The 144179-nt window shown below is 38.5% G+C and overlaps 1 protein-coding gene and 1 pseudogene across 1 annotated transcript; one reads left to right on the top strand and one right to left on the bottom strand.

The window, feature by feature from the left end:
- The first annotated feature begins 74918 nt into the window (after positions 1-74918).
- On the top strand, positions 74919-142689 carry HECTD2 (HECT domain E3 ubiquitin protein ligase 2). Its single transcript, XM_077780443.1, has 23 exons — positions 74919-74991; positions 75307-75365; positions 90987-91116; positions 108244-108382; positions 109071-109173; positions 109809-109898; positions 112112-112176; positions 114921-114966; positions 116941-117050; positions 118986-119134; positions 119701-119824; positions 121762-121803; positions 122111-122207; positions 125837-125944; positions 126813-126945; positions 127860-127948; positions 132108-132266; positions 135326-135400; positions 136445-136532; positions 136619-136725; positions 138012-138127; positions 138616-138759; positions 140531-142689. Exons 1-23 carry the CDS (start codon positions 74919-74921, stop codon positions 140649-140651), a joined length of 2367 nt encoding a protein of 788 aa, XP_077636569.1. The 3' UTR covers positions 140652-142689.
- Positions 102015-102489, bottom strand: LOC144245371 (large ribosomal subunit protein eL21 pseudogene; annotated as a pseudogene).
- Positions 142690-144179: the final 1490 nt, after the last annotated feature.

Below are 144179 nucleotides of genomic sequence, written 5' to 3'. Positions count from 1 at the left end.
ATTTTTTAACAAGAAATGTATTGGCATCCTTATCTATGTTCCTCTGTTTGTGTATCTTTTTTTAAAAAAATGTCTTAATGCTTTTAAGGTTTTTTTTCTTATCACTGATTTTAAGCACTATGTTCTAATGTGCTTTTAGTGTATTTTTCTTTATGTTTCTTGTACTTGGGGTTTGTTGAGCTTCTTGGATATAAGGGTTTACTGGTGCATCAAATTTGGAAAATTTTCAGCCAGTACTTCTTCACATACTTTTCTGTCTTCCTTCCTTCAGAGACTACAATTACACAAATATTTGGCTACTTTATTTTGTCTGATATTTCTCGCTCATTTTCTCAATTTTATTAATCTTTCTCTGTGTTTCATTTTGGCTATGTCTACTGCTGTCTCCTCAGGTCTACTAGTCTATGTCTGATCTACCATTATTACTGGCCAGTGCATTTTTTCACCTAAGCCATTATAATTTTCATGTCTAAAATCTTGATTTGGGCATCTTTTTTATCCTTCATTTCTCTACTTCTGTTCAATATTTCCTCTAATTTTTTCAACAGATGGAATACAGTTATAAGTGTTTAAGTGTTCTTCTCTACTAATTCTATCACATATGCCATTTCTATGTCATTTCTGAGTGCCTACATTACCCAAAAGTTTAGCCCCAAATCTAGGATAGTGTGAATTTGCTGAGATAAAACAGATGAAAAAAAAAAATCTGCTTTTGCCCTCTGCTGGAAGTCTCAGGAAGAAATTCTCCTGAAGATGGTACCCAGGCTCATTAACCTGGCAGCCTCAATGGAGACACAAGTAGGATGAGAAGACTTACCCATGTTCTCTGAAAACCGACTACTTGAATGCATGTTGTTTCCTCCTTTGCTAAATCAAAATACATATATCTGTGTTGAAACCTATGATGTGTATACATAGATTTGGAACAACCTCAAAAGTCATCTAGGGATTTTGTAAACTGAGAGTTAGCTAACTATGACCTGTGAACCAAATCCAATCACCCTCATTTGTTTAAGTCGTGGCCATTGCCTTTTAATGCTATAATGACAGAGTTGAGTGTTTGCAAAAAAGATGAGGTGGTACCCAAAGACAGAAATATTTCCTACATGGCCCTTTACAGAAAAAAATGTGCTGATCTCTGACTTAGGCCACTGGTTTCCCAACTTTGCTTTTTAAAGTTAGAGCAATCTAAAAGGTGCTCTGGGGTTTCACGAGGGTGTGAAGGGACGAAGACAGCACCTGCCATTACCACAACCACCACCTCCACTAGGATATAGCAACTCTCTTTTTATCTATTAGGTTACCTTTTAAAGTCTCTTTGGAAGACAGCATTTTAGAAAGTTTAAATCTATTTCAAATTTCTTTTTCTTCAGATATGAAATGAAGATTGAAGAAGGAAAGTAAATTTTTTACTCAACTTAATGGCTCTCTATATCCCAAATTTCATTATTCCCAAGTCTAAGAATTCTTTACACCATCTTGAATTAATTGAAATCAATTAGGAGAGGGCTCTCCTGAAGGACTTCTGAANACAAAAAAAAAAAAAAAAAAAAAAAAAAAAAAAAAAAAAAAAAAGGACAATGCTCAGGCTATGACAAGAAAAAATCTGCCTTGGTCTAGAATTCCCAGGACCATATCACCCACTTCTTGGCAGCCTGCCCTTGATTCATGGGATTCTTGTGAAACTGTCTCACTCATGAAAAGAATAGTTTATTCAACTCTATGTATGGGGTGACAGGAAAGAGTAATGTGAACCTGGAAGGTTTGAAGGACTCACAAATAGAGATCAGAGGGCAATAAAAAATAGAAGAGAAAAGCAAATATGGATATAACAAAAGGATTAGCTTGGAACACAGTAAAGGGCCTGTGCCAGGAGAAATTTAATGTCAAAAGAAACCTGGGTGGAAATATGTGCCTCCATACAGGCTAAAAAGAAACTTGTGCCACTGCAAACTCTACTTTCATTTAGAGGGAAGGATAAGTAAAATATGGGAGAAGGGCAGGGAAAGACCGCAGGAGTAGCTCTTAGTCTCTCTTCAGCCTGGCCCCAAACTTATAAACTCTAATTCAACAAAACAAAATATCTGTTAAAACCTACTCTCCCTAAAAGGTAGTATGGTATCGGGGTGCCTGGGTGGCTCAGTCAGTTGAGCGTCTGACTTCGGCTCAGGTCATGATCTCACGGTTCATGGGCTTGAGCCCCGCATCAGGCTCTGTGCTGACAGCTAGCTCAGTGTCTGGAGACTGTCTTCGAATTCTGTGACTCCCTCTATCCCCTGCTCATGCTATCTCTATCTCTCTCTCAAAAATAAAAACATTAAAAAAAAAAAAAGAATCTCTTTAAAAACAAAAAAAAAGTACTGTGATATTTATTCTTACCCAGGCATAAACTTTGTGGTCTCATATTCCTCACTCCAAGTAACATATTGTTACAGACTGAATGTTTGTGTCCCCCAACCCCTGCCAAATTCATACATTCAAGGGCCAACCCCCAGTGTGATGGGATTAGGAGATAGGATCTTTGGGAGATAATTAGGTGTAGATGACATCATGACAGCAAAGTCCCCATGATGGGATTAGTGCCCTTATTAAGAGGAAGAGACACCAGAGTTTCCTCTCTCCACCATGTGAAGATATAGGGAGAAAGTAGCCATCTACCAGCCAGAAAGAGAGCTTTCACCAGGACCTGCAACTGTTGGCACCTTGATCTCAGACTTCTCAGCCTCCAGAACTGTGAGAAATAAATGTCATTTATGCCACCCAGTCTATGGTATTTTGTTAGAACCACTCAAGCTGACTAACACACATATGAAAATACTTCTTTCAACTTCCCCCTCACATTAGCTCTCCTTATTTATTGGTACCCCAAGCTTCAGTTGATCATCTTATTTGCTTTCATCTCTTAGTCACTATGAAATGTGTAACCAAGTATGTTTCCCTCTTTGAACTGGCTAGCTTAGAGACAAATTTAGATACTCTCATAGCAAGAGTGTGAGGACTTCTTTACGCATTCTTGTAAAAACCTCATTCCTAGCCCCATTTTATGTCTCTGATTTCGTTTCCCTTCCACTTTAAGTGAAGGTCATTTTAAGTAACCTGGAGACGCATGGAGGACAGCAGCTAAGTCTGGAGGGTGGTAGTAACAGTAACTTAGCAAAAGGAAGGGGGATCTCTTGGGACTTTAACTGTAAGCTTCAAAATTCCTTCCCCATATGAATGTTCTTCCTCCTCTGCTGAACATTAGAAAATTTCAGTTTGCACTTGCCACTACTGACTACAACTGAGACAGCATTTCTTAAAACTCAGTTGATAGAAGAAGGCTTTACCATGGAAATCAAGGTTGGAAATTTAGGTTTACCTGCATGATTCATTCCGATATTATGATAACATGAGAATGGTGGAAAATGTATAGAGACCAATGGAAGACTGTAGGCAAATTAAGGCTTTAAGGAATAGATCTCTGAGCTTTGTTTGTCTTTTGTTTTTAGGAAAAAATAATTTTGAAAGCCTATGTGTGTGAGCAGCTCAAATGAAGAAGGAACTGGGAACATATCTCTAGCAAAATAAGCTGAGAAATTTGAAAATCTATCATGAAAATGTGGCTAGAAAAACCTCCATCTACTACCCTGGGAAAGTGTCCATAGGTCTTGAAGGTAACCAGAACATTGGGTGAAAACAATTTACATAAATCATGAGAAATCAAAGCTCATACACATACCTAAGAGTATAAGGTCCAAATTTTTACTACCCTTAGATTACAGGAAACCAAAGCGATAAATTAGCATTACAGTTGGTCTAGGATTTGTAAAACCACTGGGACTGAAGCATAAGCAAACTCAAACTAGTTGTGAAGGAATACCTCTATAATTCAGAGCACACAGAAATTAGCATCTCTAAACAAACTAAGATAACCTTAGAGTAAGGACATTACAAATGATACAAGGAGACAATCTACCATGAGGGAGAATTGGCAGAAGCGACAAACGGGAGAAGCAGCATTTTCAAGGTCTGAAGAAAGGTACACATCTTCCTCAACTTATGATGGGTTACATCCCAATAAACCAATCATAAGTTGAAAATATCCAAAGTGATAAGTGCATTTAACACCTCTCACTGACCAAACATCATCGCGTAGCACATACGTTAGCCTACAGTTGGGCAAAGTCATCTAACACAAAGCCTATTTTATAATAAAGTGTTGGGTATCTCATGTAATTTATTGAATTCTACACTGAAACTGATAAACAGAATGGCTGTATGGATGTAGAATGTTTCTAAGTGTATCAGTTGTTTATCCTCATGATCGAAAGGCTGACTGGGAGCCAAGTTCACTGTCCCTGCCCAGCATCACAAGACAGAATCATACAGCATAGCACCAGCCCAGGAAAAGATCCAAATTCAAAATTCGAAGAACAGTTTCTCCTGAATGTGTATCATTTTGTGCCATCATAAATTTAAAAAATCATTAAGGCAAACTATCTTCAGTTGAGGACCACCTATAGAGCCACCTATAAGGCTAAAATGGAAGTATTCTTAAAACAAATAAAGACATCATAATGAAAGAACACGATAGGATGTGAAAAGAATAGGCAGAGAGAGAAAAGAGAATAAATACAACTTTTAGAAATGAAAATCTGTTTAAATATCAGACTAGGCATTATAGAGAGAATAAGTGAACTAGTGGGTAAATTTGAACAAATTATTAACAATGCGGCACAGAGAGATACAAAGGTGGAAATTACAAAATAGAAGTAGAAATATGGAGAAATAAGAACATTCATCCTACATATACATAATATACCAAAAACAAAGTGAGCCAGAGATTTTGGGAGATGACTTTAAACAGGCTATTGTGTTAAGTGAATGTTCATTGATGGGGAACGTCTCAGTGAAAAAGAAGGGGACCTAGAATTTTAAAAAAGCAGGTAAACAAGAGAGTCATGGAGAGTCTTGTAGGAATCATGAGGAAGGAGACAGAAATAGGTGTCATATCAGAGGATTCAAGGGCAGGGTGGTCCTTCAAGGTTAGCTGTTTCCAGAATGCATAAGAATTGGGGTGGACGGCTCTTAAGTGACCTGCTTTCTGGAAACAAGAGATCTCAAATGAAGTTCAACATTGCTGAATAGGAGTTCCAAAAGAACAATGTAGAAAGAATAAAACGGATTTGCCTAAAATAAAATCCAAGAATTTTTCAGAACTGAAAAACAGACATAAGTCCTCCAAATTATGAAGTAGTGGAGTCCTAAATAAAGATAAACAAAACAAAAGCCATACCTAGACACATGGTAGAAAAACTGCAAATACATGGACATATTGTTAACTAGGAATATTTTTCTTACTATTTATTTTTTTCATCTCCCCACATTTCAGGTATTACTGGTTTTTTACAGTTAAAATTATACTTTCTATTAATTGCTTTCTGAACAAAATCAGTTCTTAAAATAAGAAAATTTGGAACACCTCTAGCCTAATTGTCCTTCTCTGTCACAGGCAATTCCTCTTTAGGACTTAGTTTGCCACTGTCTGGAGTCTCTTCCCTTCTCTCCTTACATTTGCTTTTCCTCTCTGAGACTGCTCCCAAGGGCAATTTCCTTATTTTATTTTACAAAGAAATTCAGCCTCCTGCCTCTCTCACTCTCTCTCTCTCTGTCTCCCCCTCCTTTCCGACCAAACCCACTCCCAAAGAGAGCTTCAATGTATGTTCCTAAACAAAGCCTCTCCCCTCATACAAATTACGTCACTACTCAGGTAGATGGAAGTTGCTGCTTTTGGTTTTTCATAATAAGTAGCAATTTTTTCCCCAGAAACAATCATTTTCCCCCTTAATTTTCAAGTTCCGTATTTTTGACTCCTAATTTTCCATGCTGGGCCAGGCTTGGAGTGGAATGCAGGAATGGGATAAAGGTTCTCATATACACATTGCTTTAAAACTTAAAAAAGTAAAGTGTGAAAGATTTGTTATTTTTTAGGCCACATCAAAACTATTGAGTCAATATGTCATGTACACACATCATAGTGATATTCCTATCTTGTAGATGAGCAAACTGAAGCTCCAAGCATTCAGACTGACTTCTCCAAACATGCGTAGCGGGTAAGTGGTTGAACTTCGCCTTCAGCCCACATCTTCTGACTCAAAATACCATTCTGGTTTAGTGATGCTTTGCAGGCTATAGAGTTTCCTTCTCAATTGAATATGTTGCATTTTAGCCTAAGGAAAAAAAATGGAAGGTTATTGCAACTCCATATACTTTATATTGCCTCCTAAGTGTCATGATTAGGTACAACTGGGATTCAACTCCTCTTCACAATGGAAGTTCCCAGAGGGAACTTAAGCAACTCTTCAAGCAGAGCTTTTCTTCTTCTTTTTTTCCTTATAACTCAGCATGCAAAATCCCAGAGCAGTGTGGTGACTTTAATACTTATGGAAATCAGATTGGCCTCCTCCACTTCAAATAAAATGGGTATCTTGATGGCTTGTATTATTTCCCACACATAGTGTTCCAGCTATGCTGTCAGCCAACAGCACCACCTTATCAGGATGGAAGAGCGACTTTCTAAAAGCATTGCCCTAAAAGCTGCTAACAGCCACCATCCACCAAAGCATTGATCTGATGTCCTTCAGAACTTGGGCAAAGGGACAAAACAACATTGTCTTCTAGACTTCGGTTGAGCTGGGGCTCAGAACTTGTATGGAGCCATCGAGAGGAGCTATTCATTTGCACATTCAACCAACAAATATTGGAACACCTATGATGTGCCAATGTTGCGCTAGGCACTGGGGTTGTGCCAAGAGGAGACACAATTCCCATCTTCTTGAAGCTTATAGATTTGTCTGGGAAACGGGCATTAAAAAGATACTGTAATTACACAACTAATTCAAATGTGACTGTCCCTGCAAGCAGCATCTCCTTTGGCCTCCTCCTAGCCTTGATGCTAGACACAGCATCGATCTTCTTTCTAATAAGTAAATAGAAAATCCTCACTGCACTGAAAGCATTAATGAGCGATGTTAAGTGTTGACCAAGATTCTGTATAGGAGATGAAGGAAGGAGTTTGGTTTCTGTGGTTACACACCTCAGTGGAATACTCCAAATTCTCTCGGGCAGTGTCTGATCTCCAACCTGCATTTTTCTCTGTCATTTGTGAAGCACTTCTGGTCCTTGCTGTCTTGTGTCTCCATCTTCCTGTATGTTCTGCCACTCTGGAACATTCTTTTCTGCCCCCCACCCCTACTCCCATCATGGTGAGCAATCCAGCTCTGCTTTTGAGTTTGTCTCCAACCTCTCTCACTGGCAGCATCTCAGGACACAGCAAAGAAAGTGTCCTCCATACATCCAGATGGCCAACAGACACATGAAACGATGTTCAGCATCCCTCCTCATCAGGGAAATACAAATCAAAACCACACTGAGATACCACCTCACACCAGTCAGAGTGGCTAAAATGAGCAAATCAGAGGACTCTAGATGCTGGCGAGGATGTGGAGAAACGGGCACCCTCCTACACTGTTGGTGGGAATGTAAACTGGTACAGCCCATCTGGAAAACAGTGTGGAGGTTCCTCAGGAAACTAACAATAGAACTCCCCTATGACCCAGCAATAGCACTGCTAGGAATTTACCCAAGGGATACAGAAATGCTGATGCATAGGAGCACATGTACCCCAATGTTCATAGCAGCACTCTCCACAATAGCTAAAACATGGAAAGAGCCTAAGTGTCCATCAACAGATGAATGGATCAAGAAGATGTGGTTTATCTATACCATGGAATACTACATGGCAATGAGAAACAATGAAATCTGGCCATGTGTAGCAACATGGATGGACCTTGAGGGCGTTATGCTGAGCGAAATAAGTCAGGCAGAGAAGGACAAATATCATATGTTTGCACGTATAGGAGGATTAGGAGGAACTTGACGGAGGAACAAGGGGGAGAAGAAGGGCGGAAATGGTGGGGGAAAGGGAGAGAGGCAAACCATGAGAGACTCTTGAATGCTGACAAAAACTGAGGACTGATGGATGTGGGGGGAGGGGGGATGGGCATGGAGGAGGACACTTGTGGGGATGAGCACTGAGTGTTATGTGGAAACTAATTTGACAATAAACTATTAAAAAAAATAAAAAATAAAAAAAAAATAAATAACCCCCCCAAAAAAAAAGATATAGAGATATAAAATAACTACCTGGTGCATTGGGGGAACAAAAGATGTCATAAAAAAAAAAAAAAGAAAGTGTCCTCCATTGGCTGGAATCCACCTCCTTAAAAGAGAGAACATGTGTTCAGGTGGGGTGTTCATAACAGCAAAAACTGGTTGTGCTACTCTAAAATAGGCAGTAATTATAATTGGTATAATTAGCTACAGGAAGAAATACAGGTGCAAGGAGACTGAATAAGAGGCCAGCCTGGCATGAAGGCCAGGAACAGCGGTGTAACACTCCCTTCCCTTCATGTCAGGACCCTGCCTCCTGAGTCAGCTTGTGTCTAATTGGGAGCAGCCACAATCGCTGTCTGAATAATTTTCTGGAACAGAGTTTCTTCCTGAATGACTCGATTCACACGGGATGAGAAACTGTCTCTCTCTACCAGGAAGTGGAATAAAACAACTGACTCACATTTCACGCTTCTGTTTTTGCCAAGCATAGATGATAATGTCTGTTATTCAGATGTGGGCTGGAGCTGAATCTGCTTTGTATAACTGACTGATCTGGCTAGGAAGTTAAAATCCAGGTAGGAGGCAGCCAAAGGAGACATATTGAGTTATGGTCCTGGGTCCTAGACTCCAGACAAGTCCTGGAGTAGGGCCATTCCTCAGTCTGGTGATCTGAACCCATCTTGCATCTTGGACAAGGCCTGAAGTGATCCTGTAGATTCAGAAGTTTCCTTCCACCAAGCCATCCTTTCTTGATATCCCTTGGAGAAGTTACAAATCCCAGATACCCTTTCAACATATCCTAGACACAAAGCATGGAGCATCCAGCTTCAGAGACCAATGGTGGATGCCATTTGTAGACATTAGAGAAGTCAGTGTTGAGAACATATGGCAGAGACCAAGCTCAAGGACTAAGTTGGGAGGAAATGTGAACATCATGGCCAAAAATAAGAACAGTCCCAGATTTAGACTACTAGACAGACACCAGGTATACAGGCTCAGTGCCCATACGCTGCACTTTATTGGGAGGTAGGCAAGGGCTCCGACTTGAATTTATGTGCCTTCTAATTACCCTAATAGTGATTAAGGGTGTCAGCCGTAGGATCCTGATTTTTCCCTTTTAACATCATATCCTAATCATTTCCCTACTGTGTAATTACATATTGGAGACATTATACTTCCACCAACTATTGCAGAAAAAGACCTGTGATTAATATGCACACAATTATGCCATAATGGGTATTGCTCACTGTGTTCTGGGATATGTCCACACAATATACAACATCACAGTAAGTCCATTGTGCTATACTGACAAAATTTCTTCAACTGTACCACCATCACCACGAGGAAGTTCACACAATCTCTCCACCCACGTGGTTGCTAGTCGTGATTCTGTCATTTTAAAGACTACCTTGCCAGTTAAAGAGTGATCACTTTTGACCCTTTCTCTTAATATTCAAAAAAGTAAGAATTGACAAATTAAATACTTTATTGGATAGACTCTGTAAAGTTATAGCCAGCTGACATTTATTGAGCTTGGCACACATATTAATAAACCCTCACAATAATCATGTAATATAAGCACCTCTATTATCCCTATTTTATAGAGAAGGAAACTAAATCTTAGAAAAGGTTAAGCAGCTAGACCGTCATTCGATAAACAAATCATTGAAAGTCATCCAATAAACTCAGTCATTCAATAAACCAGGACTCAAACCAAAGTCTGTCTGGGGCCAAGTGCATGTGTATAAATGCTCTGCTTTTCATGAGAATGCATGCCCGATACTTAAATGAACTTCTCCTGATGTTTCTTGGGGTTCATAGTGCATTGATATTTCTCCTTGGCTATCCTCTCCTCCACAGAGTGTTCTTATCAAAACAATTCTTTCCATAGCTGAGACTTTTCATCAATCAAATGTTATCATGACCACTCTCTTCCCTGACCCTTCTGTCCTTGATCACATCAAGCTAGAATACCAAATAGTGGATTCTGATCTTAAATTGGTCATTTCCAGAAAATGCAAAACTGCCAATCAATTTAGATGATCCTCTAGAAATCTCAGTTCTGCCCAAGGCTGACCCAACCTGAATCCAAGTTAGGTAGAGTGCAGGCCAGTCAGCTTCCTGAGAGCAATCGCTAGCAGTCTTTAAGACATCTAGAATCAATCAGAAGGCTATGTCATGTTTGCCACTGGAGTCAAAGTGCCCTCGTGTGGAGAAAAGAAAAACATTTGCCACATAAGAGGCTCACCTGTTTTGGTTATGTTTGTGATATTCTCTGGAACTTGAATAATCCTAGCTATGCCACCAACCATGGGACCTGCCAGGTAATAATGCCTGTAGGTCACCTGAAATGTTTTTTCATTTTTTTAATGTTCATTTATTTTTGAGAGGGTGAGAGACAAAAAGGGAGACAGAGACAGATCATGAGTGGGGGAGGGGCAGAGAGAGACAGAGACACAGAAGATCAGTTTCCATGGAGGGTCAGCTAAAATTCTTAAACTAAAAGCAGGTTTATTTTATTATCTAAATTGTAAACCTTTTATATACACTATAAACCTTTTATATTCCAATAAGTTGTCCTCCCCTACACACACACAAAAAAAACAAAAAGTGAAAATGAAAGTAACATTATAGAAAAATGGAAAATTATTTTGGGAACACAGAAGTCCAAACAAGAAACTTTAAACATTATTTGAACAGGGTCTGTGATGGTATGCATATAAATTATGTCCGTTCATAAGGACTATGAATGACTTATGACCCTGAGTTGTAAGTAATGGGAAAATGGTGATATGAGAAACTATTTCAAATAGGTTAAAATATCATATTAGCTCATGGAATCCAGATTTCTCAATGTTTAAAGAAGGGAGTTAAAAATGGAAATAAGGAAAGTGAGAATCAACATGGTGGTTCATAAAGTTGAGAAGGTAATCTTACTCATAGTATCCCCTTACTCACAGTACGTATTAATTACACAGGGGGGAAACAGTGACTGAACAGAGGATTGACATCATCGATAATGGGACAAGCTGACTGTGTGCCTCTTGATGTGATGCACAGAAGAGGACACAACATCACATCTGCGGTGTTTCTGCCCAAAACAATGCCTAACCCAAATTGAATCACAAGGAATCTTGAGACAAAGTAAAATAGAAAAATCTCCTGTAAATAACTAGCCTGTACTCTTCACAATTGTCAAAAACATGAAAGATAAGGGAAGGTGAAGAAACTATTCTAGATTACAAGAGACCAAAGAGACATGACAACTAAATGCAACACATGCTCCTGGCTTGGATCCTTGGCCAGGGAAAATAATCACTATAGAAACAGTACTGGGGCCCTAGGAGCAATAGAGATAGAAAGTTAGGTTATTGTATTACACCAAAGCTACAGTTTATGATTTTGATCATTGTGGTATGGTTACGGAAGAGAAGTCCCTGCTTTTAGGAATACACAGTAAAGAACTTATGGATAGAGAATCATAACATCTATAAAATACTTTCAAATGTTTTTTTAAAAAATAGAAAGGGAAAGAATTAGAGCAAATAATAAGTAAATGGAGCAAAATATTAACAATTGGTGAATCTAGGTAAAGGGAAAAAAGATGTTTCCTATGCTATTCTTTTGCTATTCTTTCACTCCTGTGAAAACTTGAAATTATATTAAAATTAAAATGTTTAAATGTCATATTTAGAGAATTTAATAAATCTTTTTGAAAACATAGATAAAGTGAGGCCACCTGGGTTAGGAGTCTGGCTCTTGATTCTGGATCAGGTCATGATCTCACAGTTCCTGGGATCAGCCCCCTGTGAACTGTCAGTGTAGAACCTGCTTGGGATTCTGTCTCTTTCCCTCCCTCNTGAGAGAGAGATAGAGACAGCATGAGCAGGGGAGGGTCAGAGAGAGAGGAAGACACAGAATCCAAAACAGGCTCCAGGCTCTGAGCTGTCAGCACAGAGCCCAACACGGGGCTTGAACCCACGAACGGTGAGATCATGACCTGAGCCAAAGTCAGATGTTTAACCGACTGAGCCACACAGGCGCCCCTCCCATTCTCTGTTTTCATCATCATGTCTCCTTTCCCGACACTGGTGCTGGTTCCTTCTCCTAAAATCCTTTTGTGATTACACTGAGACCTTCCACCCGCCCCGCCCCCCACCCACCCCAGATAATCTAGGATAATTTCTCCATCTCAGGTCCTTAATCACATCTACAAAATTCCTCTTGTCACAAATCCTAGAGGTTAGGATGTCTTTGAGGGGCCATTATTCTGTGCACCACAGAGTAATTCAGTTCTCAATATAAAGGGAAATAATTCTATCCCTCTCCCAAATCAATATGAAACATTCAAAGAATTTTGGTTTGAAGAGACACCCTCAAGCCTAGGAAGGGGGGATATCATAAGAGATGAGAACACAGGGTACCAAGGGCATATACTATTCCAGATCTTAAGTGGGGGACAGATATAGGGTGTCTGTTTTATTTTATTATTCTTTTTTATATAGTCTTACACACTAATTTACTATATGATTTAGTTTGTAACTGCTTTTAAAAAAACATGGTGGGCACCTGGGTGGCTCAGTCAGTACAGAACCTGACTCTTGGTTTCTGCTCAGGTCATGATTTCATAGTTTGGGAGTTCAAGCCCTCCTGGGCTGACAACGTGGAGCCTGCTTGGGATTGTCTCTCTCCCTCTCTCTCTACCCCTCTCCCACTTGCTCTCACTCTCTCTCTCAAAATAAATAAACTTTTAAATAAATAAATAAGACACATAAATAAAATGATAGAACATTCTAAACTGATAAGGCTTACCTTTATTAAGGCCTGGAGTAGTTTGAAAACTAGTCTACTTAAATGTTTTTGAAAAAATTTTTTAAATAATTTATGTTCTCATTAGGGTTAATTACAGGGCAACATGATCATCATTAGAAGACCTAGCAACTAATGCCTTGAATCTATTTATGGCAGAATAGTCATTACTTTATTAATCAATCAAAGTGAACAAATAGAAGATGGTTACCTTTAAAAATTTTGCCAGAGCAAGTCAGTGGTTGTCAGGTGTTACAGGTGGGAAGAAGAGAGTAAATATGAAGAGACACCATGACAAAGTTTTCCAGGTGACAGACTGTTCCTAATCCTGATTATAGCAGTAGCTACATGAATCTCTACATGTGTTAAAATTTGTAGAACTGTACACCAAAACAAAAACATCCATTTTATTTTATGATAATATTAAGAGCTTAGTGTATCATGTAGAGGAAAAAAAAATTGTGCCCATCTATTTTCATCCAACAATTTTAAATCTAGGAATTTAGTCCATGAAACATATCCACACACACCCAGACTCACATGTTCACAAAAATAATGAGTATACTCACTGAAGCAATAGCAAGAACCTGGACCCCACCCAAATGTTTATCAGCAGAGGATGAGTTAAATAAATTATGTTTTCCTGCATGCAAGTCATTAAAATAAACCTGAAGTAAACTGACATGTACTAGGATGTTGTTTCAGAATTGGCTAGAGATCAAGGTGTCTAAAGGATGCCTGAAGTAATTAGAGGTCAGGTACCTCTTGAGCACAGGTGAGAAACAGCTAGATTGGCTCAGCTATTCAGCTGTCAGTACATAATTTCCTCTAACCTATACATATATATGCAAACCACTTTGGGAAACAAATTTGAGGAGAATTTTCAGTCCTCAGATGTCAGACTTACAGGGAGTGCTATAGCTTCTCTTTCTTTCCTCTTGAGTGGACTGCCCCTCAAAAGAAGTAAGAGGAAACACACAGAGATTAGAGATGCAGACAAGACGGGTCGTCACGCTTTACTCCCTGCTTGCATAGCTGCTTATTCAGTAGAACTGCTCGTCTGTCCTCTGTGTCTATCTGAGCAGGAAATAAAAGGAGACTAAGCCGGGCAAGGAGAACACAGCCATGGAGCAGTCTGCCTGTCCACTCTTGGGTGTGACAAGGATGTGTGGGCTTCCTGAGAGCAAAACGATCTTTGGAATGTAGCTGGACTCCAGACACCCTACTGGGTCCCCTATCCAAGAGACTTGGTCACAGGGAGAGAGGAGCCTTCCCCCCCGCCGACCCCTCCACCGCAAACATGAGACTGCAGCATGAACTAGCCTGGGTGGGAATGGAGAAGAAATTGCAAAAAGTTGAACTTCAGCGTATTTTCCATACCAAAGAACTGTGCCCTGAGGAGAATTTTCTGGGAGCCCCCTGAAGAAGCTCTACAAGCGACCTATGAACAAGGCAGCTTTTAAATTGCAGTGAGCAGCATCTGAACACCCCAACAATCATCACTGTATTCCTCTGCTTGGGCTGCCATAACAAAATACCACAGACCGAGTGACTTAAACAACAGAAATTTATATTCTCACAGTTCTGGAGGTGGGAAGTCCAAGATCAAGGTGCCTATAGGATTGGTTTTTCTGAGACCTTGCTCCTTGTCTTTATATTGCCATCCCTCTGTGCATGTGAGCTGCTGGTGTCTCTGTGTGTCCAAATTTTCTCTCTCTCTTTTTTTTTTTTAGTGTTTATTTATTTTTGAGAGAGAGAGCACGAGTGGGGGAGGTGCAGAGAGAGGGAGGTGCAGAGGATCTGAAGTGGGCTCATGCTGACAGCAGAGAGCCTGATGTGGGACTTGAACTCACCAACCATGGGATCATGACCTGAGCCAAAGTCAGATGCTCAATTGACTGAGCCACCCCGGTGCCCCAAATTTCCTCTTCTTATAAAAATGCCAGTGAGATTAGATTAGGGCCTTCCCTAATTGCCTCATTTTAACCTAATCACCTCATTCAAGGCCTTGTCCCCAAATACAGTCACATTCTGAGGTACTGGGGGTTAGGACTTCAACAAATGACTTGAAAGGGGACACAAATGAGCCTGTAACAATCATATAAATAAGAGACACTTTTCTCTCTGGCTCTCCCTCCTTCTCATCCCAATGAAAGAAACAGAACAGAAAAAGTGAAAAGTGACCCACACTCTACTTCAAATCCTCTCACTGAGGTCTGCCCTGTACCTGTCAGGCTTGAGGAAGAAAATGAACATCCAATAGGATGTGAAAAAAAATTTTTTTTAATTTTTTAAAAATTGGATGTGAAATTTAGTTTTAGACTACTCTAGACATCTTAGTAACAGAAAGTGTCCAGAAAGCTATGAGATCTGCTCAAGATATCATTGAGGTTCAGAAAGGGGGATTTCACGCAATATGATGGAAAGACATGATCGGAGAGAAAACCAAAACAGTGTCATATTTCTTTTCTATTGAATGTAGCCTGTTTGATAAGCTTATCATAATATATAGTGGTATGGAATGAGATCCATGATATATAATTCACCGACTAAAACACATAGGAGAATAATATTCATATTATGATCCTACTTGGATTAAAAACATGTGATAGATGTCTACTGTCTGTGGCCACTGAGCATCCTTTCCCTTGCCTTTTCTAGTAACAGACACTTTCTTCAGCAATGGGTTGGACATGTGACTCCAGCTGAGCTACTCATACCATCTCATGCCCCTACCTAGAGTGATTGATTATCAACAAATTGAACCAAGTAGAAACATTCCCTGGGATTTTTCAAGCCAAAAGAACAATGCCCCTTTCTTCTCTGGTCACAAAGTTACAAGGCTCAGAGCTGGGAGCTACGGATGATCGTATCTCCTGACTCATGGAGAATTCAATGTGGGAGATTGAAGCTAACATGCAGGAAGACATAGAGATAAAAGACAGATTGATTCTTGATGATGTTCTAGTCCCGGTTTCAATCATTATGAAAGCCAATTCTGCTCCTGTCCTTCCAAAATTTGGGGCATTTGAGCCAATTAGGTCTTTCCTTTTACTTAAGCTGGCTTGCTTTTGTTCAAAACCAAAGAATCTCAAAAACAAAAATGTATCTATTTGTGTGGTGTATTGTATTCCATGGAAAATATCTAGAAAGGTATGTAAAATTGTTAACAGTCATTAATTCTGGTAAATGGCATACTTTTTCTTTATGGCTTCTTGTATTATTTTAATTTCTTTATATCAACTATTTGTTACTTTTGCAAAAAAAAACACATTTAGGAGAAGGAAAACACAAAATAGTATAGCACTGATGATAACCAAGAAAAATGTACAAATATACATTGAATAAAATTGGGAGATGTATTTAGAATAATGGGCATTTAGCTTAACATTCCCTTTGCCCCCTTTCCATGGAAAGTTGCTTAATTTTTTTTTTTTTTTTTGACAGAGAGAGCACAAGTTGGGGGAGGGGCAGAGGAAGAAAGATAGAATCTTAAGAAGGCTCCACGCCCAGCATGGAGCCCATTGAAGGACTCGATCTCACAACCGTAAGATCATGACCTGAGCCAAAATTAAGAGTCAGATGCTTATCCCACCGAACCACCTAGGTGCCTCCCTAATACAATTTTTAAAAGGTAAACCTCAGCCCTAAAAGAGGAATTCTAACCTTATACAGAGAGAGAGCACTGAGTGTATTCAGGACAACAAAGCAACACATATTGAATGGACCTAATGCAATGGAAGTGAATGTGGAAAAGGGGAGAGAAGGAAAGTAAAGGAGAGAAGAGGAAAGGAAAAAGAAAGAAAGGCAATGCAACGTGATGCCATGGACACCGGAGGATCTGCCCTCAGGGCCACCTTTGGGTTATGCATCCTTTGTGAGCTAAGACTCCATCTCATTCATCTGCTCCCCAATGCAGCAACCAGTATATTACTTGATACACTGTTGGTCCTTGTCTTAGTCATCTATCGCTGCCTAACAAATTATCACAAAACTCAGCAGCTTCAAAGAATTGCATTAAGTATCTCAGGGTTTCTGTGGCGCGGGAATCTGGCCCTGGCTTAGCGGGGTGCTTCTGACTCAGGATGACTCACAAAGCTGTGATCAAGGTATTTGCGTAGGGCAGCAGTTACCTCTTCCAAGTTCACTCATTTGGCTGCATGCTGGCTTCAGGTTCTTGCTGGCTATTGGCTGGAGACATTAGTTCCATGCCATCCGGGCTATTCCTAACGGGGCAATTTGCTTTCCCAAAATGGAGGGGTGGGAGAGTGAAGGAAGGAGGAGGAGAGGAAGAGAGAGAGACAGAGAGAGAAAGGAGAGCAGGATGGAAGTCATAGCCAACCAAGGGCTGGGGTACTACTGACATCTAGTGTGGGAACATCCTAAAATGCACAAGACAGCCCCCCACAACAAACACTTATCTGGCCAAAATGTCAAAAGTGCTGATGTTGAGAACCCCTGACCTTGAGTGTTGAATGTTTTCAAGGCATTTTATGTACCTTACCTCAATCCTCACACAACCCTACGAGGGTATTATCTCTCCATTTTATAGCTGAGGAAATTGAGGCTTTGAGAAGTTCAATGATTTGCTACCTAGCAAGCAAATAGGGAGGCTGGAGTGGAACATAGTTCAATCTCCCTCCATTACCAGGCTCCTACCCTGGGAAACAGGAGCAGAGAGAGGCAAAAAAGGGAAAGCAAGGTCTGAGGGTGCAGAGGGAAGAAATGCTCTCTCTGCCAGGAAAAGTTCCAGACACGACGCTTGTCACCTCATCTGAAATTTGCGGTGAGGTAAGGACATAAACCTGAGCCGACTCCGCTCTCTGAGAAAAGATAGCTTGGCAAGGTCCTGGTTCGCGTCAGAGTTGAGTTGGAGGTGGGGCTATTTGTGGTCTTGGGCACCCACGGTGCTCACAGCAACCGCAACCTCTGCCTTTCTGCTCTGGGCCCCAGCTGTGCCTCCAGATGAATCACTGGTGATTGCTCAGAAAGCCATGCCAAGCTCCCCTTCATTCTCTTTCTGTGCAGTAGGCCTGGCTTCTCCCATGCCCAGGATGCACCGCCAATTAGATCCCATTATGAAACATCTGCTAAATACATTTTACATTTCTTATCGTTTCTATCTGAATGTGTTCCCCACCTCAATCAGACATTTTTCCTCCTGACCCCCTCCATCCCAGTATGAACATTTCATTTTCCAAAGGATCATCTCCTCCTGAGATAGATTCTCTGACTTAATTATGCCCTCTCAAAATGCCTTTCCACTGGGGATGTCACCCCTTTATCAGTAGTGCTCTTTATTTTAATAGGACTTACTTCTCCTGGGATGGAAACACGCAAATCCAGCCTGCAGTGGCTCTCAAACAGCAGTGAGAGGCTCTTAGTACCACAAACCTTTAGAGTATTTGAATTAAAAAATTCTAGGTGTGTATGCATTATAAAAGCTTGTAGTTCTTACTGGAAGTTTTATATAAAAGAAAAATTAGGCAAGGAGAAGATTGTTTTCTTCGTCCTGGGGCTACAGGAATAGACAAACCTTTCATCAGCTGAGAATCTGTAGGTATGTGCCTGCTGGGCTTTCAAAGGGCACACATTCTTTGGCCAGCTATGGCCCTGCCACATAAGCCGGCCTTGTAGGAGACTTGGTTGTTGCAGTTGCTGTGTGTGATTGAGTGACTAATGTCATCTCACCTTGTTCATATCATGACCTAAATTGTTGAGGCGAGGAGGGAAGGAGAGGGGATGGAATTCTCCATATGGGCCCTTGGTGGACCAACTGCAGAGTTGTGTGGCCTTGTTCATCTTTCCACTTGGCTGTATCACACCAGCTACATCCACAGACAAATTCCAGGCTGGAAATGGCGGTTATCAAGTAACAAAAATGCATACGGCCCTTAAAAATCAATAGAAAAACATAGTACGCAAAACCACACAAGAAAAATAACAGATCAAGTGACCTCGAGTAGCCTCTTCCTTCTGTCCGTTTATTTCTGATTTCTGACTGGCTGGCACGGTATCTCTTGAGTTTTACATTGTTGACCCAATACACACACACACACACACACACACACACACACACACGCAAAAAAAAAAAGTTCTACAAAAAAATTCACTTTTACTATATGTGATTCATTTGAATATTTTCATTGTATTCTATTCCATTCCAACCTAGTCTACTAAAAACACATTTTTCTGCCCATTAAGCTAATTTCACAATATGTTGAAGGAACATGACCTGCAGCTTAAAAATATCATATTACTTAAACTGTGGTTTAAAGAATGACAATTTATAGTATTCTGATGAAATAAAACCCATAACTAGAAAGTGAATTTAATTAACATTTTTTAGGATTTTTTTTTCTGTGAGATCTTTAATATTGCTCACTCAATCTTTGGTGGAATTTAATGTGCTCATAATTTCACATTTTTCCAATTCTGATGATCCTTTGTCAAAACTGCATAATTAAATCAGACTCTTCACTCTCAGATAGGGTCTCTGGGAACTCCTTTCAAAGTGTTACACCCGCGAGGCTCAGCAAGATTGGGGGACACAGTGCTGCTTAACTGTGGTTGTGCTGTGTGTAGACATATAGGAGTCCATACTGCAAACAGCACACCAGGGAAGCACCAGAGTTTAACCAAATCCACCTGGATTCAGCACCAAAGAGGGAATCAGGTACAAGACCAAGACTGAAGCTGTGAAAATTCCAGGTGGAAGGAAAGGGGAGCAGGGCATAAGGCAGTTCCCAGACTAAGGAGTAAAAAGCTGTAAAGGCTTCTGATCCTCTTTTTGAGGCCTTGGTTTGGAGCACGCTCTTATATACTGACCTCTTGTCATCTCAGCTACAAATACGGCAGTATGCATTTAAACACAAAACCAAATTCCATCATTACGCTTACATTTTTTTAATGATTTCTTTTCTTAAAAACTTTTTTCATGTTTATTGATTTGAGAAAGAGAGAGACAGAGCATGAGTGGGGGAGGGGCAGAGAGAGAGGGAGACACAGAATCTGAAGCAGGCTCCAGGCTCTGAGCTGTCAGCACAGAGCCCGACGCGGGGCTCAAACTCACAAACCAGGAGATCATGATCTGAGCTGAAGTCAGATGCTTAACCGACTGAGCCACCCAGGCGCCCCTTTAATGGTTTCCTAATATCATTCACTATCTCATTATCCATGATTGCTCTGTCCCATAATTTTTTGTTTTGACATTTTGTTTTTTCTAATCAGGTCCAAATAATTAGGGTCATACATTTTAACTGGTTGATTTGTCTGATAATTCTTTCCATTTGTAACTCCTCCCTCCTTTTTTTCTGAGTGCAGCAAAGTAAAATCTAAGACCTCTTTATAACTGGATCTTCCCAAGAAAATATACATTGTTTATTTCAACTTGTATATCGGCTGAGAAAAATAGCTGCAGGCCTGCATAGGGGAGAAAAGCTTGCTTTAGGTGATATGGTGACAAGGGTGATGGAAAACTGGTCCCATCTCCATCATTTCTGAAATCTCCCCCATTAGACTCACTCCCTTATATTTCTAAAAGGTCTCCTTTAAAACACAACAGCACTGGGGCGCCTGGGTGGCTCAGTGGGTTAAGCATCCAACTTTGGCTCAGGTCATGATCTCACTGTTCATGAGTTTGAGCCCCGCATCAGACTCTCTGCTATCAGCGCGGAGCCTGCTTTGGATCCTCTGTCTCCCTCTCTCTCTGCCCCTACTCTGCTCATGTCCTCTCTCTCTCTCTCTCTCAAAAATAGAATAAACACTTTTAAAAAAGAAATTAACTGCCATCATAAAAAATTTAAATAAATAAATAAAACACAACTGCATTAAATCCCCATGTATCTCACAATCTATAAACAGGAAATCTGTTAATCTCTGATAATAGTCTCTGAGTTCTTTGTCAGCACAATGTGTATAAATGATGACCCAGGGGAGGAAAGCCTGGTGAGCTATCAAAGAGCCAACTCTAACAAATTTTTAGCATTGAATGCATTTAGATGCCTTCTAATCTTCAGAAAATTGACAATCCATGTATTTATTGTTTTTTCTGTGATGGTACAAACCAGGATCCGATGCTAGTTTTTCCATTTCCAGAATGAGTTTTCTTACATTCACTTGAATAAACCAATTTCATCACCATTCAATGGCCATTTCCTACCCTTCAAAAATTATGGAACATAGCATTGTATTTTTAAGCTAGCGAGCATTTAGAAACCACAAAAACTTTAGTTTTTCTTTTTTTTCTTTTTCCTTTGTCATGTTGCTTCCCCTTTACCTTTGCCTGGATTTGTGGGTGACATGAACTAGAGAAATTATGCAAGAGTAGAAATGCCACGTGACAGCAACCCACACTACAGTGACCATGTCAATTGTTAAATTAACTTTATTGAGCTATAATTTACATAACATAAACTGCTCTCATATTAAGGGCACATTTCAATGAGATTTGATAAATGTATATACTTCTGTAATCTCCACCCTGATCAAGACAGATATAGGACACTTTCACCACCCCTAAAAGTTGCCTTATGTCTCTTAGCAGTCACCTCTCCCTTCCCTGGCCCCAGGCAAACACTGATCTGTTTCCCATCAACAGAGATGAAATGTACCTCCTCTAGAATGTCACATAGATGGACTATACAGGATATGTCTTCTGTGCCTGCCTTCTTTAGCTCATCCTAAGTTTCTGAGACTCACCCATGTTTTTCTATGTATCAATACTTGTTCTTTTTTATTGCTGCAAAGGATTCTATGATATGGATTCACCATAATGTGTTTATCCATTCACCTTTTGATAGACATAGGAATTGTTCCAGTTTTTAGCTGTTCTGAATAAAGTTGCTAAAAGGAATGTGTACAGGTCTGTGTGGGTAAATACCCACACGAGGAATGGCTGGTAAGTGTATGAATAACTATAAGAAACCACCAAACTGTTTCCCAAGGAGGTTGTTCATTTTAGAGCCTCACCAGCAACGCATGAGAATTCCAGTTGCTCTCGATCCTCACCAGCAGTCGCTGTTGTCAGTCTTCTTAATTACAGTCACACTAGTGCAATTGTAAAAGGATCTCACTATAGCTGTGCTTTGCATTTCCTTCATGATGGAAGATTTTGAGCAAGTTCCCATGTGCTTATTGGCTTATTTGTATATCTTCTTTTGTGAAGTATATGAATCTTTTGCTTAATTTTAGTGGGTTGTTTTCTTATTATTGTAATAAGTTCTGTAATAGTTCTTTCTGTATTCTAGATATAATCCTTTACTAGACATATGTATTATGAATTTTTTTTCCCCAGTCTGTGACTTGCCTTTTTATCGTTTTAATGGACTCTTTCAAAGGGAAAACTTTTAAATTTTTGACAAAATCCAATATATATATATGATTTTTTTAAGTTTTACTATTTATTCTTTTCATGTCCTATCTAAGAAATCTTTGCCTATACCGAGATCAGGAAGATAATCTCCTCCATTTTCTGTGAGGAGTTACATTTAGCTTTTATATTTAGATAAATGACCCACTTAAAATAAATATTTGCATGTGGTATGAACTAAGAGTAGAGGTTCATTTTTGTCCATATGAATATCCCAACTGTTTCTGTGTCATTTGTTGAAAGAATATTTTTTTACCTTTACTGAAAATCAATATACGTGTGGGTCTGTTTCTGGAATCTTCATTTGATTCCTTTTATCAAATGGAATATAAATTATCCTTTATGCCAATACCATGTTTTCTTGATCACTGCAGTTTTGTAAATAAGTCTTATAAGTGTTCCAACATTGCTCTTTGTCTAAAACAAGTTGACTATTCCAGCTCATTTGCATTTCTGTATAAATTCTAGAAGAGGCTGTGCACAGTAGAAAGCTTCTGAGTAATAAAATGGAATGAAATATTGGTACATGTGAGAACATGGGTGATTCTAAATAATTATGCTGAGTGGGAGAAACCAAACCAAAAAGAATACATATTATTTAAATCCATATGTATATAATCCTAGAAAATGCAAAGGACGCTATACTGATAGAAAGCAGATGAGTAGTTTTCTGGATATGAGTCATGGAAGGAAGGTAGGAAAGAGGCAGAAATGAGAGATGATACAAGAGCACAAGAAAATTTCAAATGTTCCAATCTGATGTATCCAGATCGATGGATATGTTCTTAATTGTGGTAATAGTGTCATGAGCATATACAACGAATAACTTATCAATTTCTACACTTTTAATTTTTACAGTTCATTGCATATCAATTATACTTCTATAAAGCTGGTTTTTAAAAAGTAGATACTGAAAAAAGTGGAGCTTTCAAATAACTCTTTCAAAGATATAAACAGAATGAAAATTCGAAGGGTTCGGGACTTCTCATAGCAGTGCTGGAGACTAGAATACAATAGAAAAATTTCATCAAGAGTCCAAATGAAAGTGATTTCCAACTAAAATTCTATATCCTGTTCAGCAATAAAGCAAGAAGATGGGATAAAATTTACAGATATGTGCAACACAAACAAAATTACTTATGATCCGTTCTTTCTCAGGAAGCCTCTGTAATATCCACATAAACAAAAGAACAAAGGAAGAACAGTATTATATGAGGTTAGAAATTTCCTAGGATCCAATGCACAAGACAGAGGAGAGGAATTCTCTGGATGATGGGAAAGAGAATCCCCAGAATGGCAGTAGAGAGTGCAGCATTCTAAAGAGCAGGAGGTGTAAATGAATGGAAGCTCCAGGGGAGAAGTTTCCTTTAAAAAAAAAAAAAAAAAAAAAAGGAAACCAACAGGAGACTATCTCATACATTTCACAATGTAGAAAATTGTTTTGAGCAGCCAGTGGAGCAAGTGGGAAGCATTAAAATAGATACAGAGAAAATGAAAAAGATGATAAGAACTGGACAATTATTAATGCCAGAGCTAATAAAACGTTGTGAAAGAAAGAAACATAACCATGGTATACTCTGATTATGGTTCAGCAGGAAATGATATTTTAGTCTTAACACTAAAAATACTCAATATTCTAAAAAAAAAAACCTGTGATACACTTCTACTGGAAGGAGGAGAGGAAGCATGGGGCAGAGTAAATTATGCACGTTAAATCCTGCTGTACCATAATAGAAAATATGTAGATAGTGTATACAATTAATCTATTAAGAAATAGAGTTTGGGGCGCCTGGGTGGCTCAGTTGGTTGAGCGACTGACTTCCGCTCAGGTCATGATCTTGCAGTTCATGGGTTCAAGGCCTGCGTCAGACTCTGTACTGACAGCTCAGAGCCTAAAACCTGCTTCGGATTCCGTGTCTCCCTCTCTCTGTCTGCACCTCCCCTGCTCATGCTCTGTCTCCCTCTCATTCTCAAAAATATACATTAAAAAATAGAGTTAAATACTTAATTTTGAATTATGCATGTAAACACTAGGAGGAAAAAGTACAGCACTTGCCCCTGGGAAGTAGGACTAGGGGTGAGGAGGGATAGGACATGGGACTCCTTTAAAAATTGTTTACTACTTTTTGACTCTTAAAAGCATGTGCATGTATTTTTGTTAAAAATTTAAAAAGTAGTTAAATAATTAAAATGATTTCTGGAGACTGTATGAAAATAAAATGACCCCTCTAGGATTCCTCTGTTTACATGTATTTTATTGAATGCACTTTTCTATTTATTAGTTATCAGCCTAAGTGAAGATTAGAAATGAATAATATTGCTGAAGTCTTCTTGGAAACTTCTATCAAATGTGTTATATAAGCACAAAAATTGATAGATACTTTTGTGCCTTAGCCAGAATGTGAGCTTTTCAAAAAACAACATTAGTTCTGATAATTTTCTCTAGTGTTTGTAATTCTACTTCATCAATTTCTGTTTCTTTCTTTATTATTTCCTTCTTTCTGCACAATCTGCTCTTCTTTTATTAGCCTCTTACTTTGGAAACTTAGATCATTGATTAAAAAATTTTAATTTTTTTCCTTTTCCAAAATGGTACTTGAGTTTCTAAATTTCCTTTTAAGTACCACTTTGGCTGAGTCCCAAAATTTTGATAAATTATATTTTCATTACCATTAAGTTCAAAATATTTTCTAATTTCCCGTGTGATTTTTTTTCACTGAAATACGGATTACTGATAAATGTGCTATTTCAAAATCCAATTATTTGAGAGTTTTCAAATAGTTTACTATGATTGATTTCTAATTTCACTATTGTTTGAGACTGTTTATGATTTCAATTCTTTTAAATTTCTTTTTTTATGTTTATTTATTTTTGAGACAGAGAGAGACAGAGCACAAGCAGGGAGGGTCAGAAAGAGAGGGAGCTACAGAATCTGAAATACACTCCAGGCTCTGAGCTGTCAGCAGAAAGCCTGACACGGGGCTTGACCCTATGAACCGTGAGATCATGACCTGAACCAAAGTCAGACACGTAACTGACTGAGCCACTTAGGCGTCCCTCTTTTAAATTTCTTTTAAGATTTACTTTATGGTTCAGGTCAATATCCAAAATCTATAAGGAACTCACCAAACTCCACACCCGAAAAACAAAACCCAGTGAAGAAATGGGCAGAAGATATGAACAGACACTTCTCCAAAGAGGACATCCAGATGGCCAACAGACACATGAAATGATGCTCAGCATCCCTCCTCATCAGGGAAATACAAATCAAAACCACACTGAGATACCACCTCATGCCAGTCAGAGTGGCTAAAATGAGCAAATCAGAGGACTCTAGATGCTGGCGAGGATGTGGAGAAACGGGCACCCTCCTACACTGTTGGTGGGAATGTAAACGGGTACAGCCCCTCTGNAAAAAAAAAAAATTCAATTTCTAATCTAAAAAGAAAAGATTTACTTTATGGTTCAGTAGATGGATATTTTAGTAAATGTTCCACATGCACGTGAAAAGCATGAGTATTTTGTAATTTGGGGGTGTAGTGCTTGGTAAATGTCAATTAAGTACATTTGATTGATAGTATCACCAAGATTTTTATGTCCTTACTAATTTTTATCTATATCTTATTACTGAATGAGGGATATTATAATCACCAACTATGATTGTGGATTTGTGTATTTGGTTTTTGTCTTTTGGTTTTTCAGTTTTTACATTTTGAATTTTGAAGTTATTTTACTAGATGTATACACATTTGACTTTTTGATGAATTATTCCTCTTTATCTCTTCTAACACTCATTTTGTCTTGAAGTCTAATTTATCTGATATTAATATAGCAATGCTGGTTTGTTATGCTTATTGTTTGTGTATTCTGGTCTATTCATATCATTATATTCAGAGTATGTCTCTTAAAGATATCACTTACTGGGTTGTGTTTTTTTATCCAACAAGAAAATTTCTGCCTTTTAATTGGAGTTTAGTTCATTTACATTTAATGAAATGATCCATAAGATTAGATTTTAAAATATCTTCTTTCTGTTTGTTTTTCATTGGCTCCTTCTGGTTTTTGTCCCTCTGTTGCTTGTCTCCTGCCTTCTTTGGGGCTAATTGAATATTTTTAGTATTTTCTCCATTAGCTTCTTAGTTATATCCCTGTTATTTTATATTTTTAGTGGTTGCTCTGAGGCTAACAATGTGCATTCTTAACAAAGTCTATTTAGAGTCCATACTGTACGTCAAACTTCACACTTCATATCTGACCTTCACATTTCCTACTTTATCTTTCCTAATTTACATCTGATACCTTTCACTTCCCACTCTTCACTTCTCAAATGTAATAATCTTACACTAATGCAATTCCACTTACTCATCTACCCTTGTCCTTTGTTCTAATGTTGTCATATCTTTTGCTTCTACAAATGCTGAAAAATCCCCTTACAACGTTAATTTTGCTTAAATAGTCCATTCGCTTTTAAGGATTATGAAAAGAAAAAGAATATTGTCATTTAAATGTATCCTTTTATTGGGCTGCCTGGGTGGCTCAGTCCGGTAAGCATCTCACTCTTGATTTCGGCTCAGGTCATGAACTGGTGGTTCGTGAGTTTGAGTCCTGCATGGGGTTCACGCCAACAGCACTGAGCCTGCTTGAGATTCTCTCTCTCTCCTTCTATTTTTGTCCCTCCTCTGCTCACACATGTTTCCTCTCTTTCTCTCTCTCTCTCTCTCTCTCTCTCTCAAAATAAGTAAATAAACTTAAAAAAATAAAATAAATGTATCCTTTTATTTACTATTCCTGGGGCTCTTCTTTCCTCCTTCAGATCTGAGTTTCCTTCTGTCTCATGTCCTGTTAGCCGACAGAACATCCCTTAGGATTTCTCATAGAGCAGGTCTGCTGGTGATGGATTCTCTGAGCTTTCATTTATCTGAAAATGTCCTTATTTCATCCTTTTTATTGCAAACTACTTTCACTGGATATTGAATTGTGGGTTGACAGGTTTTTCTTTGTTTCTTTTTTGTTTAATTCCAGCACTTTAAACATGCCATTCTATTATATGCTATTTTATGTAATATGCTTTTTGTCTCTGGTTGCTTTCAAGATGTTTTACCTTTGATTTTCAGCACTTCAATATGTCTAAGTGTGATTTGTCTTGTATTTACAGTTCTTGAAGTTTGTGTGTTTCCTAGATCTTTAAATTGGTAATTGACATTAAGTTTCAGGAATTTTTGGTCATTATTTACTCAAAATTTTTTCAGTGCCTTTATGTCTTCTGCTGATATTTCTGTTACATGTATATTAGACCATTTATTCCATAGGTCCCTAAGGATCTTTTTTTCAAGTTTATTTATATATTTTAAGAGAGAGAGAGAGAGAGTACATGCAGGAGGGGCAGAGAGAGGGAGAGAATGAATCCCAAGCAGGCTCCCTACTCACTGTGTGGAGCCAAATGTGGGGCTCAAACTCACAAACTATGAGATCATGACCGAGCCAAAATCAAGAGTTGGAGGCTTAACTGACTTAGCCACCCAGGCACCTTCCTCAGGATCTTTTTTATTCACATAATTTTGTCTTTCTATACTTCAGATTAGAGAAGTTATGTACTTTTCAATTCTAGAATTTCTAGGTGGAGATATATATACTTTTCTCTGCTGCAATTCCCTACCTATTTGTTCATTAAGATATAATTTTCTTTCACTCTTCCCTATTTTCTACTTTTTCTCTCAAGATATTTATAATACCTGTTCTAAAGTTGTGTCTGCTGAATCCCACATCTGAGTCACCTTGGAGTTGGTAATTATTCACTTCTTTTGTTCTTAACTATGGGCCATGTTTTCTTGTTTCCTGGAATATCTGGGAATTTTTTTTTACTGTATATTGGGTATTGTTCATGATAGAGATTCTAGATTTTGTTATCTTTCTTAAAAACGTGTTTATTTTTGTTCTAGTAGGCAGTGTTACCGGCTAATCACCTTGAACTTGTGTAGGTTGGCTTGTCACTATACTGGATTGGATCTGTGAAAAAAAAAAAAACCCTCAGCTTAGTCTTGTGGAGGATTGGTATTAGGTGTTTTGTTTGTTTTGTTTTGTTTTTTAGACAAGGTTGAGAAACTAGGCTTTACTCTAAGGTGTGGTGCTTACTTCTAAGATGTGGCCTTTCTGGTCTCAAAGCTGGATGCTTGAGGTATTAACAAGATGTTAATGCTGTCTCTCTACTCTGTAGGATCTCCAACATCTCCCAGTCCTGCTCAACCTTTATTATTTCTGCTCCATAATTGGAACAGCAATTCTGCAGCAATTCTTCTCTGGTGAGCCTTGTGTAGTCTTGCCCTGCATGTATACAGTGTAGTACTCAGCCAAGAATTCAGGGAGAACTCCTTCCCAAACCTCCTGACTCTCTGTACAGCTTCTCCTCTCTGGTGCCCTGCTTTGCAGATCCCAGCTGCTTCAGATCCCCCAGACTCCGATCTGTGTTCCCTCAACACTGCGACTGTGCTCTTCTTAGATCCTAGCTTCTCATACCATGTTTGGGAACACATCCCCAGGCGGAAAACTGCATCGAGGCGAGGCTTACCTCATACTTTGCAATGCCTGTTTTCCAATGTTTAAGGATAGTTGTTGCATACATTTTTTCCAGTTTTATGATTGTTTACCACAGGAGGCATAACCCAATACCAGTCATTCCTTTATAGCTAAAAGCAAACGCTAGCCAGTACTTAAACCAGACCAAAAATGAAAATGTTTTCTGAATCTCTTGCATATTTTACATCCAGTTTTCCAACTTTATACTATTCATTTTTATGGCCCATAACATGGATATAAGTTCTTGAATCCATTAAGAAGCTTAATATATTAAACTTGGAAAACAGTCAATTAAACAAACCTGGCCATTTGCAAACACTGAGGTGCTCTGAGACCGGCCATTAAGGCTGAATGACTGACTAGTCAAAAGCCCTCCTCTACCACCATCGCTCGTATAGTACATTTGAATTTGAACCTTAGCTTATTAGATGGTTAATAGGATCTGTTTTGACTTTTTACAATGGAGGAGTCTGGATAGAAAAAGCAAATACCTCTGAGTCTATAAGAGGATACACCTAACATTGCACAGCCTCCAACTGCCTACTATTTGTGTAGAACAGGATAGTTAATGATCTACCAAAATGTCCAGGAGAAGAAACAAAAGGATAATATTACCTTATATGTGAATAGTGAATATCTCAATTGGACCTCTCAGTAACCCTCTGAAAAAGGCAATAAGCTGTTATCACTCCCATTTTACAAAGGAGGAAACTATGAATCAAATAAGTTCATTGGCTTGTCCAAAATCACATCGGTAGATGATGACAGAACTTAGAAAGGCAAAATCACTGTGAGTAAATTTACAACTTATGCCCTGATACATAGGCAACTCAGGTTAGCCCAGAAAATGGATGGAAATCATAGCCAAGTATAAATTGTAATTTGAGAAATGCCAAATCATTCACCTCCTAACTTATCACAGAGCCTAAAATGTCAGCATTAGTCATCCATTTTTAAAAATTTTATTAAAAAATGTTTAAATGTTTATTCATTTTTGACAGACAGAGCATGAGCAGGGGAGGGACAGAGAGAGGGAGACACAGAATCCAAAGCAGGCTCCAGGCTCTGAGCTGTCAGCATAGAGCCCAGCACAGGGCTCAAACTCAAGAGCCATGAATCATGACCTGAGCCAAAGTTGGATTCTTAACCAACTGAACCACCCAGGCACCCCAGTCATTCATTTTAACTTGAACCATCAATGTTAAAATGGAGATCTAATTACCTTGCATTTGTACAGCCGTTCACAATTTCCCAAATGTGATTTACCTTTAATAATAAAACCTAACATTTATTATGAATACTCTGTATATAGCAGACACTATTTTAAGTGTTTTGCATATTTTGACTATTTTATCTATATAATGATTCTAAAAGAAGGGTTCTATAAATATCTCCATTTTGCATATGAAGAAACTAAACTATAAAAAGATCAAATGTCTCATCTAAGGTCATACATTAGAAAGTAGAAATGTTAGAATTTGAGTCTAGATTCAGAGTTCTTGCTTTTAACCATAAAACTATTTGCTATGCTATTAGATCCAAACCAAAGTCTAAAAGATAAAGGCATTATTAAATCACCTTTTACAGATGAACAAATGGAGACCCAGAAAATTTAAGTGACTTAGCCAAGGCTCCCCAAATAATTATTAGTTAATTTTTTTACTAATTCTGGTAATCACTACTCCTAATCAACTCTTATAATATATTAATCCAAAGGATTACTACTCAAGCCATTATCAGCAAAAAGAGAGATTGGGGCAAACACAGTTATATTTTGATGAAATCTAAAGTAAGGTATTCTGAGAAGCTAAAAAGAAAAAGCAGCTTGAGAATTTTTGAACCCCAAGATAGTAATGAGAAATATTCATTTCAGTCTACAAATACTTAAAGAATTCCCTATGTTAGGCATTGTTATTAGCACAGGAGTCTATCTATGAACAAAACAAACAAAAATCCCTACTTTCATAGAATTTACATTCTAGTAGAATATCAGAAAACATTGATGATACAGAATTACTTTGAAAATAAAGAGAAACAATATAAAGCAGAATTATAAATGAATTCAGTTGAATTTTTTTCCAAATCTATTCCTTCCTCAGTAACTCATTTATTTTCCACATACTTCTTCCCAGAAACAACTCACTTATATGTAAAATGTAGGTAACTCGAGATACTTCAAAATACAACATCAAACTTGTTGTTAGTAGAAATTACAGACTTTCAAAGGAATTGAGAACCCCTCCCCCCAAATAATAATAATATAGGATCTGGTGGAGCTGTAAAGACACAGGTTTTCCATCATATTAGAGCACATAAAATCTTGAGAAAGTTGCCCCACCTTTAAAAATATCTTCTAAGATTCTTTATTTTTAAAATCCCCTCTAAGGGACACCTGACTGGCTCAGTTGGAAGAGCATGCAATGCAAGTTCAAGCCCCACGTGTGGTGTAGAGGTTACTTAAGGATCAACTCCTTAAAGTCCTCTCTTAGGTTATCGGAGATTCTTACTACTAAAGAGTGGAATGCTGGCAGCTAGAACAAGTGGGGACCTCTGAGGGGGAGGAGGGCTGAGAAACTACCTCCAGTCCTGTGCAAATTCTCTTCACCATCATGTCTTTAACAGAGGTCTATCTTCTCCAGTTTTCTACTTGGGTTTACTTTAACAGACTCATCAGAATTGACAAGGGACGAATTCTTAGTTCAGGGTAGAAAAACCTCTGCTTTGATTCTTTAGCCTGAGTTGCTAGGCAGCAGCTATTCCCACGCTGAGGGAGCCAGCTCTTGCTTTTATCAGTAGTTGTCAATCATGTGCACCAAGCAAGTGCCTCCATGAAAAGCTTATTTTTCTCCTCTCTCTTGCTGGTCACATCCACATCAGTTTTTGTGGGATCTCTGCAGTACCATGCTTAACTTCCAGGGATCGATGACTCCCAAATCCATTTCATTCCTACAGCTCAGAAAGGTGTTCTCCTCTTCCCCAAACAATGCTTTTGCTCAACCTAGGCAACTTGAAATTTTCAGAGGGCTTCACTCTTTGAGGCCAAAGATTCTATTTTACATTGAAATGCAAATCCAGTCCCTGTAATTGACAGGTTTGGGTGAATGAATTTCTCAAATCACTTCCACTGGCAAAGTGGGTGTGGTAGAGGTGAGGGGAGGTGAACAGAAGAGCATCAGGAAGGAAGGAGCAGGGAGAATAAGAGGCATTGACAAAGGGAGCAAAGAACCCAGGAAGGGAAGCTGGGACCACTGATGACAAATCTGTCAGTTCTTTGGTTTCCCCAAGGGTTGGTCTTATACTTGGCAACTAAGCCATAGTATCTCACTAAACAGAGCCTGAGCAGCATCCTGCTTTCCAACCATGTACATCAGAAATGGAAACTCTAGGGGGTGCCTGGGTGGCTTAGTCGGTTAAGCGTCCGACTTTCGCTTAGGTCATGATCTCGCGGTTCGTGGATTCGAGCCCCGCGTCGGGGTCTGTGCTGACTGCCAGCTCAGAGCCTGGAGCCTATTTCAGAGTCTGTATCTCCCTCTCTCTCTGACCCTCCCCTGCTCACGCTGTCTCTCTCTCTCTCTCCTAGAAAAAAAATAAAAAATATTAAAAAAAAAAAAGAAATGGAAACTCTAGGTCAAGATGGAGGTGCATGTGGGGGATGCTGGGATGTGCTGCCAAGACCCCCAATTAGTCCCAGCAGCTGGGACTCTACTCTAAGCCATTCAGGGATTGCCTTGGCTGAAGGAAATTGCCTGACCAAGATCACCTCTCCTTCCCAAGGGATCCTACATCCAATGACCAGTTAATGCAATGGGATAAAAGCCCCACCCGCGACACCTCTGCAGTTTCATTTCATCTTCATAACTCCTCAGTTGGTTGGCTGAGGCATCTGTTAAGACTGCATCACAGCTCAGCCTCTGCCCAGTCCTATTTCCTTTCCTTGTCTTTCAAAAGAGTTGAATTCAAAAGTACACCCTAAGAAATCTGCATGCCAATCTCCGTCTCAAGGTCTGCATTCCGGAGACCCCAAACTATAATAACCAGGCTGTGAAGCTTCAATTTCCCAGATGAAGATAATCACATTCTACATCATTACATAGGTGAAAAGAGTAGGATGTCTTGGGCTGCTGTACATGGCTGCTTACTGCACTGTTTAGGCTGAAACTGGCAAATGTGGCTCAATGACATTTAATAATGCAAATGGACCCAAAGAAGTTTTCCTTTTCCCCTGAGAGATGTTCTGGGAGCTTAGCTTCTCAGACATTAGACAACCGCAGCAAAAAATGATCCATTTCATTCAACAAACATTCACTGAATGTGTAGTCTTCTTTGAGCACAAAATTACTGCTGCCATCATTGTCACTGTCATCGCCATCATCATTGTCATCTGTCTTTGTTGTTACTAACTGGAATTTCAAGTGATTCTCCCAAACTGGTACTTCAGAAACTTCAAATCACTTCAGAAAACAAATCACTCTCTATTCATAGTCCCATTATGTTTGCATAGATAAAGATGGTACAAACTTTGACCTTTATATTTCCTGATAGAAGTATACTTTGTCTCCAAACCATCAGCTTGTAGACACCGCCCCAACTGTTTAGTCATGCCAATGGCCTTTCTTTGGAGTTTCTTCACTTCTGCTGAGAAGTTTTGAGTCTTAGTGATCCTATATGTTTCCTATTTTCTAGACATGGCTGAACTAAAATTTTGAACCCAGGTAAGATTGTATTCTTTTGGTTTGCTTCCAGTGGTCTCACTGAAGATATCTAGCCAGGCTCCATGATAAAGCTAGTCACTGGGTCAGAATGACATTAAGGCTTCTCTGAGCATATCTGATAGTTCAGATCCATCCCAATAGGCAAAATTTGAACCATTATACTTTCTCACACACCATTTTACATTTGCCCTCAGCTGCTCATTTCCTTGTGAGATCTCTGTGATTATCTTGGCTAGCTGACGATTTACTCCCTCAAACAATTTAATAATCTCCTGTAAACTGTGAAGCTTGACTACTGATGGTTTTTTGCTAGTAATGCTCCTACTAATGAGAGATAATTAATTCTGCTCTGATCCTTCAGGATTCCATTATTTAGACCTCCGTTATGTGCCCATATTCCTACCTTTTGTTTCTTGTCTTTAACTTATGTTATTTTTCCTTCAAAAAGGAATCCCACAAGTTCCATGCTAATGCATACTGGGGACTGACAGTGTGGTAGCAACCATAGGGCTACCCTAAGATATACGCTGGTTCAGACATCCCATGGAAATACATGCCCCTCCTTGGTTGGTTGGTCCTTGTCCAAAAGAACCTGGGAAGGCCTGGCTAAAGCAGAGTCCACAGTCTTTCTGAGTCCAGGGTTAGGTTTAGTCCATGTCTTCCCTTAGTCCTGCAATGGGTTCTGAAGTTCTTCATTGATTCTAAACCTGCTCCATCTTCTGGCTGTGGCCTGACAAATTTCAGTGTCCTGGGTATGATTTCTTTAACCTTCCTCAGGTTGAATTCACTCCTAGCAATTCCAAAGAGAGTCAGAATAACCACAGGCTGCAAAGGTTCTTGTGAAATTATCATCTTTGGGATGTGGGCAAGTTTCTTAGGAACGATAAGATCAATAACTTCCACTATAGACAGGATTAACATTGCGTAAAACATCACCATTGCATTAAGATGTGATGAGTTAGTAAATTCAGTGTTACTTTTCAAACATAATTTGGACAAAATCTTGGAATTCTACTACCTATTAGAGACTGTGAGCAATAATGTGTGCATAATGTATGGCATCACAAGAAACAAAAGCATCTGTTCTTTCATACTGATCCATGAAGAACTGAGAAAGGGGGCATTTTATAAGGTATGAATATAAAATCTCTATTCTTTCTGACTGTGAATCATATCTCTAAATATAGATTTGCACGTATGTACATGCACACAATTATGGCATCTTCCCCGTTGACTCAAAGGATTTTATTTCAACTTCTCATTTCTAGGATGTCACTGTTCTTTCCTATTCCCACATGCCTGAGTCACACATCCCTCTTTTGCCCCTTGTAAGGTAACAGGGACAGATTTACACAACCAAAGTACAGGGTATTTTTAGGAATAAGCTACTAAAGTTAGCCCTCTTGAATTAAAACCAATCATATCATATATCAGGATGAAATTTCTCATTCAATGACTACCTATAAGAAAGCATGTAATTCATGCATCTTGAATCATAGGTTTGGAAAACTTAACTGGGATTCATTGCTTTGTTCTTGTAAATTTCTAAATACACTATAAATTTCTTCAAGCCATTGGTAATGATAGATAGACAGAAAGACACATGTGAGCCCTTGTAGATTCTAGTTTACATATTTGGTGCTTTCTCTTCAGTCACTGTAAATATTTAACTTGATAACCTATCTGTGCTTAAAATAGACTGTCTTATTTCATTTTATTTTATTTTATTTTATTTTATTTTATTTTATTTTATTTTATTGTTACTATTACTCCATAGGACATGCAATGCTCCACCACTCAGCCATAGTCCAATTACTGGCATCTAGCAATATATATAGTAGTAATATAACAGAAAAAGTTTGGATTTAACCAAGTCTACAGACAGGGAGTTTTCAGACCTATCAGTAAAAAGGACGTTCTGCTGATCGATAAGATCAACTTCACATTAAGACTAAGTAATGAACACTCACAAGACTAGGCATTACCACCCTATTATAGATGGTAGCGCTAGGTCCTCTCCAGTCTAGGCAAATCCAGTCCTACTCCACCTCCATTCTGGCAAAAGAATGAGAAACGTAGACTCACAGGGTTATATAGGTGAATGGTAGGATTAAAAAACGAACTTGGGTCTAGGAATTCTCAACTTTCTGTTAAAGTACAAGGGTCATAACTTCTTCCTTGTTTTTTCCCAGGAAATAAAACTTCAAAGAAATGGAATTAACTGGGATTGAATCTATTATTATTCATTATCAATAACATGATGATGGGGTTGTGGGATTCATATTTCATTTTACTTCCTACCATTAGTTTTCAATGATCATTTCTCATATTTTTTCCAGTGTCTTATACACTAAATGATGAGATTTCTTTTTTCCTTTCTTCCTTCCTTCCTTCATTTCTTTCTTCCCTTCCTTCCTTTTTTCCCCTCCCTTCCTCACTTTCTTTTAATGAAGCTTACGTCATTTTTATATGATTTTCATTGCTAATTCTATATAAGTAAAGAGCTACAAGGAGAAAGCTTTGTTTGAACGTGAACATGTTTTGTTACATCCAAAGCCGTTTGTTCTTTTGGCATTTTCTGAATACAGCTGAAGAGACAGTGTGTCTATCAGCATGTGATCTGTAGCAGACTGCCAGACTACAATGTTATTCCAAGCATTTGGAGATTCGAGTGAGTGAAAGAGTTGTCCCTTTTTAGTTTCATGTATTACCTTAATTATTTAGAAGGAGGAAAGGAAGGGAGAATGCAGTTGCCATATGCCAGTCACTTTCACATGTGGTGAGGTTCTCTTTACTTTTGTCCACTCCTTGGCTATTTATATGCTCTTGCTTCGAGAACTGAAAGCTGATTTGTGAAAGCCAAATATTATTAAATTATTTCAAGCTTCCAAAGTTATCTCAACTATTGAAACAATAATACCTCTAAACATAGTCCCAAGAACCTTTTCTCTCTCACATAATTTTTGAGACTCATCCTGTATATGCAGTCAACAAAAAGCATCCCCTTAATGTCCAGCTTCACACAGGAGGATGTTTCATTTTGTGCAAATGTATACAGAGTACACACCCCAGGGAAGGAAATCAGTTTGTTGGGGCTCAAAGAACATAGACCAGTGGTCAACAGACATGGGTTCTAGGCTTGACTTAGCTGTGACCTTGGGCAAGTAAATTCCCTCATCAAGTTTCAGTTGTTTCATCATATATTAAAGGCTCTTAGATCTACAGTGGTTTTGTAAATTTCTGTTTGCATTCATTCAAATTTTTATTGTAGATATTCATTGAATGTCATTTGGTTCATAAAGACCAATGACTATATCTTCATTGAGGAAATTACACATGATCAAAATAAAAGTATTCAGTAGTTTTCTTTTTACCATTTATTGCATTTTCTCTTGAGTTCTACATTAATATTGCAATCACTCCTTTTTCTTAACCATTTGGATTGAGACTTATTGACTCACTGAGTGTATAAACATGGAACAGCTTTGTTATACAAATAACCTGTTATTAGCTAAGCTGAATAGACTTTTAACAACATTTCTATCTGATCTCATAACTTGCAGGATCCATTAGATTATCGAAGTTCCCCAGTCATAATACTAATGTCTCCCCTTCCAGGCCTAGGCTACAGCTGTACTTGCAGTAGCTTGGTGAGAAGAGTTCTTGAAAGTGAAGGAAGGAGAGAGGTCCGTAAAACAGGAGTTATGCCCTCATGTCCACTTCCTCATTCCTGTGGCTGTCCCATGGCAGATAAAAGGAGAAAGATTTTCTTTTGTGTGACTGTTCAAGGCAAGGTAGAGGGCCTCTGATTTGTTGGCTGTAAATGTTATTATCTTTTGTGAGCAACCACCAGTCAGTGGTGACAAAACAACTGACTCTTTATTGTTTGTCATCCTTGCTGAACCAGTTCATTAACTATCGACATGGTGGGTGTGGGTGGGTGTCCACTGGTGACAGTTTAAATCCGAAGAACCTCCACTAGGCACAGGTAGGCCCTTGGTAGATTCAAGTGCACTTTCCTCTGGCCCCCAGATGGTACCCCATAGCATGTGACATTCTTGTGAGGCATGTTCCTCTTTGACACAAGCTATGGAGTCTCTAGCAAGCTTCAGCTCCCAGCCTCACCTGCAGTATTTACCCCCAAATCTGGGAATAAGTGATTATATATTCTGGATTCTTAGGAACTCAAGGGGAGGACTCTCACAAGTGTCTTGTCCCCTCTCAGCGGACCTAGGCCAGGTCAGCAATCACTGTAGCTTTCTGGACTTTCAGCTGGAGAGCAAGATATGTCTCCCTTTCATGAAAAAAAAAGAAACCTCAAACTTTATAAATAATTCCATGTTGGCCTTCTCTTCTTTGGCTTTGGTTAGAGGAACTAGTTAAGCACCTCCTGCCTTTACAGACACTGGGCACTCCTAAAAGTAAACCTTCGAATATTCCTCCTCCATCTTCTAGCATACTTTGTCAGGGGACTAGGGGATGGGGAGGGTGGAGTGTCAGTTCTGTTGAAATAAAATTTCTCAGCAAATCTTGTTGGGAGATGGATAGCACATTCACTGGTGGCACTCTTACACTAGAATGAGGAGCTGGGGGTGCTAGACCTACTTACAAAGAAAACAGGAATTGTTATAAAACTCCCACGTTTCTTTTAACCTCTTTTTTAAATTATGTTTTAGAACTACCTCTAGTAAATGCACACCTAGATTTTAATTAATCTGAAAGTGTTTACTATTTAACTAGAGAATTTTAACTCTTTTACACTTATTGTCATAACTGGCATGCTTGCTCTCACTTTCGCTGTCATTTCAGAATGTTTCCTTACTATCTCCTTTGCTTTCTTTGTTTTTATGGTTTCTATAATTTATTTTTGCTTCTTCCCCCACCCCACTTCTCTTGTGATCTGAAAGACAGCTATTATGTGCTTTATTTTTTAACTTTTACTCGCAATTGACACTGTGTTTAATAATACAAATATTTAAGTCCATATGAAAGTTTTAACTAGTGGTTTGAAATATCAAAACAAAAAGCACCAATCACTAGAAACACTTGGAAAATAATCTTTTCTTGATAAACTATTTTGTTATTGTTGTTTTTTCTAGAGAAGTATTTAACTCTTTATACTTAAAATTTTTTATGTCACAAGCCTTCAATAGGTGAAGCAAACTGTGGTCCACACATGCCAAAGAATATTACTCAATAACAAAAAGGAAGGAACTATTGACATAACAAAGTGGACAAATCTCTAAGGAATTATGCTGAGTGAATAAAGCCACTCCCAAGAAGTTACATATTATGTGATTCCATTTGTACAACGTTCTTGAAATGAAAAAATTATCTACATGGGAAATGGATCTGCAGTTTCCAGGAGTTAGAGATAGAAGGCAGGGGAGTGGGAAGGATGTTGGTATGGTTATAATACAAGGGATACTTGAGGTGATGGAAATGTTCAGTATCTTTACTATGGTGATATGCAAAACTGCACACGTGATACAAATACACACACATACAAACTGAGCAAAACACATACAAATAAGTGCAGTAAATCAGAGGAATCTGAATAAGATTGGTGGATTGTATGTCAATATGCTGGTTATGATATTATACTACAATTTTGCAAAATGTTACCATTAGGAGAGCTGGATAAAGGGTATATGAAATCTCTTTGTCTTGTTTATTACAACTGCATATGAATTTATAATTTTCTCAGTAAAAATTTTCAGTTAAAAATGATTCACCAGGATTTATACAGGTCTTGGTAACTTTATATAAGCATTTCCCTTATACTGCTATCAATGAATCACTTTCTTTTTATTTTTTAAAAAATTTTTAACGTTTATTTATTCTTGAGAAAGAGCACACACGTGCATGAGCAGGAGAGGGGCAGAGAGAGAGGGACAGCTGAGTGGTCAGCACAGAGCCCAACGCAGGGTTTGAACTCACAAGTGGTGAGACCATGACCTGAGCTGAAGTCAGATGCTTAACCTACTGAGCCACCCAGTCAGCCCTGAATGAATCACTTTCATTTTCAAACTCTAGTCTTTCTTAAGCTTAAGGTCATATATGTTTGCAATTGTTGCTTCAGATCCACTAGCTTTTTTTTCTTGTCTGTCTTCCTTACCCTCCACACCTGACATTCATTCATTCCTTTTTTTTTTTTAAATCATGTTCTTCTCTTAGTTCTTTTCCTCTGTATCCTGGAAGAGTTTTGCATTGGTTCTCTAGTCTAAACAGCAGGGATTTTATTTTCTATAGTATTGATTCTTTAGTGTTGATTCTGACTATTTTGTATTTTTAATTTACATTTTTATTTCCTTTGGACATTTTTTTATCCAAGGTCTTTTCTGCTTATGATTCAGTCAGCTCCTTTTCCATTTTAATGTTTTATCTTCTCATCTTTGATCTTTTCCTTTGTGAAGTCCACAGTTTTCACATTTTTAATGAGTACATTATAGATGATTTCTAAAATTAACCAGCTCCTTGAAGCAAATCTGTTTTTGTACTTTTTTAGTCTTAAAGTTTATTTATTTTGAGAGAGTGTACACATGAATGGGGTAGAGGCGGAGAGAGAGAGAGAGAGAGAGAGAGAGAGAATTTCAAGCAGGCTCCACACTGTCAGCACAGAGCCTGACATGAGATTGAACTCACAAACCATGAGCTCGAACTCACAAACCATGAGCTCATGATCTGATCTGAAATCAAGAGTCAGTCACTCAACTGAATGAGCCACCCAGACTTCCCATCCTTGAAGTAAATCTTTACCAAAAGTCAGCTCTTTTTCAGACAGTAGAGGGTTATGTTATCATCTTTCATTCTACAGAAACATTCAGTTTTGTTTCATGTAACTTTAACTGTACTCATCCCCAAAAAAGGAGAGTCTCAGCTCTTGTCCTTAAACAGAGAAGACAGGCTCTCCTTGTCTCTCTTTACTATTCACCTGGCTACCACCAGAATCTTTCCCTTTGCTCATAATCTAGAAGACCATTTCTAGATAACTTTCTTGATTTTTGTGCCTTTTACTTGGTATAAATTTTGCAGTCCTTAGGAAATGTCTTTTGATCTTTTTGCTTGATTATCTTCCCATGAGGAGTGGAGATTATTCCAGAATTCTTTGAAACCCTCTATGTTTCACTCTCTTCCAGAAACCATTCTTTTGGATTCAGTCCCTTACCACTGCCAAATTCACAGCTCAAATGTCACCGCTCCTGGCCATCTTAGATGACCCCAAACTGTAGCTCTGCATTGAGGAGAAGGGGAATGGACATGAGTCTGACAACTCTGGAAAGTAGCTCTTGTATAATAAAGTCTCTCTCTCTCTCTCTCGCTCTCTCTCTTTCTCTCTCTCGTTCAATGCTTCTGTCTGTGACATAAGAGTTGCAGCCACATGATTCTGCCTCAGAGCTTCATTCCCAATAATATTAGTCAATATATTTACAGTGCTATTAGTTTGTCTGAATCACTTTTTATGTTTTCCAAAATAGTGGTAAATACTCCAGAAATTACCATTAAGTATTTTAAGCAAGGAAATAGCATGGCTAGATTCATATTTTCCTAAGACTACTCAGAAAATATCATGGAAAATGAGTTTTAAAGGAGTTAGAAGCAAAAGCAGAAAGTCAAATTAGGAGGGCATCGTAAGAGTGCAACAGAGCAATGGTCAGACTTGGGCAGGGAAGCAGCAGCAGAGATGGTGAGGAAGCAGAGATTCGTGAAAGGTTTATGAGGTAGAATTGACCTGATGACTCCCCTGTGGTAAGCGGATTATTTCAAGGTAAACAACTATAACTGTGCTAAATGGAGAAATTGGAAGCTTCTAAGTGACTTCTGGTGAGCACATTAAAATGTTAAATTGTTTAATTTATTGGGGAAGGGATGCTAATATAATAGAAAAATCAACAATCAATCCTTACGAAAGGTGTTTACAGGGTTGTTTTTTTTTTTTAATCCTGTTATAGGGGCGCCTGGGTGGCTCAGTCGGTTAAGCATCCGACTTCGGCTCAGGTCACGGTCTCACAGTTTGTGGGTTCAAGCCCCGCATCTGGCTCTGTGCTGACAGCTAGCTCAGAGCCTGGAGCCTGTTTCAGATTCTGTATCTCCCCCTCTCTATCTGACCCTCCCCTGCTCACACTGTCTCTCTCTCTCTCTCTCAGAAATAAATAAAACATTAAAAATTTTAAAAATAAAACAAAAACAATAAATCCTGTTATAAATTCCTAAATACTATATTTATTTAATTCTGTTACAGCCAGGTAACTTTTCAAGAAATTTCTTTATTTTGTGATACAAACAGTCAATAGCTTTAGCTTGCCTTATGGGTCATCAACAGTGGAGAAATCACAGGATCTGTCAGTGCTGTTGTCTGGGATGCCCTCTAGTGACCAGTTCTGCACAGCGGGATAAGGAGCCCTGAGGGTGTCTCAGCTAGAAATGATCCTGCTACTTGAAACTCAAGTGAGTTGATATCCTCTCATATCCAGTCCATAAAGTGAATGCCTACCAAATACAATCCAATCAACCAGCTGTTTGATTTTAGGCAAGTAACTTCATCTCAGTTGGTCTCAGTTTCCAAATCCATAAAATATAGGGCAAATGCAAGCTTCATTTCTTTTGTTTGTATGTGTATGTGTGTGTGTGTGTGTGTGTGTGTGTGTGTGTGTGTGTGTGTGTTTATTGAAGAAAGAGAAGGTGAGCTGGGGAGGGATAGAGAGAGAGGAAAGGAGAGAATCCCAAACAGGCACTGCACTGCTAACACATAATCAGGTGTGGGGCTTGATCTCACAAATAGTGAGATCATGACCTGAGCCAAAATCAAGAGTCAGACCCTTAACAGACTGAGTCACCCAGGTGCCCCACTAGCTTCACTTCTAAAAATGTTTAAAAGTTCAAAGTCTTATCTTTTTTTGGTAAACAGGTCAAAACAACAATGTCTTTTTGTTTCAATTTATCACTGAAGTCACATATTGTGTAGCTAGCTTAACATCATCTGAATGATTAAACTGTGAGGTCTCAAATTTTGAGGCTTCATCTCCTTCCAGGTCTTTCACTGCCTCAAGAAATTGTCCATATTGTTAACCCTACCAATTTTTCTAAGAACCACATCAAATAATAAAATAATATCATATCAGCATTTCAAACACTCCAATTGATCTTTATAAGCCACAGCAATCATCTCCAAGATTTTAATCATTCATCCTTATCTGAAAAAAAATGAGCATGCAACTTCTGTATATAATATATATTAGTGAAATATTATCTCTTCATTTGATAACTATTATACATGCCTACTACACTAATATAAAAACAGAAATGTTCAAACGGTAAGATAAAGGTGAAATAAAAGTTATTTATTGATTTCAGGGGTAAAAAAAAAACCCTGTTCTCACTCATATAATATCCTGGTGCTTTTAAAAGAGATTTTAAAATGAGAAAAAAGAGTTTTCTGGGGCACCTGGGTGGCTTAGTCGGTTAAGCGTCCGACTTTCGCTTAGGTCATGATCTCGCGGTTCGTGGGTTCGAGCCCCGCGTCGGGCTCTGTGCTGACTGCCAGCTCAGAGCCTGGAGCCTGTTTCAGTCTGTGACTCCCTCTCTCTCTCTGACCCTCCCCTGCTCACGCTGTCTCTCTCTCTCTCTCCTAGAAATAAATAAAACATTTAAAAAAAAAATGAAAAAAGAGTTTTCTGTATTAGCCAACATATTTACAGTTTCAGGTGCCCTTCATTCCTTTGTGTAGATCCAGATTCCTATCTGGTTCCATTTTACTTCTACATTAAGGCCTTCCTTTGAGATTTCTTGGAGTGCTGGTCTGCTGTCGGTATATTTCTTCAGCTTTTATATGTCTGGAAACAATCTGTGTGTTGTTTTCATTTTTGAAAGATATTTTTGCTAGGTATAGAATTCTAAATCGACGGAGGTGTTTTTCTTCCAATACTTAAAAGATGTTGCTCCATTGTTTTCATTATTTTTTTTATTCACATTGTTTCCAACAAGAAGTCTGCTGTCATTCTTCTTAACTTTATTTGTATTTAACTTACATTTTTACTCTGGTTCCTTTAAAAGATTTTTCTATCACTAATTTTAGTCAATTTGATTAGAAAGTGCCTTGAGGTAGTATTCATTTTTCATCTGCTTATAGTTTATTGAGTCTCTGTAGTCTATAGATATGAAGTTTTCATCAAATTTGGAAATTTTTCAGACATTATTTTTTCAAAAATTTTCTCCCCCAGCCCTTCCTCTCCTTTTGAAACCCCAATTATGTGCATATTAAGCCACTTGGAGTTGTTCCAAGTGTTTTAATGGAATAATTCCCATGCTATTTTCAAGTTCCCTAATTGTTTTCTTCTGAAGTATCTAATCTGCTATTAATTCCATTCAGTGTATTTTTCATCTTAGACATTGTATTTTTCATCTTCAGAAGTTCAATATGGGTCTTTTTTATATCACCTAGATCTCTCCTAAAGCTGCTCATATAAATGTTTGAGCATATGGAATATATTCATCATAGCTATTTTAGCCTTCTTCTCTCTTAATTCTATCAGTGCAATTTTTCAATCTGTTCCTAATTGATTGTTTTCCTCCCCATTATGGGTTATCTTTTCTGATTCTTTGCATGTCTGGATTGATTGGATGCCAGACATAGTGAATTTTATATTTTGGCATGCTAGATTGTTTGGGTTTTCAATATTCCTAAACTTTGTTCTAGAATGCAACAGAGGGGTGCCTGGGTGGCTCAGTCAGTTAAGCATCTGACTTCGGCTCAGCTCATGATCTTACGGTTCATAGGTTTGAGCCCCGCATTGGGCTCTGTGCTGACAGTTAGCTCAGAGCCTGGAGGTTGCTTCAGATTCTGTGTCTCCCTCTCTCTCTGACCCTCCCCTGCTCATGCTATCTCTCTCTTTCTCAGAAATTAAAACAAAAGAAAAATTTTAAAATATTTTAAAAAACATTAGAATGCAACAGAGTTCTTTGAAACAATTTAATCTTTTTGCAGCTTGCTTTTAAGCTCAGTTAGGCAGGACCAGAGCCCCCTTTAATCTCAGCAACTTCTCTACCAGGAACAACTCTGACCCTCAGGGAAGGGCACATTTGGCAGTGTGACACTTCCAGTTGTCACAACTAGAGGAGTGGATGTGCTACTGCCATCTAGTAGGTAGAGGCTACGGATCCTGCTAAACATTCTATGATACACAGGACAACCCCCAATTATCTGGCCTAAAACGTCAATAGTGCCAAGATTAAGAAACCATCATCTAGGATATTTGGCTCCACTACTGAAATAGTACTCTTCTGAATGTTCTTTGTGATGCCCATTTATTAAGAGATTTCTCCATTCCAGCTGTTGGAAAGGTGAACTATTCCAAGTTCTTTGGGATGTCCAAGCATTTTTTCCCCTACTCCTTTCTGGTAGCCTTGGGTAGTTTCCTCATACATACATGCCAATCAGTCTTTCAGTTGAATGGCAAGAGGACTCCTGTGATGCTTCTCCTCTCCAGTACTTTGCCTAGTGGATTCTAGCCACTTTGGTCTCTCTAAATTCTCAACTCTGTGTCCTAAAACACAAGGCCCTGCCAGCCTCAGTTTAGAATTTCCTTCCCTGTGCTTTGGGCCAGAAACTCTCTGTGAGCAGTATACTGAGGATAATTGTAGGGCTTCACTTCATTCATTTCCCTTCTTTCAGGGATCACTCTTCTGCACTGTCTGTCATCCAATGTCTGAAAGCCATATAGTCTGGCTATATTCTTAGTCAACTGATTAGGTCAAGATTCATCTTTAAACATATTTAAATAGTCTTTGTAGCTTACATGATTTTTCCCAGCTTCATGTCAGCTCTAATTAGATTATCATTGTTTTGGGGAGCCTGATGGCTCAGTCGGTTAAGTGTCCGACTTCGGCTCAGGTCATGATCTCACAGTTTGTGGGTTCGAGCCCCGCGTCCAGCTCTGTGCTGACAGCCAGTTCAAAGCCTGGAGCCTGTTTCAGATTCTGTGTCTCCCTCTATCCCTGACCCTCCCCTGCTCATGCTGTCTCTCTCTCTCTCTCTCTCTCAGAAATAAATAAAAAACATAAAAAAAAAAGATTATCATTGTTTTTATCTCATTAGATGGCCATAAAAGGCTCATACTAGGAAGAATATGTCAGCTCTGCTATCTTCTTGCAGGTGTTTGTATTATTTGTATTCTCTTCAGTCTGTTATTTTTTAATCTATTTTATTTTTTTATGATAGAAAAATTCAATCATATACAAACATAAGAGGATAGTATAATGAACCTTGATCTGCCCTCCACTCAGCTTCAACAATTATCAATTCACAGCCAATCTTGTCTCATCTATATTCCCTCCCACATCTCATAGCATCCTCCTAACTCTGGATTATCCTGGAATGAATTCCAGGTATCATATCATGCTATCTATAATTATTCTGTGTGTATATCTAAAAAGCAAACCACAGGCCCATTACCATACCTAAAAATGTCACAATAATGCTTTAACATCATGAATATATAATTCAGATTCAAACTTTCCTGATAACATCAAACTTCTTGTTTGTCTGTGTTTATTTATTTGAATCGGCATCCAAATAACATTCATACATTGTGATTGTTTATATCTCTAAAGTGTCTTTTAATTTATAGTCTCTGTTCCATCTTTTTTATCTTCCCCCCTCCAATTTATATGTTAGAGAAACAGAGTCATTTGTCCTGTAGACTGTCAGGTTTCATTTAACAAACCCCTCAGTTCCCTGTACCAATTAAAAATTGGTAATTATAGGGGTGCCTAGGTGGCTCAGTTGGTTGGCATCTGACTTTGGCTCAGGTTATGATCTTGCAGTTCATGGGTTCAAGGCCCACATTAGACTCTGTGCTGATAGCTCAGAAGCCTGGAGCCTGCTTCAGATTCTGTGTCTCCCTCTCTCTCTGCCCCTCTCACACTCATGCTCTGCCTCTCAAAAGTAAATAAACATTTAAAAAAAGTTTTTTAAATTGGTAATTATATGTAGAAATTTTATTAAATTCAAGTTCAATTTGTTTGGTTAAATTACTTCATGGATGGTGTGTGATTCTATCAGGAGGCACATTTGGTGATGCTAGCGGCCCTAGATAATCAGTGCATAAATCCTTTAATTCATTATGGATATGGTGTTAGTCTAATCTTACCATTCTTTCTTCATTCATTAGCTGGAATAAATGTGTAAATGCAATCTTTTCTTCATGATTATATTCTAATTCTATCATGCCTTCTTCATTTAGTGAATTGAATACTTCTATAAAGTTAATACTTCTTAACTTCAACTATTTCTTTTCCCAAGGGTTAGGAATTGTATGGGAAAAGAATATATACTTAATCCTTTCCCTTTATTTACCAGTTTTTAAAAATAATAGTTGTTTTCCTATCATTCTCCAAATGTAACCAAAGTTTTTTCTATCATTATGAACTCATGGACTTAAATGTATTTGAAGTATATGAATCCATTGAACTCATTATTTTGGTTAATGCTTCTTTTGTTCCATTTTTCACCAGTGGAACAAATCTATTCAGGTGAACTCTTGTGGTCTTTCGACATGACCCCAGTAGTCTCTGATGACTTCCTTGCCACTTGGCTTCACAAGATATTTCCAGCTTCTGTGATTTTGCTAAATAGTATCAAGTCCTCTCCACAGGGGTGGCACCATTTTGCATCCCCACTCCCACCCTGCAGTGTAATAATGCTGGTTTCCCCGTAGCTTCACCAACTAAGTATCGAGTCAAACTTGGCTATTTGGAAATCTGATAGGTGATAAATAATATCGCTGAGTAGTTTTCATTTCCATGTATTGTCATGAGTTACACTGATCATCTTTAACATGGTTAAAACCACTTCCTGTCTGTATCCCAGCCCATTTTTCAAAAAGCTTCTTAGTAACCTATAGTTTCCTTGTAAGACTACCTTAAGCCATGTGTCTGTCCATTTTGTAAAGTCAGTTTAGTAAAAATGTAATATAATCTGTCAGTCCATTTAACCAGGCAGTATAAATTTAAATGTGTGACATTGCTAAAAGGAAACAAAACTAAAGGCCCGAGTGATAGACCTTGAACTACAGAGCTGCCATCTCACTCTGTCCTTGTGACACTTCATGCTCTATATGTGACACATTGGACAGATGAATTAAGTGAAGGGGCCACAGCCAGTTCATACATTATAGTTTAGAAACATTTATTTTTAAATTTTTAGATTAAAAATATAATACAAGATACCTCAATAAAACTAATTTTTTTAAACGAACATAAGAATATCTAAATGTGCTTTTCACACTCCAGTAACTCACTCTGCACATCCCCAGTGAGTAGACGGAGCCCACCTTGGAGACCACTGACTGCAAGGTAAAGGTCAAATCTTTTGGCTTGGCAGAACAGAAAGCCCATCAGAATGTGGCCCCTGCCCATGTTTCAGCCTGCCCCATCCAGTCCCCTTGCTCTAACTGTTATCTATGGCCTCGTAGTTCCCTAACCTGCTCTCTGTTTTAGCAGCTTAGGGAATTACTGACCAGCAAGTTCCTACCACGGGCTACCACCTAACCTGCACATAACCACATGACCCCAGGAGCTCTGCTGCTATTCCACTACGGACAGACAGCTCCTCTGTGAAACCACCCTGACTTTCTCAGGATGACTTAGGTCATACCTTCCTCTAGGCTCGCCGTGAACACTATGGCAAAACTGCTGACATCTTTGTGGAGAATCTAGCAAACAAGAGCTACTGGGCTGCCTCCCTTGACTTGAGAATCACTCTCCAACTCTCCACCCCTGGGAAGGTAGCTTCAGCAGAGGCATAAGAAGATGTGACTGAGAACAAGGTCCAGCCTGCACCTGACTTCCTCTGCAACTCCCCCCAGTGATCTGCCCAGAGAATTGCCTGAGGGGTCAGAACCTGGCTGTGGTTACTTGAGGCAGGCCAGAGGCAGAAGTCCTCACCAGACACAATGAGGAAAAACTGAGCTAGAAGAAAGAATTAAGCCAGAAATTGGGCTTGACGGGTGAAATTTGAAATGCATGGAGAGGTCAGGTGGAATCCAACTGAGAGTTGCTCAGGGAAGCAGAAAATAATGTGATTCTAGAAGGGAACTCTTCTGTCAGCACCTGCCCTCTCAGAGACTATAAGGAAGAATGAGGGACCCTTGTTCACACCTGTCTACCAGGGAGTTACCATTTTCAAGCACAGCCCCACCTCTTGTCTCTTGATTCTTCTGGACCTACACAATTGTACCTGACCCTGCCCCCACTCCTGATGCACAAAGGCCTCCTACTCAGGGCCTCCCTGCCATTCTCCATTTCAGGATTCCGAAAGCCCCCAAATCTAAGATCTACTAGACAGCTGGGTGGCCCCAGCCCATTTGTCAAACTAAGCCTGACCAGAGAGTGCTAGCTGAAACCAACACTTAGATCCCCATTTGACTTATTATATTGATTATTCAATGAATTAGAACTCAGAGGGGAGGAGAAACAAGCTCCTGGCTTCCTAGATGTCATTCAATAAGTTTAACCAGGCAAACCTAATCAACCAAGTGTACTTCACTTGAAAAAGACTTGTACTTCACTTGAAAAGAAAGTGAATGGTCTGGGGTACCTGGGTGGCTCAGTTGACTGAGCATCTGACTCTTGATTTCAGCTTAGGTCATGATCCCAGGGTTCTGGGATTGAACCCCATGTTGCTCCCATGCTCAGTATAGAGCCTGCTTAAGATATTCTCTCTCTCTCTCTCTCTGGGTGTCTGCATGGTTCAGTCAGTTAACCATCCATCTTTGGCTCAGGTCATGATCTCACAGTTTATGGGTCCAAGCCCTATGTTGGGCTCTGTGCTGATAGCTAGCAGCCTGGAGCCTGCTTTGGATTCTAGGTCTCCCTCTCTCTCTGCCCCTCCCCCGCCAGCACTCCGCCTCTTTCTCTCTCTCAAAAAGGAATAAACGTTAAAAAAATTTTTTTAAAGATTCTCTCTCACTCCCCTTCTGCCCCTCTTCTCTGCTCATGCTCTCTGTCAAAATAAGGGGGGGGGGAGCCCAAACTAAAACTACATTTAGGCTTTATACATCCTATGAAGGATTTATAAAATGCAGATTCTGGGGCCCTTCCCTTGCAATTTTGGTTCTGAACGTCTCAGATGATGCCTGAGAATCTGAATATTACATTCCTCAGTGAAGCTGGATGCAGGACCCTGAGAAGCAGTGTTCTAGATGACAAAACAGGGAAATTTAAACCACCTGAAGTTGCTAGGGTCCCCTAAACACTGCCCAAGGGCAAGCCCTTCCGTGTCAGCTGCAACCCTGTTGTGAATTACGTAGCGAACTACCCTTGTTCTGGTTCTGGGCTCATCTACAACCTTTCGGCCATAATTTGACTTCCCTTGTCGCTTGCCCACGCGGAGATAACCCACAGATCTGCCCACATGGACACTCTGCTCTGTCCAAAGCTGTCTTTCTCATTATAAATCAGTACATGGGCATTTGCTTACTTGTTCATTTCTTTGTTCTTGTTTACTACAGGTCGCTCCTGAAAAGGAGAGCATCTCTCACGGTGTGGACGCAAACCATTTTCTGCCATTACAGAAACGGAGCCGTACTGCGAGCCAGCCGATCAGTCTCACACCCTGACAGGTCCAGAAGAACGTTCAGAACACGAACTTCCTGCTGGAACCATCTGCTCGAATCCCAGCAGCTCCCACCGCGCTCAGCGCTCCGCCCCCGCCCGGCCTTTGTTCTCCGATCCCGGGCCACCCACACTGTCGCTCCTCTCCCGGGGCCCCGGGGAGCCCCCTCCCGCCTTTACCGAGTTCTTCCAGTTCCCTACCACCTCCTGCTCCTGGCTCTCGGATCTCATCTCTTCCCCTCTTCGGCTGTTGGTCTGTCTTGTCAATGATTCCTTTCCCTTCTGCTTTTTGTAGGATGGAGTTAGTTTCCAGCCCCTGCTGGTGGCGAAGTTCTGGCAACAACAAAAGACCCCTTTCTGTTATCTTTGCCTAGTGCAAGGACCCCGGTGCACGCGGACCCCAGAGCTGAGCGGTGTGTGTGCCATGCCTCAGGCAAAAGGGGGGGGGGACTCAGCTGCCAACAGGGTTAAACCGGCCCCTTGGCTGTGCTCAATTCACTACAGTGAATGTCACCCTGTGCTGTGTCTTGGCAGCCAGCTGGCTTTCCTGGGCGACTCCCCTGTGAATTGCTTGAACCGCGCGCATTAGCATTCACACTGCATCATCATTCAAGGAAAAGAACAGAAGAAAAGCTCAACTGGATTAGACCAATCTTCCTTCCCAGGCAGTCCCTTTGGGGAGGGATGGGGGTTCCTAATAGCGGCCATGACTGACAGGCTGTTCTCCAAGCTATTTACCTCAATAGATTAAGGACAGCCTCACACAGCTTCTTTCCTTTGGTAACCTGTTATTTAAGCCTCTCCTTTACTCCCTCTATCGAATTTGTCATCATGTTCTGCCAATTTCTGTTGCCGCTGCTGTTCGAATCTTCATTCCCTCACATCCTGGCTATGGAGAGGGTCTGGCTTCTGTTTTGACTTCCCACACCCCACAAAAGCCATCTTCAGTACTCTCACCATCTCACTTGGGGACTCAGAGTCCTACTCGAGAAGTGGAGCCGATGCCCCTTCCCAGATCTCAACAGCCTGGCTCCACCTGAAGGGACCCCTCTTCCCACACGTCCCCTCCTTGCATGCCAGCCCATTCTGGTCCAGCGTCCCCAGACTTCACATTCATATCTGCTGGCCGTGCCCTCACCTGTATTTTCTTTGAAATTCTACCACTTTTTAAAATGCCCACCACAAACCTTGTGATTTCAATTTTTTAAATGTATTTTTATTTATTATTGAGAGAGAGAGAGAGAAACAAAGTGTGAATGGGGGAGGGGCAGAGAGAGAGAGAGAGAGAGGGAGACACAGAATTCAAAGCAGGCTCTAGGCTCCAAGCTGTCAGTACAGAGCCTGTGGCAGAGCTTGAACTCATGAACTGTGAGATCATGACCAGAGTCTGCAGCTTAACCTACTGAGCCACCCAGATGCCCCAAACCTTGCGATCTCAAGTGGACCACTGGGATAGGATGGGATGCCAGTGGGCGTGGGGTCATAGGTCTCCGGGCTGCCAGCTTTGAGACCACTTTCTCAAATGGGCAATGTGGGAGCATCTGGATCTGAGGGGGACCCACCAAATGTGGCCCCCATTCAATTCAATTCATCCTGATTGAATGGGGGCCAGCAGCATGGGCAGTGAAAGAATTCATGCAAGGCAGAATGAAAGAGAGTTTATTAATTACACTGCAAGGGAATGAACGGCAGGCAGGACAGCAAAGGAGAGACTGTCTGCAACAAGGCAGTGGTGAGGGGCCACAGTTATAGGGTGCAGTGGGGGAGTATGGGGATGTATGGAATTCTCCCTTTTTTGGGAACATTTTTTGGGAACTGTGCCCGGTAGTAATTGGTCAGTTAGGGCCTGTGGCTATTTCCAGGTGGGCAGCTTAATGAGACTGTTTCTATTAGCTCAGTGGTCACTGTGGGCCCTTTGGCCTTGCTCAAGTTTCCATTGCTCAAGCTTATTGCCCAAAAGAGGCCTCGATGGGCAGGTAACTTAATGTCTTTGAACTGTGACATTATTAGACAATAATCATATTTCACAGGGCTTTTGTACATTGAACCAGTTTGTTATCAACCTGAACTTGATGTGGGATAAACAGGATATGGTGTTATTTTGCGCCAGCTTCTTGCCTTCCACCAAGTTGTATCAATTCTCCCTTCCTGGCCCTTGAACAACAGGTTTCTGGAAAGTTTGGGTCTCAAGAACGAATCTCAATTCCAAATACTAAAAAGTCAGATCCAATCCAAACACAAACCTAAAAGCTTCCCCTCTGTCCTCACTTTTCCCCTCCCATCAACTCAGCTTGCCTGGTGGCTGGGGGACCTGCTGGCGTCTACCCTTTTTATTCTTTCTTGCTCTTCCATTCCTCTTCTGCCTGCTTCTGGGTCTTCCAGAGTCAGGGCAGGAGGAGGAAGAAACAGAAGAAAGGTGGCAGTCTGTTTCCATGGCTGGTACTATCTTCACTATGGATGCCCTCTGTCGTGACAGGGAACTAAAGTCTAGCTCTTGTGGTAGCAGATGCCTGGATTCTTGGGTGGCCCCTCAAGGAAAGAGGTCTGCATTGCACAGCTCTTGAAGGAAGTCTACACATTCTTCACCTGGCCTCTTGATCCTGTGCCCAGCAGCACACAGCACGTAGCCTCTTCTTGGCAAGAAGGCCCTTTTAGTGGGGTCCCAAAAAGATGGAGGGAGCCTGGTTATCTTCCCTAATGTCTGATTGACCTAGAAAACCTTTGAGTATTTTTGCATCTCAGTCCCAGTCATGCAGCCTCCCCCTTCCACATGCTCTCTTCTTCCCTGTCACAGTGGGCAGCTCCAGCCCAGCTTCACTCTTCAGAATGTCAAAGCAAGCAGGAGCTGTTTCACATCATGACCAGCGGTCAGCTGAGGCAAGAGATACCCATCTCCCTTAATCGTTCTGGGACCTCACTTCGCCTGGCTTAGGGGAAGGTGGAGTCCAGAGCTTAACTGTAGGTCAAGAAGTCAATAAATCTTTTGCCTCAATGACATTTTCCATCATCTTTCTCTTCCAATCTTCCCCACAAAGACTATAGATGGGTAATGGCAGTGAGAGATGAAAGACCAGCCTCTCAGTCAGTCTTGCAGGGACATAGCTAACAACTCCAATAAAAAATGTGGGGCTACTTATTATTTATTGTTCTCAGATTTGGAGGCCTCATCTTTTTTTTTTTTTTTTTTTACAAATAGTTTATTGTCAAATTAGTTTCCACATAACACTCAGTGCTCATCCCCACAAGTGTCCTCCTCCATGCCCATCCCCCCCCCACATCCATCAGTCCTCAGTTTTTGTCAGCATTCAAGAGTCTCTCATGGTTTGCCTCTCTCCCTTTCCCCCACCATTTCCGCCCTTCTTCTCCCCCTTGTTCCTCCGTCAAGTTCCTTCTAATCCTTGGAGGCCTCATCTAAAAGTCCAAGACTGGAGGGGCACCTGGGTGGCTCAGTCCATTAAGTGTCTGACTCTTGATTTCAGCTCAGATCACAATCTCCCGGTTTGTGAGTTCAAACCTCACGTTGGCTCTGTGTTGACATTGCAGAGCCTCCTTGGGGTTCTCTCTCTGCCCCTCCCCTGCTCTCTCTCTTTCTCTCTCTCAAAAAATGAATAAACTAAAAATAATTTTTTTAAGTCCAAGACCTGGGGAAAAGTCCCTTTCAGTATTCATCCCATGTAGAACAAAACAATGCCAAATTCTCCGCAGAGACTGGCATAGTATACGACCCTAACAATGGTCATTGTTATGTGGCTGGCTGTCCTCTATGAATGGTAAAAATAGTATATACACATGAGGTAATCTGAAGCTATTTCTCTGTCAACTTTGTATAAAATTTGTTATCTATACACAGCAATAGGAACCCATTCTATCTTACTGAATCATTTTTTCATATGTATATGCATTGGAGTTTTAATTAGAATGTAAACCTCTTGAAAGCAATTATGCTTTTTCTCTATTCCATATACTATCAAAAATGGGACTGAGCATGTCATAATTGCTTAAGTAATATCTATTAATTTGTTCTCTTATTTTCCTTATTTGATCTTCGATGATATTCAGTTTAGAATTTTGTCACATTTTCCCTTTGGGACTTGCCTACTGTTTTGTGGGTACATTTTTCCATACAAAGAAAGCCATAGATTCACTGAGTGTAGACCCGAAAAAGGTTGGCTCTTTGCAATCCTTCCTCAGTCTAATCGGAGAGCAAAGGTGAGTAGACAGGAATGGGGGAGCACACTTTTCAGGAGAAAAGTGAGGTCCACGAACGCACTGCATGGAAGGTAGGATGAGGTCATTAGTGACTTTCTGAAGAACAGTTTGGGTCTTAGAGATTCCTACAGGGAAAATCAGACTGCTTGCAGTTACGGGTAGTAAGCCAAGGGGAGCAAGTCCAGCTCAAACTTAAAAGAAAGAAGGAAGAAAAAGAGAAATCCTGTAGAGAAGAACTGCACTAAGGAAGCATAGGGGATGTCAGAGCAAGTTTACAGGTCAAAGGAAAGGCACTGAGTGGTGTGTCCCAAGGGTGACAACAGGTGCCAGCATTGAGAACCCAAGCAGAGGGGCACCTGGGTGGCTCAGTCAGTTAGGCATCTGACTTCAGCTCAGGTCATGATCTCAGGGTTCATGGGTTTGAGCTCTGCATCAGGTTCTGTGCTGACAGCTCAGAGTCTGGCGCCCCCTTTGGATTCTGTCTCTGCTCTCTCTGCCCCTCCCCTACTCACACACACTCTTTCCTCTCTCTCTCTCATAAATATAAACATTAAAAAAATTTTTTTTATATTAAAAAAAAAAGAAACTAAGTAGAGATTGGCCCGTTCCAGGGGTGGAAAATCCAGAAAAATCCAGGGGTGATTTTGCCCCTCAGAGGACATTTGTCACTTTCTGAAGAAATTTTTGATTGTCATGACAGTGTGAACTACTGGCATCTAGTGGGTGGAGACCAGAGATGCTGCTAAACCTACTACAATGCACAGGACAGCCTGCCCACCTTCTCCCTGCCCCTCAACAGCAAAGAATTATCCTGCCTGACATGTCAGTAACGCCAAGGTTGAGAAACCTTGGCCTAGAAAGAGGCAAAATCAAAAGTCAGCATGAAACAGACACCCACTAGAACCAGCACAAGAAAAAATGGAGGCCATTTGACAGGATTCAGGAGAACTTCCCAGAACTCAAGTTTGGAGGCACACTCTCACAGGAACTGGAGAGTGATTTGGAAGCCATTCCCTCCATCTTGCTCGCTTTGAGGTCGCAGCCTTCCCTTTTCTTCTCTCTCCTCACCTGCCGGGTCCCCTCCTTCCTCTCTGCTTCCCAGGTCATGGCCCAGACTCTCAGCCCCAACCTCTGGACCATAGTCTGTGGTCCAAGTCTTTCCATAGGCATTTGTTGCAATTTCGGTGCTGGGAGACCCACATTGGCCAGGCCTGGCCAATGAATGATCTGGCTTTGAGTCCCACTCAGTCAACTACGGCCAGAGGGCAAGATCCTACCCGCAGTCCACTCAGCAGGGCTGTGGCAGGCACTGCAGGGAGAACTGGTTTTTCCTTCAGAGGCATGAAGAAAAAGAGTGTTTCAGGCAAAGAAAAAAAGTAGTCTAAAGGGTTCAAATCAGGTGGCCTGAAATCTTGCTAAAATAAGTTACCTGCCAAGAGCAGGGCCTCTGGGAAGATCATGGGGAGCTGCAGAAGTAGGGGAGCTGGACAAGAATAGCTGTGGGGAATTTGATCAGGATCTGACCAAGAGGCAGAGAAGATTGCCAAGTGGCTCAGAGAGTCTCCACTGCGACTAGAGAGGCGCCTGCTTCATTCAATGAAAAGGAGAGGGCCTTCCCCTCCCAGATCACAACCACTGGAGAGCCGTTTTTTGGTCTTGTAGAGAGACTGGGGCAAGTTTGGTAAGTGACTGAGTGATGGGAGTTGTACTCCAGCTAAACCAGACTTCCCGGAACAGACGGTGAAGAGCTGAGAGCTCACCGGGTCTCATCACTCCTCCCAGAAAACCAGGCAAATGGACGCTGCTTCTATCTGAAGTCGGCCTTCCTCACATCACCCAAAATGGATGTCCAGAAAGGCTTCCTGCCTCCCCTCCACTTGAGTAGTGGGCCAGTTATCAATTGTTGCCTCTCAGTTCCAAATATACGCTTCATTACCTGCTCTGTGATCATTCAGATGGTCCCTGTAAGCATTTTTCCATTGCAGCAAGCATAGGGTTACACAGGGTCAGCATAGGACATCGGAGGGACTGGAGGAGAAAAAGGTTTCTCTTCCTACGCCCAGCATGCCTCCATCTGCTGCTTTCTGATCCTACTGCAAAACCACAGGGGCTGTGGAGTGTGTAACATACAGTGGTGCTCCAACCCAGCCAAGCACCCAGACGTACGATGCCTTGACAAATTCACACCCCTAGCCTGGTGACCACCTTGTTGTGGTCCTCCTGATGTAACAAAGTGTATGCTTTACACACACAACATCCACACACATCCACACTATGGGACGTGTGTACCTGTTAGCAATCACTATCTCCATGCTGTGGGATTATGGATAACTTTTATTTACTATTACGTATATATCAGGACTCAAGGCCAAAGAAAAGAGGTATGAATTCTTAAATGTTAAAAGATAATCTACTTTCTCCTATCTTTTAGAAAGAAAACTTCCCCAGGGGCACCTGGGTGGTTAAGCGTCTGACTCTTGATTTCAGCTGAGATCATCATCTCACAGGGATGGAGCCCTCCATTGGGCTCTGCACTGACAGCACAGAGCCTGCTTGGGATTCTGTCTCTCCCTCTCTTTGACCCTGCCCACCCCCGTCTCAAAATAAATACACTTTTTTTTAATTAAAGAAAGAAATTTTATCCAAGTTAAACTGGTATGTATCAGTAGGTTAACTTTCCTCACGTAAGTGCGCAGAACTGTTACCCTGAGCTCTTATATTGGTTGGGACCACATGGAAATCTACAGAAATAGAACAGTCTCTTCAAGTCTATTTACCTGCTACCAAGGACAATAGCAGCCCACCTGGGAGGATATTGTACATGGAAAAGTACATCTTGTATTTCTTTCTTGAAACCTGGGAGGTAGGAGGAGAAATTAAAAGAAATATGGAATGCAAGCAACTAGGAGTAATTATATGTGCAAATGTGTAGTTATTCATTTGGGGTGTTTCATTTGCCCTTGCAAATGTATACTCTGAAACCACACAGGATGAGTAGTATATACCCTGAATCTCTACCTTAATTGCTTTATTTATTTTGGCATTCCATGAAGAAAAGCCCCAGGAAAGACAGAGGGGTGCTATGTTGGGGACGGGGATGCATTTGCGATCGTAATTGTGCTGCAATACTTGTGAAGCCCAAACTCTCTGCCCTCTTCTCCATGGGTTAGAAATGTTTGTCTCTAATATCAAACAAATTTATTCCTTGGCATTTAAAAGAAACACTCAAGTAACATAGGTTCAATGTGTTAAATCAATTTCAATTTCTGGGAAGTGAAGGAGCGTGTGTGTGTGTGTGTGTGTGTGTGTAAATTATTTTCCAAGTCTCTTGGCTTGTGCTGACACCATTGTTATTTCTTGAGAATAGATCCTTCCTAAGTCACCCACTCATATTTTGAAACTTGCCAGGATTTGAAATAATTTGATGCATTTTCAGTGCTAAAATTATCCTTGGAGGAAAAGTTCTACACACCAAACGTTCACCCAAAAAAAGGACTCTAAAAATGCTAATCTTTGGTTGTTCATGCCAGGAAGCAAGTGGAGAAGTGAATTCATCCCTGCCCAAGTTAGGGAGGGAAAGAAATATCTGCTGTGCCTCTTGAAACACAACTCTGCCACCGTCGCGGCTTGGAAGCCTGTTTGTCATGCTGCGGTGTGTGCTCCTCTACCTCTCTATTGGCATTCTGAGTTTTTAGCTAAGCAAAATGAGGACCAAATCCAAGATGTCCACATCTGGTGAGTAGCTGGGGTGCAGGGATGGAATGGACAGAGGGAATAAATCATATTGTTAGCTAAGAAACTTTTTCTTCTTTTTAAGGCAGTTGTCATAGTCTAGAAAACGCGTGACTTTAAGGAAAAAATACATCACAGGAATATTCATGTAGATGAAATAGTATCGGCACCGCGATTTCATGAGTAATTATCGCCACTCTGATTAGGATTAGAGACGCTGTGGTTTAACTAATAACTTTGATCTGGCTTTAACTAGACCCTGGCTAAGTTATTTCAGGTACAGGTAATGGTTTTTCTAAGAAGCTTCAGTTACCTGGGCTACAAAACCCATTCATTTCACCTCATATCCACCAGGCACATAAATAAATGACCAAACTGTGATGACTTAGAAGATTCATTTGATCACAAATATAGATTTTGTCTTCTAGCCTTGGTAATCTATGCTTCCTCTTTCTGGAAAAGTCCGCTCTTTCCATCTTCAGCACTCTTGGTCCCTTCCCTTCCCTTCCACCTCCCCCCTCCACCACCCCGGTACCCTCATGCATACTTCCTTTCATTTCCAAGAGAAACTCTTCTCCTTCCTCATTCACTTTATGTGCTCACTTAAGACCAACTTAAATTAGGTGCNTTTCTTTCTTCCTTTACCCCCCCCCCCCCCCATCACAGCACTTATTAAGCTGAATCGTAGCTGGTGTTCTCATCTACGTCCTCCTACCTGACTGGAGGGCTTCCGGAGGATATCGATTGATGTGTTAATCCTAGCATTTTATTTGGCACAGATTAGATTCTCAGTAAATGATGGGCAAGAGATGTCAAAATGCTGTGCCTCACAGGATTGGCTGAAAATCCGATGAAGTGAGGCAAAGGAGATTGAGTTTCAAATGACAAAGTCCTTTCTAAATGTTAGATAGTGTTTACAAAATGGGATACACAAACAGTTGTTCTGTTGTGCCTGTGTTTAAGTGGAGGTTTGGAATAATTACGCTTGTTACAACGAATAAAGGGAGCTGGGAAGGAAATGGATCTTCGCTGATCATTTTCTCTGTGCCATGCACTTTTCCATATATTCTTATTAATCCCTCCAGCAATCCTGGAGAGCGATATTAATATCTTCTTTATAGAGGAGGAACCTGAAGCTCCTGGAGATCAAGATACTTGCCAACATCACACAGCTAATAAGTGGGAGAGCCAGGATTTGATCCCGATCATGTTTGCTCCCCTACAGGATGCTGTTTTGCAGACAAAAGAATCTTGGGTAGTGGATAATTACATTGCTCTTTCCTATCCTACCCATCCCCCATTCCACAGAGCTGGAAAAAAAGCAGGGAGGGGGTAATGAGAGGGGTGAAATTACCCAAGAGAGAAATTGCCTAAGGCACGCAGGCTAGTGGTGGCTGAGACGGGGATGGCCCAGCAATCTGTACAAGTGTTGACTGGATGCCCAGAAGCCAGGAAGTTACTGCATCTTTTGCACAGCAGAGAGAAAAGGTATTCACCCAAAGGGTAAGTCAGCAAATCCACAAACCACTCGAGTCTGATAATCAAATAAGTGTATTTTTCAAGCTCTGTTTTTATCCCACAAATTAAAGAACATAGGAATTTTTGTTTATTTTTTTAGGTAGCCTCCAGCCCAACATGAGGCTTGAATTTAAGACCCTGAAGTTAAGAATCACATGCTCTACTGACTGAGCCAGCCAGGCGCCCCAGGGAACATGGGAATTTTAAAAGGAATGGTAAACAGGTGTGCCTGGGTGGCTCAGTTGGTTAAATATCCGACTTCAGGTCATGATCTCATGGTTTTTTAGTTCAAGCCCCAGGGCTCTGTGCCATCAGTGCAGAGCCTCCTTCAGGTCCTTTTTTTAAAAGGGGATGGTAAAACAAAGTCAGTATTCTATATCCAAGAAAGGAGGATGAGAACCATTGCATGTGTTCTAGCAATAGTCTGGATTATTATTAAGAACACAATCATTTACATATTATTATATTAATTGTATCATGTATTATATATAATGTTATATATATTATTATAACCGTGATAGATATAATCAGGGTAGAACAAAATCTTGACTATGATATAAAGGCCTATTTAGTTTGTCCCAACCTTTGCAATATAAAACCTGCAGTAAGTTTGTGAAATGTTTTGTGGAATACATGAGGAGGTAGGATTATTTTAATATCAGGCTGAAGCACACTTGAATCTCACATGGAAGGCACCTAGCCATCACCAGAACACACTGGGTATTTTAATAGCTAATAAAGGACTAGCTTCCTTTACTCAGGCTGCTCCTTCACTCATGAAGGAATACACACACTCACACACACACACACACACACACCTGGAAAACTCCTATGCATTTTTTGAGGTGCTGTTCCAGTGTTATGTGTTTGAAAGCCCTTTCAGACATACTTAAGGAGAATTAATTACTGTCTCCTCTGCGTGCTCATGGATCTTTGTACACACTTCTGCTGTAGTTCCGTTTCACACTGTGCTGTGCCAAGAAATCAACAAGAGTAAGAACTAGGCCTTAACATCTCTCTGTTCTCAGAGGCGATCTCTGAGTGCTATGCTCTCAGAGGCGATCTCTGAGTGCTATGCAATAGATAGATGCTCAATAAATGTTAAGACTACCTAAAAGGAAATGTTTACTGCACTTTTGTCTACTGCACCACTAGAGGGCAATGTAATCAAGATGACTAAACACCACTGTTGTAGTTCCAGATGAATAGATTGTTTTGGTTTTTTTTTTGTTTTGGCCATGCCTTTTAATAAATTCTGTACTTAAGTTTGGGAAGACATTTCACAAATGTAAAAAGAACACTTGAAGTAGAGGCTAAGTGCTGGAGTGCCAAGGAGTCTAGGGATTAAGTCCCTGGCCTGGCAAGAAGAAACCACCAACTACCAACAGGATTAGAGATGCTCCCATCACAGACGTGAGGCGGCGATCTGAAACACCGCCACTACAGCTACAGCTTGATCCGCCACAGGAATCCCAAAGTGGAGTTAAGCATCACCGCATTTGAGGGAAATCTGAGGGGTAAGGGAATTACTTTTATGGGGCGTGTGCTCAGGGAATACAAATTGAGTGCGACTTTCAGTCTAAATAGTTTCTGCCTATTTCTGAGGCATAGCAATTCCACAGCTGGGTTTCCTTCTGTTCACATTTCAGGCCCTTGACAGGACAAGAATTCAAGGGGCAAGTTTCTCATGAGACATCTCCTCTGTAAAATGTAATACACTTTGGAGGAAACTCCACTCACTGACCCTTGCCATGGGGCCAGAGGACACCCCCAGGAAAGCTTTCCAGCTCTTCCAGCTACAGGGAAGCCCTCCACCCTTTCAGCTCCCATAGTGCTTCTTCCGCGTGATAGTCCCCCTCACACTCCACCTTGTACTTATTTATGTGGGTACATGCCTCTGCTCCCCTCCTACACTATTAGTCCTGTAGGGCAAAGGCGGGTCTCTTCACCTCATAGTCCCAAGAGTGTCCATTAATACCTTACATATAGTAGGTGTTCAGTTATACCTACTATATGTAGTAGGTTTCATTAAACCGATCAGAAATGAGTTTGTGTTCCACTAACCATGAATCTAAAGCCTGTTTTTAAAAATTTATTATTTTTTTAAAGCTTGATTTATTTTTTAGTCTATTTCCACTTTCTTTTCACACAGCTGACTTAGTAGCAGCACCTGGCAGTTTTAAACTTGGATAGATTCTTCTTTGATTAAAAAAAATTTTATCATAAATATTTAAAACAGGGGCCAATATTTAATTAACAGTTACATACTTATTTGGCTTAACTAGTTCCTCATCTGTATATTTAATGGTGAAGTGTGGACAGAAATAATGGCTTTTTAAAAAAAAATAAGTTAATAGCTAATGTCCCTTTTTTTACCATCCCCCGCCTGTTAAACCTGTGTTTTGAATGATTTAACCAATCTAACTTCATTTCTAAATACAAACAAGTTGAGTATTGTCTAACAAATTCAAAACATAAATAATTGGCAAACAGTTGAATAATTGTGGTTATAATACAGACTTGATATAATTCTAGCTCAAATCATTTGTTTTAGGTTCTGTTCTTAATATTGGGCGTAACAGGAATAACTTCTACTGGAGCTGAAAATGGAGAAACTTGATGGTTGTCAAGATCAAGTAAACCTGTGTAGCAGTACTTAATAAATGCATGACTTAATATAGGCTTTTAAATTTTGGAAATAGCTTAATATAGGTTTTTAAAATGTGTGGTTACATACTACTGCCTGTGTCTAAAGACCTTCTTTGTCTAGAAAATCAGGGGACTAAAGGCATTCTGTGGTCACTTCTACCTTCAATATTCTCATATTTTTCTTGACCGTATCATTTCTATTATAATGCAAAAAAATCACCGCAAACTTAGCTGCTTAAGACAATACCCATTTATGATCTTACAGTTCTGTAGTTCAGAAGCCTAGGCAGGCTTGCGTGGGTTCTCTGCTTATGGTCTCCCAAGGCTGACGTCAAGGTGTCGGCCAGCTGGCCCTCATGTGGAGGCTCTGGGATGAGCCCTCTTAGAAGCTCATTCAAGCTGTTGGTAGAACGCAGTTAGCTGAAGTGGTAGGGTGAGTCCCTGTTTCCTGGCTGGCAGTCACTGCGTCCTCTTGCTCAGCTCCTTAAGGCCACTTAAAATTCCTTCTTGTGGCCTCCTCCATCATCAAAGCCATGATGGCACATGAAATCTTTCTCATACTTGAATCTTTCTGACATCCGCTGACAGCCAGAGAGAGCACTCCACTTTTCAGGACCCATGTGCTTAGACGAGATGCACCTGAATACTGGCCCTATTTAAGGTCAGCTGGGCCACATACCGCAATCACAAGCGTGAGTTCGCAACACGTTCACGGGGGGTGGATATTAGGGCGGGACCTCTTTGAGGATCACTTCAGAAGTTCTGCCTACCATGCTGACCAATGGAATTTCCATCTCAAGCAATCAGTCACTGGGACCCCTGTGCTGCCAGACAAGAAGATTTCACCCACGCCAGAGAGAAGGTTTTTAGAATCATATAAGGTCATCTTATTTAATTAAATGGCAGTCTTTTAAAAGTGTCTGTTGGAATTTTATAGGATCCTTTCTAAGATTGTTCTCGTCCCTTTTCCTTCATGTCATTTCCTCAGCAAACATTACCTTTTTTAGGGAAGTAAAAGGTTAATCACAGATACAATAAGCTGCTTCAAGGAAAAAGAATATTCATATTCATGAGGTGTCATTTACAGAAATCTTTTTATGTCTAATCCTCTAAGATATGGGTTAATAAACAGTACAATTTTCTTTTGGCTATTTTAATCTACCACTCATTAAATTTTAGCCTTTCGCTATTTTATCAGCAGAGTACAGATGTGATGAGCCGGTATCTGAGAGAGGAAGATGACAATAAAAGTGCAGATCAGGGGCACCTGGATGGCTTAGTCGGTTGAGCATCCGACTTTGGCTCAGGTCATGATCTCACAGTTCGTGGGTTCAAGCCCCACGTCAGGCTCTGTGCTGACAGCTCAGAGCCTGGAGCCTGTTTTGGATTCTGTGTCTCTCTCTCTCTCTGCCTCTCCCCCACTTGTGCTCTGTCTCTCTCTGTCTCAAAAATAAATTATTTTTAAAAAGTGCAGATCAATGTTCTAGAGGATTTTTTACTTGTATGGAGTTGGAAGAGTAAAGGAATTGTTAGTTTTGTTTAAATGTTCTGATCTGACTGGTGATTATTTGAGGTGACAGTTCACTTTCCACTACGTAATGATTACATAAAACTCATTTTCTCCACTTCATCCCATAAGAGGCATAACAATTGTCATTGTGACCACAGCGAAACCTGGCTTTTCTGAACTTAGAGAACTAGTGTCTCGTTAGCAACAATGGACAAAAGAGTCTAAAATCATAATAAGGCCATCACTAAGAATGTAGATTCGTCCTTACAAATGGGTTTCTAAAAGAGGTTTGTAATCATTGTAAAAGCATACGAGTATCAAGGCAGTCATGGGACTCCTTGACTTTCACCATGAGCTTCTTTACTAATTTATTACTACTTCTATATTGATAGCATTTTTTCCCCAAGAAGATGTTCTACTGCCATTTAGTATTTCGTCACTAAGCGAAGCTCCTGCAGGGTGAAAAGAGGAGTCAAAAGTAAGAAACAATGCATCAGAATGCATTAGCACAGACCCTAAAGCCATGAGTCCCTTGAAATTCTGGAAGGTGTCCTCATGTTAGTGATCCTCATATCACAGGATATAGTTACCCTGTAGCTGATGAAATGACTCAGTACTTCAGCTCCCTATGAAGAAAGATACAGTAGAAATAGAATTGACCTAGGAAGGTGTAATACGTCCTCTTTGTGTTTAGAGATTTACCAGGTGAGTGCCAATGCCTCCACCTAAATAGTGATATTAGGAACACCAATTTGATATCCGTCTCCCCTTTAATAATGAACTCTAATACCTGATGTGTTTAAATAACACAGGATTTACTAAAAATCTTTCCAAAATGTCCTCTGTTGCTTTCTTGATCAAAATGTGATTATAACATAGTACATTTGCAGAGCCCACAAAGGCAGAGTCTCTGTGAAACATTTAACATTCATCTATTTAATAATATTTGTTGAGCCTGTGGGCCAGGAGGTTGTAAAAGGGATTCTTTGTATCTATCCCCCAAAACTTCCGGAGGCAATAGAAATTATGAGCCAAAGGTGTTTAACTTGAATCGCCACCTTAATAAGGGTTGATTATTTCAATATCTCTAAAAGACAATGTTCTATTAGGATGTTAGGCAACAAGGTGATGTTGTGTAGGCCTTTGGTAGCAGTATTTCATTGTGGCCAAATCTGAGTTTGCACCATCCTAAATGGTATGTAATTCCTCAAAAGGAATAAAATGCACCTCTATTCCTGCCATAAACATGTTTTGAGCAGTTATTCTGTACTTTGTGAAGAGTAAAGAGATGAATCTGCACAGTTTACTAGACATGATTGTTTAATTTCCCCATCTGTGCAATGGGTTTGAGTTCCATGAAACAGAATAAAAGAAGCCTTATTTAAGATGTGGTCTGGAGGCACCTGGATGGCTCAGTTGGTTAAGCCTCTGACTCTTGGTTTCAGCTCAGGTCATGATCTAGGCTCAGGTCATGATCTCATAGTTTCATGAGTTTGAGCCCTGTGTTGGGTTCTGCACTGAATAGAGCCTGTTTGACATTCTCTCTCTCTCTTCCTCTCTGCTCCTCCCCTCATACTGTCTCTGTCTCTCTCAAATAAATAAATAAACTTTAGAATGGAGTCTGGAGGCCAAAAGGGGAAGGTCTCACACTCTACCACTTAGTCAATCATGGATACAAACTTGGAAGAATCCTGCTTTACTACTTCCACAGGGGGAGATAGGAAGAATTTCTCCTTGCCCAGCAACCAGCTCAGAAAATACCACAACTTGGCCAATGAGAAACTGTCATTAGCCTGAACTCTCCATTTCCTCCAATGGACTTTAGTTCAAAGCAGCTGCTCCCAACTTCCTCTTCTCTCTATGAAGTTCCTCTCTTTTGATCTCCACAGATGTTTTGCCACAGTTTGCAGGTCCTGGACTGCAGTTCCTCTGCTATTCCCAAATAAACTGGTTGTTTTACTTTTAAGGTCGACAGTCCCTACTCTACAGCAATATTAAAAGTAGGTTCCTGAGAAGAATACATGAACCAATCCTTGGAAAGTGCTCAGCACTGCCTCTGGTACTCAGTATGTGCTCATTAAGTTAGATTTATTAAAATGCATCACAATTCACAAAGCACTTTGTAGGTTTTCTCATTTTGCCACACAAGGATAAGGAAACTAACTCAAAGACAGAGTGATTTTGCCAAGGCCACATAATTATTAAAAATAGGAAGAAACAGAACTAAAATCCAATGTTCAAAATTCTAATTTTACTCTTTCCAATACCTTGAATTGCAATATAGAGGCATCTTTTCTAACTCTGAAGGGAAATGTTCATGCTTATACAAATGTGATTGCAATTTCCGAATTATTAATCTTAGAATTAAGATGACGCATTTTACTTGATGAGGATTGTGTTTTCATACCTGAAACAAAACGTTAAACTGGTAGAAATTCAAACAATTTACTATTTTTTGGGATCAACTAAGACAAAAAAAAAAAACCTGTGTGTGTGCACGTGCGCGAGTGCGTAAGCACACACACACTGTGCGTAACAGGAATGTGCTCAGCTGCAAATGACAGAATAAGCAATTAACGCTAATTTAAGCAAGATAGGACTTGTCTTACAAAACAAGGAATTTAGACACAGGCGGTCTAAGCTGATGTTTTATATTTTAAAGTCTTATTTATTTAAGCAGTCTCTACACCCCAGGTGGGGCTCAAACTCATGACGCCAAGGTCAAAAGCGGCACACTCTTCTGACTGAGCCAGCCAGGTGCCTCCATATAGTTTCTTTTAACTTAGATTCATAAAAATAGATTCATGAAATAGGTGCATCATGCATGGGATGTTCTTATTGTGCCATTGTTTTATGTTGTTTTTGTCTCACAAGTAGAAAACAAATCTAAAATTGGGGTTAAGATTTAAAAAAAACATTTATCTACCTATATTGAGGTATTTAGGGCTGTGTGTGTGTATGTGTGTGTTGATATATTGCCATTCCTTTGGAAATATCTAAAGAAGGCATCCAAAACCAACTTGAAAACAGAGGTCATTCACATTTTCTTCTACGTAGCACTGGGCTAAGACAAGATGTTTGCTACATCCACAAGCGCAGACTCCCATGAAAACTGAATAAGAAAAAAAAACTTAAAAAAGGAAGAAATTTTTGAGACTGTTAGCCTTGTTATCAGAACTCTTTTTTTTATAGTTTATTGTTAAGTCGGTTTCCATATAACACCCAGTGCTCATCCCAACAAGTGCCCTCCTCCATGCCCATCACCCATTTTCTCTTCTCCCCCACCCCCCATCAACCCTCAGTTTGTTCTCAGTATTTAAGAGCCATCAGAACTCTCTTATATCTGCCCTAATTATTGGGGAAGGTTTGCTTGCATACGTTCTCAAGAGTGAAGTTGAGATAGAGTAAAGCTCATTAATAAAGATGCCAAACTTTTAAAACGTTGAGATGTGACTCCAGAGCTATGCTGTGCAATAGGGTGGCCGCTAGATACATTTGGCTACTCAAATAGAAATTAACTAAAACAAACAATTCAGCTCCTCAGTCCCAATATTCACAAGTAGCTAGTGGCTATTGTATGGTACAGTACAGATATAGAACACTCTTACCATTGCAGGAGGTTCTATTGGATGGTTTTGGACTTTAAGAAGCATTCAAGACCAAATTGTCTGAATGAGTATAGCCCATCACTCAGAGCATTTTTCTAATGCCTCTTTGGAAACTGTCTTCAAAGCTCTTAAAAGTCACACTAAGAAAACATCTTTTTAAAAAAAATTTTTTTAATGTTTATTTATTCTGAGGGAAAGAGAGAGACACAGTGTGAGCAGGGGAGGGGCAGAGAGAGAGAGAGAGAGAGAGAGACAGAATCCAAAGAAGGCTCCAGGCTCCGAGCTGTCAGCACATGGGGCTCGAACTCACAAACCGTGAGATGGTGACCTGAGCCAAAGTCAGACGCTTAACCGACTGAGTCACCCAGGCACCCCCAAAAAACATCTTATTTCGTTTATTCTAAGCATATCAAGTGCCTCCTTAGCAGCACACTCCAAATAGCACACTGCACATGGGGATTCCAGGAGTAATTAGACATGCTCCTTCTGCTCCATGCCATGACCTACTGAGGGGAATAAAAAACTAAGATGTGTGGTAATCAGTGTATAAATGTAAGTATGTACAATATGCTCTTGGAGCAGAGAGAAAGAAACAATTGATTCTAATTAGGACATTAAGAAAATGGTTTCTTTGTGAAGAATTCAAGTAAATGCTACACAAGCAAGCAAGGGGTTTCAAAGTTTTGCTATGAAATTCTGAAACAAAGGACTGACAAGAAGTTACACACTTTGAAAAGGCCATTTCCATAGGAAGTGGCACAGGTAAAACACTGAAGGGAAGACCAAGTGGCAAGCTATGGAAATAATTTGGGTCAGAGGTTGTTGAGGCCCTTACTAGGTCAATGGCCATGGGAATCTAGAGAGAACACATTTAATAGAGGTCTGATTCAGAATCCAAAGGTTTAATTTTGCCTCTACATAACGTTGTGCAATTTTTTTTTAAAAGCCATCCTGGAGGTATTCTAAAGAATAAGTTGCACAGATTCAAAACAGTGTTTCAGTGTTCTGTTATGGAAACAAATCAAGAAACTGTATTTGTGTGTGTGTGTGTGTGTGTGTGTGTGTGGGTGTGGGTGTGTGTGTATGGATAGATTTTCTAAAGATACAGACCAAGCTCTTAGCAATTATCTGTAGTTGGGTAGGATCCAGAGTCTATTTTCTTCATCTTGCTAATCTGTACTATCTCTTGCAATAATGACAATGTATTGTTTATGTAATAAATAAAAGCTATTTTTAAGTTTTTTTTAATGTTTTATTTATTTCTGAGAGAGAGTATGAGCAGGGGAGGGTCAGAGAGAGAGTGTGACACAGAATCCAAAACAAGCTCCAGACTCTGAGCTAGCTGTCAGCACAGAGCCCGACGTGGGGCTCGAACCCATGAACCATGAGATCATGACCTGAGCCTGTGTCTCCCTCTCTCTCTGACCCTCCCCTTCTCATGCTGTGTCTCTCTTTCAGAAATAAATAAAAACATTAAATTTTTTTTAAGTTTACTATTTCACAGCTATACTTTCTATAATTAAGGTATTAGTTATAAACCACTTGTAAAAAACCTGTCAGAATTTACTTTTCTATTGTTCACTAGATTAGTATTGTTCTATGTAATTATAATAGAATGTAATCTATAATTAGATCTTCCATTACCTTGTAATTTGGTCCTTCCTTTTCTTCCATGGAAATAACCAGTTCTCTAACCACCCCACTCTTCAAATTCCTATTCCCCATAGGTAGAGTTAATGGGTTTGGTTTTCTGTCTGGATTTAGGAAGGTGAAATGTTTCGCCTGTCTCACTCCCAGTTTTTCCAAGGCTATTGAGTCTATACTTGGATGCCATCACTGTTGTACTTCTGGTTGACACTTGCATAGCTGAAAAGCATCTTCTTCACACCTTTGTACTCAACGGCCAGAGCATGGCCTGCTCCACAATCCTCTCTCTCCCACCCGGGCCCCAGAGGCACGTTGGTGGTGGTTGGGAATGTGCCTCTCGAGCCCACTAGTTCCCTGGGAACCATCACCCTGAAGGTTTCCAGCAGCCCCTTCCCTGCCTCCAACCCCCCCTCCTAGAGTTCATGCACATGAAGAAGGGAAGGTGTTTTGCCTGGAGAGCAATGTACTTAATAGGAAGTAAAAGAAAACATCAATGAATTATGATTTTGGGTATGTAACTCACAGGTGAATTAATCAGTGGACTTGTTTAGAAATGGATTATCTATATTGGTGCAGTAGCAGAAATTAAAATTTCTGACTTGCCTTGTTTTGCCAATATTTAGGCATTTTGTTCTATTGAATGGGACTGCATATACAGACACACTTTTATTTAGTCTCACACATGAAAAGAGAAAGCATAAGGCATGTAATTCAAGTGGTTTCTCATCCAAGCATTTTTATCACAAATTACTAACTCTAGTTGAAAATGTTAAGAAAGGATACCTTCCCCCCTCTAGTATTTGTTCTACCAACCTAGCTTGGCAGCACAGAATATCTTGAATTGTAGTTAAAATAAAAGCTTCCCTTTATAAAACAACGTCTGAGTTGTTTCCATGTCAAAAGATCAGCAAACTGACCTCCTAAAAGTAGGGTGTGATTGTATGTCCCTCTCTATAGGATGAGTATTTCAGAGGTTTAAGAAAGAAAGAAAATCCTGAAAAAGAATCCAAGAAAAATAGAAAGGAGAATGCTTAAAAGTGATGTCTGTATACATCATTTCCCTCAAAGGCTACTTAGCACAGAAATACTTTTTCCTGACTATATGGCACTTAACATTTAAACTGGTGATGACAGCAACTATATTAAAACTAGAAAGCCTTTCTATAAATGAAACTCAGAATTTATAACTTAGAAATTAATTGAATACTAATTGTTATATTCATTACATTGGTTGCTTCAGATCTGCTTGCTACAAATTTGGGGTTTGAAAAACTTGCAACTTCTGCACTTCAAACTCGTACTCAGTTATTCTATTAATTCTGAATTATGTAAAACAACAGATAACCCAAACATCAACTTTGGCTTTGTTTCAGTTATATTTTTGGTTCTTATATTTGGATCTGGGCATCCTTTATCTGAAAATTCACTCAACCTCAAGTAAAAGGCACAACCTAAAAATCCTGAAGACTTGAATGCCAAGAAATTGCCTATTTTTAATAGGCAATGCAGCGCATTCTTAGATCTGCAGGTGTCTCCTCGGCTCCAGTAGACTGAGAAAAGAAAAAGGAGGGGGCGACAAGAAAGGAAACTGTCTTTGTGGTTAGGGGGTGGGGGAGGTTGTAATATTATGATTAAAAAGCTTTCCTTTTCGGTTTGAAAGTTCTTTCCCACATTAATGATCTGACATTAAGGAATATGAGTCTGAGCAGGAGCGGAGTTTGAGCCTGTCCATCTGTAACTTATAAAAGGAAAGGAACAAAGCAGGGATAGGAGGCAGGAAAGGGATGCAGGGAGAGAGCGAGATGTAGGCGCGTGGGGACGGGAAGGGAGAGGCGGATTTGGCAGTCAAAGGGGGGACGAAAGGAACAGGAATGGAAAGTGTGGCCTGGCCGGCCAGCGCTGTGGTGGAGAAGGTGGAGCCCACGACGTCTCACTTCCCCGCACCCCCAGGTTTTTCCTTTGTAGGTGGGGGCTCTCAGGGCATCTAGCAAGGATCGGTGGGTTAAGAAAGGAAAGGCTGTCGCCTGAGGAAGCGCAGGCTCGAGAACTGCTCTCCTGGAGGAGGGGGCAGGCAAGGACGGCAGTGACAAGCAGTGTGACCCCAAGGCTCTGTGGGCACTGGGGGGGGGGGCGCGGAGGAGTGGGGAAAGGCGACCAGTCGAGTCCCGCGGGTCCGAACGCCCAAGGTCAGGGCCGTCCTCGCAGGGCACGTGGCCGCGCCTGCCCCNCAGGCCACGGGGCCGCGCCCGCCCCCCGCCCCTAATCAGCGCCACTCGGGCGCTCTCTATCCCGGCCCGACCCTCTGCAGATCTCCGCTTGTCCCCAGAGCCCAGACTCTCTAAGGCAGGCAGACCCCTCCTCGCCATGTCTGGCCACAGTCGGCAAACAACATGGCGGCCTGGCGGCGGCGGCGGCGCCTCCTCTCCCAACCCCCGAGAATCGCTANAAGTGGGACTTCCGGCCCAAGGCCTTATGGGTCAGGAGGCGGGCTCTTTTCCCAGGCTAACCCGAGAGCTGAGGAGGAGCTGGAGGAGCCTGAGGGATGCCAGGGGCGCGGTGCGGCGCTCGGCTGGGCCTGGTGTGCGCTGCCGGCAGCTGCAGGGGGCGCCGGGCGACCCCCGGGACCCCCCGCGGAGATGCACCGGCCGCAGTTCCCCGGGCTGCAGTAGAGTGTGCCTGGTGGACAGCCGCGAACACTTCTAAAGCTGCACCTTCGCCCTCGGGAAATGTTGGGGTGGCCGCGTCCGTTGGCTGTTCGAGGTTATTGTCTGCTTTGAGGGGCCCACTTTCTCTAAGGAAACGGCCAGCATCTCAGAGTCGACGTTATCATCTGTTGGATGAGGATAGGTGTCAGGCAGGGAGGGGTGGGTTTTCCACGGAGGTGCCTGCCTGCCTTAGGGGCGCCGAGATTCGCCCCCTGGCTTCGCTTTTCTTTCCCTTCCCCCCTTGGATTGAATAGGCTGGGCCGCTAGTTTCCACTTAATTGTGACCTTTCCGTTGCTGTCAGGGTAGTGGGAGGTAGATGCCTCCGTGATGGTTTTATTTTTCATATGGTACAGACATGTGACGTAAGGTGGGGAGTCTTTTTTAACCTTTTATTTAAACTCAAGTTATCTAAGCTTGACAGGGATAATTTCCCAGCTGGATTTTCTTAAAAGGATTATTTGGAGAGCGCTCTCCGGCTTCAAACTACATCTTGCCAGATGATGTAATGGGACAGCCCCCCCCCCTTCCCTGTTTTTACTGATGGTTATGACTCTGGTACTTTGGAGCACACACACACAAAAATTAATCTCTAACTTTTGGGATTTTTATTTGACATAACATGTAAATACTTTTTGAAAGTTTGCTTTGGTTCCTTTAAGACCATGACTTGTCATGCATCTGTGCTTGACAAAATAGTAAAAGTTTAAAGAACATGATACATTTTCTTTATTCCTACTTGCAATTCATTTCTTAAAACCTCCCTCTTAAATGACTAAGAAGTTACTAAAATAGCTCACTCTTTAAAGTCTTAGGAATAATGTTTTGAATTCTGTAGGTTTTTCAAAAATGTCTAAGGACTGGGATAACTGGCAATTGTTAGAACAAGCTCTCTTCATTAAATCATTGTGGCTAAGTGTGGACAGTAATAAAAGGACACATATGTTAAAATATAGCTGCCGTTGAGTGGTAAATTGGAGTCGCGGTTAACAATCACTTTGGACAATGCTTTGTAGGAATTTGTCATCCAACTGCTTACAGACCTAGTTCCGATGTTGGTACCCTGGGCTTTCAGAGCTTATCCAGGACTTTGTTAACTTGCAAAAAGGCAGTGTTTTAAAAGTTCATGTCTAAATCAGTTGTTTAAAAACGCTGAATGCATATGCTTATGAGAAACAGTTTATATGAATGGGTGTGGGTCCTCAAGTGAGCATCCTCCCCAAAACATATTTATCTCAGTGTAACTGAAAAATTCAAGGCTTATAATACAAATTTGGAGAAATCGATAGTACAGATCAGGCCTATAGACTGTTTCCTGAAACCCTTGGAATTCAGAAATTTTCAGGTTTTTAGAAAGGTAATTTTGTGTAGAGGTCATGTATAATACCCACGAGTGAAGTCCTGGCCAGTTCCCTATAATCAAGCATGCCGGTAGCTCTACAGTGAAATAGATGTTTGATCCCACTAAGTGAGGTGAAGCCAGACTACTTTTAAGTATAAATAGCGTCATATCAGTTCCAATCAGGTTGCACTGTCAAAGAGTTCAGGTCAGGTACATGTTTCGTCACCATATGAATACAAAAGCCTTTCCATTTTAATAGCTTATAGGATTTCGGAAGTGTGGATAAAGGATTATGGACTTTTTAAAATACCAGTCAAACAGAAGAATAGAGTTCAATAAGTTCTTTTTTTTTTTTTTTTTTTTTTTTTTAACCTTGACTTAAAGAAAATATGTGTTTGGTCCTCTAGAGGGCAGGAGAGCTGGGATGATGTCTGAACTCACCAGCAAGTGGGGAAGGGCTTGGTATGGAAGGGCAGGGAAAGACAGTCTGTGGTCCATGTGGTTCTTTTCCAGCCTCCTATGTGGAGTAGTTGGAGCTTCTGGAGGTTTGCTTAGGAACCTGAATGCCATCAATCACTTTTTTCTTTGGGCCACTTTAGTGATTCTTTTTTGCCCCAGGTGAACAGTTCTGTCTATGTAGACTGAGTTTATGGTTCACCTAATGTAACCCTCCATTACTGGCTTTTTCCAAAAATCATTCTATCATATTTTTGTGAGAGTTTGGAAATAATTCAGAGAAGCAGCTCCCTAGAATAAGTAGAAGGCCAGGTTACGATGACCCTAATTAAGCCTAAAGAGTTGGGACTATATCCTGGAAATTTAAAGAAATGTGCAGGGGTGGGATTGAGGGTAAAGGAGAAAGAGCCCTAAAGTTGATTGATCCTAAGACCACTTAAGTGTGAAGGAAGCCCGTTCTAGCCAGGAAGTGCCTCACACAGTGATCTCAAACCTGACTGACCAGAGGTACCCTCGTAGCACATCCAAATCCAATTACCCAAGCTCCCTCTACAGCACCGGTTTTCAACCTCTTGTTGCACAGTAGAATCGCCTGGGGGACTGTTAGAGCCTTCGTTGTCCACTTTCAAATGCAAGCCAGTGAAATCCACCTTAGGCTTCTTTTTAATTCTCAGATGTAGCTAGATTGAAAAATTGATGCTTTATATACTGAATTAAGAGCTCCATGGAATCAATGTTTTAACTATGTTTCTTCAAGTCTGCTTAGTTTATAGAGCAGCATTTGAAACGGACTGGTGAAAGGTATGGATTACATGAATGAGGCACAGCAGAAATCAGGGATGGTAGGAGAAATGAGAGAAACGGTGGTTAAAGCAGTTCTAGGTAGAGATGATCGAGAGGCCTAGGATACAGCCCTGAGAGAACCATGGAGGTGAGTGGTTTGGCTTGCTGTTGCTTCTGTGGAGAGGTCCACGGAGATAAGGAGACGAAACTGGAAATAGTGCGTGGATACAAAGGGCTGGTAGTGTGAACATTGAATACACTGAGGTTGATGGATTAGAGTGGAGGAGAATGTTGCAAATTAGTTGCTAATACAGTTTCTAACAGAAGTTAGAACAATATGATGAATGGGGAAGAAGAAGAGGGTAAAGGAAGAGCAGAAATAATAGTGGCAGTGAGGATGTGTTTGTCTATTTCAACATTTAAATCGGGTGAACAGGAACAGGGAGGAGGTTCTTCACAGGATAGGGTAGCAAGGAATGAAATGGGTTCAGGCAAGGGCTAGGTTTAATTAAGTCAGGCAGACGAAGGGAAAATGGGGAAATCAGTTCAGGGTTTCAAAGAGAAGTTCGCCCACAATGAAGGCCAGGAGGCTTGTCAAGTAGAAGGTGAGGGGAAGGTTTTGAGGGAAAGCATAAAGTTTGTGGAGAGGATTTGATAGGAAGTCAGTAGCAAGAATGAGAAGTTTGTATACATTGTATGAGGTGTGTATACATCAGCTTGGTGGAACCACTAGCCAAAATGTAACTACCAGTTATTAAACATCTATTATGTTTAGCTTTGGGCTAGATGCTAAGAAAACACAAAAACAAGGTTTAAAAAGAATTCCTGCCTCAGGGTAGGCAGGGCTAACACATGGAAACATAACAAAGCAAAGCAATGTGTAGAGTCACAATGAGCCATAGAAACAATTTGCGCCATAGGAGACCAGAGAAAGGAAATCAATGTGCGCAGAACTGTGAAGAAAGGCCGTGAAGTAAAGGTAATTATTTAAGCTGGCTGGCCATTGAAGGATGATAGGATTTGGATGGGCAAAAGAAACTGGGAAAAGTAATCCAGTGGGGAAAACAGCATGAACAAGGCTTAAAGAGAAGCATTAGGGAGCAGTACAGTGAGCCCAATGGAAGCATGCTGGGAACCTGTGGGAGGTAAGTAAGATTGCCTGGGGGCTGGAGCCAGATCACTAGGCACAGAAGTATGGACTCTTTTTTTTTTTTGTCTGTTGTTAGTGGGAAGCCACTGGAGTTGCTTAAATAGAGAGTGAATGACATAATGAAATCCATGGTGGTGATTAGCAATAGCCTGAAGGGGAGGAGGAAGAGTGCAAAGGAAGGAGCTCTGTAGCCGGTACCCAAGATGACAGGTGCATCCTCTCAGGTGGTGGCCATGTGACAACGGAAAGGGATGGAAGAACCCACATGATGTGGAACCCTATTAGGCAACAGAATGAAAAAGAAGGAAGATTGATACATGGAAGGATTCTGCAGCTTTCAGACAGGTTCTCTCAAAGAAAAATGATTACATAAAAAGCTGATCCAGCCAACATCATTCCAGATAAGCACATGTGTATGTAAACTCACATAAACTCTACCCATCTAGTGTTTGGAACAATCTAACATGTGGAGAATCTTGTGCCTTTTGTCCATCTTGTTCTAAACAAGAGGTGAGATGGGAAAGAGTGAAGGCTGTGCTGCCGAAGGTACTTTAAGCAATTGAATAAGCCACAGATATTACAAAAATACATCATATATGTATATGCTTAATACATCTAAGACATGTAAATAATAGCTAATATTTGAGTACCTACTCTACACTAAGCATTTGCCCTGTATCTCTTGTTTAGTCACGTGGCAACCAAAAGCAATCACCACAAGCACTGTGATGGTGAGGAAGAAAATCTTATTTCACAGAGAAGGAATCTGAGAGTCAGAGAGGTTACCTGTTCTTGCTGGAGGGTAAAATGGCCAGTAAGAAACAGAGTTTGTTTTAAAATTGAGACGTTTCTGACTCAAAAACCCATGCTCTTTCCATATACTGTATTGCTGGTCTGGGACAATGTGGTTCAAAGAACCTGCACCTTGTTATTTTTTGAAAGAGGATGTGGTCACAGGTTTGTTCAAAATTTTGCTACCTGTGATAGAGCTATTATGGAAGAGAAAGATGTGTTCAAGGATGTCTGATAGTGTCAGTTTTAGTGATGATATGAATATATCATTAAATTCTATGTACAATAAAGCAATCTCATTAAAGAAAAATAATCTGAGAGTCTTGAGACACAGAAAGGAAGGGCGATAGCTTATAAAAACGTATCCAGGGTATCTCTAATTTTGAGTGGGTTGTGAAGTCCGTTTGTCAATTTTTTTAATGGCACAGGCATTATGTAGTTGTCTGCTTATTCTCTCATTCATAACTAATTCAGGATTAGGACATGAGTAATTTGACTGTACTTAACAATTGGAGAACAAGTGGTCATTGTGCCTTGTGAGCCAGGGAACCTCCTCCAAAAGCACCATGTATGATACTGAATCTTCTTCGCAGGGCAAATGGGAAGATCAGATTAATACACATAAAGCGTTTAGCTTGACATAGTGAGCCCATAAATGTTGGATAATAATGTTATTATGATTATTTATCATTTGCAAACCAACATCTGTAGCTGGAAAGCTGTTTGTAAGCCAGCCAGCCCTTTCCATTTCCATCCTGTGGCTTTGGGACTTTCCCTCATAACTTTGTGTATCAACCCTCCAGCCCCGTACCACCCTGTCGTCCTTCTCCTTTGCTTCTGTGCACACATGCGCTCACGCATACACACACACACACACACACACACACACACTGAATTAAAGGACATCATGCATCCTCTGAGCTCTTCAGGGCTGGTGTATGCCTGGGTTCACGTGAATTTCTTTTTGAAGAGGAAAAGAAACAGCTTTAAAAAGCGGTACAGCTAGTGTTGCCGGAGCAGGAGCTTCTTTTGGCACAGTGTTTGGAAATTCCTTTGAGTTTGAGTTGAGGAAGACAGAATAGAGAAAGATCAACAGAAGACAACCGAGGAAGTAGGTGGAGCTGCGAAAGCTCTGGGAAGCTTGGGTTTCCCTATTTTTCTCCTGGTCTTGAATTGCAAACTGTTAGACTGCTAAGCCTTATATGAATAACTGGTTGTTTCTAAGTTGATATTTGTAACTTAGTGCCATTTTGGTATGCAGTCAAAAAACATCTTTGGGGGAATGATTGTAGTAAATGTATATGCCTCTTAAAAATAGAAATTATTGAAAATTTACTACTTTACTGAATTGAAAAGTCTGTCTGAAGTGTGAGACTAGTCATTAAGGAGAGCTCTATTTCAAATTACCTTGGTTTTGATCCACATGTTTTTATTAAAGAATAGCAAATTGGTTGCGGAATTGTGATTGGATCAAGTCAGACATTTTAAAAGTAGTAGTTTACTGTATAAAGATAATCTGTTGATGAAATTTTTTTCTATTCTTGTGTTGTAAGATAAGTGAATAAAATTTCCCATGCCACCTGGCTTTCCTGATAAGTGAATACTGAATTTTCTGAGCTTCAGTACTAACATTTCTTTAATATTGAGTAGGATTAGTTTTCAGTTATTTATAAGATTAATTAATTGCATCGTACTTTTTTGGTGTCAAGGTTTTGTTTCAGAATCCACCTCCTTATTCCCAATCTCTCTGAAAAGAATTAGTTTATGTCATGTAAAGAAAGCAATTCCACTTGGACTGGTGCTACTTAGTTTGGGAGGGAAGTTCACACCTTGCAAATAGCTAACTTTTCACATCTTAATAGAAAGCTATAGAGCAGTGTTAGCACTTCACATTTTATAAAGCAGCATCCTAATGGGGAACTGTGAAAAAAAACATAAAAAAAGAAAAACAAAATATCTTTATCCAGTAACAGGGCTTAAAATAGTCTCCTTTGTAGACTAAATACAATTGAGACCTTTCATCTGATGTGTCCCTAACTGGTAGTTTAGGTCAGTTTCTATTTAAAAAAAAAAGAAAATGGCAAAGCAGAGAATCTTTAATGCTTTTTATTTAAACTTAAAACATATATAAAAATTTTTTAATGTTTATTTTTGAGTGACAGAGACCTAGTGCGAGCAGGGGAAGGGCAGAGAGAGAGAGGGAGACGTAGAATCCGAAGCAGGCTCCAGGCTCTGAGCTGTCAGCATAGAGCCCTACGCAGGGCTTGAACTCATGAGATCACGACCTGAACCAAAATCAAGGGTCAGATGCTTAATTGATTGAGCNTTATGTCATGTAAAGAAAGCAATTCCACTTGGACTGGTGCTACTTAGTTTGGGAGGGAAGTTCACACCTTGCAAATAGCTAACTTTTCACATCTTAATAGAAAGCTATAGAGCAGTGTTAGCACTTCACATTTTATAAAGCAGCATCCTAATGGGGAACTGTGAAAAAAAACATAAAAAAAGAAAAACAAAGTATCTTTATCCAGTAACAGGGCTTAAAATAGTCTCCTTTGTAGACTAAATACAATTGAGACCTTTCATCTGATGTGTCCCTAACTGGTAGTTTAGGTCAGTTTCTATTTAAAAAAAAAAGAAAATGGCAAAGCAGAGAATCTTTAATGCTTTTTATTTAAACTTAAAACATATATAAAAATTTTTTAATGTTTATTTTTGAGTGACAGAGACCTAGTGCGAGCAGGGGAAGGGCAGAGAGAGAGAGGGAGACGTAGAATCCGAAGCAGGCTCCAGGCTCTGAGCTGTCAGCATAGAGCCCTACGCAGGGCTTGAACTCATGAGATCACGACCTGAACCAAAATCAAGGGTCAGATGCTTAATTGATTGAGCCACCCCGGTACCCCATATACTTAAAGACATTTGTTCACCTGTCTTTTGATACAGTGACCTTTGCTCAGTATCATAGGAATTCGCTTAATCTTTTGTAAAGTAGTTTTTCTGTGCATTACAGGTAGTCGCTGGACTCCTCAATATTGAATGATACATGCATTACATTAGGAGCACTTAAGCTGCTGTTGAAATATTTATCTTTGGATTTAAAAAATAAATTTCAGTAAGGCATGACCCAAAGTATAGATTGCTATATTTTTTATTCATTCAGATAATCTTTTATTCTTTATCTATAGTATATTTTATACCATATTTATACTTAACACTTTTCCAGCAAATCCCTTCATCCAAAAATGATACAAGAATTCTGAATCAGAATAATAATTCTGTTCTTTTTCCTAAGGTTGTATGTTATATTGGATCTAGTTTAGGAAAGTATGTTTTCATCTTTCTGGATCAGCTCTGTCCAATAGAAATATAATGTGAACCACACACGTAATTAAAATTTTTCCAGTAGCTACATTAAAAAGAACAAAAATAAAGAGGAAAAATTACTTTTAATAATATATTTTGTTTGGCCCAACATATCCAGAAACTTATATTTCAGTATTTAACCAATATAGACACTTACTGAGATAATTTGCCTCTTTTTCATGCTAAATCTTTGAAAATTGTGTATTTTACACTTACTAGATATCTGTTTGGACTAGCACATTTCAAGTACTCAGTAGCACCTTCCAGCAAATGGCCTATTAAGCAGTGCATATCTAGAAAATATCTTCTTGTCCTCCCAAGATTCCGTAACTTCTTTCTTAGTTTGAATGCCTTTTGTAGCAGTCCTCAGAGTCTCCTCCTCCTCCTCCTTGAGGTGGAAACTACTTTTATGATGATAGTACGTGTACTATCTGAGTGCAGAGTGTAGTGTTCTAAGGATACATGACACTTCACATTGCAACAAATTGAACACAGAAGCAGGTAGAAGAATCCAGGTGTCTTCTGTGAAATCAGATGTTAAAAAATAGATTTGCAAAATGTAAAACAATGGCAGTGTTCTCACTAAGATTTTCTTTTTTGTTTGGGAAGATAATATTTTCCACAAATGGGTTTATTGTTCTCTTAAAAGGAATTAATAGGGGCCCCTGGGTGGCTCAGTCGTTTAAGCGTCCAACTTCGACTCAGGTCATGATCTCACAGTTGGTGGGTTCGAGCCCTGCGTTGGGCTCTGTGCTAACAGCTAGCTCAGAGCCTGGAGCCTGTTTCGGATTCTGTGTCTCCCTCTCTCTCTGACCCTCCCCAGCTCACGCTGTCTCTCTCTCTCTCTCTCTCTCTCTCTCTCAGAAATAAATAAAAACATTAAGAAAAATTTTTTAAAAAAGGAATTAATACATGCAATAACTTTTAAGAGCGTAAAGGGATCCTGAGATCAGAAAGTTGGAGACCTATGTTGAATTTCCTTTGTTCTTTATTTGGCATTATTGATGACAGGTATTCTACATAAGTGTATTTTCCAACTAACCAAGTGTTATTGAACATTTTAGAATGCCCAAACATTGTTTATTGTATGGAGCATTTTCTAAAATACGTTATGTACATCTCACATAGACAATACTGAACATAATTTAGCATGTCCTGTTGACTGGATGCCTGTGACAGCTCTGCATCCAGAGCTTACGTAGCCACAGAGCTCTGCATCAAGTCCGTCTTCCTGTATGTACATTTGTAGTGTTCATCTCTTCAGTAAGTAAAACTTCCGCCAGGTGACCTGTCTAAATAGCTAAATGTAACATTAATTTTCACTTGATACAGTTTAAAGTGCAAGCATTTCCAGCTTGTTCACAAAACTGGCAGTTTGAACCCTGTTATGAATAATGAATTTCACAGATACAGAAATTAAATTTTAATTCAGTCTAACATAGTGGTGAGATATTATGGCTTTAAAATGTGTTTTGTGATGGAACAGAGCCAGCAAGGATTATTTTATCAATGATTGGTTTAGAATGTGAACAAAAATATGTTCTCTCTTGCAGCAGCTTTTGGGGGTTAGAGGATGAGCAAGGTAAATTTTATCAGGATCTTGAATATGGTGGAACTTGGTATTCAGTACAAAAGCTATTCTGAAAAACTATGAATGTCTTTTTTATTAGAATCTGAGGAGAAATATGGTAAAGAAATCAGAAGTTTAACTCAGGTGTAGTTTGTTCCTCAGTAAAGTTGAAAGTAGGAATTTGTATTAAAATAAAATTAAAGTTGACAGTATTATATGTTAACAGGAGCAGAGCAAGTACTGTATTTGTCTATTTACATTTTTTGAAATTACTTGTGATCATAAATAGTCAAAAAGAGACCACTGAGGTCAACGTTAGACACTAGTGAAATGTAATCTTTGATTTGTTATATAATTACCGCGCAAAAATTTTTCTGCTGTTCTTTGGACTCATGGTAGCCTCTCCCTAGAGAGTCAAGTCTATTATTTACTATACCAGGTTTAAATATTTTGAGGTTTTTCCTCAATGAATTCTTGGTGTTTTTTCCCCCTCCATGTTCCCTGTTTGTGCTTATCTTCGCTCTGTAACAGCTGGTTGGGTATCCTGCTACTGTCTGTTCTTCAACACATCCAGCCCACTGTTGGTAGGCTGGCCACATTCCAGGACTTCATCCGAAGTGTTCTCCTGTAGGACTCACAGATCGCATTTCCAAAACTCCTCACAAAACCAGATGTATTAATTGTGGTAGATCCAATTCTCAGAAGACTCAAAAAGTAGTGATCTCTAATCTTTAATTTAGTCTGATGTTTGATGTCAATTAATACCCAATAGCTTCTCGAGTTGATTTTCTAATTTTTAGTTGACCTGCCTGTTTCTGCTCCCGTCCATGGCATTCCTGCAGTGCACGGCATGCTGCCCTGTTTTTCCTCATGAAAGTATTGAGTTTTGTGTTAAGAGTTCTCTTGTACAAGCTCGTGTGGGGCAACAGCTGTTTTGAGAGTTTGGTTTTATTAATCTGTAGTGTACTGTCAACCTGTAAAATCGTCCATGATTTGTTTCATGTCATCTCAAGTATACAGTATCAAGAACACAGCCGTCTAACAAAGAGACTTGCTAAACCAAGGATTTTTTTTTTTCATGTCATTTAAGGTTTTTTTGATTATAAGGAACAGAAAATAAGGCCAGATATGCCTCCTTTTTGAAAAAGGGAGGGGGCACCTGGGTGGCTCAGTTGTTTTAAGTATCTGACTTTGGCTCAGGTCATGATCTCAGGGTTCATGGGTTTGAGTGCCGCATTGGGCTTCAGCTCAGAGCCTGGAGCCTGCTTCGGATTTAGTGTCTCCCTTTCTCTCTGCCTTTTCCCCACTCACACTCTGTCTCTCTCTCTCTCCCTCTCTCTCTCTCTCTCTCAAAAATAAACATTAAAATTTTTTAAAAAAGAAAAAGGGGGATTTGTTGGAATGACACATGCACGCATGTCAGAACCAGAAAGCAAAGTGGAAGAGAGACGGGCTACTTTCTGTGCCTCTGCTGTCTTACTCTTGGCTGGGCTCTCTTTTCCATATTCCTTCATCTGAAATCTGGAAAGACCTCCTTCTGATAAAAGGCTAGGAAGCATCAATGCCCTTTATGTCAGGTTACCTCATGTGTAGCCACGTAGGCTACAGATGGCTGCCTTTTGGTTGAGTGCCATCTCTGTTCCCATCCATGGCCATTCCTGCACAAAGAATGGCAGAAATGCTATACAGACCACAGAAGCAAACATGGATTTGGTAGCCGTGAAACATGCTCAGTGTATCTTCCCTCAAACCTTTGTACCCTTCCAGCCACTGGCCTTTCTCCCCTTCTGTGAAGCTTCTGGACAGAGCAATCCCTGCTCATTGCCTACATTCCTAACTTCCCATTCATTCACCCATCCATTTCACATAGTTTCTGCCACGACCTCCCCTGAATATGTTGTTTCCAGTGTCCCCTAGATTTCACACTTGCTCATTCAAGTAGGCGCATTTCAGACCTAACCATTCTCCATCATTTAACATCATTGATCGCTTTGTTCTTGCAACTTTATCCTCTCTTAGTTTTTAACACATCGCCTTTTCTTGGATTTCATATCTCTTTGGCCATTGATTCCTTATCTTCTTTGTCAGCTTCACCATACATGCCTCAGAGATACTGTAGGTTCAGTTCTAGGGCACTGCGAGAAAGCAAATATCACAATAAATTGAGTCAAATGAATATTTTGGTTTCCTAGTGCATAGAAAATTATGTTGACCCTATACTGTAGCTTTATATCAAGTGTATAAAAGCATAATGTCTAAAAAGCAATACACATACCTTAATTAAAAATACTTTATTGCTAAACAGAGCTATCCATCATGGGAGCTTTCAGTGAGTCATAATCCTTTTCATGGTAGAGGGTCTTGCCTTGATTTTTTTTTAAAACAAAGCCTTTTTACTTAATTATTATTTTCTTTAGTGGATGGGGAGAGGGGCAAAGGGAGAGTGAGAATCCCACACTCAGTGTGGAGCCCAACATGGGGCTCGATCCCATGAGCCAGAATCAAAAGTCGGACACTCAGCCTACTAAGCCATCCAGGTGCCCCGGCTTGGCCTTGATGTTGATGGCTGCTGACTGATGAGGGTGGTGGCTGTTGAAGGTTGGGATGTCTGTGGCAGTTTCTTAAAATAAGACAACAATGAAATTTGTTGCACTGATTGGTTTTCCTTTTACAAGCGATTGCTCTGTGGCCTCTGATGCTGGTTGATAGCATTTACCCACAGTAGAATTTCTTTCAAAGTGAGAGTCAATTGTCTCAAACCCTGCTGCTCCTTTTCCACTAAGTTTCTGTAATAATCTAAGTCCTCTCTTGACATTTCAACAGTCTTCACCAGAAGTTGATTCCATCTCAAGAAACCACTTTCTTTACTCATCCATAAGAAGCGACTCATTTGTTTAGGTTTTATTGTGAGATCACTGCAGTTCAGTCCTATCTTCAGGCTCCACTTCTGATTCTAGTTCTCTTGCTCTTTCTACCATGTCTGGTAGAGGTAGTGACTCCCTCCAGTGAGGGGGCTCCTTGCTGAGCCCCTCAAAGTCATCCCATGAAGGTTGGAGTTAACTTCTTCCAAACTCTTGTTTGAAAACTCATGGGAATACTGACCTCTTCCCATGAGTCACAAATGCTCTTAATGTCATCTGGAATGGTAAATCCTTTCTAGAAGTTTTTCAGTTGACTTTGCCCAGGCCTATCAGAGGCAACCCTATCTATGGTAGCTATAGCCTCATGAAATGTATTTTTTAATAGAAATCTAAATGTCTGATTTAGATTTAATATTTAGTAGACAGTGTAAATGTCTGCTCGATATATGAGCTGTAGAATGGATGTTGTGTTAGCAGGCATGGAAACAATATTTGATTCATTGTATATCTCCATCAGAGTTCTGAGTGACCAGGTGCCTTATCAATGAGCAGTAGTATTTTGAAAGGCATCTTTTTTTTCTGAGTATTAGGTCTCAACCGTGGGCATAAAATAGTCAGTAGGCCATATTGTAAACAGATATGCTGTCACCCAGACTTTGTTATTCCATTTATAGAGCACTGGCAGAGTAGATTTAGGATGATTCTTAAGGACCCCAGAATTTTCAGAATGGTCAAGGAGCATTGGCTTCAAGTTAGAATCACCAACTGCATTAGCTCCTAGAAGAGAGTCAGCCTGTCTTTTGAAAGCAGGCACTAACTTCTTTCTGTGAAAGTTTTAGATGAATCTTCTTCCAACAGGAGGCTGTTTTGTCTACACTGAAAAATCTGTTGTTTAGTGCAGCCACCTTCACAAATGACCTTAGCTAGATCTTCTGGATAACCTGCTGCAGCTTTTGCATCGGCACTTGCTGCTTCATCTCACACTTTCTTGTCATGGAGACGGCTTCTTTCTTTAAACCTCATGAACAACTCTGCTAGCTTCCACCTTTCCTCCTGCAGCTTCCTCACCTCTCTCAGCCTTCATATAATTGCAGAGAGTTAGGGATATTAAGTATGCTCTAGATATTAGCCTTTGGTTGAAGAGAGTGTTGTGGCTGTTCAGATCTTCCATCCAGATCACTAGACCTTTTTTCATATCTACCATAAAGCTGTTTTGTTTTTTTATCATTTATGTGTTCATGGGAGTAGCATTTTTAATTTCCTTCAAGAACTTTTCCTTTGCATTTGCAATCTGGCTGTTTGGTGCAACAGGCCTAGTTGTCAGCTTATTTCATGCATCAAAATTTCTTCTTCACTAAACAGAATCACTTTTAGCTTTTGATTTAAAGTTAGATACGCAAGTCTTGCTTTCACTTGAACACTCAGAAGCCAGCGTAGGGTTATTAGTTGGCCTAATTTCAGTATTGCTGTTTCTCAGGGAATAGGGAGGCCCAAAGACAGGGAGAGAGATGGGAGAATGGCCGATCCTAATGGAGTTAGAACATTTATCAGTTAAGTGTGCCATCTTATGTGGGCATGATTTATGGTGCCCCAAAACAATTACAATAGATTAAAACAATTACCAAAGATCATTGATTACAGATCACCGTAATAATAATGAAAAAGCTTGAAATATTGCAAGAATTATTAAAATGTGACACAGAGACACAAAGTAAGTAAATGTTCTCAGAAAAATGGTGCTGATAGACTTCCTTGATGCAGGGTTGTCACAAACCTTCAATTTGTAAAAATGCAATATCTGTGAAAATGGATAAAGTAAACCATAACAAAAGGAATTATGCCTGTATTTCCCACAGTTCTGTCCTTATATTTGTTTTGCGTAACAGTGGCTATACAACAGTGGCATAATGATAACCCTGTCAATTAGGAAAAAATCTATTACTTTGACATGAGAAACATGCTTTTGCCTAGTGAGCATTGATTCCTTTTTCTGGTCACTTATGAATCATATTCTTATGAAACCCAGTCTAGAATCTTCAAGTTTTTGCATATTCTTAAATTATATGCCTGTTCTCCTGAAATTTGAAATAGAGCATTTTACGTCCCTTATTTATTTTATAATTTGTGGGAGAGTTCTGTGATTCTCATTATACTTCACATTTGGAACTGAAATAGCAGTTACATTTTGCCATTGTTTTGGCCCAGCCCTTCATGCCTCTCCATTCCCTGTTCCTATTGTCCTGGTCAGACTTCCTTGGTTCAGACTCCAGATTTCCTCTGATAGGCCTGGGTTAGCTTCTAGTATTATTCCCTTCGGTTTCTTCCCTATACTTCTGACAGAGTGATTTTTCTAAGATACAGATATGATCCTGTCACTCCCTGTTTAGAAGACCTCAGTGATTTTTCCCTTTCTCCTTCAGCCGCATCATCTCTACTCCATAGCCTGAAGGCTTCATGATAATGGTTCCTGCCTACTTTTCCTGTCTTATCTTACTGGGCCATTCTCCCTTCCTAATTCTCTTTTCAACCACTCTGCTCCTTAAATCCCATTATTGCTCAGTCTTAAAAAATGGCTGTCTTTGACAGTTATCGGTAGAAAAAACAAAAACCTTCCTTTGTATATTAACTTACTAGAGATATTTAAAGCCAAGTTAACAAGCTCCATTATTGAGAGGCCATTCATTGATCTCATTTTACAAATTGGTTACTTTTATTAATTACTATGTGTAAATGAAATACATAGTGCATCAAATTTGGCATTTGCTCCCACTATCATTTAATATATTCTATAGAACAAAATATACAAATAAGCAAACTTGGCCCTAGGAGTTAATAAAATTCTTATTTCAGTATCCTAATATTTATAGTAAGGAATGATTTACTTTTTCAAATATATAGTTTATTTTAATTTTATTTTCCTAATCAACATACTAGTTTTGTGAATTTATGTAATTTACTAAGACTGTTCTGTAGAAAAGTATTGGATATCACTGTCTTCTCTCTTTCTCCAATTTTCTTTCTCCTTGGGAATCTGTATTCTAAATCTACTAAAGATTAGAATTGATAACTGTTAAATGGCTTCATTGATAGAATTGGTTACTTATTATTTTTTATTATTTGGAGATTCCATACATGAACTGAGCAGTGTTCTTTGGGACCTCTTTTATTGAGAAGAAGTAGAGGAAGCAGGAGGAAAATAAAATATTGGGTCTTCCCTAGATTGCTAGGGCGTCAAACGTTTCCTTAAAGTACACTTAGTTTTTCTCCTTAGCGTTAATTTCCTCTGTCTGCTTAGGTGAGTTGCTCCTAAAACTATTGAATTCATTCAGCCTATATCTGTAGAAGTCAAGAAGATAAAAGGCTGTTTTCACAACAACCTTGTGAAAACAGCCTGTGATAAGTATAACATACTTAATGTCACAGGATAAATTATTAATAAGTGATAGCTACCATGCTAGAGACTTTGATATAAGGTGATTTAAGTGTAGAGACTTCAGGGTCGCTCAAAGTTTGAATACCCATTTTCCAGCTCTGTGGCTTTGGGCTTGGTACTTAGTTTCCTCATTCACAAAGTGGGGTGTGAATACATTCCTCATAGAAATGTTATGTTAACATACTTAGTATAGCACCAAGCCTATAGCAAGTACTCAATAAATGACTTGTTTTACTATGTTTTCACAGGAATAGTCATTTGTTGAGCCACTCATCACATCAGAGGTTTTGTACAAGACCCTACATGATACTGTTTATGATTCTGAAAACAGATTCATATCCTATATCCATTAGAAGACTACTTTACAGGGGTGCCTGGGTAGCTCAGTCAGTTAAGTGTCCGACTCTTGATTTCAGCTCAGTTCATGGTCCCACAGTTCAAGGGATTGAGCCCCGTGTTGGACTCTGTGCTGACAGTGCAGAGCCTCCTTGGGATTCTCTCCCTTCCTCTCTCTCTCTGCCCCTTCCCTGCTCATGTGCTCTCTCTTTCTCTCAAGATAAATAAATAAATATTAAAAAAAAAAAAGACTACTTTAGTTAGGCAGTGTGTTTAATAGGCTCGATCACATAGACTAATCCTAACTCAGAAATATTAATCAGTCTTCACTGAACCTAAGTCTAGGCAATGAGCAAGTAAAATTTCTACTTGTGGTCCTATTAGAATGAATCAGATGGCCCCACTTATCTGTAAAAGAGTAGGGAATGTGGGAGAGTGAATCTGTGGGAATCATAAATGTTTCTGCTACATGTTATATGAGCTGATTCTGAAAAGGCAAATGGAAATCAGTTTGATGAATGAGGAAGGAGGAGAGGAAAAAGAAACTCTGTACTGTGAAAACCAAGAAATTTAAGGAGTAATATTCCATAGTATGTATATACCACATCTTCTTTATCCATTCATCAATCAATGGACCCTTGGGCTTTTTCCATAATTTGACTATTGTACATAACGTTGCCATAAATGTCAGGGTGCGCGTATCCCTTGAGTTAGTATTTTTGTATTCTCTGGGTAAATATATAGTGTGGTTTGCTAGATCGTAGGGTAGTTCTATTTTTAACTTAAAAATGTTTTAAATGTTTTATTTATTTTTGAGAAAGAGAGAGAGAGAGAATGCAAATGGGGGAGACAATGCAGAGAGAGGGAGACACAGAATCTGAAGCAGGCTCCAGGCTCTGAGCTGTCAGCACAGAGCCCAACACGGGGGTTAAACCCACAAACTGTGAGATCATGACCTGAGCTGAAGTTGAACGCTTAACCGACTGAGTCACCCAGGCGCGCCTTAACTTTTTGAGGAACCTCCATACTGTTTTCCGGAGTAGCTGCACCAGTTTGCATTCCCACCAACAGTGCAGGAGGGTTCCCCTTTCTCCACATCTCACCATCACCTATTGTTTCTTGTGTTGTTCATTGTAGCCATTCTAACAGGTGTGAGGTGGTATCTCATTGTAATTTTCATCTGCATTTCCTTCATGATGAGTGATTTTGAGCATCTTTTCATGTGTCTGTTGGCCATCAGTATGTCTTCTTTGGAAAATGTCTCTTCATGTCTTCTGCCCATTTTTAAACTGGATCATTCATTTTTGGGGTGTTGAGTTTTAGAAGTTCTTTATATATTTTAGATACTAACTCTTTATTAGATATTTCTAAATGTTTTCTCCCACTTCATAGTTTGCCTCTTAGTTTTGTTATTTATTTTCTTCCCTCTGCATAAGCTTTTTATTTTGATACAGTCTCAGTAGTTTTTGTTTTTGTTGTGCTTTTGCATCCCTTCTGGAGACATATCTAGAAAGAAGTTGCTACAGCTGATGTCAAGGAAGTTACTACCTGTGTTCACATCTAGGATTTTAATGGTTTCCTGTCTCACATTTAGATCTGTAAATCATTTTGAATGTATTTTTGTGTATGGTGTAAGAAAGAGGTCCAATTTCATTCTTTTGCATGTTGTTGGCCAATTTTCCCAGCACCATTTGTTGAAGAGACAGGCTTTTTTCTTATTGGGTATTCTTTATTGCTTTGTCGAAGATTAATTGACCATATGGTAGTGCGTTCATTTCTGGGTTTTCTTCACGTCTGAAATTGGGACACCTCCAGCTTTGCTTTGCTTTTTCAAGATTGCTTTGGCTATTCGGGGTCTTTTGTGGTTCCATTCAAATTTTAGGATTGTTTGTTCTAGTTCTGTGAAAAATGCTGTTGGTATTTTGATAGCGATTGCATTAAATGTGTGGATTGCTTTGATTAATACAAACATTTTAACAATATTTGTTCTTCCTGTCCATGAGCATGGAATGTCCTTCCATTCCTTTGTGTCATCTTTAATTTCTTTCATCAGTGTTTTGTAGTTTTCAGAATATAGGCTTTCAGTTCTTTGGTTAGGCCTATTCCTAGGTATCTTTTTAGTTTTGGTGCAGTCGTAAATGGGATCAGTTCCTTAATTTCTCTTTCTACTGCTTCATTATTGGTGTGTAGAAATGTCACAGATTTCTGTATATTGATTTTGGGTCCTGCGACTACTGAATTCGTTTTTCAGTTCTAGGAGTTTTTTAGTGGAGTCTTTCAGGGTTTTTTTATATATAGTATCATGTCTTCTGCAAATAGCGAAAGCTTTACTTCTCTGCCAATTTCGGAGCCTTTTGTTTCTTTCTGTTGCATGATTGCTGAGGCTAGGATTTCCAGTACTATGTTGAATAAAAGTGGTGAGAGTGAACATCCCTGTCCTGTTCCTAACTGTAGAGAAAAACCTCTATTTTTCCCTATTTGGGATTATATTAGCTATGAGTTTTTCACATGTGGCTTTTATTATGTTAGCATTCATTATCTTTTTTAATTCTGGTACACCCAAAGTATAGTCACAGTGCTTGAAAAGAAATGAACTGTAATAAAAGGTTTATCTTTTTACCTGAACTTTTAAAGTTGCTGCCAAAAGAAAACAAACCTTCAATGAATCGATGTGTGAAGTATCACATGCATGTTAACTATTAGAAATAATATTTGCAGAGCTCATGAAAATGGCATTATTTAAATACAAAGTTAAAAGAGTTAACATGAGTGGAGCGTGTACCATGTGCAAGGAGCTATGCCAGTTATTTTATATGCATTATCTCAGTGAGACCTCACAGTAACTTTGTGAGGAAGGTACTATTAATACCCCTATTTCCAACTCTCAGTTTGTAAGCGTGATATGACTATTTTCATTTTATAGTTAAAACAATTTGGTCCTAGAAAAGGTAAGTCAATATTATATATTTTGTCTATTATCATATATCTATAATCAAATTAAAATCTCTGTTATAAGTGTGTATGATTTCTGCAACAAAATAATTTAAATATAGCCAGTGGGAATTGCGCTGCAATGTTAACTTTTCTGTTTTTAGGGTTTGGACAGAGGATCCAAAGGCCAAATTTCCACTTTTAGCAGTTTTATTTCAACTGTTAACGAGAAGAAAGAAGCTGCTGAAAACAGAAGTTCACCTACACATCTTGTTTTCCCTAACATCAAGAATGGTAAAATAATAATAATTAAAAGTACATATAGTCTGTATATTTTGGCTGAAAGTATATTATTAAACTATTAAAAAGTAATTGTTCTGGTGGGTGAAGTTAATTAGTACAGAATGAAAAAGAAATAAGCTGTATAAATATTTACAGAAAGGAACAAAATTGTTATTTTTAAGTGATTGTTACCTAGGGTTAGCTATGAATGACATACAAAGCTCATGAATAATACTGTTTGGCTAGGGAGCCAGGCACAGTACAAATACACAAAAATTCACTAGATTTCCTTTATTTAAAGAATAACCAGTTAGAAGACTTGATGGAAAACAATGAAATACTCAGAAATAACCCTAAAAGAAAATAAGCAAAATCTACATGAAAAAAAGTGTGATACTTTATCAAAAGACTAAAAAGTCGTGGGATGGAAAAGTGTCTGAATATCATAAAGAGGTCAGGTATATCTGGTTTACTCTCTACGTTTAATCAATTTTCGAGCAGTTCTTTGGGGGGAACTTAAGAAAATGATACCCTATGTAATCTACAAGAGTCATTGTCCAAGAAGATGCAAGCAAAAACAACGAGGAAGCTGTTCCTCCAGAGGACACGTATTATAAAGCTATTCTGCTTGCCATACTGCCTCAAAGATAGCCAGATGGACAGAGATAGACCAGTAAAATTACAGTGTATAAGTGGGATTCAGTTATTCAAAAAATGGAGTTAGGATGACTGGTTAACCTATCGAAAATAATAACTTGAGGTTTTTAAAATTACAAAAGTACTAGAAGAAAAGGCAGGATGTTTTTTCTATAAAAAATCTCCTGGCACGAGAACAATGCCAAGAGCCATAAAACAAAAAAAATTGACAAGTTTGAATACATAAGAAAATTTAGAACTTCCATAGGAATTTTTAAAAGTCATAAAGTTAAAATACAAATGTCCACAAATCTCACAGTTGGTGAAAAACATATCCTTGATCATAAAGATTATGAATAAATCAGTAAAAGGCCAATAAAAAAAGGCAAAGGGTATGAGCAGACCAATCAAAAGAGGAGATATGAGCAGTTAACATGCATGTGAAAGGATTCTCAGTCTCACTGTTTAGAGAAGTATAAATTATAACAAGAAGTTAACAGTTTCCTGTTCAGACGCAAGGAATGAAAGGATTTATATTTGCAGTGTTGTCTAGGGAGTGTGAAAATTGGCACTTTTATGAATGGATGGCTTGCAATACTATGCCTCTATTAAGAAACATGTGATATGTATATAAAGTGTCTAGGAGAAAGGCCCACACAATACGGTGTAAAATGAAAAATACAAATTACACATAATAGGTAGAATATGACTCCAGTTTTTCTAAGAATAGAGAAACCTTTTTTTACTTCTTTGGGCTTATATGCTTATAAGAGACATGGAAGGGTGCCCACCAATCGGTTAATGGTTTCCTTAGGAAAGTAGAATTGGGTATATATTATAAATATGCTTTATTTCTTTATACAACTCTGCATTGTTTTGTCACAGGAAGCATCCATTACTGTCATAATTTTGAGTTCCCCTGGCCTATAACAAAAGAAATATGCAAAGGTTTAAATGTCCTTTGTATCCAAACAAAAGAAAACAAACCTAGAAACGTTTAAGGACATAGTTTTTGGTAAATTGCTTGTGTCCATAAGGTGCATGTGGCATAAATTATTCTCTTTAAAAAAATTTTTTTTAACGTTTATTTATTTTTGAGAGAGAGACAGAGTGCGAGCCGGGGAGAGGTAGAGAGAGAGGGAGACACAGAATCCAAAGTGGGTTCCGGGCTCTGAGCTGTCGGCACAGAGCCCAACAGGAGGCTCGAGCTCACGAGCCCTGAGATCATGATCTGAGCCGAAGTTGGACACTTAACCGACTAAGCCACCCAGGCACCCCTGTTATAAATTATTCTTACACAGATTTTTAGGTGACACTCCATACTAGTGGTAGATCTATTCGGCACTTTTACAGATTAGTATTTACATTATCTCATTATTCAACCTTTGCTTTTGATAACTTCTTTCTTCCTTTATTTATACACTCAACAGTATGCACACGTACATACATTCATATCCCGTCATATTCAGGCTTACTCCAGGGAGGTACTAGTGCCCTGTATATCACAGTTCCCCAGCCCACAACAAAATAGAACAAACCTGTAATTGTGGTTCCATTAAAGAAATAAAGAAAATGAACCTATTTGATGAGGGAGAGAAGTTGTGAGAAATGATATATATTAGACATGTCAACTGCATGTCAGCTATAAAATTTGTGTATTAGTCACATATATATTATTTTCTTTGAGCCTCACAACAGTCACATAAAATAGAACAAATATTAGAATCCGTGTTGTATTTGTTTTCTATTGCTGTATAACAGATTGCTATATACCTAATTGTTTAAAACAATACCCATTTATTAGCCGATGGCTCTCCAAGTCAGAGGTCTTGGTGGACGGGCTGGATTTTCGACTCAGCGTCTCACAGGGTGTTGGCTGAGCTGGACTCTGGGGAAGAATCCTCCAAGCACCTTCAGGTTGCTGGCCGATTCATTGTTTGCAGGTGTGAGGCCAAGGGCCCCCCTCCTAGCTGGCTAAACACCAGGGCTACTCTCAGCTTCTAGAGACCGCTTGCACCCTGCCCCCTCCACTCACAGACCCTCCTGGGAGATTGAAGCTTCCTGTTTTAAGGCTGGCAGTAGGAACTCTTGCGTTGAATCTTCTTCCTGCTTCCAGTCTCCCTGACTTTGTCTTTTGTAACCAGTGGTAGGAAGCTCTCTGCTTCTAAAGGCCTTAGTCATTAGGTTTGCTTACCTGGATAATCTCCCTATTCTAAGGTCAACCAATTAGTAACCCTAATTATTTATATCTCTGCAGTCCTTTTTGTCATGTGAGCCAGATGGAACATCAGAAAGCTGAGACTCAGGGGGGCCATCTTCGTTTCTAACACCATTTTATAAGTAAGGAAACAGGCTCAGAGAGGGCAGATGACTAGGCCGAGGTCACTGCTAAGTGTCAGAACCAAAATTCAATCCACATTTTCTGACAACAAAACTCTTGTTCCTCTGACAGATAGAGGAAACTCCTGATTGACTTGTTTCTCTTGCTTGATTAATCATATCACATTAATCATAGACGCTCTTATTACATCATCTTCATACTCCCTAATGCTTCCAAAATTAAATAAATTTTTATCATGACACTCAAGGATGTTCATAATATGACAGCTTTTCAACGTTATCTCCCACTTTTTTCCTACATATAACTTACATTTCAATTATGCTGCTGGGTGCCTCCTCGCACCTTACCTCAGAGGGTTTTTTGTTTTTTTTTGTTTTTTTGCCAGTTTGTTCCCATTGCCTGGAATGCACTCTCCCCTCTTCTCCGCCTGACACAGATCCCGTCCTTCGAAGCTACTTTAATAAACCTTTGGTGATTCTCTACAACCAGATACAGTTCTTCCTTTCTTTGATGTTCCATATAGATTTCCTTTTGTTATTACCTCTTATCAGTCTCCCAGTCTTAAGAAATATCATTCATATACCATAATCTCATAGACTATATGTTTCATGAGGGAATAAATACCTTTGTAATCCCCAAAGGCAGTTCCCTTGTCCATTAGGGGTTCTTACCAAGTACAGTTGACTCTTGAACAATACAGATTTGAACCATGTAGGTCTCCTTATATGAAGATGTTTTTCAATAAATACAGTACAGTATAGTAAATATATTTTCCTTACGATTTTCTTAACATTTTATTTTCTCTAGCTTATTATTATAAGAATACAGTATATAATATATGACATACAAAGTATATGTTAACCAACTGTTTATGTAATCAGTAAGGCTTCCAGTCAACAGTACACTATTAGTAGTTAAGTTTTGGGGGAGTCAAAAGTATGTGTGAATTTTCAACTGCATGAGGGTTTGGTTGCCCCTAACCCCCACATTGTTAAGGGGTTACCTGTATATATTGCATGGAGTGAAACGGGAGAATTCAGGACAGAGGAAAGAGCTGTCAGAGTGGATGTACCCAAGCAGTGACAGCAGCAGCCACAGCAGCAACTTCATGTAGTGCTTACTGTGTGCCACTCATGGTCCTAAGCGCTGTATGTATATGAAGTCACGTAGTCCTTACTGCAGCCTTAGGTTGGAATTCTTTTCCCATTTCAAAGCTAAGGAAACTTAAGCCACACAGAGTTTTAAGTGACTCGCTCTGCTTGAATGTACATAGCTAATGAATGGCAGAAATAGGAAAAGAAAGCCAGAGTTGGTTTTCTTAATGCCTTCATTGAAAGAAGAGTTGGTGGAAGAAAAAGACGTGAGCCCTAAAAGAGGAAAAAATTCATGTTGTGCTGTGACTTAGAAATCGGGGGGCGGGATGTAAAGAAGAGGATATAGTCTACAACGGTATTGCTGAGTGATGACAAGATGAATAAGCACTGAGACAAAGCCAAAGATTTGCTTTTTAATGTGTTCATGGGTGACTTAACAGAACTGTTTCAGTAGGATGGTATGAGGAGAATTCAAATTGTAAAAAGTTAAGGGGTAGGTTAGTGGCAAGGATGTAAGGGCAACATAGACTGCCTTTAGGGTAGCTTGAACTGAAAGAAAAGCAGGATCTTGCAAGGGAAGAGTAGTGTTGTCAAGGGAAAGGGCCTAATACAGAGGGAGTTAGTCTACTACTTTAGTAATACTTTTAGTACTTTAGTAGTTTCAGTAGGAACTAGAATAATAAAATGACCTAGTAGAATAGAGGAATGAGTGCTGTGAGGATGGGATCAAGGAAAAATGCAAAACATAGGGGTTGACATGTCAGCTCCAGTGAGAAGGGCACCTCTTACACTGTGGAATTAGAGGGAAGAGAGGAAGTAGGAAGAGGATATGGAAGTAGGAAACTCACTTCTCGCCTTGAATTTATTTATCTCTGTGGAGGGTATATTAGTTTCCTCCTGCTGCTGTAACATAGAACGTAAACTTGATAGCTTAAAACAACAGAACTTTATTCTCTCATGGTCCTCGAGGCTAGAAGTCTAAAATCCAGGCACTGGGGGAATTGGTTCCTTTTGAAGGTTCTGAGGGACAATGTGTTCCATGCCTCTGTCCTGGCCTCTGGTGGTTACCAGCAATCCTTGGTGTCCGTTGGCTTGGAGATGCCTCTCCAGTCTCTCCCTCTGTCTTCACATGGCATTCTCTCGTGTCTGTCTTTCTATGTCCAAATTTCTGTCTTCTTGTAAGGATGCCAGTCATTGAGTTAGGGCCCACCCCAGTCCAGTATGACCCCATCTTAATTTGATTATATCTACAGAGACCCTTTTTCCAAATAAAGTTACAGTCACAGGTCCTAGAGTTTAGGACTTCAATATATCTTCAAGCCTATCTGACAGACACAGTTCAGTTCACAACAGTGTCAAGAACCTTAAGAACATTGAAATGATTGCTGTAGAGAATGATAGTCAAAAAGAAAGTCATGAATAGCTATAACCTTCTTTGTTTGGACTTTGGTTGTTTGAATTCATTAGCCTTTGCTTCCACACTGGTTCCTGTATTCCATTCTGTCCCTACTAAAATCCTGATGTCTGAACCAACTTATTTGCCCACAGCCTGCCTGCCTCCTCCTCGGGTGGATGCGTTGACTATGAATATGGTCCATGTGTTGGAGCCCCCACTATTTGTCTGAGTCCCTCTCATCTGTGCCAGTTGTATGGAATCTGGACTTAGCCCCAACCTGAACTTGGAGTATTTGTATGCACCACTCTAGATGAATAGACCTCTTAGCGGACTTCTTTTACCTTATTGGAATTCCTAGTGCTGACTCCTCCTAGCTATTCTGTCTGCATACCTCCTGGATTCAGGTGTGACCTGGAGTTCATGTCATTAAGAATTCTTTTCTTGAATGGGAAGTTAGACTAAGTCTGACAAATGTAAGCATGTTTATAATTTCTTGATCTTTTGGTAAGCCTTTTTTACTTGCCAATAAGATGGTTTCCTCAGATGCTTCATTCTTGGCAGTTATTACAGTTTCCTCCCTCTTCTCTGGTAGCAGGACCTATGCTGGGTATTCTTTAACAGCTTGTCTCCCCATCTGATCTTCAAGTGGTATTAGAGAAGCTGCAAAAGCCCAGCGTGGGTTTGCCTAACAGCTGAGGGATGCCTTTCCTCCCTGTAGATCACATGACTAGGTATGCCTGTTGAGTTGGCTGTCCTTTTGAAGATCAGAGAAGTGTAGGAGCTTTACCTACTACAACAGCTGTTAGGGATGATACAGCTTCAGAGAAACAATATAAATGGTAAGCAATGGTAGATTAGCCCTCCCTTCTCCCATATTCTTTCATATCTTCCTTTCTAAAGTGGTTATGTCCCCTTTCAGACTTATTTAAAACCTCTTTAAACAGCACAGAAATNCGCTCAGCATAACACCCTCAAGGTCCATCCATGTTGCTACACATGGCCAGATTTCATTGTTTCTCATTGCCATGTAGTATTCCATGGTATAGATAAACCACATCTTCTTGATCCATTCATCTGTTGATGGACACTTAGGCTCTTTCCATGTTTTAGCTATTGTGGTCTTCCCCGTATGTTTTAAAACGTCTTTGCACTTTTGGTAATTGAGAAGAGAGTAGACAACAACCCTGACGTTTATGTCGGGGGTGCTGTCCCTCTCCTGGCTCAGTGCATTTCATGCGTTTAATCCAGAAGAGCCCTGATGTGATGCAGTGAGCCCTGCAGTTTTCAGCGTAACTCTGGAGAAAGGCGTCCTGGGAGCTCTGCCACTCTGAAATCGTCCAGGAGGACACGGAGTGGCCTTCAGCTCAGATGGTGAGTGGTGCTGTGTGCAGCAGGGTGACCTCTGCCAGGGGAACAGGTGAAGCGCCACACAGTTTGCACGCTTTCTCCACGAGGAGCTTCAGAGGCAGACAGAGAAACAAGCTGTTAGAAGAAACCCAGCACAGGATTTGCCATCTGCGGAAGAGAAAAAGACCCGAAATAGCTGCTTTGGAATCTTACTCTGGAAGTATCTCTCCAAAGCCTCAGATGACCCCATTTCTAGGTTGATGGAGAATGAACTGATTTTGGACCAAATCTCCAAAATCTTTCCCTAGGTCAGAGTGAGTACCTTGGACTTGACTTTTCCTAACTTTACCTATGGGAGAAGTAGATCTATCATGAACTTAGACTACCTTGCTGCATTTGTTTATTCATCTGTCTTTTTACTAGTCTGTAGGCTCCTTAAGCCTCTACTTTGGAGAGGGAAAAAGCTATCTACCCTTTTAAATTTTTATAGTTAAGGTAATTTTTTGACTAGGTAACACATTTGTGTGTTTCCAAAAAAAAATCAATACTATAAAAAATGTATGTTTTGGACATCTCATTTTTACTTTCTTCCCTGCTGTCTGTTGTATTCTTTCCTCTGCTTCTTTATGGAAATGGAAATCAAATATAAATACACATTTTCATTTCCCACCTTTTCTTAAAGAAAAAGTAATTGCATGTGCATTGTCTTGCACCTTAGTTTTTTTTTAGTTAGTGTATCCTGGATATTTTTCTGTATCAGTACATAAAGAGCACCCTTATTCTTTTTTACAATTCTCTTCCCCTGTATTGGACATACTATAACTTAAGATGCTATTAAAAGAAATGAGTTGTGTCTATTCTTTTAGTGTAAACAATGCCACAGTGAATGAATCTGTGCATGTCTTTTTGTTCATATGCAGGTGTTTCTAAGATATTCCTAGAAGTGGGATTGTTGAGTCTGAGAGTAAATGCATCTACAGCCTCCTTGCATTAATACATCTGTGTATCAAGATCCAGCCTCCATGGTACATGAGGAAATATATGGGAGACTGTTTTTTTCTGGGTTTCCGGTCAGTTTTCCCTGCTGGAGTGTCAGACTCATCCCTATAATTAATTTCCAAAGATATGTCCATTGGCATATCAAATGACTTTTTAATATTGTTGTAACTAGACCCACAAGAGAACATTTTGCCTAAGCTTTTGTTGCAGGTTTACAAACATAAACATCATTGAACTTTATAAAAAGCACATCTCCAAAACTAATGAATGTATTGCAGTATATTTGGTTCTGGTGGCTAAAGTCCTAGGTGTCAGAGGATTTTCCCCCTCTTTTCTTCCTTTCTCTCTCCCACCTTCAATTTTATTTTTTGCAAAATGTTCAGAAAAGTCACCTATAGACAATTCTGTAAACACCACCTGTTATGACTAATCCACTGTTGTCTCTCCCTGTTTCAGTTGCCTGCCACTACTAAAGTAACCAAAAGCAATTGAAGTACTGAATTGAAAGAAGGATCCTTCAAATTGTAGCTTATTTATTACCTGTCTGGTATCCACACACTATAAATTATGATATTAAATAACTGAATTTTTAAGTTAACTACTACCAATAATTGTCATTGTGACCTTAGACATTACACATAGCCCTCATGAGCCGCCTTTTACTCATTTATAGAATGAGGAAATGGGGCATTATGAGTTGAAGATATCTTCTACATCAAAGTTTTATGATATAAAGGGTTAATTTTCTAACATACTGATTTTGTTTGATCCTTGCTGAGTTTTGTTTGACATTTTATAGTTTACCAGCCCCTACTTCCATGCAAATTTAGGGTTTAGTTTTGCTACTTGTTTTCTACATGGTAGAAGGTTTGGCATTATTGGACATTGGAAAAAACATGGATGTGGTGTTGGGTGGGTTTGAATCCTGGCTCATACCAGCTGTATGATCCTGGAAAAGTTATTTAACCTCTCCATGCTTGTTTTTCCATCTATAAAGTAGCATAATAAAGAAGTCGCCTCATAAGTTTGTAAGGATAAATGAAAAAAAGCATTTAAAAGCATTCAGTTATGAGGCACCTAGGTGGCTCAGTTTGTTACGTGTCTGATTTTGGCTCAGGTCATGATCTCTCAGTTCATGGGTTTGAGCCCTGCATCGGGCTCTGTGCTGACAGCTCAGAGCCTGGAGCCTGCTTTGGATTCTGTGTCTCCCTCTCTCTGCCCCTCCCCCATTCATGCTCTATCTCTCAAAAATGAATGAACGTTAAAAAAATTTTTTTAAAGCATTCAGTTCTATGCCTTATGAAATTCAGTAAGCGTGAGTGATAATATGACAAGCAGTTAAGTTGGAGGGAAGGGATTATGATGGGCAGGAGTTTCCATTACTCTTATTTCATGAGTAACTGCACAGATTTTTTAGAATTTGAAACATCACACATGTAGAAGAATGTAATTGATATTTGTATATGGTTTTAGTAATAATAAAAGGAAAGCATGTGACTTTAGCACTTAAATTAAGAAAAAGAACATTACAGACCCCTTAAAAGCCCCAGTGAGCCCACTCCAGTTGCATTGCTCTGCCTTTCTATCCAGAGGTAACTACTATTCCCTTGATTATTTTAAATTTATTGTTTTAATGTTTATTTTTATTTTTGAGAGAGAGAGAGAGGGAGAGAGCTAGAGACACCATGAGTAGAAGAGAGGCAGAGAGAAAAAGAGACAGAATCCAAAGAGGAGCCTGACATGGGGCTCGAACTCACAAACGGCAAGATCATGGCCCGAGCTAAGGTCAGACACTTAACCAACTGAGCCACCCAGGCACCCTCCCTTGACTTTTTAAAAAATAGTTTTGTTGTCTTTATTCATTCCTGTAAACAATATACTCCCTAAATTATATAATCTCTCTCTCTCTCTCTCTCTCTCTCTCTCTCTCTCTCTCACACACACACACACACACTGCTTAGTTCTGAAAAACTGAATAGTGAGCATAAACCTCAGGTGTGTAAGGGACAATATTGCCACTATTAGGTGAAGATTCCCAGGAATGATAGTCTGGATAGAGTCTCTGAATCAAATCTGGCTCCAGCTGCCCTAAGAATGTATGAGTCCTTTCTGGGGAAGTCAGTGGGCCTCCAGATCATGAGTGAGTAGTGGGAAAAAAGACAACCATTGGCTTATCTGACAGAGCTGTGATTTGGACTACATGATAGACGTCTGGCAGAAATATGGCCCCTCTGGCTTTCAGCAGTATCCCAGGTTAAAGCAGTGAGGTGAACTGAGTGCCCTCAGCTGACTCAGATACCACAGCAAGAAATGGAGAATAGGGATTTCATCACCCCACTCCCAAGACTAGCCAAAGTACAGGTAATAGTCTGGGCTGGGTTCACCTATTCATTCTCTCTTCGTTTAAAAAAGAGTACAAAGGTCGTCAGGATCTTGGTGATGGCAGGCAACAAAAGTACTCACTCTCAGGCCACACTATTCACGTGTGTTCACAGTACACCTCTCACCTTCCTGGTCCATGTGTGAGGTGTCTGTCTGTCTGGAAGCTTGCAGAACCATCTATCTGTCATGGGGCTTCTGAAATTGCAGAACCATGCCTTGGTGTAAGGTCTGTTTTATCCCTTGTGCTACATGTTTGGTAAGCATTTTTCATCTATCTAGCAGTTCATGTCCTTGTATTCCAAGAAATTTTCTAGAGACTTTTTATGGATTATTTCCTAATGTCTGCTTTTTCTGTCCTTTCTTTCTGGATCCCCTATTTATGCAAAAGCCAGATCTTCTGAACTCCTCATCTTTTTTTTCACTTCTATTTTCCATTTCTTTATTCTCTTGCTATATATTTTAGGACATTTCCTCAAAACTGTTCTATTAAGTATTTTGTTTCTGCCAGTTTGCTTTTAATGAAAAAGAATTCTTTCTCCCCCCCCCGAATATTTCTTTTTTTTATAGAACCCTCTTATTTCCTGGTTGTACTTTTATCCTTCTAAGTAATTTAGTGATCGTTTAAAAAATTTTTATGTACATATGTATGTATGTGTGTACGTATGTATACATTTTACTGTCTTGAGGTTTTTGGTGTGTTTTTTTTTAATGCTTATCATGCCGTGAATTCATAGGAAATGGGTCCCAGCAGCTCAGGCTCCTTTCCATGGGTTCTCACAAAGTGTGCTTCCACAGGTGGGGCAGGCTGGCATTTGGACCCAACTACCTTTCTCTTTGGCTTCCTTCTTCTTCTGATCATTTTCCTTAACGGGCTTCAAGAAGCTACCTTGGCTCTTTGAGCACTTAATTTGCTCAATACTTACATTAATTCTCTTGGCAAGAATCTTGCCTTTAACTTGTTTGTTTACAAGTGCCAACAGCAAGCTGCATAACACTGTAGATGATTCCAGTTTTGCCATGGTAACATCTGTGGGGCATTCCTTTCTGAATAATGCCATCCCCTTGATGGCAACAATGTCACCTTTCTTGTAGATTCACACGTATGTGGGCAAAGGAACAACTCCATGTTTTCTAAAAGGCCTAGAGAACATATAGCAGGTGCCTCTCCCCTTTCCCTTTAAGTTGGTCATTTAGCGAATCACTGGAAGATGACAGTTCCAACCAAAAGTCTAGTGATCGGTTTTAAAATTTTTCCCCTCCCTGCTTGATTTCTGACTCTTCCAGGTTGCTTTTGTTTACTTGTTTTGGTTTCTACAATACTGGAATCCCTTGAAGCCTTGTTCACTCATATGCTGGTGATTGATGCTGGCTGTAGTCTTGGACTTTAAATAGATTCTAGCTGGAACACCTGTACCTGGCTCTTTCGTGGACTGCTTGGCTTCCTCACAGCATGGTGACTGGACCCCATGGTCAAGCATCCCAAAAAGAGACAACCAAGCAGATATTTTGTTACCTTTTGTTACCTAGTCATACAGCATCACTCTGTCATAGTTTTTCATTAGCAGGGATTAACTAAAGCTGGCCCATATTCCAAGGGAGACAAGTTAGACTCCATCTTTTCATGGAAGGAATATAAAAGGATTTATGGATGTATTTTATTTTTTTAATTTAACTTCAAGTACATTGCAGTCTTGTCTTCAAGAGTAGAACCCAGTGATTCATCTCTTACACATAACACCCAGTGCTCATCCCCAGAAGTGCCCTCCTTAATGCCCATCACCCATTTAACCCATTCCCCCACCCGCCTCCCCTTCAGCAACCATCACTTTGTTCTCTGTATTGAAGACTGTCTTATGGTTTGCCTCCCTTTCTGTTTTTCTCTTATTTTTCTTTCCCTTCCCCTGTGTTCATCTGTGTATTTTTAAATGACCACATCATGTGAATGTAAAATCCTCAAAGAGAAGCCAGGTCTTTTGACTCTTGTTTTAGAACTTTGTCTTATACCCTGTTGTAGGACAGAAAATTGTAACTAAAGTCAGGTGTTTAGAAGATATATATGCATGTTAAGGTTCCATGCTGCTTTAATTTCTGTCATATGTCATGGTATAGTTCACTCTAATAGAGAATTTTTTTCAACTGTTTTGATTGGTTTATAATTCCTATCCCTTTTGTTCTTAAGCAGTTGTAGAGATGAACATTAGAAATTATTGAACTAGTGGTTTTCAAACTTATTTTTATTTTTTGTTTTCATAGAAAACACTTTTTTGAAAAATAAAATTTTTCTTAGAGCATCATTATATTAAAAGCAGAGAAAAGCTGAGCTGCTCTGTCTGAGTAAATGTATCCACCAGCATCCGTCCCATGAGGTGGTCCTTGAAGTTCTTTGGAACCTTGGGAACAACTGACTTGGGTTTTGTCTCTTTCATATTATTATTATTATTATTATTATTATTTAGTTTTGAGAGAGAGTTTGAGCAGGAGACACAGAATCTGAAGCAGGCTCCAGGCTCTGAGCTGTGAGCACAGAGCCCAACACTGGGGTTGAACCCACAGACTGTGAGATCATGACCTTAACCGAAGTTGGATGCTTAACCGAGTCACCCAGGCGCCCCCATCTCTTTAATAATATAATGTCAAAAGTGTGGTCTAAGGAGTTTCAGTGACATGTCTAAGGTCACAGAAGTAAGTGCGCCAATTCCAGGACCAAGTCCTTAGTTTTTTATTACTACTTAATTATAAATTATTTGGGATGAAACTTAAGAGTATAGCCTTTTGCAACAGTGTGCCACCAGCAGCAAACCTTTTAAAATAGTACTTCCTTTCCGGCAATAGAGGAATAAGGAGCAGGCCTGGGCTCCTCCTCCTGAGCGCCCAGCCTCCACTGAGACTCTTGTTTACCTCCGATGCTGCCATCACCATCTGTGCTGGATGGCCAGGAACGATCTTCAGTGTCCTAATCATGTGGCCAATTTAAAATGTCAGTCTTAATTTTGGTGACTTCACTTGTGGAAAACCACATATTACTAGTTTCCAACCAGAGTCAGCTTATGATCACTTCTTGAAAACAGTGAGTGAGCTGGCAAAATTTGGCTGATAATCTCACCCTTATACACAGTTGTATTATGATCTTCACATTTTTGTTTTTTTCCCAATATACTTCCAACCCCCACCACAACCCTTAATCTTTTTGCACTGGCTTCAAGTGTTTTACTTAATGTTTCTAAGCAACCAACTAAAATTGGCAGCACTATATTAAAAGCAAGGGAAGTGATTACTGCTTATCAGTGTAGCACAAAGTGTTCCCAAGTATTGGCTGAATGAAGCCAAAATGACAGGTTTTCACTGATAAATATATTTTGGCTTTTTTCAGCGTATTACAGTATTCTGTATTGAAGAAAGGCCTGCATGTGATGGAACAAAGAATTGCCTGTTCTATTTATAATATCAGTTTGAGATTTAATTAATCTCTCATCACCACATTTATTGATTTTTCTCTCTTGAATTAGATTTTAATAACCATCTGTGAGAACAGACTGAAAGCCTGTCTCTGGAAACAATGCCTTGATATTTAGGGATAGGAGACCAGCTGTGAGCTGTTGTTCTTCCTTTCTTAATAGCTGAATGTCACATCCTGTAGTTTGGCTTTCATTCACTAATGTGAGCAAATGATCTGCCTTTCTTTCTGACTCAAGTTCCATTTACATAGTACGTTAACATTCTGTGTTACTCTTCCATCCAAGTTACCTTCTGACCTAAAAATAAATCCCATCTGGGCCTCTGGGTCTCATCTCACCCTATAATCCTACTGGCCTCAGCATTACTATTTCTCTTATATAAGAATCTTCCCACTCTCAAGCTTTGCCAAAATCCAGTTCTCTTACTAACTAAAATTTCACTCTTCTTCCACCTCAGCATGGTATTAATAAAAATGAGTGGGTATAAAAATGTGTATATATGCTTTGTGAGTGAATAAGTTAATTTATATTTGAATGAGTCTGTGTGTATCTAATAGTGGGTGTTTACAGCCAGGTTGGGAAAGGTGTGTGGGAAGGGATAGGAAAGGGTAGGCCTGGTGAAGAGGAAGAGAAACTGTAGAGGAGCCTCAGGACAGTAGTAACAAGACCGATGTTGGAGAGAGGAGACTATCACCTGTTTCTTTGCTGCTAAGATGCCCATTTCTTTCTTATTACAGATTTCCAAACATAATAAGATATCATTTCTAGAGATATCTAATTTTACTTGCTCATAAATTGAACCACTGTCCAGTATGTGCCTAAAGTAAAAATTACTAGAAATGGGGTATTTCCATATTTAATAAAGTATATAAAAATAAGTTCTAGAACTGAACTAAAGAAATTTAATAATCTCTTTTGTACTGTCAGCATCATTGTTCTCTCCTAATACCAACTGAACAGTGTTTCTTGGTGTGGTCCTTGGACCGGCAGCATCAGCATCATCTGGTAACATGTTAGAAATACGAATTCTTGGGCCCCACCCCAGACCTACTGAATAATGAACTTTGGGGAAGGACCTAGTAACCTGTGTTTTAATAAGCTCTCCAGGTGATTCGGATATACAGTAAAGTTTGAAAATCATTGCTGTTAATTATAAGAAATTGGCATGTCTGAAGTATCCTCTAATATGAAAGATATTTTATTTTAAAATATACCCTGACACAAATGAAATTTATCTTAGTTTATTGAAGTTAGTCATAGATGCAAGGATAGATATTAGACTGAGAGAGTGGATAAGGAAGGAAAGACCTTATAGCTATGTTACTACTGTGATGATTGACACAGCTATGTTTGCTTGGTTGAAGATATATCGTGATTATGTAAGAATAGAACTAAATTCTATATATGTACACTTTATTGTAGAATTTAGAATATGAAAAATATTAATCTGCTCTGTTGGTTTAGAAGTATTAATAATTCAGAAAGTAAAATAACTGAAATAAAATGCTTAGTAGATGGGCTCAAAAGCAGAATGAAGGAGACAGGAGTAAATTAGCTGGAATATAGAACAATGGAAATTACCCAGTCTGAGCAATAGGCAGAAAATAGACTAGAAGGAAAACATGAATTATCTCAGAGACCTGTGGCACTGTAACAAAAGAGGTTCCTTTCTTGTCATTGGTGTCTTAGAAGGAAGGAGAAAGAGGGTAGGTTGAAAAAGGACTCAGAAATGACTGAAAGCTTCCTATATTTGGAAAGAGACATAAACCTACAGGTTCAAGAAACTGTAAACCGCATACAGGATAAACCCAAATAAATCTACATCAAGACATATGATAATTACATCTCTGAAAACTAAAGACCTTTGAAAAGCAGCCAAACACAACACCTTACCTATAGGGGAAGATCGTTATAAACAGAACAGTAAGAGATACAAAAGGTACCATTTCTATACTTCAGTCTAACTGGTAAAATGGTAACAGCAGTAGACTATGATAAGTTATATGTATATAATATTTAGAATAGCCTTTCAGAAACGCTATAGATGAATCAAAATGGAATTCTAAACAATGTTCAAATAACCCACAGGAAGGTAGGAAAAATAAAACAAATAGAAAACAAAAAATAAAACAACAGACGTAAACCCTAATGGATCAGTAGTTGTATTGACTGTAAATGGTCTAAAATGCATCAAATAACAGAGGTTGGCAGAGTAGATTAAAAATATGACCTAACTATGTGACATCTATAAGGAAGTCAGTTCAAATATAACAGTATTGGCAGGATGAAAGTAAAAGGATGGGAAAAGATATACAGTAGTGGCTATATTAATATCAGATAATCTAAGTAGACCTAGAACAAAGAAAATACTGGAGAGAAATATTATATAATGATAAAATCAGAATTATAAGGAAAGAATTAGAAATTAGAATTAGACTTTTTTTTTTAATTTTAGAAATAAACCAGAGGAAACACAAAAGCAAAGGTACATACTAGATAATGCCCTAAGAGAACTAGAAGATGAAAAGGAAGAGATGTTTAGAATTTTAAAAGAAATGAAGAAATAGATTAAAAATTTGACACAAATTAAATTGAAATAGCAGAGGCTCACATCTGAGTAGCAAGGAGGGACTTGGTAAGACCCTGTTACTCAACTGACTCATGATTTTGAAGCTATTTGTCTTAAAGTAATTCATTAAGCCATGCATCCCTTTTGTGAGATTCTTCTGTATTTTGTTTTACAGTTCAAAGATTATGAAATGCAACAAAAAAGCTAACAGTGAACTGGCAAATATTTGCAAAAAGAAAAACATATGGAAAAGTGTCATGCAAATTGATTTTTCTTAAAAACTAAAACTACAGTGGGGTACCTGGGTGGCTTAGTCGGCTAAGCGTCCGACTTTCGCTTAGGTCATGATCTCGCGGTTCGTGGGTTCGAGCCCCGCGTCGGGCTCTGTGCTGACTGCCAGCTCAGAGCCTGAAGCCTGTTTCAGTCTGTGACTCCCTCTCTCTCTGACCCTCCCCTGCTCATGCTGTCTCTCTCTCTCCTAGAAATAAATAAAACATTAAAAAAAAAACAAACCTAAAACTACAGTAAATAATTACAGAGGATGTAAATAAATGGTTTGCATATATTCAAGAAGTTAATAAACATTAAAAACATTGAGTCTCACTAAAATGCTCCCTGAAAACACAATTTTCAGGAAAGGAGCAAGGGAAAGAAACTTTAAATTTAGTAGATTACATCTGTGGAAAACTTTTAATTTAAGATACAGCCTAATATCTGTTGTGAGTGAAGTTGGGGTTAGACGGGACTGGTGACAATAGAGCAGTAGGTGCCCTTTACTATGGTGGGTTTTTTGTTATGTGATCCCAAGGCGAATGCAATACAAAATAATTCGTTTTCTGTTCATGTTGGGGTAGCCTGGCATTCTATAATTGGGAAAAATTTTTACTATTAAAAATCAGTGCTTTTTTTATACTTTACAGTGAGAGACTTGCCACCAATTTGCCTTGATGTTAGACAAAAACAGCGAATCTCTACAGAAGCATCATCATCTGAAATGAAGGCCCCAGTCCTTCCAGAACCTGTCCTTCCTAACCAGCCCAAGACTATGAAAGACTTCCAGTAAGTTTCAGCTCACTGCTATATGTAGACATATGGTCATCTGCATACCAGTACTTAACATATTTTAATATTTTTGTGTGAGAAATTGAATTTGTGGCTCTTTATAAGGCATCAGTCAAGAGGGAAGACACAAACATTGAAGGTGAAAACAAGTGTATAAATAACAGGTAAGGGGTAGACAATGTGGCAGTAAAAGAAACACTAAATAAGAGAATATGAGTTAAAACAGACAAAAAGGAGATAAAAGTGTTGATAAAATAATAAAACGTTGACTTTTTAAAAAATGATATTTTATCTACTATGTAACACATAAACTCTAAAACCTATGTCACTACTGAAAAAAGTCCAAATGCATACTTGGAGGACTAAGTAATAAACAGAAAGTAGAGACAGAGAATGTAAGCAAAATCAAGAAGTTTAGCTATGAAGTGGAGGAAAGAAATTGTTCATTGTAAGGAGCATGTCAAGAATGACCTTTTTAAAAAGCATGTAGGTGGGAAAGCTGAATTGATATCATGATCTAATTAAGAATTATAGATTCATAAACTATATCTACATTAACTGGAACATATTATTGAATACCTTCAGTATTTCAAATTACATGTTTGGTGACATTTGTAAAGAGGAAATGCTATTTTATCTGAATAATATTTCTATCTGTTATAGTTAATGTATGTTTTCATTTTAGGGAAGATGCAGAAAAAGCTAAGTCATCAGGAGATTGGAAAGCAGTACATGATTTTTATCTAACAACATTTGATTCTTTCCCAGGACTAAATGCTGCATTTAAGGTAATTACACATAAAACACATTTTTCATTTTTAGTTTTCTTTTTTTTCTTTTATTACTTTTTAAATGTTTTTATTTATTTTTGGGAGACAGAGAAACAGAACATGAGTGGGGGAGGGGCAGAGAGAGAGGGAGACACAGAATCTGAAGCAGGCTTCACGCTGTCAGCACAGAGCCCAATGTAGGGCTTGAACTCAAGAATCACAAGATCATGACCTGAGCCCAAGTAGGATGCTTAACCAACTGAGCCACCCAGATGCCTCTAGTTTTCAATTTTCCAAAGAAGATATGATAACTTAGCTTTTTATCTACCCAGTATTGACTTAAACCACTGTTTAAACAAACATTTATAGGTATTAACTTCTGAAATTATGTATATCGCAAGTAAATATTAACTGATACCTTAAAAGTTGTTTGTATTTGCACTAATGCTGATGTTTGACTCCATTCTTTCAGTTTTAAAAAGGAAGGTGATTAAGATAATTCTTATACATTCGTTTTTATTTTACCAAGTTGGCCCCGAAAGTTCTTTTTCAACATCCCACTAGGAAATTATGAAGTCATAGTTTTGGTTCAAATATTACTAAGAACGGTCTTTAAATGTTATATACACTAAACTTATTAACTGAATTTGCAGAAAGATGCCACCACCTCATTTAATACCATTGAAGACTCTGGGATTAATGCTAAATTTGTGAATGCTGTATATGATGCCTTACTTAATACTGTAAGTATTGTTTATGAGCAGATGCAAATAGTATAACTCTCTGTCTCTTCTGTATTTCAAAAGCAGCCACAAAAATATTATAATAATCACCTTGTAACATCATTATATTAGAAATTCTGATATAATTTTACAGTAAATTTAGTTGGAATTCTCAGAAAGTTAGATTTTTTTAAGTAAATAAGAATTAAGCAGAATATACTTTTATGTCCAATCCACCTAAGGCTTGCTGAAATAAAATCATGCTTCACTTAGCAAAAGAAGATAAATTATTTGATTATACTGGCATTGCATTGAATTTATAGTGGTTCTCAAACTTTACTATGTATCAGAACCATGGGAAGAGCTTCTTAAAATACAGAGTTTCAGGTTCAGTAGGTGTCGGGTAGAGCCCAAGCATTTGTGTTTCTAACAAGTTCCCAAGATATGTTGATGCTCCTGATCCAGGTACCACATTTTGAGAACCATACTACAGTAGATGTGAAAAATTGACATTTTTTAATCCAGGAGCATGGTGTATCCCTTCAATTACTCAGACCTTCTTTAGTTTTTCTTGGTAATTCCTTGTAGTTTTCTAGATAAAGGTCTTACACATATCTTGTTACCTTTATTTCTAGTACTTCATTTTTTTCTGATGCTATTGTAATTTGCTATTCAAATTCTAATTACTAATATATAGAAATACTTTCATATATTTATCTTTACTTACCATGCCAAATTTACTCACTAATTCTAATAGTGCATCAATAGACTTATTTGGATTTCTGTATGGACACTGCTGTCATTTGTGAAAAAGACTTTTACCTCCTTTTATCTTGCACTGCCTAGGACCTCTTGCACAATTTCGAATAAAAGAAGTAATAGACATCACAGTACTCTACTGTTAAGTATACATAAAAAGGTACATAATACCATTTCTCATGAGAGAAATTAAATAACATTACATATCTGTTCAAAATGAGTAAAAAGTTTTTAAGTACCTTACCATGAATGGACAATATTGTGGAGCAACTGAAACTTTCATACCTTGGTGAGGGAAGTAGAAACTAGTACAACCACTTTGGAAAATTGGTTGGCATTATTTACTGACTTTTTTTATGTTTATTTTTGAGAGAGAGAGAGAGACAGACAGACAGTGTGAGTGGGGGAGAGGCAGACACAGAATGGGAATCATTCTCCAGGCTCTGAGCTGTTAGCACAGAACCTGACATGGGGCTTGAACTCACAAACCATGAGATGAAGACCTGAGCCGAAGTCAGACGCTTAACCAACTGAGCCACCCAGGGGACCCTTTACTAACTCTTAAGTGTATATATATATATACTGTGACCCCAAAAGTTCCACTCCTTGGACGTTTGTCTGACCTCTTTTGACTTGAAATATTGTCAATGTTTTATAGACACCAAAAAATTAAGTCTACAACAGAAATGGAACTCTAAAATGGAAATACAATTTTTTTAGTATTTGAATTATTAAACTATATAGGAATGTTATTTTATGCTTTTTCCAAATCCAAAAATGAAAAAAAGTCTTCTTTTTTTTAAATGTTTTATCTTTTTGAGAGGGAGAGAGAGACAGTGGGTGAGGGGCAGAGAGAGGGACAAAGAATCCTAAGCAGGCTCCAGGGTCTGAGCTGTCAGCGCAGAGCCCAACGTGGGGCTCGAACTCATGAGCCATGAGATCATGACTTGAGCCAAAGTTGGACATTCAACCAATTGAGCTACCCTAGCTCCCCAGAAAAAAAATCTTATTTTTTTTTTATTGAACATAATTTCGTTGCACTTAATAATGAATTGTGGGTTTAACTGCTAATTATAACTTGGTTCTGGTAGTATTCATATACTTAAAAATATGCAGTCATTTTATACTGTTAAACATTGCTACTCTTGGACTTGTGTTTGTGATTTTATCCTGTCAATCCAGAGAAAGTAAAATTGTTTTTCATTCATATAAAACTGATGTTGGTCATCATAGGGCCACCGTTTATGTTTGTGCAGTTGGTGGTGCATGGCCCATCCTGGGGAACGTTCTCATTGTAATCTCATATCATTGGTGCTCTAGGACTCTCAGATGTGAAAGTGATACTACCATAAGTGGCAGTCCTTGGTCCTCAAGTCAGATTTTAACTACTGAAACAGATCTGTCACTATAATTAACATATAAAAGTCATCTAAGTAGCTAATCCTAATTATTTTATGATTTTCTTTTGCTTACAGCCTCAAGACATTCAGAAGACAGTATTAAAGGGAATCATTAACAGCCTATTACGAGAATGGAAAGGGTAATTGTAACTAACATTTAGCTAATTGATATAGATAGTTAATTCTACATTCCATTATGTCTTTAATATATATGTATGTAGTTTACTCTCAGAAAAAGATTTCAGTTGTTATAAAAACATAGATCAGAAAGAAATTATAAACTATTTATGACAAAGCTTTTTAACTTGAGATTTGTGGCTCCTCAGGAAGGTCCATTAAGTGAGCTTCAAAGGATCTGCGAGTCCTTTAAAATTGCATATAAGGGTGCCTGGGTGACTCAGTAGGTTAAGCATCCAACTTCAACTAAAGTCATGATCTCACGGTTTGTGAGTTTGAGCCCCTCTTTGGGCTCTGTGCTGACAGCTCAGAGCCTGGAGCCTACTTCAGATTCTGTGTCTATAAATTTGCATTTCCTTGAATTGTATGTTTGTGGTCAAACATATAGCGCTTTACTGAAAATGGAGAGATTTAGCATGTGTGGAACGTTCTGTAGAGAGTGAGGAAACCCAGGAGCCTCACCCTGCCCAGCCTCAGTCAATGCTTTCTAGCCTAACCCTGCCAAAATGTGCCTAAGACACATTAAATGGTAGTTCCATTGATCTATCTAAGGAGCGCGTGGTCTTTACCCAAAAATCTTGTTTTATTTTGGGTTTATTAGAACAACAACAAGATCTAAAGCTCACTGACTCTTTATTATGGGCTAGACACCTTTCTAACAATCTTCCATATATATCTCATTGAATCTTCATTGCAATCCTATGGAATGGTAATATGATTATTTTCATTTCAGAGTAGAGGAACTAATTTACAGAAAAGTTACATAAATGGCCCAAGTTAACACAGTAAGTGCTTGAGTCAGAACTAGAACCCATACAGTCTGGCAAAGAGCCTGTGATCTCAGCCAGAACTTGAGTGTCCAGAACTGTGTACTGCATTGGAATACTAGTACATGGGACAGGAAATTGGAAGTTGGCATGATATTGCTGTAAAATGGAAAAAATAGTGTTCGCCTATCACCAGGAATTTTAATACTTATGAATTGCCTTGAGCATTTTAAAATAGTTTTTTTTAAAAATATTTTTTAAACATGCATTTATTTTTTGATAGACAGAGAGAGACAGAGTGTGAGCAGGAGAGGGGCAGAGAAAAAGGGAGACACAGAGTCCAAAGCAGGCTCCAGGCTCTGAGTTGTCAGTACTCAAATTCATGAACCATGAGACCGTGACCTGATAAGTCAGATATTAACTGACTGAGCCACCCAGATGCCCCTAAAATACTTTCAAACATAATTTCTAAAACATAACAGTAGTTCCATTCAGAAAATAGTCTGACAGTTATTTAGAATATTACAGACAGAGATAGTTTAGTTTTAAGCCTAAACAATTTAAATTGTTATTCAGTCAAGGTAGTTCTTCCACAAAGAAATGTTATTGATTAAACATTTTTATAAATATGTGTATACATGTTTTACATTTTAATACATATGTTATATATTTATTTTCAGATTATGTAATTTTACATTTCCTAAAGGTCACTTAGGACATTGGGGGTAATGGTTTATGTTTTTAGATTTATTTTGTAACTATAACAGAAAAGTAAATAATTATTTAGTTATTTTATTTTCTTAAAGGAAATTGAACGAGATATTGGGAGGTGAACCATTTTTCCCCCAGCATTTAAATTTGAAAATTTTCAAACCACAGAAAAGTTAAAGATGGTGAAAATTCAATACATCTTTCACCTAGATTCACCCCTTGTTAATTTAATGCCACATTTGCTTTTTGCCTTCTCTCCCTGTGCATGTGAGTATGTGTAATTATTTTTTTAGCAAGTGGAAGGCACTCAGCTTCTAATTACTTCAGCATGTATTCCCTAACAGCATTTTCCTACATAACCATAACACTGTGTCATACCAAACAAATTTAACATTTTTCTAATAGCACTCTCTAAAATGCAGTCCACATTTACATTTCCCCAGTTGTCTCAAAAGTGTTCTTCAATATCTCAGTTTTGTTTTTCAATCAAGGATCCAGTCAGAGATCATGAATTAGATCTGATTATCATGCAGGTGAACCATTTTTAATCCAAGAAGTTACTTTTGGTTATTTGTGAGAGTGTATTCAGTAGATCCTCAGAGGGTGAGAAAGAAACCCCTACCAGCTTTGGAATATCAGAAACTGTTGGTCAAATATGATAATGTGACAATCCAGATTAACATGGAAGAAAATTACCAATTGGTTATTTTTCAGAGGTTTTAAGATACGAATTTAATTTAGAATTCAATTTGAAACATACTAGATATATTTAAAGTGTGATTTGATTTGCAGCCAATTCTAGATCTGTCTCTTCAGAAATAGACCTGTAAACACAAGCATATTTTTTTCCTTCAGTGCATCAGTATTTTTAAGTGTGATATCAGCTATCCTTTATTAAAACAAAAACATAAATGTTCTAAAATTGTTGACTATATCAGATTCTTAACCCTTTCCTGAGTTACTCATGATATTTACCCCCCAAAATGTGATAGCCTACTTAATTAACTCTTTGGTTATCTTCAGAACCAGCCAAGAATAAGCACAGAGGAACCTGTGTTCCCAGCATATCATGAATCAGTTACTGTCTCAGTAATCATACATACTAACTTAGGTCTCATTTTTGGCTTTTACCAACTCAGTTCTTGCAGAAACATGTAGTGGTCATTTTTTGTTAGATGCTATAAGATCAAATGCTAATCTATAATCAATTATGCTTGTCTCTTTTACAGTCCACGAACAAAAGATGATCTTAGAGCATATTTTATACTTTTACAGGTAAGAAAGCAAGAACAGAAGTTGACTCCTTCAGACCTCAGTCTATGCATGTGTTAAAAGAAATGGTATCAAGTACTAAGTATTATTTTGTGCAATGTTATTGATACTTTTTAGATTATAGTATAACCAGAGCATGAAAGTTATAACAGATAAGCAGTGGGAAGCTAAGTAATCTTAGAGATTAAAATTTTAAGGTAGTTCTTGCCTTCCTGCTATGGTATTCAGTAACAAGCAGAATGGAAGCACCTCTTCCTCCTCCAGCCAACCTCTTTTCTTGTCAAGAGTTCTTTATTTTTTATTTTTTTAAATATTTTTATTTATTTTTAGGAGAGAGAGAGACAGCGTGAGCAGGGGAGGGTCAGAGAGAGAGGGAGTCACAGACTGAAACAGGCTCCAGGCTCTGAGCTGGCAGTCAGCACAGAGCCCGATGCGGCCTCGAACCCACGGACCGCGAGATCATGACCCAAGTGAAAGTCGGACACTTAACCGACTAAGCCACCCAGGCGCCCCTCTTGTCAAGAGTTCTAATGGGCTCCACAACTTTATTGTATTTCCCAACTAGTAGATCCCTAACTTCTCTAGGTATTTTCAGTAAATGCTTTTATTAGAATTCTAATGGAAAAATCAAAGTGGTGTCTTATATTTGCTAAACAAAGGTGACGCAATTTTTCCTCGTGAGAGATACAGATTCACAGATACGAAAAAATAAGGTCCAGATAAATGAAAAGCAATTTTTAGTTTGTATTATTTTTTGGAAAAGAAATAGGTTATTACGTAGCCAGCATACTGCTTTTGTATAGTCTTTACAGTTCATACAAAAAGGTGTTTGTGTATATTCTTACCTCATTTAAAGGTAAGAAAAAATTATGTTAAATAAGATACGGAGTTTGGTTCAATATTATGTCCAATAAAAGGAAAGCTGCATGGTAGGAATAAAAGAAAGGGGAGAAAGGAAAAAATGGAAAAAAGGGTGAAGGTAGACACGAGGTAGTTGAGAGATGAAAGAAGGGAAAGAGAGAGGTAGGAGGACAAAGGCAAAGGTAGAGGAAAGGGAGGAAACACGTAGATAGTAAAAGCCAGAGGAATGACAGCTTGTTCTGATTTGTTAAGTGAGTATATTAGTCAGCAGTCACCTCTGCCCAGGATCCCTTCTCTTGAGCACCGCTAGGTAAGGCTATCACCTGGGGGCATTCTCTGATTTTGAATTTGTGCTTGCCAGTAAGTCAGTTTTGAAAATACGTGGTGCTCTCTTACTTCCCAGAATTTCAGCTTATTTTTCAGCAATACTCCCTTTTTTTCCGTGACATTCTGAAATGCACACCGTGATAAGATGGTTGGATTTTAGAAATACAGCTAGAGGTTTTGCTTAGTCTTCAAGTACTCCTTCAGTGTCTCTTTAACATTGGAAAGTTGTCAAAAGCTGTTACATGGTTCTCTCCTTGTTCTTTGTGAGATACGCAACTAACTCATTTCATAGTGGCCTCAGTTTCACAACCAGCTTTTATTTCATTTTTCCAGCATTGTTTTTTTTAATCAAGGAAGAACCAGGTTTTTTAATTGGATGATAGTGATTGCCACCACCACCACTCAGCTAGCACTGAGCTAGCTGCCTTACATACATTTTCTTTTTTACTACTTAAAACAAGTAAGATAGGTATTATCATTCCTATTTTACAGATGAGGAAATTGAGAATCAAAGTTTAAGGAACATGCCTAAGTGGTAGAATCAGCCCTCAGACCCAGATCTGTCTTAATTTCAGAGCCTGTGCGCTTTCTCCTATACCACAGCCAAAATCAGAGAATCTGTTAATTAAATGATCAAACAAATAGATTATTGTTTTATAGGATTTCACCCGTTATTTCATAATCTCAAATTTAGTTTCCTAACTTAACCACTTAGCTCATTAAGCATAGTGTCTTTCCTTTTACATGTTAACAAAACTTTAACATGATTATCTTTAATATCTTTTTCAGAATCCTCAGTTTAATAACACGTCTACATATGTCATCTATGCTCACTTGCTACGACAGATATCTACCTTAGTGGAAGCTGATCATCATTTCCTAGTTCACTGGTTTAAAAAGTAAATCATTCTATGCTACTAATAAGAACTCTTATAATCGTACAGTTTCAAGTTTGATATTAGTGATTTTATAATAAAATATATTTAAATGTTTTCAGGTCTTTAGAAATGATCTTCTAATTAACAGTACTTCAAAGCCAGTTATAAACATATATGTTAGTACCACAGAGAGGGCAAGTAACCATTTGCTGGTCCAAGCTGTTGAGATTTCTGTCTGCTGCTTTCGCTTACTACACAGCACGTTCCTGTCATTGGTTTTCATATATCTCAAAGACGGTGACTGGATTTGCTCAGATACTGTGATTTCAGTGTGTGTCTTTTTACTTCCTAGCTTTATGTCAATAAAGACACACAGTGTCTTTTGCTTACCTAAAACATCATCATATAATATAGATTAGTCATCAATATCTTTTTTAAAAAATTTTTTATATTTATTTACTTTTTAGAGAGAGAATGAGACAGGACATGAATGGGGAGGGGCAGAGAGAGAAGGAGACACAGAATCTGAAGCAGGCTCCAAGCGCTAAGCAAGTGTTCAGCACAGAGCCCAAGACGGGGCTCGAACCCACAAACCGTGAGACCATGACCTGAGCCAGAGTCAGACACTTAACTGACTGAACCACCCAGGCACCCCCATGAATATCAATTTATAAAAAATACAGTATGTTTTTTCATAGAACTATGCTCACATAAACAGTGACTTTTCTCTATGATTGATAAAATCTTAGCCGCAAAATATTTTCAGAATTGATTTTAAATAATGGATTCTCATTATTCATGCTACTCGTGTTCTCTAAAGTCGCTTCTAACAGTGAATTAACAAATACTGAACCATTGTTCCCATGAGACATAACATGGTTTAGGTTCCTGAGCTGTGGGGCCATACCATTTCCATAAACCAATGACTACATAATCTTGCTTTATCTGCATTTTATGTAAAGACATCTTATTTACTATAAGTTGTTAATTCATTAACATTGAACTTGTGACCAACAGCACTACAATGTCTGAACAAATTTTATCTAACACAAGTTTATTCTCCATAATGTACCTCACATTCTGCTTGTACTTAGGAACACTGGACAGAACTCCAGCACTACATTTTGGAAACCATTTTAAAACCAGAATTACAGCAAAAAAAAAAAAAAAAAAAAAAAAAGAAAAAAAATAAAAAAAAAAAAAACAGAAGAAAGGGAGGGACAAAGGGAGGAAGGAAACTCAGGACAGCATGGAAGATGGACTAGGGAAAGGGGAGATTAGAGAAGATGAACAGGAAGGCTGCTGCAGGAGTCTTGGTCAGAGCTAAGAGGAAATGAGGTCAGAGATGGTAACTGCAATGAGGAAAAGATGTATGTNTTTTGTAAAACAATTTAAAAACAAAAATAAAAAAAAAAAAAAAAAAAAAAAAAAAAAAAAGGACAAAAATGTAGAAAACATGACACTGAGTAAACTGTGTGAAGGATACCTGTGTACAGTATGAAAGCTAAAACAAAAGGCAGAGTGTCTCTGTTCAGCCTCAGCTGGGAGAATGCACATCTGGCAACTCACATTCTTTGCCCTTCTCCACATCTGCAAATGACCATGAATGAAAGCTCCACTAATACTGGTTTTGGGGGTTGCAATTAAATTAAGCAAGCAGGCAAATTTGCAAATACTGAGTCTGAATAATAAGGACTGACTGAATATTGAAAGCCTTAAAAATGAAATGCTTAATGCTAACTTTATAGTAATTTTGGTGTTTATTTCTTATTTAACTAAGAAACAATATTCAAGGTAAGACTTTGCATCTTTTCAAATGTTTGGCAATTTAAGAAATAGAATTTGAGGGGATATTCTAAAATTTTATGTGTACGGGATGCACTTTGATATCTAACAAATATATTGCCAAAATAGAAGATGTGAATTTGATTGGAATTATTTCAAAATCTTTACCAGATTATCCCAGAAGAGGTTCAAACAATTGGTAGAGAGATTGCTGCAATTTATTTCCTTACGCCTGTTTCCTGCAAAGCCTGAAGAATTTCCACCTATAACAAAGTGCTCCTGGTGGATTCCATCAGCATCTAAAGTGTTGTCTTTACTTAGTAGGTTTTATGACTTTATCTTCTATTTTGTTAAATATTCAGGACGTTTCTGTAAGGATCTCAAAGTACTATAGAGGCATTCTCTTAAATTTTGAAACCTTCCTTTGGAGTGAACAGTTGTAATTTATTTGTTTTGATAGCAGACTTCACAGTTAATTTATAAGCATGAAAAAGCTTTATGCATTGTATTGGGCACTGTTCTGTGTTATGGCCATCTGCTGCACGTGACCTGCTGAGTAGTGACCTGCAAGGAAACAGGAACTTGCATTGATTCCTGAGAACTCTTAGCAGAGAACACACTGACAGGGAAGTCATGGGAGGAGGTGACCGTCTGTGTCCTCCCTTTACTATAGTCTTCTAATCCCCACCACAAGTTGTTTTATAAAAGTAAGAAATTATTGGCTGCATTTGGACCACAATTTTAAGACTACTTTTTAAATTCAGAACTACAATTGCTTAAGATAGGAATTTCTAGTTAAAGGCTATATGATGGACATTAAAATGTTCTTACTAGAATGAATCACATGCATTTTGGAAAAGATCATTGTTAGAATTTATCTTTACAGATACTGCAAACAGTTTGGTTCACCCTCCCCTTATTCCTTATACTGATTTTTATAATTCTACATTGGATCACATTGATCTCATGGAAGAATACCACACCTGGCAGAGCTTTGGAAACTCTCACAGGTACAATCAGAAGCTCATTTTGGTTACTTACCTAAATGAAATACTGCTCAAAACAATGACTGGATGTTAAACTTGTATAAATAAATTTAAATATGCATATGACTTTATATATAAACTGTAGATATCCAGCCCTGAAACATTATTATATTTCTTAAGGCATTTTTTTCTTACATTTTGAGTTTATATACATGTTAATTTGATTTTGGTTTGATTAACACCATCCTTTGAGAAGGGAAAGATTCTGAGTATGCAAGTTTCTTTTATCTTCTTATATGTTATCATCCAGTACAGTGGTCACAAACTTTCTTTGTAAATAACTAGATGGTAAATATTTTTGGCTCTTTGGACTGTACAAACTCTAGTGTACCATTGTAACACAAGACAGTGTTAGACAATATATAAATAAGTGGATGTATCTGTGTCCCAGAAAACTTCCTGTACAAGCACAGGTGGTAGGCCATATTTGTCCCATGGGCCTTAGTTTGCCAAGTGCCTGATCTAACAAAGCAGTCACACACATATGCACATACACACGTACATTTCATTCCTTTTCTCCTGTATTCTGCAGAAAAAGTGGTTGTCCTTTATGCACAATATAAAAAGAATGAGTATTACAGCAAAGGAGCTTCACCACAAATTATTTACTACATAGTGTAATAGATTTTTCAAACACTTGACCACATTTTTTAATACACTCACTGCACCTATATCTACACTCATAGTTTGAATTAAAACAGTGAGGCTGTCCCAAACATAGTTTATTCCCAGACCATGTGATATCCTAGAGAGTGTGTTTATTATAAAGGAGATTAAGAGATATGGTGGGAATAGAAGTAACCTCAAAACCCCAGATTAGTTTACAAACAGGTTCAGTCTGCCAGGGACCCTTTCTACTAGAATTGTCCAAAACCAGTGACTGGCCTTCTGGACATACCCCAGTCCACATCTGAACACTCAGAACCAGATCAGAATTGTTTCTGAGGACCTTGTTCTGTCTGATGGATATTCTCTTGGCAAAGGTGACTTATTTTACAAAGACACTTTTTTCTCCAACTTTAATACAATTGTAATGTTGTAGACAAAACAATTCCAAGAGTTACTGTGCATATTTCATTGACATCTTTTAATACAGAGCTCTTCTACCCACTGGGCCACAGCATTGGTGTACCAAGAAGGAGTTACAGAGGAGTTTTGATCCTATGATCCTTTCAGTATGGGGGAAGCCAGCCTGGACTTAGATGGGGGGACCTGGAGCCCTAGAGCAAGTCACCTTTGGCCACGAGCAGCCACATTGGTTTATTTCAATGTGTCATACACATAGTATCATTTTTCTATGTGCATGACTAGGAAAAGGTTGAGACACACTGTTTGAAAGTACAGAATAAGACCATTATATATCCCACTAAGCTCATTGTACTTCTTTCATTTCCAGATTTTTAGTTAGCACTTAGTAAATCAAAACTATTACACATTAGTACTGAACAGCTCTTATTAATTGACAGTTGCTTCTTGGAGAAAGCCTTTTTATTTGTGGTTCACACTAGGGCTATCTCCTTCTTCCTCATAATGCCTTCCTTGCACCCAGTGCCCGCTCTTACTTGAACGGATTCCAGCTGTAACTGAAGGAGTCATTCAGCCACTTCTGAGGAAAGTCTGGCTCCTGAAGTGTCACTGTTGCCTTAGTCGTTCTCTCTAAAGGCGTTTCTCTCAGGGGAGTGTGTGGCTCTTTTATGTAGCATAGGATCAGCTCTGATCCAGAAAGAAGTGAGTTGTATTCATGACATTTGAACATAATGTTGTGTGTCTTTACAAATACATACCATTTAATTTGACTACACCATTAAATAGAAGCTTGCACATCAAAAATATCTGGGTAATAATGGATTTTTATAATAATTTCCACACATGAATTTTCTGTCCTAATCCTCCTTCATTAGCACTTCTGCCTCCTGGTTCTGGTGTTGGCCATGTTTTCTCAGGTAATGATCTACAGGTGACTATTTATAAACTGAAATTTTCTGTATAAACCATATAAGTGATAAGCACGTTTCAGAACGTTAGATGTAGCTTCCTCTAGAGGGTGAAAGCACAGCGCATCTAGTCATGATTCGTGCTTCACAAGGCTGTGGGGATTAAAAAGAAATGCACATAAAATCATTTTGTAAATGGTAAAACACAATACAAAAGTAATGTTTTATATTGTTAGGAGGGGTACCTTAGATTCCCTTAGTATAATTTTGCTAAAAATACACCATTTTGCTTTTTCTGTTTTCACTTGTTGAGCAGGTTTTCCTTCTGTCAGTACCCATTCGTTATTTCTATAGCTGCAAAAAAAATCATTATTCAAAGAGACTCAGAACAACAGATGATAAGCATCGCAAGGGTAAGCCAGCTACGAAACCATATTTATGCTGACTATAATCAATATAGTACATAATTTAATAAATAAATCAAATGTCTTGTGAATTGTTCTAGCATAATCAGGAAATGTTCAAAGTAAAATTCATTTTCTAACACCCCCCAGAAGTGCTTAAACCTATTCACAATACAGGAAAGAGATAGCCCTCATCAAATTGTCACTAGATTATAAGGAAAGCAGGAAGATTAGAAGCCTCTCACAGGTCCAGAGTACTGGGAACTTGGTGGACGGCGTTCCATGGAGACCATACCCAGCTGCGTGGCAGCCGGCACAGCGCGGGTGGGGCTACAGCAGGGCCAGGAGTGTCCTCACGAGCAAAGCTCTCAAATCACTGGAACATTTCCTAGGTTTTATGAAAATCCAATAGAAACAACCCAAAAGTTAAATGTACAATGTTGGGAAACTGAGAAATAAGTCCAAAAAAGGTGAAAGACATTTTATTGATTCTTAGGAAACCAAAATGCATGGAGATACATAGAAACTGGGGTGGTAGTCAGACTGGCTGTGGGCAGATCGCGCTGCCGGATGAAGTTCTCTCTGGGCCTGTCCTTACCACTCCTGCTGCTGTGTTACGTGTTTTATCTCGTAGATACAGAGTGAACCAGCAGATTTTCTTTTATTAGAGCACTAGACTATTTATTTTGAGTATCTGCTTTCGTGACTCTACTTTAAAAATTAGAAGGAAGGTTGGCTGCAGTCTTCTAAAGAGTCTTCTAAAGAGAGCCTCAGAATAAAAGGAAACTATTTCCATGTCTTGTCCAAGAATATAAAAACAATCCTAAAGTATAAATTATAATACTTTAAAATGCTTTAAAAAAATAAGAAATGTTTATCCTTCAGTAATTCAGTTCCCAGAAGGTGAGTATTTTTTTCTGTCACAGAGCAGGACAAAAGATTTGAGTGACTGGTGACATCCCAGAGTCATTTTACACTGACTATGAGAATATTAGAAGAAACGTTATTGCCTGTGTGTACCAAGGGAGTTCCAAAGCCACTGTACCCCCCTGAAAGTAAATTTAAACAGGTATATTTGGCATCAGAATTATTACTTAATCTTGGGTAGATATTGGCTCAAGTATTAATCTATAGAGCTACTCATTTTGGCAGTTTCTGTTAGTTGTGTTTATGCAATTTCATTTGCATAAATGCAACTAATAGTTGCAATTTTAGTACTTTTTTTTTTTTTTTTTTTACCTAGGGCTTTGATTTTGTATATTTGTAAAAACAAAAAATCTGAAGAACTAGAAGTTTATCTTAGTTCCTCTGAGCAGTTTTCTGCTGTAGCACTCATACTTGGAACATCAGATATATTCTTCTGTGGAACTTCTATTTAAAAGGAGAGTGGCAGCTGTAGACTGTCACAGGCGCCTTCCACAGAGCATGGGCACAAACGAGTAGAGATTGAAGAGTTAAGTGGCATTATCTGTTCTTATGGATGTTTCCCAACATTTTAACTTGTAAATTGCCACACCCCTTGGAATTAATAACTGGTGATCATTTTGACCCAAGGACAAACAGCCTTACAGGTAGTTAATGTAAACAAGAGGTTATCTTACGTTGCAAAAGAGATTCCCCAACCTAAAATAACTTCCTCCTCAGACTGTGTCCCAAATTCTACCATTTGGGAATTATTTCTTTCTTTTGAAGTATTTTCTATTAAATATTAGTTCCTGATGGGAGGAGTAGCCACTACACCTTGTCTACCATTATCATCTTAGTATAAATTTATTTGCTGGATATTTCCAGTGTGATGGCTTTCCAGGAACTAGATTGGGAACAGAATATAGGAAAGAGGACTGCAGGATACTATCCCAGGAGTATAGATCTTTTTGAGCATCAAAGGGAAGACCCAGGGAAGGGAAAAAACACTATTAAAAACCTTTAGAGAAAGACAAATACCATGTGATTTCACTCATAGGTGGAATTTAAGAAACAAAACAAATGAACACGATGGGGTGGGGAAAGAAGCAAACCATAAAACAGAATCTTAACAATAGAGAACAAACTGAGGTTTGCTGGAGGGGAGGCTGGGGGGAGACGGGTTAAATGAATGATGGGCGTTAAGGAGGACACTTGGGATGAGCACCGGGTGTTGTATGCAAGTGATGAATCACTAAATTCTACACCTGAAACTAATACTACTCTGTATGTTAACTGTAATTTAAATAAAAATGTGAAACTAAAAAAAATATAATATTTTTTAATTGGAGTGTAATTGACATACAGTATCCTATTTGTTTTAGGTGTGTATCATAGTAGTTTGATATTTTAACACATTATGAAGTAATCGCCATGATAAGTTTAGTTGCCATCTGTCACCATATAGTTTTTACAGTGTCATTGACTAATATGCTGTACATTATATCACTTAGAAAAATAAATTTCTAAAAGAGGAAACAAAACTAAAAAATAAAAATCTTTAGAATTGGAAATACAGAAAGAAATGAAGTGCTCTGAATTAGAGTGTTTTATTATAGTAATCTACAAAATCATGAACATAGTGTTATGTAGTTTTTTTTGTATTAAAATTTTACTACTAAAGCACTTTGCTGCATGTATTTTAAATGTCTGAAATGTTTATCTCTAGTCTGTACAATAATTTTCCTTTGCTACCAAAGAAGATGAAGTAATCTGATAAAAGCTAAATAAATTATATAAACATGTAGACTATAATTATATGGTAAATATTTATATATTCCTAATAGATATCTTTAATGTTTTTTACACAGTCATTACTTGTATTTTGAAAAACCATGAAAAAAAGGTTTTTTAAATTACCCACATTACTATTAACCAGACATAACAATTGATATTTTAGTAAATTTTCTCTACTACTCCTTCTCTGTATTATTTTTAAAAGGCAGTAGAGTTGAAACCATTTTGTATACACACTTTTGTTCCCTGCTTTTTTCACTTGTACCTTTTTAAAATATTTTCATGTTACTTATATAATTATAACCACTTATTTTTAAGATCTGTATTAGATTCCATTATATAGATACATATATAGGATATTTCTAAAGTTCCACTTTTATAGTAATGCTGTAATGAACATCTCACTGTATAAAATAATTTTTGTGCTTAGAATGTTCAGGATTGGAATTATTGGGACAAAGGGTATGGACATTGTTAATGTTTCTGATAAATGTTGACAGATTACTTTCTAAAAGTAGACTAGTTGTGCTTTTAGAGTAAATTCAGTACTATCTAAAAAGGTTAAGCCAAGCTTGTCATCAGTAGTATGTACCTCATTTCAAATGTTCCCATCTTATGTTTGTATCTATTAAACAGAAAGCCTTACTATTTAAGAGATGAAGACATATGCAAACTGATATGCAACATTCTTTACTATAGAAGGTGAATTATTTTTGGTCCTCCCTTTTGGATCCCCTTTGGTTACCATTATTTCAAAATGAAAAAAGATATAATAAGTATATTATAATAATAATAATTTGTATAATTGAGTTTATGAAAATATTTATATGAGAGAGGACATAGAGGAGGATATAATTGATTTTTACTCAAGTGCATAAATGTTTTAAATGAAATTTGGAGTAACTAAAAGTAAAATGTTTGCTTTCTTTTTTAATCAGCAAAGTCTGGTGGATAAAGTATCTCGAAGACAGAGACCTGATATGAACATGTTATTTCTAAATATGAAAGTAAGACGGACACATCTGGTTAGTGATTCACTTGATGAGGTACAGATCATTTATTCCAAAATGGAACTAATTGATTAAAACTTTAAATAAATTCTACAATATGGTGTATTACTAAGATCTTAGTAATTTGTTTTTCATGTCTGTATTCCATTGTGCTTCCATATATTTTGATACCATAATTAAAGTCTGTTGTATATTCATAATTAAGCCTCATGTTCATTATTTATATGTTTATTAATGGTTTGTTATTAAGTCTCCAGAAAAGGATTTTGTGTAGAACACTGAAAATGAGTAATCCATGTTTCTGAATATGTAACTTAGATTCTTTATTACTTTATTACTGGTTGGGTGGGTAACAAGTCATTTTAACTTCTCCAGTCCTGAGATTACTCATCTATAAATTAGAGGTCTGACCTGCAGGGTATATAGTATACTTAGGCTCAAAAGTACTTTGATTTGATGTATGTATGTATGTATGTATGATTATTACAGAGCTTCATGTGTGTACAGTGCTTCAGCCAGATCTTCATGTGGCTATTATAAGATAATGGCTGATTTCATTAGGTGATTTTTAAGATCAGGAAGGAAAGTTAAAGAAAAGGAAATTAATTATTTAATGATATAACCTGCTAAATTAAAATCTTGGAGGCAGTGTAGGATCCCAGGAGACAGTAACTTTGAGCAAGGTACTTGACCTCTCTAATTCTTTCTCTTGATCTATATGACAAACATAATAATGCTTAATTCACACAGTATCTGACAAATTACTGGATGATTGGATGAATGGAGTGAGTTCTGTGACATTGTAAAGAAAGATAAAGATTGCCTACCACATTTCCCAGAATTGAAAAAGTTAATTTCCTTTTTATTGCCCTTTGTTCTTCTCTACTATAATTTCTGCAAATAGTTAACCCGGAAAAGAGCAGACTTAAAAAAGAAGTTGAAAGTTACATTTGTAGGGGAAGCTGGTTTGGATATGGGTGGCTTGACCAAAGAATGGTTCCTTCTTCTAATTCGCCAGATTTTTCATCCAGATTATGGTGAGTATTTAATTTTTATGACCTAGTGTTTCTTCATAATTGTTAGATTCAGGTAGTCACTCTTATTTTTAACCTAACTATAACTTTATAGGTTTTTTTTGTCAGCCATAAATGCTGAATAATTTAAGGATTTTTATTTACATTTTTGAAAGTGACCAAATTGATGATCAAAATGTTTATTACCTTACTGGGAATCATACACAAAATAAATAAAGACTGTAAGTATATATTTGCAAGGCAACATCCACCTCTTTCTTGAATAAACCAAATGCATGAAAATTTGTTACTGAAATAAAGAACATTCAGAATTAAAAACAAGATGATAATTTGCTTTACAGCAATAGTGTAGGCTCTTTCATTAGATTGTGAGCCATTTTAATAAATAAGAATTCATTCATTAATTTTTTAAAACAAAAGTAAACTTGAAATTTAAATTTTATTTTTTATTTAAACACCTATATAGTCCTTAGTATCTATAAAATATTTTTCTTCAGTTTTAAGTGTTTTTTTTTACTTTTTATTTTGTATATGTCTAAATATATATAGAAAGATACCTCTTTCTGGCAAGGAAAATAGAGATGACGTGGATAAATTTAAATCTCCGGATAATCCTCATAATTAATTTTGATCATAACTTATAAATTATACATTATTTTTATTAAAAAAATCAACTGATTAATTTAGTTTCTGTCTTTTTAATGCATGTATGCTCTTGGTTCAGGATACTAATAAACAGTAAAACGTTCTTACATACTCTTTGTGCATATATTTTATATATTTTAACATGAAAGATGGTTTATAACATAACTGTTGCTGAAACGTTTTGCTTCTAATAGTTAAGATATCATGTACATTTTTAGTACTTTGATTTTTTAAATCAGTCATGTTAATGAAATGATCTTTCTTTTTTTCAGGCATGTTTACATATCACAAGGACTCACACTGCCATTGGTTTAGCAGTTTTAAATGTGATAACTATTCTGAATTCCGATTGGTTGGAATTGTATCCTTTAAACTTTCCACTAGGAGGTGCTAGTAGACTAGAAATTTTAAATTATATCAGAATTTTGGAAAACTCATTAAGCCTTTCAGATTAAACATTCTTGTCAAATTTACTAACAGACTTTTAACCATTTGCAGCATCACAGTATATCATAGCTATATGTCAGCAGACTTATTAAAAGGAATTATGAAGTTTTTATATTTTTCTCTGAAAACATCTCAAAATAAAGTTACTTATTTCATATATTATTTGAATTATTAGAAAGTTAAGATTATTTTAATGTTTTATTTATTTCTGAGAGAGAGACAGCACGAGCAAGGGAGGGTCAGAGAGAGAGGGAGACACAGAATCCGACACAGCCTCCAGGCTCTGAGCTAGCTGTCAGCACAGAGCCCCATGCAGGGCTCAAGCCCACAAACCGCGAGATCATGACCTGAGCCGAAGCCAGTCGCTTAACTGACTGAGATACCCAGGTGCCCCAGAAAATTAAGATATTTTTAAAAGTAAAGCATCTTTTCCATTCATAATGAACTATTTTTCTATCCTTTTACTTTGTGCTTATTTCACTGAGGTTAATAAATTGACATTGTGGAAATAAATCTAGGTCTTTAATATTCCCCTAAATCATGAGACATCCATAAAAATTTTAAATTGACTAGAATGAGAATATTTAAAGTATATGTTATTATTTAAAGTGTTTTTTAAATTATATGAATCCCTGTGCCATCTTCTGATCCTTCTCAGGTGTATTGGAGATGGCATTTCTGCATTGGATAGGAGATTGGAAAAGATACCTACCGAATTAACTCTTTTAATTCTAAGAAATATAATTGTCAGTGGAAGAAAGGAGGGAAGAGTAAATAAAAGAGTAAGCACGGGAGATAAGTAGCTTAAAAGAGAGAAAAATATCCACCTTTAAGAAGGTTACCCTCTAGATGGACAGATGACCACTAATTCAAGGTCATCAGTTCTCATTATTTGACATTAAGTGGTAAGGAGTTCGGAGAAGGAAGAGTCAGTGTATTCTTCCCAGAGAAGATAGAGATTTAAAAATGAAACCATTCTATCTGATTAGCCCAGGCCTGGAGTGACTGGGAGAATGGCTAGACACCAGGCTGCACTGTCCAAGGCTTGCTACACAGTAGTGTGCGGGCCCCTTGATTGAAGCAGAGAGCACCCCGGGAGTTAGGGAAGACACCTTCAGCAATCAGGAATGACCTTAGAGAGGGCTTGGAATGTCTCTTGTACTTGTAATAAATCCTGAGGAATATATATTAAAACTGAGAGAGTAAATGGAAGAAAAGGTAGTAGGGAGAAAACCACACATTAAGAGGGTAAACTTAATTTGAAATTTTGTATTTGTTGTCATTCCAAAGGTCTGAAGTGCCAAGTTCCATAATATAGAACACTTATCAATTCTTAGACCTATGGTTTTGTTTTGTATTATCTACAATAATCATTTGTTGCACATTTCAGTTTCTCTGAAGGCCTGAGCTACCAATGTTTCTCACTACACTATGAGCTATTTGAATTCCGTGAAATCTATGTTTATTATACTTTACATTCTTATCACAGCTTAGATTTGGGTGATATTTGACTTTCTAATATTTATAATGAAGAATTAGATCTTACTTAGCTATCACATTTTTGGAATGGTGTTACACATAAAATCATGAGTTTACTAATTAGCTTCTTTAGCAAATAGGCATTAGTTACTATTCAATCATTACCCAAAAAAGCAAGCACAGTAAGCATATTTACATATGCTGCATATTTCAAGTTAATTAAATCTAAAATTACTATAGTCACTACTATCTCATTATTTGTATTTATCTCACATGCACGCACACAACAAAACTATAGAAAGTGAGATTGATGCCCAAAAAGCACAATAATCTACAGGAAAACTGTGAGATGATAATGGATTGTGATCACATAAGTTGGTGAGAGATCTATCAAAGGTGAGGAGAAGTAAACATTGAGAACACACATGACAACTGAGAAGATGTAGTTGGTTCTGTACATATTTTCACTTTCTAAATTTCGGTTCCAACAATTGTGCTGGTAGTTCTGACAGGATTGTATTCCAGATGCTTCATTTTTATATACAATAAGCCTTTGGAGTTTACAAGAAATGTTATAGTGAAACCTGTAATAATAATTATAAAATGTTTTGAAGATTGCATGAACAGCCATAATATAACAATTTTTAAAAACTAGAATGGCTTTTACCAAAAGGGGCATTGAAACATGGTTTTCAAACTATCCCGTTTGCACTACATGATGCCTCAGGGGCCCAGCAGAGCTCTCCCACCCTTGTCTCGCCCTTGCTTCAACCAGCACGGGCTGACTTAGTGTGAAATGAAAAGCTGTACTCTGTGTATGAAAGGGCCCTGTGGCAGATCTTATGAGGCTACTTCCTCATCTGTTAAAAACCTGCCTTGGGGCGCCTGGGTGGCTTAGTCGGTTAAGCGTCCGACTTTCGCTTAGGTCATGATCTCGCGATTCGTGGGTTCGAGCCCCGCGTCGGGCTCTGTGCTGACTGCCAGCTCAGAGCCTGGAGCCTGTTTCAGAGTCTGTGTCTCCCTCTCTCTGACCCTCCCCTGCTCACGCTGTCTCTCTCTCTCCTAGAAATAAATAAAACATTAAAAAATTTAAAAAAAAAACAAAACCCTGCCTTTAGAGTTATGATTCTTTTTGATTTTTAATCAAAAAAGCTTAGAAGTTGTCACTCTGATAGATGACCATAAATGGTAACTATAGTTATGGTTATTGTCATTATTGTCATTATCACAGCTATAGAAGTATATTAGAGCTCATTTTCAGTATCTGTCAATCTCTGTTGATTGAAGGAATACACTGCTCAGTCTCTGTTAGTATGGTTACCTATAAAGTAACTTATCTATTCCTTAAATTATTACTAACTTTTGTTCTGCCATAATAAATTGAAATACTGGTTGTCTTCCAATTTTTAAAAATTTTTTTGAGAGACCGTGCACACACGTGCACATACAAGACACACACACATGCACAAGAGGAAGAGAATCCCAAGCAGGCTCCATGCTCAGTGCAGAGCCCAACTCAGGGCTCGATCTCACCACTGAGATCATGACCTGAGCTGAAATCAAGAGTCAGACTTAATCGGCTGACCCACCCAGGTGCCCCTTCCAATTTTTAAAAATCATTTTCAGTAATTTGTCTAGCCCATATGTTTAGAATTCCTTTTGAGCCTATAAAATTAATGACTTCCTTTATGACTTGATATAGTAACCTTTATTTGACAGTTGAAATAGGACATTTAAAACCCCTCTTTTCATAGGTTCAAACCCCATGTTGGGTACTGTACTAACAGCTCAGAGCCTGGAGCCTGCTTTGGATTCTGTGTTTCTCTTTCTCTCTCTCTCAAAAATAAACAAACATTGAAAAAATATTTTTTTAAACCCTCTTTCGGCAAATGGATAAGTTAAATTCTGCCATATAAGTAATAAATAATATACAGTTGGGCAGGGTTTATATATATAACATCTTTAGCTTTTTAGAAATTTATTATTTTTTTTCATAGTTTATTGTCAAGTTGCTTTCCGTCTTTAGCTTTAACTTCAGCACTTTGAGTAAACTCCAAGTAATAAAGGCCTTTGAGTTATTTCTGTAGGAGAGTAATGTCTTATTAGCTTACCAGTAGCATGTGTGTATGTTTGTGTGTGTGTTTCCATATGCTTATTCAGCTCAGCTCTCTTTAGATAGTCTATATTTAAGTTTTAAAATAGCAAAATGATCACCAAAATTAGTAGTGTATTCTACATTGAGTTCTGAATAAATTGCTGCTACTTGTAACATCACCAAAACTGTTTAAATTTAGAAAACGTTTTCTTGTATGTTAAACAATTTATGAAATGTCTGAGGTCGTTATCTGTTGTGATCTTAGATGAATTTTTCTTGGGAAATCATCAAATACGGTCACCTGAACACTTCCCTCTTTTCACATGACTTTTGGTAATCAAGGAATTATATTATGGATAATAAGGAAAGGAAATATGTGGGATTGATTAAAGTCAATGTTAGATCTGAAAGAAGTATGCAAGAAATAGACTGATGCATAATTCAAAACTCATTTGTTGTCATGGATTTTATGTTAATGCTTAACATTCAGTATGCATAGCTTATGGGACTAGCTGTTTATAACAGCATTACGTTGGATATTCGTTTCCCCCCCTGCTGTTACAAGAAGTTATTGAGCCCTCCCATCGTTCCTAGTGATCAGAATACACCAGTAGGCATCTGCAGTGTGACCACTGATGACTTATGTCAAATTATGCCTGTAAGTATGAACTCATTAGCATCTCATTCCTTAATGCTAAATCATCTCCCTTCTACCTGAAGTCTTTCTCCTTCTAATGCTAGTTTTATTTTTAAATATAGTTTCTCTCTACCTTTGTAACCCATCTCCTTTTTCGTCTTTCTCCTTCCTCGTAAAGACATCACCCACTCGGCAGCACCCCTCGGCTCTTGCAGCATAGTGGAAGAGGTTTTGAAGTGAGGAAGACAGAGATTAGAATCCAGGCCCTGCCACTTACTACTTCTGTGAACTTGGATAGGTTGTTTACCCTTTCTGAGCTCTAGTTTCCTTATGTGAACAGTGGGAGAGCAAAACTTATATATTGGGGGATTCCATGGGATAATAAAGCTCTTGGCACTTGATTATTTCAGTGGATTTTTATTAAGAGGACACCGCGCAGTATCATTAATAGTGTCTGCAAAAGGTCCCTAAAATGGATACAACAAATGAATTTCATGGTACTATCCTATAACATTCCTCCATTCAGAGATTAGATTTCTGATCATCAAATTTAATCCAAGATTAAACTTTAGTAGAGGAGTGGATACTATACATATCTTTCTGACAAACCCCATGATAATATTTTTTTATAGCTGAGTTTTGATAACTACTGGTCAGCAGAAAATTCTCAATAAAATCTTTGGCAAATAGCCTAGATGCAGAGGATCTCTGCTGCTAAGTATTCTGTCTAAATACCCCGGTGTTTTCATGATCTGATGAGTATGGTGCAGGGTTGGTGCCTGCCTGTGAAAGTTGAGAAAGCCCTCCAGAACACGTGTTTGGGTAGACAAGTACTCTTCATACTCCCCAGGGGGTGATATCAGACACATTTTTGGAAGTTAGTTTGGGGTATTTTCAATAAGAGCATAAACCCACATATTTTATTAGACTTCATAGTTAGAAAAATAGTATGATATGAGAGCTTGCCAAAGTAATAGAGTAGGCTCTGAGTAAGAAGCCAGAAAGTCTCCCTTCTATAGTCTTGTGTCTACAGCATACTAGCTAGGACTCTGGATGATTCACTTAATTTTTTATCTGTAAAATGTTGGGAGTAGACTGCTCTGAGATACTATCTCATTTTAGATTTTTGTGATTTTTTTTTATCACACATTCAATTTTTTGTCAAACTTGTTACCAACTTTCTCATTTTATTATTGGTTTTTGCCAATAAATTGCCTAATTTTATGATTAAAGTTATTCAGATATGGCTCATTTAGATCCAGCTTTTTTTTAAGTTATTAATAATGGATATTTTATGAATGACTGTACCAAAACATTGTTTTATATTATGGAGCTGAAGATTTCACTGTACTGACTTTATATTCTTATGTTGGCCCTTTAATGAATCAAGATTCTGCATATACCATGAGATCAACTGTAGAAGAAATTAAGTTTCTATACCTGCATTAATAAAGATTGAGAAGAACTAGAAAGACTGCTGCTGTGTTAGGGTAGTGGAATAAGGGTAATTCTTTTTATATAAATGGATTATTTATTAATAGTATCTATTAAAAGTTGCTACCTAATTTCCATTTAATATGTGGTAAAAATATATCCATAAAAAATTTTAATGCTTTTTTATTAAAATCTTTGTTTACCTATTTGTACACTGTATGTTTCCAAGAAGGGTAACACGAAAGCAAAGAGAAACATGTAGAAGTAAACAGATTTCTTAATTTAAGGACAGTATCTGTGAATATAGGATGAAAAGTACAGAAAGTACTCTGGGCTCAACGATGGAGCCTAGAGCGTGATGTTAATAAATACAGTAGTAAATGCAGTAATACTCCACTGATTCCTTAGACAAAGGCACCAAAATTGTCCAGTGGCAACAATAAGAAATCTTCCCAAAAGCCTTGTAAAAATTACACTTGAGGGTGTTAGACTGAGAATAGAGGAAACTCCAGCATAACCTTGAATCAGCAACTATAATATCTCTTCTACTTAAGTCACTCCCAAAAATGTTGCGTTAAACAAGACCAGGGTATTTAGGTGATGTGTAAAAACAGTATTCAGTATCTTCACATACTCTTTCTTTAATTATAGGTTTACAAAATCATTAAAAGTTTATGTGGGTAATTAATAATTTAGAAATAGCATATTATAGTTAAGAGTCTAAGACTGACAGTATAGGTAAAAAAAAAAAATTTTTCTCCACAAAAATAGAGGTTTGAAATACAAAGTCTGGAAATAAAGGGCCTGTAGTCCTAAATAAAACATATCTGAATATATAACCTATAAAAGTTTCATCTCTGAAATAAGATGAGAAGTCCTTTCCCTTGAGTTCACCTAGTCACCCCTGGAGTTCTTAAAAGTTGCAATCTCCCACTTACACTTCTCAGCGTCCATAATTTTTATTAATAATTGAAGCAAATGATGACAAGCATAGCAAATCTCTGCCAGCCTAGATTTGTATAACATTTTCTGATTTTAATGGAATGGAAAATGTATTATGTGTGTAAGTATGTAAGATCTTTCTAACTATTCTGTTGTTTACCTTTTCCTCTAATAACTTAAACTATAATATTTTTCATAAAACATGAAAATTTGTTTATATAGGAAATTATTTCTTCCACTGTTCCCAACTCTTTTGGAGGAGAGGAGAGTACTGTAACTGAAATGTAGAAACTACTTAACATGTATGAACTGTGTATTTTTATGTTTGAAAGATGAATCCTAATATAGCAGAGTTTTAAAGAAATACTACAAATTCATAAGTAGTCATGTTGCACATAGCAGGGATTTACGATGGAATCGGCACTCTTGCTGCCAAAGGACAGATCCCAGAGTTATGCCTCCATCATCTCACCTGGATGTTTTGCTCTTATATGACTTTTTCTAGTGAGTTTTTCCAAGCCTTTTATGCGGTAGAAACCACTAACATTTCATGCCCTGGAAAATATATCCCAAATATTATCTTTAGTTCAAAATCTGAGTGTATCTACTCTGTCTCACATATAAGTTAACTGAAGCAGACGTGCTTAACTATTTTAGGTAACATTAGTTGATTTAAAAACACAGGTAACATTTCTTTTTTACAGGAGTTGGCCCATGGGTTAAGTGAACTCCTGTCATATGAAGGCAATGTTGAAGAAGATTTCTATTCAACATTCCAGGTACTATTAAAGCTACAAATAGCTTTCTGTTAACCATGGATTTCGTATATGAAAAATGCCATTTGTTATTTAACACCTGTCATTAGAAAAAATGAACAAGGATTAATCACACACCATTCCTTGCCATAAAGGATCTTAACCTGATAAAGCAGAGACTGAAGCAGACACATGTAGATCAACAGTCAAGAGAGTGCCTAAAGAAACTGCTCAGTGGTGCAGGTACTCTGCTAGGCAACTGGCATACTTGACTCAGTACTTTTTTGTAGTTTATCAGCTTCCAAAAATAAACCTCTCCTAATAAAAATTAAAACAAACAAACAGGAAGTCTGAGGCGCTCAGTTAGTTAAGCATCCAGCTCTTGGTTTCAGGTCAGGTCATGACCTGATGGTTCATGAGGTCCGGCTCTGCACTGGTGGTGCAGAGCCTGCTTGAGATTCTCTCTACCTCTCTCTCTGCCCCCCTCCCTACTTTGCTCAGGCATGTTCTCTCTTTCTCTCAAATAAAAATAAAAGTAAGCCTCTCCTTTAGCTTTAATACAAGAAGTTAGGAGCATGGGGCACTTGGGTGGCTCAGTTGGTTGAGCATCTGACTCCGTCTCGGGTCATGAGTTCACGCTCCACGTGAGGCTTTGTTGCTGCAGTTAGCACAGAGCCCGCTTTGGATCCTCTGTCCCTCTCTCTCTGTCCCTCCCCCTCTCGTTTCCACCCCCCTTAAAAATGAGTAAACATTTACCAAAAAAAGTTAGGAGCAGGAACTATGGTTTAGACCAAAATGCTCTCATTTCCACTCCCCTACCAATAATTAGGAGATGGAAATCAGAGTAATCCACATAGCTCCAAAGACCTGAGTATTACCTGAATGGCCACACAAGTTTATGAACAGCCGTTGGGTATATAATTGTTTTCAACAGAGAGGGTTTGTCCCTGTAGTTTGTATATTTAAAGCTGGGAAAAAACTGTTCTTAAATGTCACAGATCAGTTCACTGAACCCTACTATTATATTAACCATATCAATAAATATCATGTTTTGGAATCTCCCGTCAGGTTTTTCAAGAAGAATTTGGAATAATTAAGTCCTATAATTTAAAGCCAGGTGGTGATAAAATTCCAGTTACCAATCAAAATAGGAAAGGTAAGTTAGACACCATTTCTTAATTAAAATACATTAATGTTTACCATTTACTTTTACTATTTAACAGATGTAAAATTGCTTTCCAGAATATGTACAGCTTTATGTTGACTTTCTTCTCAACAAATCCATCTATAAGCAGTTTGCTGCATTTTATTATGGATTTCATAGTGTGTGTGCTTCAAATGCCCTGATGGTGAGTTTAAAACTAACTTATGCTTTCAATTAGGCTTGGTAATACTATAATATTGACAAATAAGTCCTTAAATATTTTAATAAATAAGCTTCTAAAATAGAAAATAATTTCTATTTTTTAAAGGTAGAGCTAGAAATAAAAATAGTTTTCTCACTTCAGCCTTAATTCTCTAATAGGAGAAAAGGCCACTCAACTCCATTTTTCTTTCCTTGTGCTATGTCTTATACTATTTCTTTTGGGGCTTTGAGAATTTTCCTCAAGAATAGAGGAAGAGATCCCATAGGCTCAAGGTCTTAATACTGAGGGAAAGCACAGAAAACAGAGTCAGCACATAAGCCCCAGGGCCAAAGCCACAACTTGTGATTAAAGAACATATTTAAACTGCTTCTGACTGCAACTCAGAGTTACCTTCTACCCATAGGAAGTAGTTTGTCTTCAGTCATGATGAACTCTGGTTAGTGTGACTTGCCTTAGCATCGTGAATATGGGTCAGCTGCTGTATAGAACAGCATGTCAGAAGTATCGTAAGATAAAAAGAAGTGCTGCTCTCCTCTCCCTCCTCCGGCCCGCTCCGATCTATGCAGGGTGCACTCCATCATGCTGCATGTATCTCCCCTTGGTTTTATTCTGAGGGTTTGGAGTAAGGCCTTCCATTTGAGTTACTTTTATAGAAGAGAGCTTGTTTTAGAGGAACCTTCGTCACATACTTGTTTTTGAAAATGAAGCACTTTATTGCATTCTAAGTGGATTTGGGCTGTGATGCACTGGTAGTTGTGGGCATGGAGGGAGGGGAAAGAAGAATTAAATGGTGTAGCGTGGTCTCTATTCTTAAGTTTTAGTCTCTTCAGGTGGGAAACAACCTATATAGTTGAAAAAACAAGTGGGCGACACGAGACAGACTGTAACCCAAGTATTCAAACTCTTCATGCACCTGGGAGGCATGTGGGGTATCAGAAGGAGGCTGGAGTAGCTCAGAGTTTCAAGCAGGCTGTGGGGGGGAGCTGTAATTTGGATTCATGCTTAGTTATCTGCTTGTTTTTCTGGCAAACTGCTAATGACTTTGCAAAAGGGAGAGCCTAATAGTTTGACAAGATTTATAAACTTTTAGAAGCAAAAATATCTTAACCTCTGTAGAAAAATTAAAATGGAGATTTTTCCCTTACCAAAAATGGCCTGATCTACTAGAAGACTTAAATTTTATAATTTGATTCAGTGAAGATAGTTCCAACTTCATTTTTTTTAATCATCACTTCTTATTATTATTTTTGGGAAATAACTATTGGCAGCTGCTTCGTCCAGAAGAGGTTGAAATTCTGGTGTGCGGAAGCCCTGAACTGGATATGCACGCTCTGCAGAGAAGCACTCAGTACGATGGCTACGCGAAAACAGACTTAACTATACGGTCAGCTCATTTCCTTCTAAAAGTGAGACTGCAGAGAGGCGATGAAAGACAATGTGACTTATTTGCTGAAATCATGATCTGAGTCAAAATCAAGAGTCAGATGCTTAACTGACAGAGTCACCTAGGTGCCCCTAGAGATTTTACTTTAAAAAAAAATGACTTTGGTTCTAGAATTTTAGGGATGCTATACTTATAAATAACATTGTACTGAAAAAATAAGAATTATAAATTATATGGTAGAAAAATGGCTTTTGCACTATACCCCATTTTACTACTTTTATAATTTTATAAAATGTTATTACTTTTATAATAATGTTAGTCAAAAATAAGTCATCTATAGAGGCTTGTCATTCCTCAATCTCACATTAAGGAGTGTTATGTATGTTTAAGGGAAATTTTATCCTTAGAGCTTACTTTACGTCACTTTATTCTGATCTGCAGGAATTTTGACAGGACATTTTATATAAATTTCCTTTGGTGTTCTCTAGATATTTTTGGGATGTTGTGCTCGGATTTCCTCTTGATCTTCAAAAGAAGTTGCTACATTTTACTACAGGAAGTGACAGAGTACCTGTAGGAGGAATGGCTGACTTGAACTTTAAAATCTCAAAGAATGAAACTTCTACTAATTGGTAAATGCCCAGATTATAATTTTGTTTTTAATATGTAAGTTTTCCTAATAATAATATGTTTGGAATTAGAGGAGTCTTTCAACCTGAAGTCATTTTCATAGAAAAATCTTGGGAGTAAAAACGGCCCTGAAATGAGAAAGTGTCTTTTAAAGTTCTCTATTAATTTTTGAGACTTACCAATGCTAACTGATAACCTATCGCCTTTTTACGTTGCGAATTCAACTGCTTTGTAGTCTCTTTAAGAATCTAGCTAGTTTTAGTAGAATGTTGTGTATTGTTCATTTTTATTTAAAAAGTTTTTTTTTTTTAAATATTAAGGAGAGGGGCGCCTGGGTGGCTCAGTCAGTTAAGTGTCTGACTCTTGATTTCAGCTCAGATCATGATCCCATGGTCCATGAGTTAGAGTCCTACACTGGGCTCTGTGCTAGCTGCTTGGGATTCTCTCTCCTATTTCTGCCCCTCCTCAGCTCGCTTTCTCTCTCTTTCAAAGTTAAAAAAAAAAAAAAAAAAGATAATCTGAGTTATATAATTTAATACAAAGGTGACGTTACATCTAAACTTTTCCTATTATTATTATTTCAGGGATTATTTTGTGAGTTTCCATGGCTTAGGCATCAGTCTTTTACAACTCTAGGATTTGTAGTAGGACATTCCCATAGATTAAATATAGATGACCATCAAAGAGGTATACATCACCATTGTAGATCCAGTAGGTTTTTGTTAAGCAAGAATGTTAATTTTTACATGGTAACAGTATTGGTGTGAAGTCAGACTGACCTGGGTTTGATTTTCGGGTCTGTGACTTCACCGGCTCTATAACCTCAAACAGATTACTTAACGGGTATATTCCCATGATTAGTTTTCCTCATCAGTAAATTGAGGATAACAAAAATCACTTTTTGGGTTGCTTTGAGGCTGAAATTAAACACTGTGTACAAAAGCACAATGCTTATCATAGACCAAGCACTCAGTAAATGCAGACTGATTATAATAATTTTAAGTCTTTTAGTACAAGAGCTGTCAAAGTTTAGTTTCTAATAATAGAAACTAATTTAAAAATATTCTCCTTTTCCCTGGTACATTCCCTATTTTTATTCACTGACTTCTCTGACAGCCATTGTGATCCTGTAAAGTTCATAAAGACTGAAGGTAGGGCCTAAGAAATCTGTAGCATCTAGAGTGAAGATACAGTGTCATGGAAGAGAGGACCTGGGGCTGATCGCTGGGGCTGCACTGAGGGCAGCGACATGGAGGGTACGGGTATCAAGTATCCGGGAGTGTTCTTTTTATTATTTTTTTGACAGCCAATAATGAAATGATAGTAAGAGTTATATTGTCTACTCTTCTGCCGGCTGTTTTATGCACATAGCTCTTTAAATCTTTTAAACAACCCACTTGGATAGTTTACCCTGTCATGGCGACAAGGAGACTAAGATTCGGAGACAATGAAGCCATCGAACAAGGTCCCATGGCCAGTAAGTCGGGGAGACAGCATTCAAATTCAGATATGACTCCAAAAATAATGCGTCTAGGATGAAAGTTTCACAGGAGCACGGGGACATTGGCTGTCTCGTCTGCAGAGGCCGCCTCAGTGTCCGGAATGGCACTGATACAGAGCAGTGCTCCGTTAAGTGTCTGTTCACCAAGGAACTGATGAGCCGCCTTCTAGCAGAGTGAAACAGATTTGAATGGCCCATGTTTGAAAGTAGCTTAGCAGTTATCCTGTATGTATTTTGAGACTTCTGTCTTTAAAATACATTTCTCCCCCTAGGTTGCCTGTGGCCCACACCTGCTTCAATCAACTTTGCCTTCCCCCTTATAAGAGCAAGAAGGACCTGAAACAGAAATTGATCATTGGCATTTCAAATTCAGAAGGTTTTGGACTTGAGTAACCTAGAAGACTTGAAATATATTTTATATGTAGCATTCACTTCCCTCTGATTGTGCCTTTAACCTCTTTGTGTCTCTGTCTCACAACACCTTGACAAAGCTCACCAACTTTAAAATACTGATTTTTTTTTTAATCACATATGAAGTATATTCAACGGGGGAAGCATGATTTTCTAAAAACATGGAAATTGCTTGAGTGAGGAAAAGACCAGACGGCAGAGACAGGTGTGGGTCCGGCCCCTCTTTTTTATAGCACTTTACGATTCTCCATAAGTAGCCTCTCGCAGGTGTCCCACTGGGAAAGCAAAGCGCGGGGAGGAGCGTGACCGCACGGGAGCCCAGCGGCACGTTGTGTGCTGCTAGCACACGGTAGCAAGCGCGTCGCCACGTTCTCACCCGTGTCAGGCATGTAGCCATATTTTCATACAGAGGTAAACAACAACAGTATAAATGCAGTTTACAGGGTTTTTTTTGATATACTGGCTTTGGTCCTATAAGATTCTTTTCAACTGTTGCTGAAAAGCATGTAAATAACTCCATAATAGCCTGAGAATAATGGAATTTTGATAGTGCCATTTATTGCTAAAAGATTTATTTTTACAAAGTAAATTCAGGGTTTTAGATGTGTATACAGCTTTTACAAATCAATAAAGATGATTGTACAAGAGTGTTAACTATTTTCAGACCATTGGACTTGAGGTTATGTTCTTTTAAGTACCGTTAGTCTGCATGCACATCGGCAGTAAACTAGTTAGAGTATTCTGTAGTATTTGTATAGTGACCATTTCTTCTTAAGGGTCAGCATATTAGAAAGGAAATCCTATCTAACTAATTGTTGATAAATTAAGTCAATTACAAGCACAAAAGTAAAGAACTGTTTTTATATATACTTTGATTGATATACAGGGCTTATTTCTAATGTTTTTGATCACCAGTCATACTGAAACACTAATTTTTGGTAAAGGCTAGGAAAAGATACTTGACAAAAGTGAATACAATAATAACATCTGTGTCAAAATGATACAGCCTGGTGTAGAAATAAAGTTCAACATTTTGGCCAAAAGGTTTGTATTTCACTGGATTCTGAATGTAGTAAATTCAAAAGTCCCCTTTTTGGAGTTTCTTTAAAAAGTAGCATGTAAAAAGAAACTACATTTTAAGTGAGACAGTAAATGATTTCTTTTTATTTACAGCAAATGAAGCAGTTTTATTAGCATGTTACAAATATTTTCGAATCAAGACTTCTCCATTATACTTTGATAGCTTTCCTTCAGAAAACTCTGAAGATATATTTGCAATAATAATGAAGCCAGCATTTAGTACCAGCATATGGTTCACAGGCAAATAATACTGTCCCCCAAGTTTTTCTTAGTTACACCATTTTCTTCTTGCTATGCTTCCTGCACCCAACCAGCAGAATTCTTTTAGGGTGGAGGAACGAATCAACTCCGTTCGCCTGTAGTTCAGATGCCAGTTCGCCAGTCTTCAAGGAAAAGGAGTTAATTACTTTGTTTACTGTTCTCTTTAAGACGGAAGTGACTCTGCTTTTCCGTAGGGTATACTATGTCAAGGATTTTTCTTCTTAAAAAATCTTGGAAAATCCTAAGAGAGTTAAAGGCATGTCGGTTTTGTTTTGTTTGCTCTGTTTTTTATCCATATGCGAATAAAACTGCTTCTTGGTTACTCTGCTTGAACTAGAATGTAAGATGTTTAATGTAGGCTACTACTTACTAATAAGCACAAAAGAATCATGTATAAGAAATCAGATTTAAGTGTTTTAAATAAAATGTAAACAGTTTTTATTTGGTAGAGACGGGAAAATTGTGTTGGCTTGGTCTGCATGTTTAATGATGTGCTTGTATATTGATAGCTATGTCACTTTTAAATAAGTACACAAACAAGCCAAATTTTTAAATGACAGAGTCCATAAATAACTGGAAAACTATTGTCGTCTGTTGTTAATAAGTTGAAATTTGTAACCATTTATCACTTATACATTGCCTTTATTTATTTATGTTCTGTTTTTGGTTTACAGTGTAATAATACCTCATTTTTTTAAAAAAAACACTACTGTTCTATTTCGTTAATTTAAGTAGCTAGAAAATTCATGTAGTTGCTTTTTTAAATATAATCTGTTCAGGAATTCTTGATTTTTATATCCGCCACAGTAAATTAAAGCATTGCACAGTATTTATTAGTATTTACAAAATGTCCTGTCCTTTTTAAATCTTTGCGTAATCATATTTTTGTTGTATGATCAAAAGTTTTTAATGGTCTGTCTTTTTTGTACAAATCTGTATTGTATTAAGTTCATTTCTGAAGAAAATTTTTCAAATATTAAAGTTATACAATCAGTCAGGCTTCAGCCCAGTTTTTTAACATTAGGCAATTACTTAACACCAGAAATTTAAAATACATTATAAAAGCAAACTGTTCTCTTCACTACACTCTTAAACTAGTGCTTAGGAAAACTGCTAATACATAGAACTTCAAAAGCTATGTGTTAATATGACACCAAATATAACCAACTTCCTTCACATGATTTTCAGTATGAAACAATGTGTATCTAGTGTCTGGATGGTCACAGATGTTCTAGCAAATGAGTGTTAAAATGCCATGGAGACCACCCAGAAACAAACCAAGTATGACATTTCATTTTAAGTATTCCTCCCCAAAACCATTACTTTGGCCTTTTCCCCCTTGCCCACATCTCCTATGTTTAAGGAAAAGAGAGGAGATTATGAGAATGTAGAGGAGAATGTGATGGGTGATTATTGGAAGAAGGTAGAGAACTGATGAGCAGAAGATAGGTAGCTGGCTGGGACAAAGACCAGGGTGAGCAGGGTCAGTTCCCCCAGATGGCCACACAGCCGTCAGCCCTTCAGGTTTACGAATCGCACTTTGGAGCCAGACTGCCTGGGTTTGGGTTTACTGTTCACTAGTTTTGTTTCCTTGGGCCAATTACTTACTCTCATGCCTCAATTGCCGTGTGAAAATAATTTGTAAATGGAACTAAGGATCCTATCTACCTCGTAGACAGGGTTGTAGGGAGATTAAATGGTTAATGTGTGTAAAGCACTGGCCGTATGCCTGGCATACGGTAAACCCTATGGTGTGGTGGAAGGAGAACCGTGGTGCTAATGCGGTAACATCTTAGAACCGCTGCTTCCGAAGGCTTCTGGAGGTTTTTGTCTATCAGACCTGAGGGGCAACCACAGATTAAAGAATATAAAGAGCTTCTGAGGCATTAAAATGATGTTGAGAGAATATTTCTTATTCTAGAAACTGTGCTTCAGAATTTATCCTTATGGAGATCTCACTAGGCAAGGGTATACTGTTTTCCAGCTGTATAAAAGGCATAATTTAAAAATTCATAATGTTCATTTTTGAGAGAGGGAGAGAGAGTGTGTATGAGGGGGAGGGGCAGAGAGAGAGGGAGAGAGAGAATCCCAAGCAGGCTCCACTCAGCTTAGAGCCAGATCCAGGGCTCGATCCCATTTGGGACCTAAGCTGAAACCAAGAGTCCCTGG

This window comes from Crocuta crocuta, unplaced genomic scaffold (genome assembly GCF_008692635.1).
Source record: "Crocuta crocuta isolate KB4526 unplaced genomic scaffold, BGI_CrCroc_1.0 scaffold170, whole genome shotgun sequence".
Lineage (NCBI taxonomy): Eukaryota > Metazoa > Chordata > Mammalia > Carnivora > Hyaenidae > Crocuta > Crocuta crocuta.
This window is presented reverse-complemented; position numbering and strand designations above follow the sequence as displayed.

What these genes read in the sequence shown, in the direction of transcription:
- HECTD2 (XM_077780443.1), top strand. Translation starts at nt 74,919, where the DNA reads ATGGGGAAATCAGTTCAGGGTTTCAAAGAGAAGTTCGCCCACAATGAA. An exon ending in TGTTGGCCATGTTTTCTCAG is followed by an intron (nt 121,804 to 122,110) that starts GTAATGATCTAC and finishes CTTGTTGAGCAG; the next exon opens with GTTTTCCTTCTGTCAGTACC. An exon ending in AATTCCGATTGGTTGGAATT is followed by an intron (nt 127,949 to 132,107) that starts GTATCCTTTAAA and finishes CAGTATGCATAG; the next exon opens with CTTATGGGACTAGCTGTTTA.